The 144,179-nt window shown below is 37.0% G+C and overlaps 4 protein-coding genes and 1 long non-coding RNA gene across 10 annotated transcripts in view; 3 read left to right on the forward strand and 2 right to left on the reverse strand.

The window, feature by feature from the left end:
- Positions 1–38,495: 38,495 nt before the first annotated feature.
- On the forward strand, positions 38,496–64,233 carry LOC111259721 (uncharacterized). 4 transcript variants are annotated; one of them, XM_022831917.2, is made up of 8 exons: positions 38,496–38,720; positions 42,546–42,707; positions 44,249–44,326; positions 44,866–45,067; positions 55,473–55,685; positions 55,928–56,056; positions 61,430–61,573; positions 62,598–64,233. In XM_022831917.2, exons 2-8 carry the CDS (start codon positions 42,580–42,582, stop codon positions 62,694–62,696), a joined length of 993 nt encoding a protein of 330 aa, XP_022687652.1. In that variant the 5' UTR covers positions 38,496–38,720; positions 42,546–42,579; the 3' UTR covers positions 62,697–64,233. The 4 variants fall into 4 exon arrangements, with proteins under 4 accessions (XP_022687652.1, XP_022687650.1, XP_022687653.1 ...); XM_022831915.2 differs by having other exon boundaries at positions 42,556–42,707; XM_022831918.2 differs by having other exon boundaries at positions 38,497–38,720; positions 42,556–42,707; positions 44,866–45,037.
- Positions 64,234–72,696: 8,463 nt separating this feature from the next.
- Positions 72,697–116,619, reverse strand: LOC111259697 (aromatic-L-amino-acid decarboxylase). Of its 3 annotated transcripts, none has more exons than XM_022831884.2 (17): positions 116,330–116,619; positions 104,139–104,352; positions 103,096–103,185; positions 102,860–102,962; positions 97,272–97,362; positions 94,220–94,383; positions 92,180–92,284; positions 89,163–89,271; positions 88,812–88,974; positions 85,851–85,944; positions 85,564–85,638; positions 84,735–84,860; positions 77,509–77,594; positions 76,831–76,947; positions 76,020–76,133; positions 73,416–73,532; positions 72,697–72,926 (listed from the first exon to the last, which is right to left on the reverse strand). In XM_022831884.2, exons 2-17 carry the CDS (start codon positions 104,258–104,260, stop codon positions 72,827–72,829), a joined length of 1,776 nt encoding a protein of 591 aa, XP_022687619.1. In that variant the 5' UTR covers positions 104,261–104,352; positions 116,330–116,619; the 3' UTR covers positions 72,697–72,826. The 3 variants fall into 3 exon arrangements, with proteins under 3 accessions (XP_022687619.1, XP_022687618.1, XP_022687620.1); XM_022831883.2 differs by having other exon boundaries at positions 104,139–104,358; XM_022831885.2 differs by lacking the exons at positions 102,860–102,962; positions 103,096–103,185; positions 104,139–104,352; positions 116,330–116,619 and adding an exon at positions 99,647–99,757.
- san (Probable N-acetyltransferase san) lies at positions 78,217–81,392 on the forward strand. Its single transcript, XM_022831886.2, has 4 exons — positions 78,217–78,593; positions 79,065–79,182; positions 79,592–79,803; positions 80,125–81,392. Exons 1-4 carry the CDS (start codon positions 78,574–78,576, stop codon positions 80,288–80,290), a joined length of 516 nt encoding a protein of 171 aa, XP_022687621.1. The 5' UTR covers positions 78,217–78,573; the 3' UTR covers positions 80,291–81,392.
- LOC111259699 (uncharacterized) lies at positions 103,196–109,645 on the forward strand. Its single transcript, XR_002679774.2, has 4 exons — positions 103,196–103,413; positions 104,331–104,417; positions 104,633–104,876; positions 105,389–109,645. It is a non-coding gene; the product is annotated as an uncharacterized LOC111259699 (long non-coding RNA).
- A 1,819-nt stretch (positions 116,620–118,438) lies between the features above and the next one.
- The window catches only part of LOC111259700 (intracellular coagulation inhibitor 3), a 49,032-nt gene continuing 23,291 nt past the window's right edge, over positions 118,439–144,179 (reverse strand). Inside the window, exons 2-9 of the mRNA XM_022831887.2 lie at positions 134,549–134,783; positions 131,430–131,570; positions 131,031–131,077; positions 129,185–129,310; positions 126,706–126,882; positions 124,326–124,427; positions 121,950–122,186; positions 118,439–120,270 (exon numbers count right to left, since the gene is read on the reverse strand). Coding sequence (XP_022687622.1) covers positions 120,055–120,270; positions 121,950–122,186; positions 124,326–124,427; positions 126,706–126,882; positions 129,185–129,310; positions 131,031–131,077; positions 131,430–131,570; positions 134,549–134,783 — 1,281 coding nt within the window. The 3' untranslated portion in view covers positions 118,439–120,054. The remainder of the gene's footprint in view (positions 120,271–121,949; positions 122,187–124,325; positions 124,428–126,705; positions 126,883–129,184; positions 129,311–131,030; positions 131,078–131,429; positions 131,571–134,548; positions 134,784–144,179) is intronic.

Raw genomic sequence — 144,179 nt, forward strand, 5'->3', positions numbered from 1 at the left:
GCCAAATTCCCGTTAAATAGAGAATTTTCGATATGCAACCAAAAACATAAAACCCTTCCCTTATCGTACTATCATAATCACTTCAGTTGAAGTCAGGTTGTTCCTCATCTTAGTGTTAGTCATTGTTTCGATTATCGCTTGGCTCCATGCTTATCTCAGATCTGCATTTCGTAAACGATTCGGATCTGCGACCGTTTCTTGCCACCTATTCGGAATGCCCAAAAGTAATTCATCATAGAGATTCACTCGATTAAGTTCAAATTCAGAAATGTAATAGTTTACTCTATGTTCAGTCCAAGTATACTTCTACAGGCTATACCATTAAGCCAAATAGATTTAGTCGCATCGCAACTACCTGTTTTACCCTCGTTAGAAATTTCCGTAAAATAGATCATTTCTGGGAAAACGGCTAACTACATTTTGTTTATTTTAAAGTTTGGCAGTTTTCGTATTAGGTATAGATGCACGTGCCCCGAAAATATGAAAATTGGCGACAATTTTTATCGGATCCTTTGAACTAGTATTAAATGTTTTAGGAAGATATGTAAATAATTGGTGAGTTCATTTTTTTTTAATTTCCTCGTATTTTTCTTAGTACCTGTAGAATACAATTCAAAGCCTTTTGTGATAATGCTCTTGTTGACCGCATGTGTCACACCTATAATGGCTTTTGGCATTCCAGTAAGATACTATTCGGCGATAATTAACATGCTTATCAATAGATTCTGCTCCTAGTATTTGGACGCTAGAAGGCTAGAAGAAGGGCTAAACGAAAAATGCTTCATGAACTTCAAAGGAAAAGTGTGATTACCTTTCTGAATCTAATCTAAATTAATTTCACCATTAACCAGAAACTATGAACAATAAACACGTTTGCCTCTATATGTATGTCTTCCCTGATTGCTCTCCTCGCCTTATGAGCTCCCGTTTTTGTTATGTATGCCGTTGTTGTATTTAATAGATACTGGTACTTTAGTGTTCATACTATATTTGTTTCACCTAAAATAGATATCAATAACTGACACAAGTCTATTAGACGACAACACTCAATGGCGGAACACCCAAATGTCATGTTCATAGTAATACTCATATATGGTCGTACACCCAAACGTGTGTAGTTGTTGCTAGTACGCAACAACTTATACATAGGATAAACATAGGTTTTACCTGCATCTTCCGACAAAGGCTCTAATGAAAAGTGTGGAGAGTATTTTCGACGAATTTGTCATAACCTTTGCTCTGTGTTAAATTGAAGGGAAATACTAGAAGTCAAGCACTCGGAATTTATTTAGCCTCACAATAAAATACACCCAGCGCAAGAATTACAAGATATTCAAGTACATCCACAACACAAACGCCATCTTTCAAACATAGGCACGTTATGGGGAAAATATATAAATCAGCCGTTCTTTTCTCGCTTCCAAAGCCATACTCTTTGTGTGTAACCGAATATTTTTCCAATTTTTCCTTGCAATAGACCGATGTTTTGCTTCAGGGCGTGATTTCAAATATATAATGATGTAAGCGATGTGGTAATTAGGCTTACCTATAGTTCCCATCTAAATGAAACCATTTTTTCTTTCTTGCTCTTATGGCGACGGTGTTGCCTGGTGTTAGATATGGACTTGAGAGCATGCAATTTACGCATGCAATCGTATCATACAAATAACCAAACACTTCTTTTGAAGAAGAAAACTAAGTATTTACGTCGTCACCACGTATGATTGTGGTTTGTCCTCGATCGATGCGCATCCTCCCACTCTAAATCGGCTGCTTTATCTTTTGGAGCAGGTTACGGTAGTTTTATTAAACCTTGACCTTCGATGACTTCCATAACGTTTTCGGCTAAAAGTTCTGGATGGGCGAATTTAGTTTAGTAACGTCGAATAAAATCGATCAAACGGATAATTTTCATAAGAGGATATTTAACCAGCTTGTTCGACAAGGCACATGGAAGCTGCGTAGCCGCTAGTCCACTCAAATGAGAGAGAAGATAGAACCATTTGAGAGTGGATTTCAAATATTATCGCTCTTATTAATCTTAAATTGTTAATTCAATGCTCACTCTTCTATCGATACGCAGTCATTGTCATTTGTCCGGACACATAGGTGGAGGAGCTTCAGCTTGGCCTTTCCAAGTTCGCGGCTTAGCCAGGAATGTATGCTACTTGAGTTTTATATAGACTTAAGGTTTCCTGAGCTGATGTTCGTATGCGTACCGTCATGTGTGTCTGTGTGACTGTTTTGGGTGCTTTCTGCCTTGCTTTGTATGTGGTGTTTCTATGCTTGTAGGTCTGTTTGTCCGTCTGGACCGTCTGCATCATCGCCTGCCGTTTCATAAGGAGGCCTACTAGGAGGCGGGTCCGCCAGTCAGTCGCTGCTGTGTACCGCCTCCTCGCTGTGTGGCACAACCACCGAAGCATTCATCTACAGCAGCACCACTAGCTCCAGCGGGAAACATCCAAACAAGGCAATAACCGACGGTAAGCGAGCGTTGAATAGGAGTAGAGAAACGACAACATGGCTCCGCTGGTGTCAGCCAATACGGAAAAAATACAACCCGGTATCAGCACTAGCCCTAGCAACACAAAGGTCCAGGCGCCAACCACAGAGCGGCTAGTGCGGCCGTGCATACATGCCTTATTTATATATGAATGCATCCCACCGCTAGATGGCGTTCGTGAGACAGATATAAAGGGAACGCGTGCAATGAAGCCAAAGACTGAGCTCCGTCGGGGAATCAGGTCAGGACACAACAGCTTCCCCTATCCAGCTGTACTCACTTTGAATAATAGTGGCTGTCGTGGTAGTCCAAGAAGACATTTACTTACATTATAGAGTTTCCTACTAACTCTAACAGTAAATATCTTTGCAGCCATATTTTTGCTTGTCGTATGTAAAGGATATCCAAAGGCGAAAGTCCTCAGATAACTTTGACAGCAGCATCGGCATATGGCACCGCAACACAATTATTATATTCGTCCTTTGCACCAATCTTGCACAATTTAAACCAAGCCAGTTTATTCAGGCAATGCAAGTTTCAGCCGCAAGAGAAAAGTTTGTTAATAGCTTTATTACGTATTATGATATTAAAATATCAAGTTAATCAAGCATATGAATACTTCGACTGTCAGCCAGACGTTTGAATTTTTAATCTAAATTCTAAGTTAATATTCCACTGCCCAATAGCCAACTATAGAATGCAATGTTCAATTTAGCAGTGTTTGGTATATTTAGATAGAGGTCTTGTTATACAGCGATGACATCATATCTAGCTATATAAAACTTTTAAACTACTTTTAAAGCTTTTACAATACTTTGAACATGCCAAAAAGATAGTGAACTAATAATTAAAAAGCACCGGTTTCGTACTTGGTACTTAATCTTTAGTAGTTACTGCAATAGAAGCTAAACAAGAATAATGACACGGAAGTATTAGAAAGTATACCTCAGTAGTGATCATACATTTTTTGGTGACACGGAATGTAAGATAAAACACTCTTCGAAGGGGAAACCGAGAAAATACTCGCATTAATCTGGAATTCCCATTAGTCCGTATATCAAAACAGATTGCACAAAACTGACACCGTGAGCTACTTAAGGTCACGTAAAAATACTTTTCCATATAGGGTTACTGCGAAGTCACCCTACACGAAAAAGGTTAACAAGGACAGCAACGTTAACAAAAAAACATGCATGAAAAATTGAATGAGTCCACGAGAACAACATAGATAAGCCTTGCTTCGACACTCCGACACAAACACACATGTTACGGTAAAAGACCAATACACCAGAGACACAACGAGACATAACCGAAATGGTCCACAGCTGTCAAAATAGAAGTAGTCCCAGAGCGTGGAATTGTGCACTTCGTGCCTTAAAATCAGGTATGAATACATCGGTGATACGCGTTTTTTAGTAACCTCTTAGTAAAATTAACGTATTTCTAACGACACTTACTATTGGAAGTTGCATGTTGGAAGCTGTACAACATGCACCCAAACAAAGATAAAAAAAAAACCATTTTTAGAAAAATAACAAAAGAAACTACTATAACAAAACCGTAAACTTTTTAAACTACAGACACGCTTCTTGGAGAAGTTTAGTCGTAACATTTATTTTTATAACTTATCCAAAGTTAATAAATACTCAAAAAAACGTTGCTAAACACTTCAATTTGATTTCACGTTTACGTGTTTTATTGGTAAATAATATTCCCAAGCGAAGCAGAGTAGCAGAATTAACACTTCATATGTCTAGGTCTTGAGACAAGTTAGCCAGTAAGTGGTTTATAATGATCTTCGTGGTTTACAATTATTTCCGAAAATCGTATGTTCAAGTAGAAAGTTTAGTGCTCGTCTAAAACCTCTACACTGATATTACAATCATATAGGTTTCCATTAAAAAAAAGTTAATTCTGGCCAAAACCTTATTTATAGGTATATTGCATTAATGAGGTCCCAGTCAAAACATTTTAGAAAAGAGACAATTATAGCATATGCATTGGAGTTCGAATGCACCGTTCAAATACACTCCTGTGTGGCATACAACCCACGGTTCTGTAAAATTCCCTTAAAAAACGAAAGAATATTCTTACACTTTGGACGATTAAAGCTATTGAAGGCGTGCCACCGTATAGAACACCATTTTTTCAGTGCTCCTTTTCATTCCTGCTTTTGGGATACATTACTCATACTGCACTGCCTGAGCTTAGCTGTTATCAATAAACAAGATAAAACAGAAACATTAAAATGCAAACGATATACGACAACCGTGCTAAAATTTGTACAAGGTTACAACCCGTGCAGCATAAAGAGTAGTTTACAAGAAACTGTTGTGACGGCCAATTCCTAAAATTATATTTTTGCTTTTTTGTACTCTTGCTAAACCAGGGGACTATGCTATGGTTCAAAACGTAATCGTGCTGATTCTTTAGAACTCTAAACATAGCCTTCAACTGAATTGAATGAAATACTATGAATTCGATTGGCTTGCATTACTTGTCATCTGCTAAGTCACTTGCCAAAATAGGTTCCTGGACATACCTACATTTTGTAATTTGTTCGACTTTACATGCCGTTCATACGCATCGTGTGAAAGCCTGCTTCCACAAATCATATCAGCCTAGATTCCGGATCCAAGTCTTGAATCACCAGCGTTTTGTGTTAATGATGCTTCACTCCTAACAAGAGGAGAGTTGATCTAGGCGCGTAATACGATCTGCAGGGGCGGGCGACTAGTTTTTGAAACCGGAAGCGTTTAAAACGTTTTTGCGGAGCTTATTTTCTTCATCGTCTCTCGAAGAACAATCGCTAGTCGAAGAGAATTGGGCCAAAAAACGTGGAACTGCCGGCAGTGCCGGCTGTTTGGACCGTCTGAGGAAACCAAGAGAAATGGCCAAACTAGATACGGCGGCCCAAAAAGCAGCAACAGGAGAAGGTTCAACGGAAATCGTCTTCAGCAGAACCAGCTAGAGCAACAAACTAGTTGTCCTTATGAGTGCCGCTGCTAGGACCGTCATCATTTAGTGCAGTTTCCATATCCTTGGCTTGGCGAAGGAAGGCCGCAGTCACAACGTCTGTAGGTATTCATCTGGTCCGATCTAGCTTGATTTTGCTGAGCCTCTTCTTTGTTAAGTGCCGTGGTACCTTAGTGATTCAGTGCTTTTGATTCTGCGACTGCGGTTCCGATGGCTCTGATCCCGGTGAACCAACAACAGGCCTGTACCCCATAATTATGTTGAGTTTACCGTTCAACAAATGTCGATTGCGCTTCTTAGCCTCCAATATATGTGTCGACTTCCACTGAATCCATTAAACTATAGGAAACACAAACCTGATGAAGTGAATTGGTGGGCGCGCAAGCATATATACATGAGTTCAAACTGTACTTCTTGATACCTTCAAGAATCCGATATATATATATATATATATATATATATATACATATATAGAGGTTTCGTCTTTTCTTGAAAAATACATAATATTCCGACTTGTCTAACGTTTGGGCTACAGGCCTATCGGTAGACGAAATACTTAAACATCTACTTAACTTCGCATATATCTCGACTTTATGATGCAAAGATCAACCTTTTCTATAGCACTGCCTGTGATCCATCGCAGTATTTCAAGTATCATAATGAATAGGTAAAGACAATACCCTTAAACCTTTCCTTTAGCTTTATTGCAGTTAAATGTTGACTCAATCTAAGTATAAGCGGCGTGTTCGCTCACTTCTTGTACGAACAATGAAATTCCTCTAAATCACCCCGCACTTTTTGGCATTAAGAGGTTTGCCTAGGTTTTACAAACTTTTTTTTATGAATGGCTAGATTGACTTACTGAGCTAAGACATGATACAGCGGTTTCTCCGAGCAAAGATGGTTAATCACAATATGGTTGACGATTTGAGTCATTATCGATTTGCAGAAATATTCTTTTTTTCAAATGATGGCGTTAATAGTGATTCTTCAATTAGCAAAGAAGGTCATCTGAAACATTCCCATGCGAATACGTTTCGTCTACTGCATTTCAAGAGCCGGCAACGCATTCTTAGGCGAACCAGCATAGTCGGAAGAAAATCTATGTTTAGCCTTACGACGCCCTGCCAAGACCATGTATGGCTCTTCCCATTTACCAGAATTTCATTCGATTCGACATATACTACATTGTTTGCAGCCTTTTTTATGTGGAACAATCGGTGGAAAATAGAACAATTATATGTTGTAATATAATAATATAAATTTTAGAATAAATGCGCGACGACGGTTGTTTAAACACAGGGTAGATAATCGTAGCTGGCTCGTTCTTGTCGGCAAACGGCGAATGCCGACTCGTCAAGTCTAATGAACGACGATGGATCGAATAGCAGTTGACGGTTATGTGGACAGATTCCTAAAACCAATTGGCGGAAACCACTAGGTGAGGGAAACGGGTTGTGGAGTCCAAGCTGCGAAGATAACGGGTTGTTCAAGTGCTATTCGGATACGAGCATACGGGTACGGCTTTGTCTGCATGTGGTAACTCTTAAACTGTAAGTAGTGAGCCCGAGGTTAGCGTTAGGGTCAAGCTTATAGGACGTTCCTTTAAGAGAAGACAGGCCTGCCCAAGCTCTTCTATCGTATTCAAAGTAAAGAGAGGCATTTGAAAAACGAGAATTACTAGGTATATAAAGGCTGCGTATTGAGTTTAAGGTCTATATCAACAATGTCAAGCACATTTGTCCATCAGTGTCACCAAATTCGTTACGGCTACTCGTATAATGTCTTTTAGAGAGCTCATCAATGTTGTGCTAGATTTTAACCAAAAGTGATTTGAGACTGTCACCTGCTACAAGGCCTTCCTGTATCTGAGCTTGCCGTTAGAAGCCTCGAATGATCTTATCCGTGTTGGTAGATATCCCTCGATACGAATTGAAAGTCGATTCAACCTTACAGTATGCAGATATGAATTCCATGGAGTTTCCTACAACTTTTGATACTTGACCTCAGAAAAACTGGATGTATGCAACCAGCGGATGATTAAGCTTTGCAGAAGTGAGCCGCAAATATTTCTTGCTATAATTCACAAATGTTATTTCATATAAATACGCTGATGCACTAGTTCGTACAGCTTTCAAAATAGCTTTAAGTAGAAAACAATTTCGGCCATTTTAACGGTGCGTGTATTTATACGAATATGGAACATTTCGGAGCTTTTTGAATACGAAATTCGGTACGCTCTGTGAACGCTTATTTACACTGGCAGAGCAAAAAGTGAAGTGTTGAAGTGATTCTGGCTACTGCCTGGTTCACTGAGGTTTAAAACGAATCGCCCTCGAATGGTGCCTTCGCTGGTATGCATTGACAAACATATGCCAGTTCTGTTCTATTTTGTACTTTGAAAATATATGAGCAGATACGTCGTGTGTATTAGTGCGCTGTGTGTAGTGGACTGCGCTGACTTGGGCCATTTTGAACAGGGCCATTCATTGGTATTGTAACAATCCCGTATAGACTGAATATATTAGCTTTGCTATATTGTCTTGGTGACTACCGAAAGCCGCTAAAGTATATTTTGTTACATTTTATTTAAAACACATTTTTTCTTGACTACTATTGAAAGCAACTAAAAAACTAATCAAGCCTCTTGAGCGGAATTGGATGTTTCGGAATTAGATTCGTCTACTAGGTCTCTTTTTCGCTATATTTCTATTGCTTGCAGAACTGCGCAAATACATGTCTTAAAATTTAATATTTCCATTTTTTTTTAACTAAACTACTAAGTTAAGACATCGCCAAATAAGAATCGTTTTTTTTTTAAATCTCCAAGATCACTTTTTCAGCGAGATATGTAGGAAAGTCAACCTGTCTGTTAGCTTTGAGGATCATGGTCGACGTTTGTGTGAAACTATCTATTGTAAAATATATTCGTGTTCTTTACGTGTATGGTATATTATTCTCATTTCACACAAATTCAGCCCTTTTTATAAGATCTGCGGCTGCTTGCGATATTTTATTTGACAAATACAAAGTATATGAGAAGCTTTACCTTCATGGTTAAGGTTGTTACATTAGCATTGGTTTATTGTTTGCTATGTCTTTTTCAAATATGTGTTATATACATTGTAGAAGCTCTTTACTCATACTGCTCCGATTTTTTCTTAAATCCGGACCGTGAAATGGATAGAATTTTTCAAAATGTTTAGATTTCTGATTTTCACTATTGGTTGACAAGGTCTATATATAAAGACGTATGATCGTTGTCTTTTCGTTTCTTGTTTCAAGAGATTTCGCTATTATTCGTAAATTGTTGATTATTTCATATTGTCACGGCTCTTTGATCTAAAATACAGTTCTTACGAAATATTGGAATCGGAAATCGACTGGTCGAACTCGCTGTAACGCGCATAAGCTAACATCCATATCAAAGCCTGCACTTCAGCATAGTCGTTTCGAAATCAGAGACATGGTTCAATCCCTAAAACCAAATCTCACAGGATACACTGCGAATTTTCATTTTGTGCACATAGCACCACCCATCAGCAGTCTACTACGAAATTTACTCCGTTTCTTAGTAAAAACCCACGCACAGTAAATCTTACACACATACACACAGTGTTAGTAAAAAAACACACAATTTTGGTAGTGATAAACCTCATGCTGATACCTAGTCTAATATAGAAATCCCCGTGATGATTCAATGATAACTAGACCACCTGGAAACTATACGGTGTGATATAGATATTGAATGTAGCCATAATCTTCGCGCAAAGTATTATGCCTCTGATACGAAATTTAGCAGTAGTTGCGGATGTAAAACTCGAAGCGTCTGGCAGGTGAGTAGAGGTTTCTCGTATCCTAATATTTGGCCAGTGATCGCCTTGGAGCTCAAGAGTACGTACCACGATTTAACTTGACGTGATGCGAAGGTAAAGCTACAAAAGTTATTAAATAAAAATATAAATAGTACCGATATACCCTTTTCTTCCATTCGGTTAGATGGAAATGGCGAAGGTTGGGCAGGGATGTGATAAATTAAATAAAGTGTTTGCTCATCCCTAGCAATTTAGCCTTAAGGTTTGGTTGGCCTGTTAAATGCCGTTCCCCGCTCGAATATTTTGTCTATTCCGCTTCCACTGCACTTTATGTGGCTTAAGTTTAGGTGCAGTTCAGACGGTTCCTTTTGCGTGACTTTTTTCTGCTCATCTGTGTCTGGTTCAAAACGTCTGGTCGTTCGTCTAGATTGTTTATACTTCCTATGTTCGCTGTATAGTGCGCTCCTCCTACTGGTTTCAATTACTTCTATCTCTTCTACTGCGCCCCGTCTGGCTATTCATTTCAACTTTTCCGTCGCGTGACCGGACGAGCATTAGACCGCCTGATAGCTAGTTCGCTATACTAACGTTACCGTTTTCTAGTCAACCAAAAGCATTGCTCCAATGCACTGATTTAATCTTTATGATAGTGACGTGTGAGTCAAGCACTAGATTTAGCTGCAGGGTTTGTAAAGTGATGAGTGCGGCATGCATGCATGCATTTATTACGTATGATTCTTTTCATAAATTCTATTCGCTATCACAGATGCATCCTGTGCACATTTGCCGTACCCTACTATTGTACATTATTGTACTCTTATATGCATTACATAGTAATTAAATTACATTTTATATTGCTCATATCATGTTACAGTGAAATAAAAAGCAAGTCAAACAGAAGGAAAATAGATTTTTATAAATATTTAGAAAATAAATTATAAGAATGCTTAAATGATATTCGAAGGTTTGCCGAAGGTCATACGACAGCTTTGGATTGAATTCATTATTGGCGTGTCATCGACGTAGAATCTAGAATCATCATCCTTTTTACGATGTTCATGCTGGAAAGGTGTAAAATAGTATAATGACTGTGTAGAAGGCACCAAAAAGGCTTAGAGGCTGAATGAATGAGCACAACGTCGTATTTCGGTATAACCGTACAAATACATTAGCATTTGTAAAACATGTAATTTAACAAAAACCATGGATTTAATGCATGTTTTCTTTAGTTTAGCGTTCAATCCAGATGACGTCTGGTTTTTTTGAGGCTATGTATAGTATAAGACCTACATAATGCTTCGATCAGACACTAGCAATATCTTGATACTTAAAAGATATATTGTCTTTTCTATTGTCTCGCTAACACTCTTTTTTATTAAAATGAACAATCATTACGAAAATATTGTACATATTGTTTACCTTTATTTATGAACGTGTGCGATTAGTAATAAGGTTACATCTGTACCTCTGCTTCAGCGTTTAACATAAATGCTATTGATTGCTACGATACATTGGTTCATAGAGATAATTTTCAGAACGCTGCGGAGCGTAGTATCTATCGCAGTTTAGCAAAATATCAAGGTATGTTTTATTGGGACAAGATCTCACATACAAATAGTTTATAATAGAGAGGTGGCATTCAAAAGATATGGACTCACTAATGGCCTATCGCATTGTCGTGGTAGAAGAATAATCTACGCCTCCTACGCTAAGGCATTGTTGGCCCAAAATAGTTGGCATGGCTACCATTTCGACAACCTTTAATGGGGAAAGAGGTTCCATAGGTGATTTCAGAATTTCAACTTGTGAAGTATTATGAGGTTTAGTTTGCATTTAATTATCATTAGGGAGCATTTAATGAAACTTCTTTCGTGTGGCATAAGTCAAGCAAGAAAAACACTTGTTTGACAACTACCGCGCTGAGGTAACTTTCTTTCACATAAACGAGGAAACCTCTTATTCCATCGTAGATCTTACTTAAATAACTATTTTGAAAAAGGCTGCATCCTACAAAGCTGAAGTCAGTACACGTCAAAAATTATCCCGAAGCGGAAATAAACTGATAGCTGGCACCGTCTCCGAACTCGGTCTTCAACAAAAGGTTATTTTTCAAGTAACTTAAGAACAGCGCTTTCATATTGCCGTTACCCTTCAGTGCTGCTTTGATCATATTAAAAAAATTTTCAAATAGAGAGTCAATGGTGGCAACTTGTGAGACGTCTCGATGTCATATGAACTCCGCAATTAACGGGAAAGCCAAGTGCGTGCATGTGAGTTTTTGAAGCCCGCTTCGTGCAATGATTCACTCCAGAGGCTGGGTAACGCTCGAGCGGAACCAGAAGTCGACTTCCCCGAAGCGAATCTTGTACTTCAAAACGAGGAGAAATTGAAGAACACGAAACCTTTTTTTAAAAAACTAAATATACTTCAAGGGAAACCGTAAGTTCGTTTGGTTTCACAATGTTGCAAAGGGATTTTTGTATCAATTTGTAGCACCATTATTAGCACCACATTACTTCGATACCTTACAGACCTAGTAATTTACTCCCGCTTGGCAACATATGCCAAAGACGCGCCAAACGTTGAAGTGTCGTGCGAACAAATGAACCTTATCAATATCCAAAAAATATAAAGGCCATGAGGTTCAAACAAAGGCAACATCCGCTCAGCTTATAAGCCTCCAATTTGCGAAAAGAACATCAGTAGTTTTGCATGTTAATTCTCTTCCTGCAGCTATAGACGTTACTCAGAGCCATTAGTCTGAAGGATCAAAATGACCCCTGGCGTAATCCTACGCCATATAAAAACCTTTGCTTTAAACTCTCTTGAAGATTCTTTGACTTAGCAGTCCCAGTAGGCTTATATGCGGGTCACCTGAGATATTTATTAACATGCTAAGCGAGAAATATCGAGCGCAACAAGTCAAATGTCTCATAGGTGCTTGATATTACCGCAAAGACAAAGATGATATCGACTTTGTCACCTTGAAAACACAGTACCACTAATTGGCCAATTCAGAAAGCGCTTCTATTTACAAAAAACCAAGACTTTCTTTCAATTTAAACCTGAACATGAGGAAATACCGAAGAATGTAAACGAGCAGTTCCTCAACTCGTCGGGACTCTTTAAAAAACATTAAGGGAATAAACCACGCCCTCCATTACACTGTACACGACTACGTCATCTCATATGTACACACAGCGAGTTTCGTCTCGCGGCTGACTACTCTCGGAATTGTTTATTAAGCTACCTCAATCGTAAACCGCTTATAGACACTTGAAAATGTCCTTTGCACAATATTCAGAGCATTTTATTAGAACTCTTTTATTTTATTTGTGCCTATACAGAACACCGTTTCGGCAAATTGATCATAATTTTTCCTTGTTTAACATAAATCGTTTATCTGTTACCGGCAAACAGTTTCTAAAATCAAAACCAGAACCCCTATTTTCTGAACCGCAGCATCGCGCAATATTTACGGCCTATGTAGTTCCATATAACCATTGCGGAGATGTGCCTGGTTTGGCTCTTCGCCATAATGTGGGCAGAGTACAATCAAACCTATGTAAATACGCTTAACATTAAACTGGCATATTCTCTCTACTATTTCTTCATTTGATAACAGACGGGTGTTCCTGTGACTATAACTGTCACAGCATACACCTGCATCCGGTTACGTATGTCCTAAATTTCACTCACTGCTCAAGCAATTAGCAACCGTTGTTTAAAATCGTCGCAAAGCTTACCGTATTAAATCGATTTTAACCCACAAAAGGTGCGTGAATCGATCAGGAGAAAATAGTAGGACAAACACCAGTGGGTCCCCGATATTCATTCATATTTAGCGTATGTTATGGTGCATAATATCAGCTTTACACCTAATTTCGCTAGTGCAGCATACTCCACTACTCCTTTTAGAGTTTTATTTTGAAAATATGATAGAATGTACAACTACACAATGTTAAAAAATCTAAAGGTTTTAGGTTTTACGTTCGTGATCTTACGAGGGTTATGTTAACGTTGCATCAGACCTCCAGCAAAAAAGAAGCGTGTCTATCTCAAGAATCAAAGCGAAGATAAGAGGAGTTATCTTTTTTTTCTGTATATCAGTACATGTTGTTCACCAAACAAACATTGTGAAATTTGTTGAACTTGAGTTGTCATTCAATAGCGTTACTTTGCTGTTTAAATACCCTTTGCTTCCCACTGTAGATTTGTAAAACTGATTCCTAGTACGTTATTACACAATATACACAACACATTTATCAACAACTCATAGCTAACGTTGCAATATGGCCATGTCTATAAGATTCTTCCTAACAGTGACAATCTGTTCTATACCACATATATTTCATAAAACAATTGTTTTTTATTTTTACTTAGTATGGGATGCCCATATCCTTAAAGACAACCAAAAGGGGTTTTAGTCATCTATCACTCTCGAAAGAACTAGGTTCAAAAGTGAGTTTTGCCAAGAAAAAATTGCAAGGCCCCCCAAAGCAATTGCGCTACAATGTTGACACAAAATACGGATCAGTAATGAATGGAAAATATGATTTGCAATTAGGTTAGTATTAGCTTCTTTCAGTGGTTCATTTCTTAAATTTACCAGAAGTCAGTTAAGATGTCTGCCAATGCATGAGCAATATTCGACAACCATCTACATGTATTTCACTTGCTTCCACAATATAAGGTCAATTTTCTCATTAATGTGTTAATGTGCACGTGTGTTGGATGAACAAAATAACATCTGCAATATATGCTGTATTAGCACCTATGGCGAGGAAGTGATCCGAAAATCAGTCGCTATCAACAAAATTTCGTCTTCCAAAAATGTGTACGCTCCAGCGAGTGTTATTTGTATGTGCCACTATACTCTATGAAAATCTTTTTTAGCTTTTTGCATAACAAGTAGTTGATATTTTCTAAGGTCTTGATGTGGCCTTGTTTGGACTTATCGTATTTATTGCGTACCTATGCTTAAATCGAATGATTTCACTTTATTATATTTTATATGTGTTGCGTACGTAAACTTTTGTTAAAAAATGAATGGGTCGTCTGAATTTGCGCGCCACTTGATGCTTGTTTGTGACGTAAGTTTGTTGTGGCAAAAAGCGCGGGATTTCAGATGAAACGTTGTAATAGTCTAATGCAATCTCCAGTTTTACGACTTAGTCCATGTATTAAACGTTTTGCGACTTTTCCAAATGAAGCAACGACCGTCCATTAAGTTTTCATAAAACAAAAAAAAATCAACTGCATATACACTTTCCGTATATTGCAGACTGTTTACGGCAACCAGACACTGGGTGAAGCTTGAATAGACAGGTGGTTCAAGCTTCACCCAATGTTTGGAAGACGGACAGGAGTCCGTCTTCCAAACTTTTGGACAAAATAATCCTCTTTCTGAAGGCCTGTGATAGCGATTATAGACGACAACGTAAAAAGGATGATACAACTCGTGTTTACCAACCATAAAAAAAAATTGGCAAAAGTGACAGAGATCTCAATCGGGTCATGTCAGGCCATTTTTACCAATCTTTTAGGCGTCAGAAGGCTCATGGGAAAGTTTGTGCCGAAAGAGTTGAATATCTAGCAGATGACCACACGCGAAGCAGTGTGGAACATTTTTTGAAGAACTAAACTTCCCTGAACACGTTCGTACAGAAACTAAACGTGAGTGTAAGGCACGACAAGGGGACTAAAACGTAGTCTTGTGAATATCGGTTTACAAATGAAGAAAATCGTACGCTCCAAGTTCAAAATCAAAATGCTCTTCCGGTTTTCCTGAACCTTCGAGGAATAGTTCATTATAAGTTCATTTTGTTCAACTTTACGCTCAAAGGAATACTACGGAGACGCTACGGAGAAGAAAATTGCGCGGGTCTATCCGACGTAAGAGTCTATAATTGTCGTGCAACAAGTGTTGGGGTCTCCATCACAACAATACACTGACCCATACTCTACTATTCGAACAGAAGTTTTTGCAGACAAGCTCTGTGTGTGTGTTCCTACAACTCCCGGATTTGGCCCCCCAAGATATTTTCCTGTTCTCAAAACTAAAGAAACCTCTGAAGGAGAAGCGTTTTAATACGATAGGAAAGAAAAAAAAACTGCTGACCGAGCTAAAAGCTATCTCGACGATCGAATTTAAAAAGTGCTTTGCGGATTAAAAAACACGGCATGCGACAGGTAGTATTTCGAAGAGGATAACTTAAAGTGGGACGATTAAATACCTATCTGTCTAAAACAAACGACTCATTCATTTTTGAACAAAGGATTATAAATACACAATAAATCAATTAATCATATATTTGGAGGATGTGTATAAACAGACTAATAACAGTAATCATAACTTTCTTCACGTTTTATACTTAAACCAGCGTGCTACGTTATATCTATTTAACGTTATTGTAAAAATAAAAATAATACACTGAAAAGAAAAATATTAGATTTTGGTTCAGTAAAAATATACAAAGATGATGGCATCAAATGAAATCACGTTAGTGAAAGCAGATTCTAAGCAGAAGTTTGATCAGAATTATGATAAGGCGACATCCATGCTAGGAACCATCATGCTGTACTCCGTTAGAAGCAGCATGCTAAAACTCGTAGATTTACAGGAAACCACTCTTGAGTTCTTTTTAAATAAGTATAGCATGTATAAAGTGGATGAGAAAAAGAAGCCATACAGTCTATTTTGTGACCTTCTAATGATATTACTTCTAATTGTGACGGCCCAAAATAATAATGAAAATAAGTTTCGTCATTATGAAAGGTTTTATCGGCATGGTTTTCCTCTTTTGTTTTGAGTCTCCGATAAAAACACACCAACGATTTTAATACATTTTTCTTGTCGCCCGCTTCGCTCTAAGCACGTGCGATGAAAACCGCGTTTCTCAAAGGTATTTCATTCAAAAGTCATTCATCAGCGGTAACTAAATATTTGAATGTTTTCGGAAAACAGTAAAGCAGCATACTGTATGCCAATGTTCAGGATAAATATCAGGAAATATTTGGACTCTAGCGCGGGTGCTATTTGTAAATTTTACGCTCAGATGTATATAGGTGTCAAAATATATATTACTACCAAGTTTGAAGTTTATCACCTGCCATAAAAAGCCGATGATTGTTAGTTCGTTCATCTGATAAATTATTTTTTATTAATTTCGTAATACACAATAATGTATAATATAATGTTTTCTTATAAGTTATTTATTTAAGAGCTAGAATAATAAACTTAATTTGAAACAGTAATTTGTATAAAACATACAGCACCCAATGTAATGCCAGTAAGCTAAAAGAAGGACAGCATTTCGCGCGATGTTGCGTTCGGGACCCGCCGAATTGTTGATAAAACCAGTTGACTTCATGAACACGTCAGCAGCGTCCCATCGAATTTACTAATGAGCGTAAGGTGGTCTACATTTGCAACCGGCGCACATATGTTTCGTCATGTACTGAGAGTTAGCCGTTTGAAGCAATGCTTACGTATGTAGAACCAGAAGCGTTTATTTAAATGAGCTTGACAAGACACTGACCTTAAAAATATGGAAATTTTCGTATTTCTACTACCGTAATTATTAGAGAATCCTTCTATTTATTTTCCTCAATACGACGAAGCAGATTCTGTAAGTAATATACCACAAGTCAATTGTATGCCATATCTGATATGCCTGCAAAGTCATGATTAAAGATGATTATGTGCGGTGCTATATGCGCTACTATAGATCACGGCTTCATGTGCAGCCATGATCATTTTTCCTTTATTTTTAGTAGGAAAAGTTATTATATGGATCTCAGTCAAAAGACAAGAAACACACGTCATCTAGGTCACGTGTCTGCCGCGTTTTAGTTTTCAACACACTAACGATAATACATAAGTTCCGTATATAATTTCAGATTATGATTATTTCAGATCTGTATCACTCTATATATAGAACTGTTTACTTGAATATAGTTCTTGTACAGCGCAAAAACCTGTTCAATAGTGAGCGGACCAAATTCTGTGAGACCAAAACTACAGACAGAAGCTCGTTCCTGCTTTTTATTCCGAAGACATAGAAATAGGCAACAAGCTTGATATATCCTTTACTACGTACGAACGGAGAAATTAACGACCAGTGGGCATCTTTCTCTCGCAATATTATGCGGGAAAGCTTCCACTGTCCTTCTTATGAGAAATAAAGCACACGTGTGGCGAAATTATCCATTGGTGCGAGGTCAAATAAGAAATGTGCTGAAGAACATCGCATTCGAAACTGCGCGGCGATTTTAAGGATTTTTGTTGTCTGTGTCCTAACGTTATCGAAAACCAGAATGATTAGTTTTTTTTCGTTTAGCTTCGTTGATGAATAGCCTCCTTAATCTAATGCGACTATCTATATGCATCGCGTTCGTCAAGCATTTCAAAATGTGTCAGACGTTCACGAGTGGAAATCCTGCTGAGGCGTGAGCTAAGGTCTGGCACGCCTTTTTATTTTTTATGTTGATATTGAAAGGCCTTTCCTCGTTTGCCACGATTATTCTGCTAAAGAGATTATTGCTCGATCCTAGAGAAGGTGATAGGTAGAAAAGATAAGTTAACTTGTCTTACTTAGCTGAAACACGACTTGAGGAATCCAAACGCCAATGTCGGAACAAAAATGGATTACATTCGATCTTCATGGCTAATTGCCTGTTTGGCTAACGTCTGTCTCCCTCCAAAAGTGTTTTCAAATATTCGTTGCCAAAGCTAAACAATCTACCACCACGCAGACATAATATTGTTTCTGAGCATAATAAACCACTTTCGAATTGTTTGTTCAACTATTACGTTTTCTCTGCACAGAACACCGGCAGCATAATCTACTTTTTGATCTCTGAGGAGAGCATAAAGCAATAAAGTGACAAAATACGCTTTTTTGCCGTCTAATACGTTCATGCTTCACAGCTTTGCAAGACGCATGACTTACTTTGTAGAAGAAACAGATATGCTACGCAGAAAACACGTTGAGATGACAAATCGGCCCATCTGATAAGCAGCGATTATGCGAAAGGGAAGAAAGCACAAGCGACACAATTTTTTTTCCTAACCTAACCTAACCTAATATGATATTATTATTATTATTATGATCATCCTGTCGCATTATTTTAATTGTACGTCAATTAACTTCAAAAATGGCAATTTTTTCTTAGGGTATTTGAACATCGAGATAAGAAATCGTTGGGAGAATCCTGGTTATGTCATTTCTGTTTAGATTTCTCGATAATGACCTTGATAATTTATTTTTTCGACTATGACGATTGTTAATATCACACGACCAGCAATACAAGCTAGCGGACTAAACTTTGACATGAACTTTTTATCATATCAAACAAACTATAATAAAAAACGCAATAATAATAATAATAATAGCAGCACTGAATGAAAAAATGATATCATCCTTCTTACATCAGCCAATGACAAACAGGAACATAATAGACAAAACCAAAAGTGCTTTCGCTAACCTCGCTTCTGCTACGCACTCGTTAGCACTGCCGTCATGCGCCCATCAAGTCATCACTCGCTCAACGAACCGCTCCAACGGAATCACCATTGAAAATGGAGAAGTAAAGGCACAGAAGATCAAGAGAAAGGGAAACACTACTACAAAGTGATGTGGGAAACGGCTATCATACCGTAGTAATGTATGAAATGATGATAATAATAACAATAATCATTGTAATCATCGCGACCATCATCATCATCACCGTACAAACAAGCCATTACGGCACGTATAATTTTTTATTCTCCACACTGTAATTATCATGTTATATCGCATGTAATGCTGGATAATGTTGGATGATTTTATAACGGCAACGTAGGTAGAGATTATCTATTTGTTTGGCACCTACGAATAATTAATTCATTTTGGCTAGAGGATCATATTTATTGATATGCTATAGTGAAGCTAAAAGTGATTCACTTCCTTAAGATAAAATACGCCGAATATTATAAGTCCCACTTAAGTTAGGACAGGAACTAAACATTCTCAACGAGCCTCTGGCGAAGTTGGTATTATGACGTCGAAATTTTTGTCAACGGATTTTGTCAGCTGTACAGATCGAAAAAACTGCTCGCTCCGAGATAAGCATACTGAAGGTTGATGCTTTTTGAACATTTTAAATTAATTTTAAAAAAATTATCCCACATTCAATAAATCCTACTTTTATGTACCCGTATGCTAAATGTCAAGGCTACTATAACCGAGCAGACTAGCCAGTCTAAACAATGACACTCAGCTAATTTCTTTTTTAGTAATTGATGTTCTCACCAGGACAGATATTTTGGTTTAATTATCATATGTTCCATTACTTCAAGTTTCATATAGAAAGCTTAATTAGAATAATATGTTGGGTGACTTGCTGACTGCAGATGCAGTGGACCATAATCGGATGGTTTGAAAAGAGCCTTCTAGGTTAGCGCAGCGGTGTTGCGTTTTTCTAAAAATCTCAGAACTTTCGTACTGCCTACAAGAATTCAATAAACAAAATGGGGCTTGATTCTGATCACGACACATCTTTGCTTTTATTGGCCTTAGGATGAAACGAAAAACGCAAGTGGCAAAAATCAATCAGGCTGCATATTCTTTTACTTGAAGGTCCAAAAATTTTCTACTTGTTTCTCTAGTTGTGATTGAATGTCTCCTCCTTCGAGATAATATAATTCTATTTTGCCGTCCTATACACAACCGCAGAGACAGCCACATTGCAATATCACCATCGCGCCATTGTTGTGGCTAATACCACGCTTTCTAACGTTCTTAGGAGTCTTCGAACGTACAAAAACAATACACCTTGGAAAACCTCAAATTTTAGAGCCTTCGACGAAATGGGAACTATTTTATGTATAATATTGAAATAAATGATACGCAAAAAAGGAAAATGAACCTTTTCTTCTATATTTCAGGACGCCAGCTTGAACGGGAGTGTAATAACAGCGCCGCAAAGCTCAGCGTTTCAAGTCGCATTTTGGTAGTCCCTACAATAACTCTACCATAAGATTTGAGAAAAAAAATGGGTGCTAACTGCTGATGATCTAAACAATGTATGGCGTCCATGTAATTAAAACAAGATTGACCAGCTAACTGGAAGTTTACGTGAAGCCTAATTGCAGCTCGAAATATACTACAGTTCGACTAAGAACCTATCTATTTAGCAACTTCCATACTGCGCTAATAAACTAGGTTGCATTAACCGGCCAGGTTTTTAGCTTTTGTCAGCCAAGGGGCATCGCTAGCGTGAGGCTGATAGAACAATAGACATTTGTGATGGATATGCGTTCAAACAATAACGCAGAGACAAAATGGGTGTTCAGCATCTATTAAACGCATAAGTACACTATTGACTTGGTAAAAAAAATTAGCGTATGGTATTGAGAATCCGAATATCCTGTTTTCAGTTACACAGATACATTTCCGTTAATAAAAAGGATTGCTTTTTTCTCCAAAAGGATATAGAAGAATGAGAGCAAAAAACTATTTCCATTTTTATAATGTGTATTCCAAGGCATTTTTTTTGATTCAATGATGTATTGACTTATTTTAAACAGTAAAAGCCAATTTCATAGTGTTACTTATAAACATCAGACAAGATGGTGGTTTGTGTGATCAAGGTGGTTGTTTGAGCTATTCCGTGAAAAAAGAATGGGAGTGGTTCTCCGGCAGGTTTCGGGCTTTACTAGGGCTTCAGTGTATAGCATCGCGTCTTCATATTGGTGAATAGATGGGTTGGGCGAAGGAGAAGAACTTTAAGTCAAAATGCTTATTACCGATTCGCCTAATAAGTAGTACAAAGGCTGATTGATTGTTCTCTAGAGGCAGCTGTAAGAACCCTCAGAAACTTTGTGACCAGCCATCAACACTCCGCGACCACTAATAAAATCTGGTTATAAGGCGGAATTTATACATAAATTTGAGAGGCAATTAGCTACCGATATTCGCTACCGAAAAATTGATACCTGCCAACATTAATTTATCCTTAGCTTGATCTTATGCGCCTTAATTGTTGTATGTTCCTCGCTGCATCTTCTCACCTCAACCGTTTTGTAGCATTTTTTATTCAGTAGGCAAACCATAACAATTATTGGATAACGCCTGCGTAAAACAAAAAGCAGCCGACTGACGAAATTTGTTCACTCCTCACTTATCCATTTCTATTGATATCAAATAAAAAATGATATACAAGAAGGAGGTACGACAGCTTGTAGTACAGTCACGTCGCTGCCGTACCTCGATGCCCATTATAACAGCAAGATCTGCATAATAATAGTCAACCCCCAGAAATCCGTGTTTGTTCTACGTGGCTCCTAGTGCGACGTGATAACCCCTTAGTGGAAGCATTGAAAGTTAGAAATGGAAGACTGCCACCTGAAATAATGCTTAGCGCTTTTGAACGTTTAATTAATCGATTGCGTAGTCTGATGCAATAAAAAAGCACTACAGAATGGACCGCGACCTAAGCGGTCGCCAATGTTAGCTTATATTTTTATAGCTTGCGCGAGTCGCCAGTTGCTGAAATACATAATCGATTCAAAGTGCCTAAACCAACAAATTATAAGATACTGGTAGGAGACGCATAACATTTTCGGTCAGTAAATAGGCAGGGACAGGACTGCCAGATCTTGATATCAGAACATCATGTTCGGAACTTTTCAGCGGTAACATTCGTAGTGTGATTGTGTGAAATATATGTTTTTTAGAGTTCACAAAAGACAATTGAGGATCTGACGTTCAGTTAGGATGTTTAATAAAATGCGGACATATTTTTAGCGCTTAAAAGTGTTTGAATTTTTTTAACGGTGGCATTCATAGCATGCGTCGTAATCAAACAGCAATGAAGCCTCGGAGATGAATGGGATAACAATTATTGCGGTGCGAAAAACTGCGCAATAAATGCAAGACGTGTCGCAAATTTAGAATCATAATCTTGAAAGCCGAGGCTGAAGCAGAAGAATCTTGGCAAAGAATAGCCTCAAGACAATAGTGCGAAAACCAAACCTTCGTGGCTAACAGAAGGGGAAAAACGAAAAAAGACCGGGATTAAAGCACTTTTGCATGATATTTGGTCGATGCAGTCGCGGTCGAACGTAAATGCACGGTTTGGGACTTCACTTTTATTTAAGAGGAACCTAAATTTTTATTCGATAATTGAGTAGTTCCAGTACATAACTTTAAATGTATGTTATAAGGCCTACGAAAACGGCCTGCGAGTTGAAAATCAGGCTTCTAGGTAAGTTAGTTCAAATTTAGCGTGATTTCGTTCCGAGATGACTACGACATGAACCTAATACTTGGCCTGTTCAGCTAGAATCGACAATAACTCTCTAGAAGAGGTTGATGCTAAGAGCGAACTATCAACGAAACGCGGTCGTTACTTTAGAACAATGAATATTAGTAAGATTTGGTAGTAATAATTAGATCGCAAGAAGTGATTACAGGTAGCAACAGAGGTCCGGTGTCAGCACTTTTAGTGTGATTATGTAGTTGCCGCTAGTCTTTATCTTCTTCCATCTCTTATCCAAGTCATTGACTTTGCCTAGCCCGAAATGTCCAAGTCTGGTGTTACAGAATTCGCCCAGCCAACAAGGTGGCGCTTTTTTATTGCCAAGTGTTCTGTCCTATCAATTTTAATTTCCCAGTAAGAGGAAAAGATAGTAATCCATTGGCATGAAATATGGACGACATAATGGGTACAAAATGACAACCCCTTGCAATAGCTACTGTAAAGACTTTTCTCGTGTATATCCTAGCATTGTCGTGGGGAAGAATGATTTTGTCTTGTTTGTCGATTGTTTTTTGTCAGATAGGGTCGTTTACTTAAAAAACTGAGGTGAATTGCATGCTTCAGATCTACTTTTATGTTTAGCGAGCTGTATTGAAGCAGATCCTTTTCCTCGCTTTGCACAGCACAGATAACCAATTAGATTTTGGTAGACCCTTGACTTTACGAAAAGTGAAGTATGGTACGTGTCAAAAATAGTTTTTTTTATCGTAGGAATGCTCACCTTTAGAACCTAAATTCGAAATTACTTTTTTTTTTTTACTAAGCATCTAGAATACTTCTGACTTATAAGAGCGCTCTCAAGTAATGTATACTGTCATTATGTTCCACAGTTGTATCAAAGAGTAAACAAACCGTGCCGACCTAAAAAGAAAAACAAATATTTCCAAAATCACTAATATATTCTTACCAGTTTAGTGCTAACAGCTAAAGACAAAAGAATACATTTTGTTCCTCTCTCTCACGAGGTATTCATCAGAGTGAAAGTGCTCAAAGGCTGTGGCCTCTTGGGAAAATTATGGAACCTAAATAGAGACTGCGTCACACACATGATTTATAAAATATGGCGTGCGCTGAGTCGACACGCTGAGATACAAGAATTAAACTACAGTAGATTTAATAACATGTGTCCGGATACTTGCTTATTTACAAATTCGATTACGAAAATCGAAGCATCTCTGAGTACTCCGGAGTAATACAATGGCCGGATTCAATTTTTATAAAGTTTTGTTCACCTAACCCGAGTTTCTAGAATGAGCTTTATCCGGGAATGAAACTGGTCTCAGCGGATTTTTATGATCTTTCGTTCCAAAATTCTAAGTTAACCTGCACAAAACCGCAGCCAAAATTTGTGTGCCATGAAACTGTGAATCCTAAAAGTGAATATTCAGCCCCGCCTTCTTCGCGCGTCTACCACAGAAACAAAGCTTTCTGGGGAGTCAAAAAAGGACTTCGTATAAGAAATTTTATTACAAGAAACAATAATAAAATTTGAAAATAAAAAATGGAATCAATATGTATGCCGAATGATAAAAAAAAGTTAGTCTCTTGGTAGAGTTTTATAGTGAAAGTAAAATTTTGCTTTGATGGACTAGATAATATTTTTCACAGGAACGTATACATTACCATCAATGGATTCTCTGTCCATTGGTAGAGAATACATCCTACAGTACCTCACAAGTCTATATGCATATACACGCCGCGCTTAGACAGCATGTCAAATGTATCTGCACTTTAGTATTACGAAATACGTCATTATTCTACTATTTCGTACGTATTATACTAAATCCACGTAATTGGGCTGTGGAGACACCATCTCAAAAAGAACTTGGAGCTCGCTGATCTTAGAGGGCTAGGAGGTCGTCTCTAGCTTGTTCGCGTTTACCCATGCTCCAGACCCGGCAAACCCCTATGTTTCTCATTATCCTCTTTCTCCCTCATAATGAAGGGCGTGTGCTTTTTCTCCCCGTTTGTAACCACCGCTGCGGGCCGGTACAAGACGGGCTAGATGATACTCACTGGTACGGCCGCCGTCGCTGAGCGATCAGCGACCCGGTGGTGTGCGACTTAACGTCAAAGCCCCTAGGCTTATCTTCATCTCGTGCTCGCTAAGCCGCTACATGCATTACGCGCTTGAACAGATGCTCTATGTGCTAGCCTATAACCCTAAAAGCAGAGCGTGAGGTATGCACGGCTCATACCGTACGACGACCTATGCACTGCCTTCTTTGTCCTAACAGTACTTTTACTCTTTTCGTATTACTAGACCATTCTGTTGTAGTGTATTCATAGCTTAAATATAACCTTAGAAGTTTATAAATTTTACCTTAACATCGATTAGACAAAAAAAGTAATTTACCAGTATGAAAATTGTGTTGCATATCAATTTATGTCATAATGCGCGCATAAATAAAGCTAGGTGGCCTTTGCTAAACGAGTAGTGTGAGGGTTTAAAGCGGGTCTAATATAACTCCCGTAAAACGCCTAGTTTTGTATCCAGAAATAACAATGCTCATAATTACTTATACTTCTTATACTTAATATCTAAAAATATGTATACGTAAATACAAATATATGTAAGCTAAATAATGGGGTACGTTTTTCCTCAAACAATAGTCGAACAAGCTCGGCTTATACTAAATTTTAAATAAAGAATATTTTAATAAGGTGTTATTCATAAAATTAACATATCTGTATACGCTTTTATTGTAGTGAAGTCACATATTGCTCTGGTATTTTTGACTTTATGATGTTACCTTTCAATGGAACAGATTTTCGTATATCTTTCGTACTGAAGGTATTCGTTTCGACCTTTGAGGGACACGTGTTTGGCTTAAAGGAACTACCAAATTAATATACTTCCAAACCTTCGTAGCGGGCTATAGAATATGCGCCTTTTGCTGACCAACTTACACATATTGAGAAAATGCCATATTTCATAAACAAGAACCGATTCTGACCATAATGGTTTATTCAAGAAACCAATTCGAAATAAGCAAACATACATTACAATAGTTATTTATTACATATTACTATCAGGTGGCTCTATAAAAAAATTGTCACCCTGCTCAGTTTATATGACATGCTACTCTTTGTTTTGTTATACGCCATGATTACATGATGTGCAAAATGAATTTAGTAACGTTTAACTACGTTTTAGATAACACGCAAGTACCTGTAACTGTTTCTTACGCTAAATAAATTCATCTATTGTAAATTATTAACTATCTATTTATATATAACTATCTATTTAATATTAATTCTGTTGCAGCGTTATTACACAAAATTCTCTTGAAATCTGTTCAAAAACGATACAGCATCATTTCTTTCATCATTATGTTGGGAAATTATGTACGATGTATTTGTGCGACAGGAACCCCTTGTTTTAAGTTTTCGTGATTTCTTGAGGCCGCTCACATTATAATGATTAAGGTCACGACCCTTGAGCTTCGGAGAGGAGACGTGTCTGACATATGCACTAAAAAGAGCCTCCTCAAGAAGCCTCCTAAAACAGCGATGAGTAAGAAGATAATGAGTTTTTTAATTTCTTCGAATACGTGAAAGGCCATGGTCGTGCAATTACATGAGCAAATATGGTCTATATATATGTGCATCACTGGCAAAATATTTTCAGATCGTTGCAGATTCTTTATTTCACAGCTGTTTAAGCAATAGGGGATACGCAAACGATTACAACAAAGAGCGGAGGTAACTGCGACACCCCAGTACCATCCCTACAATTTTTACAACACTCTGTTACAAACATATCACAGGATATAATATTCCAATGATCTATCTTCAGCGTTTACTATCTTATCTAACTAATCGACAGTTCTTTGTTGCACCTCTTGAATATGCCCCGTGTGCATTTCTGCATCTCTGCAACCGAATAATTCTCTTCAAACTTCATGCTAACAGGCCTGAGGAGCAATAGCGATCGTAAATTTGTCGCTCATCGCAAAGATTTCTTTGCATACAGATCACGTCATATATAAGGTATGATACAGCGTCATTTCTTATTTTGACGAAGTTAGTAAGACAGATCGTTAGTGCTTTGAGACAAAATGTAAACATTAGGTTGGCATTTACAAGCTATTTACAATTTAAAGCTCAGAAGGCTTAACAACACCTCACACGAAAATTGTTAGGTGCCACTCTGTGATTGCCCCGATATATATAAAAATAACCATGATACGCTTCATTCAAAGATTTTTTGACAACGATGAAACATGCCACACTTCTTACCTGTGGTTTTTTGTAGATGTTTTCGCAAAATATTTTCAGATCTGGTATTGAAAATTGGTGTTATCAAATTTAGAAGATACATGTTAAGACGTTCCAACATTTGCTTATCAGTTATGTTAAATTCTCTTAAAGAACTAATGGAGTTTCTCGCTTAATACACTAACATTTGAAGGCTGCGTTCTGCGCATACACTCCCAACTTCCTCAAATTTCTAGTGTCTTACTAAACTTAGACAGCATATGAATTCTACATGTGTTACAAATGGCTTAACAGATATCCTCAATAGTCTGATAAACATAGTTCGGTTTTTTAGAACAAATTTGCTTAAGACTTAATGCTAGCAGCAAGTATTATATCTCTCATTGCATTTTAAAGTAGCTGTCACTGCTATCCCGAATTCATTTTTCTTCTTTTTGTAGCGTCAACTTAACGAGCTTTCGCGATTTACGCGCCTAAATATAGAACAGAACACTTTTAAACCGATTGTTTTGTATCTACTCTGTTCGTCCACCCTAGAAAGACTTCCCAAGAATATTATGCAGTAGCAAGCTGTCGACTTTAGCGTTCTCAGCATCACTTGCATATAACTTTATTACTGCATATAACTTAATATCGATGGGCCACACATGTACATTGTTGAATTCATGTACAAAATACACGTGAGGGATTCCAGAATTGTACCTTGAGGTGGATGTGGCGGTATCTAAATATTTTTCATTAACCCTTATACGGAAGACGCGGGCGCTAAGACGGCTTCAGATTCCCCAAGCCATCACCGTCATCGAAGTGGGTAGGCATCATGAGAAGGTGTGACTCGTTCGAACGGTCATGCCGAAACACTAGGGCATGTTGATGACCTGCGCCTATTCGAATTGCGTCTTACAGCTGCAGATCGGTGCTTTGTCTTGGTTTGCAAGCGAGCTTAGCACCAAGTCTCAATTCTTGCTCATTAGCGTTCTTGTATATGGCCGCATAATTGAAGCTTTATAACGGTTTACAGGCTATGGCAGTTAGTGACATTATAGTGACAGATACAGTTTGTGATTAGCAAGTGTAATCTACAATCTTTTTTTGTATTAAGAATGCTATGCTTGTTCGAATTATATCTGGAGTTTAAACACTTCCGATAGATTGCCTGAAAATACGATTTCAAGTAAGCGCTGAGTATTTGTCTTTTTTTTTTTCAATATTATCCGTTGTCTCCTTTTCAGTTCATTTTGCTCAATTAGTCGTTAACGAAATTAATTACGAATCGCTTTCAGGTCATTGCTTCCCAAAATACTCATTGTCTTCTGATCGCATCATTAATTTGTAGGCCCGCTACCTTATGCTGATTACATTCTTTTTCTTGAGATAATGTAACTGAGATATTATGTTCACTAATAGTGAGCTATCCGTTAATCGACGTTCATATTTTTTGCTTGCGCGGCACGTATACATAAATTAGCTGACGAAATAGTTAGCATTGGTCTTCGTACATGTCGTCCACATTCTCGCAGTCGTTAAAAACAGCCCCAGTTCGTTCGGTCTGGATTAGATTCTATTGCAGGATAATTCATTTTTGCATAGTCGAGCCTTTGAGATTATGTTACTTCCGTTGTGTATAAGTCCGGAGATGCAGAATTTTTGCAGATCGGATTGAAAAGCACTTCGACATCCGACAAGCCGTCAATATGTAATAGTGATAAGCAATAAGGCGATGTAAAAAAAAGATGTCATGTTTGCAGTACATATAGTAGAATCCATAAATACTACTAGTTCATGATCGACGTTAGGAATACTGTTTCCTTGCCGTCTTCTGTACTTCCTATGTCCATCGCATCCTAATCGATGCGAGACACATTTGAAACAACCGAAATAACTGCTAGTATTAGTAATTATTAGTCATATCTTTTTCATTGTTCTTAATTCTTCCGGTTAGTGTCAACATAGGGTCTATAAACCCATAGTTATATTTGCAGGCTAAAAGTAGAGATTAATCCTAGTGAAAGTGTAGTGCTATAAGCACCGACTTCGGGCGAAAAGTATCTTGAATCAACGTCGGAACACGGCATTCTATGTTTTCTCAACGTAACAACTGCTCCACTATGCAATGTTCTGCCACTTTGTCAACCTAGCTAAATTTACCTGTTTTCATGAAAACCATGTTTCTGTCACTAGACCGATATCTATTTTCAGGTATTATTAATATCTACAGTCCCATTCTTGCGGCGTGAATTCGACACACGCAAATCATATTTAGATCCATTTTTATAACTAGCCCGCGGATACCCGGTCTGTCATAATTTCTTAGTTACGTTAAAATGTTTTAAAAACAAATTTCAACCTAGAATCCCACACATTTGACACAGAGCGTCTAGAGGAAGATTGACTATAGTATCTAGAAGGCAATATCCAATTCGACAATTTACGTGTCCCATTCTGCACTCAAGACCACCAATTTCTCCTCCTGACATTTCCTTCTCAAAAACGCAAGTGACATTTCCACCTGTAACAATGTAGATATCACTAGTGGCGTACTGTATATATAATATTTCCCATATTGTACTCCTTACCGCTGTCACAGACGACGTCTATGTATTTCGACTGCCCCTCCGATTTGGAATTGCTGTGAATAGCTGTGTCGCACCATACATTAGCTCTTCTTCCACTCCCAGGCACATTCGAATGTTTAGTGTCAGCCTTTTAATTCAGCTTCTATAGGTCATCCCCCCCCCCCCCCCGATCTCGTTCCATTTTCGTTCCTCCACACTTTAATGGTGGTCTTGGCCTTGGCCATGACCATGGCCTGGTTCATATTATTGTCCAAGAGTAGCAAACACCTTTTGTCCGCTGGAAAGCCTCACTTTTTTGATTTGGCCCAGGAACACTTCTGTCGAGACTATACTGTGTCATATATGTATATGCTCAGCTCAGCTTGATCGCCAGCTCCCACATACAGTTTTTCTTGTGTCTCTCTTCTTCGTCAACTGCAAGGCCGTGTCTCCCCAAATAGGTGAAGCATATAGAGCTGTTGATTTCACAACCAAAACTAGAAGCGTGCGTCTGCTAGGCAAGATGCCAGTCAGGTTCTTCCCATTGTACTTTAGCCAAAACATTTCACGCAAGTCGGGGTGTCGAAGATAATCATAAAATAGTTTTCCCGCCATTACAAATTTTTTTCGGCCTGTTTTGAGTGTCAATTGCAGATGGTGATTGTGTTCCACCCACTACTACTCCTAAGGTTAATTTCCCCGCTATTACAATTTTTGTCCCATCCTTTCGACCAATGTTAGGCGTCAACTGTGGGTTAACGTGATACATCCACTGCTACTCTTTCCCAAGGAGTTATTGGCAGCGTCCTGCAAAACGTTTTCTTTTTTGGCGGTTACCACTTATATAATGCCCAGTTATAATGACGACACACGGAAGATAAACTGTGATATACCTTTTTTCGTAAGTGCATCTTCAAAGTTTCCCAGTTCTTACTAATTAAATTACAATTAAAATTATAATTTAAAGAAAATTCAGATGAGAAGGATGCTTGCCCTTTAATATATCACTGGAAAACATTCATTTGCTGAATGAAAAGTCATGAATCAGTCTTTAAAAGAGGGTCGATCACTCCATCCGATATTCCGTCCGGACTTGGGGTCCCTCTTAGTGAAAGTCGTAACTTTTTCAGTAACGATCCTGTGCGGAAGACCCCAGCCACCATTTCGTACCGTTTTATTAAGTTCTCTCCACACGTCACAATGAAACTAGTTCTTAGAGATTTTTGCATGTGAATGCGGATCTTCTTCGACTTTCTTTTGTCCTTCGATTTCGCTCCACTTTTTTGACGTCTGACGCATGATCTCCTTGCTTTAACGGTCTCTTCATTCCATCAGTATTCAAGCGTGTGCTTCTCCATGTTGAACCTAAACCCGTGTCGATTTCGCTTTCCAAGAGACTTAACTTGCGCATTTGCATGAATATTGGAGTTCTCTCCTGGTCCTCTTGCCCTTCCTGTCTATACTTTGCTCCAGCCGCGCGAAGAAAATATTGAACTCTCAGTAAAGATTTTTTTATTTGGAGAAAAATAACAGCATTAGAGCATCGAAAACCTGTGCCGCGCTCTATTTTTTCTGCTAGCGGTTTTTCAATCCTTGTCTGTCTACCAGGCTTTTGGTCAGCATAGTGATGTGAAGTCCACGATGTTGTACGTGCCTGTAAACCTTTACTTGGTTTTCGAAATAGTCATGCGCTTATACCTAAATTTAAACTACAAAATACCTAAATGCTCCATGGTGCATTCCATCAGACGGGTAGTTACCTTTAACATGTAGAACTAAAAGGACCTGTAACTGTTGAAGCGAACTGGCTTAACTTTGTCGTTGACAGAGAGCTTTATAGAGCATTTATATAACCAGAGACGTCAAGTTAAATACGATCATTTTTGTTACTATCGGAACATGCTTGTCCTGCCGGCGTACAGAGGTTTTGACTCACGCTCGTCTCGGGCAAGATTCTATTATTTTCAAAAGTTAAATAGTGTGTGGCACAACCTCAGGCACCATCGTAAGTGTCTTGCCACGTATGAACGAATTCGCAGTAATCGACCCACACAAGTACGTTTCTCACCATTATGAGTCACATTGTGTTTCATTAGTTGTGAACTACGAGGCCGGTTATCACGGAGCGGTTGCGGCCGTTCACTCTGCCCAAGAAATCTTATACTTTCTTCTAGCGATAAATCTGTTGTCAAGGGATTAATGAAAAGAGACTTACGTGGCTTCATGTACACTCACAACAGTTTATCCCCTCTTTACTTCTGCCCAAAATAGCACATTATATGTCGGCGTATGGTTTTGTCTACGCTTGGATAATTCTTTTGACCAAACTTCCGCTAATCATCGCAGGACTGGTCGTGACTTTCTTGGATTTCTTCTTAAATGCAAAAATGCTCCCGTGACCAAGCTTCTTCGGAAAGAAACAATCGTATAGCTACTTATTGAAGCTCCATGCCATATAGTTAATTTCCATACACGCTATTCGAACCACACTCAGCATGTCCCTCGTAGATGTTGCGCTTTTTGTATCATTTAGTTGGTCGATCACGTAGCCTCACCCAGCCTCTCAAATGTTTTAACTTACGTCCTCGATCGGACACCACCGAACACCAACTCCGAAAATTCCGCCCAACTCCTTAGTCGACCTACCACAGCGTCCAAATTACTATCTACCCCGCCGCTGTCATCAAAATGAAAAAAATTGGATTAGTTTTGTCGTTGACTTGCGAGAACAAGGAATGAATGCACAGCAATTGTCTTTACATATACAATACAATACACATATAGTGGCTATATATTATACTCAAGCGCTCATTTATTTTGGACTATTTTGAACGAAAATCTTGCATGAATAAAAAAAATACGGAATCATTGTACATCATGGCTTTCATTCACAAGTCAAACCACAAAAATATGTATTTGTGATAGACCGCAAATATACTTACAAAGACAAAGTATCTGCAGACCAATATGAGGATTCCGACATTCACCATATTGTGATGCGCAAAACAAGTCTCAGGAAAAATGAAAAGGAAAATCATTCATTCTATCGTTACTTTGCTAAATAGCTAAATTAGTGCCTACATTATCGGAAATGCTCACTCTATACTTGACATCATGACTTACCTCTTGTATAAAGTAATAACGTTCAATTTTCGGTAGTTTCGTCAATGCGTTTACCTGTTCTCTCGATTAGGATTGTGCATCACCTTCAGTAAAAATGAAATGAAAATGCTACAAAAAACCCAGTCTATATGTGTGTGTCATATCTCTGCTATTTACCATAGTGAAAAAATCACTTCAACCTACTAGATAAATAGTAGGATCAATACCTTTATAGGCATATATACAGGTAAAAAAAATTCTGTCGTCTATCATAATAAATATTATTGTCAGTTAGTTTTTTTTCTAAAAAATTATAGCGTGCAATGATTGCTTATTCAAAAAATACATTTTTTACTCAAATACAATGCTGTATTATTATTATTATTATTATATTACTAAGGTATGTTTTTCTCTATGGAAATAATAATAAAAATATAATATTAAAAACCATTTTCTATAAAATGGATAACGTCTAATAGTGACTGAAAGAGTAAACGTTTGGAGATGTATGGCGATCGTTCTTTAGTTGAACTGAGGGAAGCTGTCGAATGCACCGATCGCCTGATAGAATCCATGAGTTTTAATCGCTATGCCACTAATATACAGTGCCGTTTGTACGCGTTGCAATCATTCTCTGGGTTATTATGTGATTGCTTAGTTTGAAATCGGCCAATGATACCTTAATGTCAATAGAGTCCTGTTGCAATTTTTTTAGTTGAAATTTATGGTTATAAAGATTCGATTAGCTAGCGAATGGCATTAGCTTTTCTGGTAAACCATGCTTCGGATTTGGGTTAGAAGTTTAAGTAGACATAATTCCGATTTTAGCATCGCGTGATATCTCTACAGAACTACTTACGATGAGGCCACATTGGATTCGAGTATGAATGTAAGAGGTGGTATTGTTTTATGTTTGATCTCCGAGGGCATACTCGACTGCTTAGAAGTGTACGGTGTCATATTGCACATTGAACTGTATCTAACATGATTTACAGTATAATCATGTTCCTATTTGTGGTTTTGGTGTATACTATGGCTTTCCATATTTATGATAAATAGAGGTGAGAGTAAACATAACTGCATATTTCCTCATAAACGAGATTCAAGCCTAAGAAATTGGCGTCGATGACATCTTAGTTCACGTGTATGCTAGTGTTCTGCATTGAAATTGTAGATTATCAGTTACGTGCTTGCACGTATAGTCCCCAAAATATACTCCAGTATTGTTTTTATACAGTTGTCTACAGTCTCGTATTCTTCCCATAGAATACAAGGCGAAATATGGTATTATGAGGTGCGAAGTGGTAATTTCTTGATAATCTGAGGGCAGTTCACATAGGTTGTAATACTACGAGTACCCTATTGTGCGCATCGCTTTCAAAGCACAAAAAAAGTATTTGCATAGTTCGTCCCAACTAATTCCAACGAAACTAATTCCACAATAATGCAAATATTTGCAATCTATAGCGCGTTGCTCTCACTTGCAAAGAACACTAAAAAACTTACACCAGAAACTTTACTTAGGTAGCACCACGTAGCGACTACACTTAATTAATTAGGCGCGCACAGTGATCTACGCTGGTTTCCTTGCTAGAACTAGAATAGCAAAAGAGAATTACAATAACACTATTCGAAGAGTGGCTCAGAACTCCACTCTTCAAGAAGGGGCTCAGCTCAATCGACATAAGAAACTTTCTTCTGCATGGAAGTGAGCCCCCGTCTTTGCAAAGACTAAGTCAAAAATAAACTTTGCTTCCTATGGCTTAATAACTAACCAATCCGCAAGAGCTGGGTATGTGACACCCAATTTTGAGGCTCATTTTCCGTCCCTAAACATGATTTGTCGTTCTGGTTATAGTCGATATTTGTAGAAACATAGCATAAATGAACGTTAACTGCACAGTTTTGAGTAAGGTTCAACGACAAGAAAAAATAATTCAACGAGGTTACATTATGGTACGTTGCTAACAACGCCGACCTCGAATCTGAGAGATGCTACAGTTAAACTACTGGAAATGAATGCCTGACATTTTGTTGTATATGTATAAGCATATGTATCAAGCTGTATCAGGTTGAGTAAATGGGTGTCTACAAATAAAGTGTTCAGCTGGTTTTCTCTCTTTTCCCTTGTAGCAGCTTTATAACATGTAGTTATATTTGTCGACCAAACCTGTCCATATTTTTTATTTTTATATATAGTTTTCACAAGCCGATGTACCGAACACATTATACATGGTTTGGCTGAACAATCACGCGTTCTGTGGTGAACATTCAAGTGACTGTGTATGTTTTTTATTTCCTATAATAGCTAAACGATTAAGCTGCAACTACGTATCGTTAAATCATAAACAGTTCTTTAGGAAATATATGCGGGTAAATCATACAAGTTTGTCAAGAAAAAAAGCGAAATAAAAAAAAGGAACCCCATGCTACTTTCAAACAAGTGATGACTACTTGCACGGCAATGACTAATTTCAACTGTAACATCATCATGACAGAACAATATATATATTCTAGTATTACATATAACACATTCCTATTTGGAAATTCTCTTTGCATACGACCGACTGCTAACCTATTAGTCAAGTTACTTCTCCAGTACAATAACCCTGCTTTTTCTTCATGTACATTAAGAAAGTAATTTCGCAAGTGTTCATAAATATATCAGCGTTTCATCTTCACTCAAGGGAAAACCTAGGCATATAGCAAAATTTCTATAGGACATCATGATGAACATTTACACGTATGGAAATTTGTCACTGTTCTTGATGGTAACGAAAAATGCGCTTTGAATAGAAACCGTAAGTCACTTTAATAAGAGCTAAACACTAGAGGATAGATCAGGTTCAAACTAAAGAGCTTTTAGCTAATGAAAAACCTTTTTTTTAAATACCATATGAACAAATTCGGCAACGGCTACCAAGGAGAATAAAAAAAAAAGAACTGGTGCACGGTTACATTGTGCTGCGGTTTCACGGAGACACCAAACTACAATTTATATGTGCAAGCTTAAATCCTAATTCTAAATGCAGATCCGGAATTTAATCAATTAGAATTGAGACATATAGCTCATAGTTCATATCAGACAGCCTGCTTCCCCTGCATGAAAGATAATCCGTGCTGAGATAGGCACCCAAGCCATACACCGAAAGTATACGGCGAAAGCGCACATCCTATATACAAGGGATGTTTTCCAGAGAAGAGGTTTTTTCTAGTTACAAAAAGGTCGGATAGCATCAAGATAATGAAACTACATCGCGATGAATTGTTTCATACAACACAGCTTCCGAACACTTTGAATTCCCACCTCAACATGGAAATATGCTCACAAATTGATACGTGACATTACTAAAATGCATTTAAGAGAAAATACAAAAAATATTGTAAAGTAGATAAAATCGAACAGTACCGCAATCGGTACATAGGATCATATCAAACAATTGTCGAAATGTAAAACTTTTGGATCCATGATCGATATCTTCCCGTTGAACGATTACATTTACGTCTATCGCAAGAACAGTATGTTTTTCAAAAAGTACTTCTATACAACTACCAGGAAATATAGAAAAACTAACAATATTATGGCATTCATTGCTCTTTGTAATCATAGTGAATTCGCGAAAACACTACTCTACGCCAATGGACCTTATCTCTATAACTAGGCTAATAACAAAAAGCAAAAGGAAAATGGGCCTAGAAGTTCCAAATTTTCGACCTTATTAGCAAAAAAAAGCTTTCGTGTCTCTACAAATTAAATCCACGTTGGAAGAAATCTGCTATTTGAAATTATTACTTCATACCCAAATTTATATTGTCCGATTTACTAAAACGCATGAAGGTATCTACCTTGCGGCATTCAAAGGAGCTTGCTTAATCAATAAACTATTTTTTGACGATTGTTGGCAGAGGACTATAGAGTACGCCCAGCAAACCTAAATGCCTCTGGAAATTTGTGATCTTTATGGTGCTTATGTTAATAGTAATAGCAGTCGCCATCGAAAAACCGCAAACCATGAAAGTTTTTCAAGAATATAATGGCACAAAACTGCTACCGTGAAAACTGGTTGTCGAGGAACAACTTGACTCCTACTGGCGCTATATTTTGGTGTGAAATTGGTGAAAACCCATTTGAGGGTTTGTCTCGCTCAAGTTACAGTGAAGTTAAAATGTGTTTTGAGCTACTTTTTAGACTGCTTTTTTGAGTAGTTTTTAGAAAAAATACCACGATCGAAAACGTTTTTTCTACGCAAAGTACCACTTGGTCTCTGTTAATGATTTAAACCAGTAAGTATATCTTAGCGAGCTGAATAAAAGTATAATTGTCTTATATTTGAAATAGATGTTTGAAGGAAACGGGCTAAAAACAATTGTGGTAAAACAATTTTGCATTTAAGTGACATTGGGGTAAAAATGTTTAACAGGGAAGTCTATGTAGGAGCTATTTATTCGCAAGCCACGGACTTTAGCACACTGAATAAAAATGCGATACATATTTATATTTAAAAAAAAAAAAAAAAATTGACTGAAAGTTGTAAAAACTCTATTTATCGTATCAGTTTACCTATGTAAAATTGGCGTGAAAATGCGTTCCTTGCGGTCTTTTGAACAAATTTTTAATACATATTAAATTAAATTGGTATATATAGACTTCACTTTTTTAGTTCAGGGAAAATTACCAAAATAAAATTTTTTAAATTTTGGTGACATTTCAGAAACAGAATCTCTATGCTATCTAATATATGTAACTATTTATTTACAAAAAAATGTTAAAAAATTAAAAAAAATCGTAAGTCTTAGTGATGTCCTAGAAGCAGAGCCAAACATAAACTGAAACCGTAATGACATGTTATCATATCTTCAAATCAGAACAAAAAAAGAAATATAAAAATTCTTAGGGGGGAATTTCCTTTGTTTCCATACCGTTTTCCCCACTCTCACACCAAAACGCAGACAAAGAAAGAAATAACGACTACTTTGTTACGGTTCAGCAACATATCCCTACGGAATATAGCTTTCTAATAATAACGTATGTAGTTAGGAAGCTTTCCTTTAAAACAATTCGTTAAACATATGTTTACTTCTTTACTAACCGTAAACGTATTTTTTCCCAACCATGCACTAAAATCTCATCAGTCCCTCTATTTCGGTGAATTACATTATTACTGTGAATTTCTTTCGGATTGTTCTTGAACAGGTCAATCAACGTCATGAGGCCGTAGTAATGTTTGCCGTTATTGTGATTCCTTGTGTCAGCAAAATATACAATCACGAAACAAAAATCGATTACTTCCGAGTTATGGGCTTCCTTTAAGGTCTCCTACGTCCATGATGAAGTTCAGTTTTTAAATAAAGAAACCTGTTTTCTCTTTCATTGATGTTTAGAAGCTGGACGTCACTGGTTAGTGGTACAACATTAATTGGCAGGGAAATCATTCCCATCAAGCTCATCCATGATTTTAAACTGACATGACCATAATACAGAATACAGCACGAATAAGAATTATTTTTTTGCTAAATATATTATTTCCGAAGGTCTTAATTATTCGCATTTTAATCAAGGAAACCCAGTCAACTTTCTCGGTGAACATTTGACTGGATTACTTTTGATTTGCTAAATGAACCTTTACGCTAGTAGCAGATTTATGACTATTGTCTAACACAAGATTACTTTCTCATATCAAAGTTGCATAGAAACAATAATTAAAAAACGTTCGTTGAAGCTCTATCTAAAAATAGTGCTGCTCAAAATTTGTACACAACACATTAATCACAATAATGGTGAACTAAACTTAATAGGTAAACACAAGCTTTACTGGAATAAAAAAGCAAATCGTATATTAATCCAAGTCTACACAGAAATAGAATGTGTAAAGGCATCATGACAAATATGAGATTGTATTACCATCACGATATGAGCGCCTAAAAGTCGGTTGATAGATCCCTTTTCATTGAGGCAGCACGTTGAGGTTCACCAAAACAATCGTCCGCATGTCACGTTATTTATCAATATTTTGGTTCATTCGCGTCCAACGTGAGCGCTAACTCTGTAAACAGTGGGCCATAAAGCAGGTCGTCTTAAAAAATGTAGGATCAGGTCGTCCTCACCATTCCGCATAATGGAGCCTTTCTGTATCATTTGTCATCCAAATAGTGATAGTGGCTACTGAAGCGATTCTTCAAAAATAGACGTAGCGATAATCCTTAAAAAAATCTTCGATCTTTAAAAGACATCGCGATAATCAGGTAGGTCACTACCACTCCACCCATAGCCATTTCAACCCTTAACTTTTTATCTTTTACTGCGCTACAACACGCTACAATTTGACCTAATGTAATAATTATATGAAGGCTTCATCTTATATTTTCGTTTAATATTTTTTAGCATGATCGTTTGTTTAGTAAATAGGCCTCCAGTCGAAGCCGCGTGGGCTCAGATACAACATCATCATCATATTACTCGATATTACTGTGCGCGATTTCAATTCTAGTATTTTATTATTATTATACGTTGCTAAGCTTTGCTTTGTGTCATCTATTTCCGGCATCTAGGTTCTTTATTGACAGCAAATGCTTCTTCATATACGGTGATCAATTCTATTTTAAGATCGATATATTTTATTATGATGTGTTCTATTCCTTATCTGAGAAGAACGAAAAAATGTACTTTATTCATGTTTTGAGATATATTACTAGAACGCGAATCTAAATGCAAAAGCCTTCACGAATTATTAGCTGGAGGTATCTGCTTTTGCACCACACCAAGTGATTAGATTAGCGCTGGTCAATGACTTTCAATTACATTGTGTTCATATTTCAGTTCGAATTGGTAAAACATACCCGAATTCTTCTTCAATTTAATAAGAGTTTTGATATAACACTAGTTAAAAATATTCCTGTACTCAATTACACCTCAGTTGGCCACCTTTATATGTTACCTGACTGAAATATTTCTTGCTGTATTGTGCTTTGATACAATATTCGTCATGCATTGTACCTGCTGTACGTTGCAATAGTAGTTTTTCTGCCTTTTCAATAGACTAAGCTACTTAACTGAATTTATTTACGCTTGAGCAAACAGCATTCCGCTATGTATAAACGCGCTACGTATGAACAAATTACTGATATGTCCCGTCAGTTTCAAGCAGCCTAGCAAGTTTTAGACAAACACAGACGCAGCTTCTAGCGTTTTCATATCGTTCCAGCCGGATCTACGAGCCGCATTACTGCGGCAGTCGGTAATTTTGGCTTACATGATTGGCTTCGTCTACATGTCTACTTGCGATTTCTCCAAGGTTCCTTATCGAGCTGTATCGCTTCGGGCATGAAGATTCATTCTTCTGTTCTTAGTTGTGAAATTTTTTAATGTTTATTTCTTTTTGACGAAGTTTTGATATATTAGCAGAGTGTAAGCCGGGCTGTCGATCTTTCTTCGCCGATAAGACTGGCGACGTTCTAACGAAGCCCTGGACCATGGTCAGACAGTATAAAATGTTAACTTTTGAGTCAACAAGCGATGCTGAAAGTCGTATCGTCGAAATGATACAATCGTTTCTGTACTCTTACGACTAGGCTAGCTAAGGAAATAGCTCTTCATCTACCCGGTCAGTTGAATATAATGCTGGTCATAACCTTCAGTATCTGTGCAGAGCATTTATCTGGAAATTGTCTCTGTTTATCACTGTTAAAGTGGGAGCCTGCCCGCTGCGTATTAGCTGCTGTCGCCGCTATTCAAATTATTCAATTGTCGCTTTCCCGATAAGCCCTGTGCTGCTGGTTCCTTCAATTACTGTGAAATTAAAGGCACCAGAACGGGCCAATTGGCAGTTGTCTTGGGCGTCAATATTAGCGCGAAGCTCTTCCTAAATTCTTTGTCGATCTTCTGGCTTTTACATTTTCAAGCCTTGAGGCTTTCTTAGTATTTTGTACGCCTCCTTATCACCTTTATACTGGGTGCATGCCATAGTGCTGACGGCATGGTGATCTCTGCCGCACGAGTAATACTATGGTAACTCGCTTGCATACTTTTCACAAAACGGCCCTCTTTGTCGCATCGGTAGAATTCTCCTTGGAAAACCTTGCCACGTTGTGTCACTGCTCTCCGATTCGCAGCATTTTTCAAATACTTTAGACGGCAACGTAGCTAAGGGCAACGTAGATCGATCCACCTCGTCATCCTTCATCTCCTCCAGTCTAATTATTGTTTCCTTAAACATCTAAACTTAAAAGAGAAGTGTACGCACATAATGAGGATATGTATGAACTTTCACTTTTTCTCATTGGTTTTCACCCATTTATCTGACGAACAAATCGTTTGAATGTTTTGTCAAATCACTTTCCTCTCTAAAGCAATTGCTTTCTTACACTTTCCGATTAGAAGTTTTCTATGAAAGAATGACCTGTGGTTTGGCTAGAGAAAAAATCTATTTTCCGCCTTGTCTCAGACTCGAAACATTTGTATCCTCCACAACGTCTTGGTATGATCGCATCAGATACACGATGGTAATTAGCCAGATACGGAAAAGCTGGTAAAAGAAAAAATTCTGAGCGGTCTTTTTAAAAAAAATTGGCAGTGGTACTCATAGAGAGAGGGGTTCACCTTGAAATCCGAAGTAGACTGCAACCAGAGGCAAAACTAATTTGTTCGACGGTATAACGCAATAGACAGTGCTGCTTTTGCATGAAGTCTTCCTTCAAGCTCCGTCATTCTTGGTGATCTCTAAAGCTTTCAACATCATATGTCCTTACACATTAATGTACAATACAATATACGATAGCTCTCTGGGCAAAGATCCCCATCCTGAATCTCATTTTAAATACCGTAATCACTCGGAAAGAAATTAAGATCTCTTCAATGAAGAACGAAGAAGACATATACAATGTGGTGTATTCAAAATAAGGAACACTTTGATAAGCTGTTTATCGTAGCAGTCATGTATTTACCCACTACTCCTTATACCACAAGAAGGCCAATTTCTTTAGAACAAAATACCAAGTCTATCATGACGAACAACATACTCGAAATTTACGATTTACATTATTCCCAATTTTAATGCGGCTTTCCGAAAAATCAGAGGTAGATTCTTACGAGGCAGAGTGGCAGATCCTCAATAGCATTCACACCTTAAGCGCTTAAGAAGTTTACACAATTTTTAATACATTTAGGTCCCTTGACACGGAAAGTATGGCTGTTTTAGAGAGGACGACATAAAATGACGAACGTTTGGATAACCTTCAAATATTCATTTTTTTTTAAATGTTTTTCAACCTTTTGAATCTCTTGGCCGTTTCGAGTTTTTGCATTTTTAGCACTTTTGGCCTGTTATGGACTTAAAGTTTAATTCCATTAGAGTTCTTTTTATATAGTGTATTTGAACGATACTTCAACGTATTTACTCCTACCAGTATCGTTTGACGCACGGTTATTGTCAAAAATTTGTTTGCAGAATAAGTCAAGAACATTTTACGGTTAGTGAATAGTATAGGTCTTGAGTAGAAATTGTAATCGGCGGGTAATGGTTATATTAAATAAGGATGACCTTGAAGAATGACGGAAATGTTATTGAAATATCTGTTTCTGCTTAGATACAGACTTAGAAGTTGGAGTAAAGAAAAAAATTTCAATTTAAACGTGCCACCCTTTATATATACATCTCTTTACTACCGACTCTTAAGACTTGTATTACGTACTCTAAAAATAAGTACATATTCACGACGTTATTCATTAGACTGGCATCATAATGTAAAACATTGACTCAATATACGTAAAAAAACTATTCGCTTTTTTCAGTACAGCGACTCTAGTTATGTAATTTTATATTTTCTATAAGTGTAACGCAGGACGGGCTGTGGCATTTCCGTTCTGAAGCTTAAGGAACACACTCTTTGACACTTCTGGAATATTTTGAATATTTCGGAGAATTTGGGGATTTATTGCTTACTTGTGCTTTTTGTTTAAGGTCCGGTCGGTTTAATAATTACATACTCAAAATTCGTGAAAGGGCTACCTGCTGATTATAAACGCACAGAAATATCTTTTTGGTTTTCACTAATGTGCTCGAACCATTCGAGAAATCCACAGGCGAAAAGCGAGTGAAACAATACAATGGAAAGGGCTTTGTCAGTTCACTTACTTCATGAGCTTATCAACCTAATGAAGACATACATCCTACGGCTTGAAGTCTTCGAAAGAACTTTTCATTATTCCGGTGAAAAAATGGCGCTCTCCATTATGTAAGTAGAAACAGAGGAGGACAACATTATTAGCGACGTTTTTCATAATACATAGCATAATTTATTCATTGAAGCACATCTGATTAGTCGTTGTTGGTTCAATTGTGGTGTGTAAGCAGCATTAAATTTTTTTAAATCAAAGGCTTGGCCTCAGCCAAAAAGCTTACTTCCGTATTTTTGTAAAGAAACATTTTGATTTGTTTGAAATTTGGACTACATACGTAACAACAAAATGTACAAAGCCACAAAAATTGACGCATTTTTACATCATAAGACCTCGTAAAAGTAGGTTTCCATTGAAGAACACAATTAACACGGACACTTGTTACAGTTGGAAAAGGAGGGCCTATCGCTGGGTAATACATATATGTTCTGACACCTTTTTCTAACGGAGAGCTTATCTAGCTATAGGTATACGTTTCGTTCGACTACAAACCTTTTTTATTTCACCCTATATAAGTCGCCTTGTTTGAGCAATTTCTGCTTCGGTTTTTCGTAAATTTTTTCCTACAGTCTACGTATATTAGGAAAAGGATATAGTGCACCAGATAGTGCACCATTTCAAAGCTCAAACTCTGAGTTACTCAACTTCGGTCTCTCTATGCAAGAAGATCACACTTTGAGGTTCCACAACTTGTTTCGCGCGAACATCTTCGGCATTTGATAGCCTAACAAGCGCATCTCTCAATATATTTCACATTATACCCAATTGCATACATCTTTAAGTGCTTATAGCGTAACTCATAAAAGTTTTGCTTGAAAAATTCCGATCTTGCACTCTGTGGTTTACCCTAGTTTCGATCCGTACGTGCTCCCGGGTGACACGAATTTATACTTTACTCACAATCGAAAGGTGTTCATATATACTGACTAACTAATAAAGTTAACCTATGCCGATTCCGGTTTGTATAGTGCCGACGGGTGTCTCCCACACAGTGTGTTGATACGGCATGCTACTATTCGACAGCTCCAATATATTTAGTAATGATAGCTGGTAGCACGTTAAACGCTAGTAAAGAAATATAGCAATGCATGGAAGATGTTAAAATGTGTTTGCCAGGCTCCGCAAGTTAAAGGTATTGGAAAGACCGCTACTTTAACCTCGCACAACATATGAAAGGAGGAGATTCTATCAATAGTATAATAAAAAAAAATAAGATTTTCCAACGGTAGAATGAATTCTTTAACTAAAAGGAAAATTTTTCAAAATGAATGGATTTCTGCATTAATCGCATTGAATACACATTGGCTTTTTGTTAATTTCTCGTTGTTATTAGCTAGTTCCCTAGTGAGTCTGTAGCTCTAACTTCAAGCAAATTGAAACACACTTATCTGCCTTTTAACAAAAGCAAGAAAAGATTTTTCAATTACCACTCCATTGCTATATTTTTATATACTATAGACTAATGTGTACATCTGCCCAAAAGAGAAACGATATTTTCTTTAGCCTGTAAATTCGTAATACAACATAGTTTTGTCAATCTCCCGTCCATCACTTTAGTTAATAATGATTCTAGATTCTAAGAGGTATTTTTTGATAGGAAAAACCTAACGGCTATTCGTCTGGCGAATGAACAAGGGTTAGCAAAATTGCAGACTGGACTAGCAAAGGAAGACAGGTTGGTTTTTTTTTTACATTTTTATAAAAAAAATCCGACCATGAATTTTTAATATCTCGAGTTCATTTACTTAGACTAAGACCACAAATTAGGTAAAATAATTGCGCTTTTCGCATGTGGCTTTTTGTAAAGCATGTGCTTTCAGAAATCTAGAACCTCCATTTTTTGTGACAAAAGGTCGGCATTGGAGTTATTATTATTACCGCAACTAACTCCATACGTACCATGACTGACCAACAATATGTTTAAATGAGAAATGTGTGAACTCAAAATAATATAGGAAGTATTTGTTCGTGACTCGTACAGTACACTAAAGAACTAATAAGTAAAACAATAAACCAATACAATCCCATAACCATAATTACTGACACTTAATAACTAAAATAGACACATTTATATGTAATTTTGCATCTTTATAAAATAATGGTAAAAGAGCACGATTTGGGTGCGGCTTATTAATTAATAAAATTCGCTGATAATAATGGAACAATCCATTACATTGAGCTTAATGCTTCAGAGCTTTCCGTTTTCAATTGCAGAACACAATGTGAAGAATTCACTTTTCTCTTATCCGTGTGGAAAACAGAAAGGATGAAGATTCTTTACTCGGTAGCACTACAACATATGCAGGAAGGTTCTACTTTATGTCTGGGCTGGAAGAATAGACCAGACGTATTACAAACCATGGCCCAACACAACGTAAACATCATGGCACGTATTCTGCATACATTCCAATATAAGGTATATGCTATATAGCACAGTTCTTAGTTTAGAAAGGATACGAAGACCTGAGCCGGTATAGGGCGTGACGTAGTTTTCTACCTTTTGTAGAGTATTGTGTAACTACACGCACATACATATACAAATAGTACGCGTGTGGACAATGTACGTATGACAAGGTTCTTCTAGTACGAATTTTGTCATAAGATAATAGAATATAAAGTATACGTACGGCTTAGATAATTTCGTAATGGTTAATACTTTTATCACAGTTGCCATGTATTGCAATTTGTCGTAGGTCATTCCAGAGGTGACGCCGAAATATGGTTAAAGTTATGCTTCTTTTACATAGGTCACATTGAGAATCTAAGAAGACCAATTCTCTAAGGGAAATTAAGTATCAAAGTTAAATCGAAAGATAACGAATAACTATTATTATTATATAACTTTCACCATTTGTCCAGTATAACATATATAAAACGATAATAAACTTAGCATGCGACTTGTATAATGGCAATTAAGAAGACTGCGAGTGTAAAATGGCATACAGTCCATTCTGTGAAAGCCATTCTATAACGAAGTTTGATGAAAACGGTAATTTATTTAAATACAATTTAAAAAGTAAAAACGTACTAAAACATGAATGCGTGGAATTATTCATGAGCACGCTAATGGACTAAGGGAAGGAATAGCAGGACATTTGGTATGATATCGACCGCAGGGTTCTTCGCAGCGATATTCTTTTATTGAGTTGGGGTAAGCGGGCGTCTTACGGGCAGCATTATGAAATACGTGAATTGTGTATAAAGTCATGACCCGTCGATTTTTTCTTCTATTTTCTGTCTCTCCAAACGGGATCGTTATAATCTAGCAGATCAATCAGAGACGTGAAATCGCTCGACGAGCTTAAGGTAAGACACCACGAAGTGATTCATTCTCCGTGAAATGCTCCCATATGAACGACAGTTCATACAGCGCACAAACTACGGCTTTTAAAACAGAAAGGGTCAGCAATGTCTTTAAAGAGCGGTTCTAAACCAGTCGTTGTGACGGCCAACAGACGCTTCACTGCATTCAAGTAATATGCTCAACAAAAAATAGTTTATTTGGTGTCAAAGTGCGTCCCGAATATGTAAAGTGAGAATGATGTACCACGATGCTGAGCTGAAGGTAATATGGTCATAATTTTTTTTACCTGAGTTTTCTAAATTTTCATTTGGAGTCCGGGTTTGTAATTGACTGGAGTTGGTGCCAGCTTACACTAAATAACAAAAATCGTCGGCATACAGAAAAAGAAAGGGTGCCACTTCTTGATTTTGCTAGCAGATCGTTAATGACTATTAAAAACAGACCGTTATCTTAGGACGCTCTCAGATTATTGCCTGAAGCCACCCTTGTAAGATAATATACAGTCCATTCTATACAAACTATTTTATGACGTTATTAGTTTGGTAAGATAAGTTTGCCCAGCAATCCCCGCATCCAAAATTGCTTCAGTTATCTAGAGGACATTCGAGAGTCAATAAATACTGCAAACAGGACATATAATTACATAACTACTGCGGACCACAGAAGATGCGCTAAATATATTTCAAGAGAATGGCAATGGCACAGTAAGTAGCTATATTTTTCAAGAATAATAATATGCGTTTCAAAATACCGCAAGAGGCAGGTTGTGGGAAGCTAAAATAAAAGTTTAAGTAACATCTTTTTAGTGATGTACCGCCAGCTTTAATGATTTTGCAGATGGCCTTTAATTTTTGGTACTAAAAAGGAGGCCTATTGTAAATGCTCGTTGCTCTGAGCTGGGGCCAGGGTTCTGTAAATGGCTGCTATGATATTCTGTCCTTGATTGTCTAGATAGCTTCTTCGTACACGAACTAGATTCCGCTGAAGAGCTTTCTTAAGTAACATATGGAGAGGGCGTAGCTCAGATCAATGAGACGCTAGAGTTTTAGTGGTCTCTATTATATTGTAATTGTTGTGCAACCGAGTTTTTTCTGTTTCCGGCTTTGCTGGACGTGGTGCTCCTGTGAGAGGTTTAAGTCTTAACAGTCTCTCTGGAAAAAAATAACCCGCTTCTTTCATTCGGACTTACCTCTTCTGCTACCGGATGCAATAACTATAGCCACGTGTTATACACATGAAAAATATTTTATCGAAACAATTTTCTCTAAGCGTATTAATATTCTATACCTTGTCCTCTGACAGAACAAGATGTAGAAACCAAGGCGAATTACATAACAATTAGGTAACTAAAGCTTGCACAGGTATTGAAAGGATCTATAAATCAGGCATAAAGAAACGATTGATAACCCCTACGGCTGCACATACACTCATCGTCACCTTTGTAGATACAAATTCCTGTCTCCGGCAATTTTAATACAAAAAGGGATTCTCTAGTGGGTTGCGGTGACGTGTTACATAGGTAGTTTCTTCACCCTAAACCGGGGAAGTCAGAGATACTTCGCATCTGCCAAGAAAACAGCACGCAGCAAAGCAGTATATAACGAAGCAGATAAAACTTATAAGGCAAACGAGTTGGAAAGCCGCTGCAAAAGTCACAAAAATAAACTTGTTTAAGCATTAAACAACTCAACCATATCACTTAAAACCTTGGCAAACGTATCAGAAAAACATACTACTTAAGGGGATGTACAGAATGCAATGCGAATCTTTAACTCAATATCTGCAAATTTTAAAAGCACAACATAAAAAGAGACCAGATAGGATTCGCGAGGGACATCGACCTCTTTCAAATGATTAAAGCACTTAAAACAGAAGAAGAAGAGTTGAAAACAGGGGCAAAAATACTAAAGCAGCAAAGGTGAGAATATGGTGGAACAGCGTACGCACGAAATAATGATGTGTCGCAACAAGGAAGCTCAAAACAACTTAACAGCTGGCAAAAACATGATTGATCGATGTACATAACGAGGCTAATTTAGCAGAGGCGACATTTGTATTATGGACCGAGAGGGTCCTTAGACGCACGGGAATTACTCTAAGCAACCTGTCGAGGAAAATGCGGGTATCTCGAGCTAACCTTGGGGAAGACGACGGTCATGCTGTTGAAGAAAGAATTAAACGATAAAATAAATCATAAAGCACGCCAAAAACTAAGTTTACTGCAAGTAAAAAGTATTTTGAAAGATATTAGAGCTCATATCAAACAAAATGAGGCCACAATGCAGCTTCCGGGAAACAAGACCTTTTTCAACAATATACGTTAGTATGCAGGTGCAGAATATGTAATATATAGATTCAATTTGTACAGTAATTCAACCAAATATCAATATTTTTCTAGAATCGAAGCAGATTGCGATACAATTGAGGATCAAGTGAGTGTATAGCTCATGAGGGCCAATGATTTCAGACCAAGGAGAATAGGAGACTGAAGCTGTCCGCTGATTTTGCTATGGGCACTGGTCAAATGGCTGCACCCTCTCAAAGGAAACTGAGCTTGAGGGACGCTACATGCTTCCTGAACGAATGGGTTCAAGCTCCAACAATCAAACAGCCCGCCACGTAGCAAAAGACTGCATGGGGGTGAAAGTGGAAAAAGATGCTACAGGCCTGGTACGCCTTGCGTCGTTAAGGGTTGCGATAAATACAATATATAAAGCTAGCTCTATGGCCTGACCTATTTACGGTAAGGTATTATGAAACTCGGAAAAAAACGAAATTAATCACAACCACAAGCGATTAGCAAACAAATAAGAAAAAGCAAAAAATAAACAACTAGAGAAACGACTAAAGTTGATGAGGAAGGCTTTATTATTCTGGTGCTAACAAACCATCCGATTAACAAAGTGATTAGAATGTAGCAGACAAACCTTCATTGCCGTAGGAATGCACACGATATGTTAAGGTAATTTCCAGAATACACATAATCCATATTTACTCAGCAAACTCAATAATGCAATGGCAAAAAGATCAGCCAAATGAACGGTTGACAGCAGAGCTAATACCGCGATATGGTGCACTGGATTAAACCACACTACAGTGGTTAGAAGAACAGGTGAGTGAGACAGAGAACTAAGGGGATCCCAGATTTTTCTATAAACGTGTTCATAGAATTTATGATACGTCTGCTGATAGGAGTAGATGGTCATTGAGTGTAAGAGGAACACCTTGGAATTTTAAAACGGTTTCGACGAAGAAGAGTACTAGATACATTTTAACTAAGAAGCGAACACTACAGAACTGGATTATCGATAGACCTACGGCCTCTGCCAGTTATAATCGAGTGAAGGTTGCAGAAAGAGAAGAGATGGGTAGAAAGTACCATAGATTCGTTTTTCTAGGTCTAAAAAGTTATCACTAGGGAAATAACTTGAATCCCAAAAGAAAATAGGATATGCATAAGTTAAATCAAGGCCGCCTAAAAGCAAAAATACACAAGTCGCAGACAAACGGGCGTGGATGATGGCGAACGTAGGTGTAAATAAACCATTGTTGGTCTGTGAGACAGCAGCGCCGGATGTCATTTCCTAGCTGATAGTCAAGCGGTCGGTGCACTGGTGGAATGGAGAGACAACCGAAGCTAGAAAAGAACATATAAACTTACGCCGGCTTTCCATTAGGATACCTACCTGACAAAAACTAAGACAACAGCAAGCAGAGAAAGCAAAACGAAGAATGAGTAAATAAGAGAAAGACTTCAAGGTGACATAGAAAATTTAGAATTCAGGTTCCAGAACGGCCAGATTGAGTGGGCAGATTGAAGAAAGTTACCAGAGATAAATATGATCTTACGTATCAAATCGTGATAGACAAAGCGAAGAAGAAAGCACCAAGGTTCTCAAGGGTCGTGATCGACAAAACCGTTAGCATTGCTTTGCGGAATTCGGAGTAACGGAACTATGTCACGATTCAACGGTATAATAAATATGAGAGAGAAAAGGCTATTCGAAAGCAGAAAGGACTTCTGTAGTGGGAACCCAATGAACCTTAATCCAGATAAGGGTCAGATAACACATAAACATTAAGAAAAACTTAGACTACGTCGCGTAGATTCCAGTACAATTTAGAGTAAAGGACGAGGCTAACTAAAACTGTCATGTCTTTGTACTTTGAAGTTTGAGCCTAGCAGGGCCACCCTTTAGAGTAATCTAACTACTTACAAAAACGAAAACATGGAGAGAAAGAATGTAAATGTATTCAGACAAAAATCGTTTACATAAGTTTTGTTTTGATGAAGGGGAATTTTTAGTGCAGGCCGAAATTAAGATAGGTAACCGAAATTAATAAGTTAAAAATAAGCTCTATGGAGAGAGACTTAGAAAGCGTATACCGAACTTTATTACGCTCCACGGAATATACAGGGTAGAATTTGTAATGGAAAATCTGAAAATATTCATACGCTTTCAATTAAAAGAGAAGCTTCGAGGTTATAAAGTGCAAAAGAGAGGGCGAGGCCGCACCGCATCAGAGCTTTCTCAGATGAAAAATGCTGTTAGCAACAGTGACGAAATGTTCGATAAATAAACTGAGACAATATTGAAAAAATTGTCGTTATCGCGAATAATAAAATTATATTCAAGAGCACCTACTACGCAAGTCGAGTTAAATACACAAAGTTACAAGAATAATTAATTGGGCGGAAGGTGACTTTATAAACATGATCTGGTGTATTATAAATAGTTGATGGGGCATTGTCTACTGTCCAATGTGCGTACGTTATTAACATTCGATGAGTGGTTTCCGCTTTTCTCACTAATAGTAAAAAGCCTATGCACTGTGCATTGAAAAACTGAGGTGCCAGGCGCATTGCTGCCCTTGCGTCCAAAGTGTGGGATTTAGAACTTGGGTCTGATCAAAATACAAATCAATGTCTAATCCATGTCTGTTCATTTGCTAAATTCGATAAGTGCTCTCTATAAAGAGCTATTGCTCCAAAGAAAATGTGCGGCTGACACTCTTCGATGAAAAAATGCCAGGGGCAAAATACGTAAATTTTGCATCTATAATATTTAAGATGTTCCATTACACGTTGATTCGAGATTTTATAGTGTTGTAATAGAATCGATAGCAAGAATCACCGCACTCGTAGCGGAATACTTATTTGAGCAAATTTCCACATTACTTTATTTATAGTAGCCATATAAAATAGAGTTTCAGAATCAACAAACATCAAAAACACTGTCTTCGCTATAAGAGGGTCTTCGTTATCTCGCCGATTACTTTAGGGTCAAGCGGACTTTCATCTTCTGAATTTATGTTACTCTTAGGAAATAGCCTTAAGTCCTATAGGCAGTGACAAAGTTTGTACCACAATTGTTGTTCGCTGTAGCTCGCTTCAACGATGGATCGAAAAGTTTGTCCCTTGTCTCTCTCAATAACGGCGATTGGGCATTCTCTTCCGCCATCCGGAATCTCCGTCATTTTCATGAAGTTATTATTAAGACAAAAAGTACTTGGCCACAGATTTATGGATGTTACATGTTAGTTAAGATAAATACACACAATTCAAAAACGAGGGATACATCAGCACAGTGAAGAGCTTTTCGAAGAAGTTAATTACTTCTTGATGGGTAAAATGTACATGTGCTGCCCGCTGCCCTTCCCGGTTAGGATTGTAAAACGACCAAGAACATTATTGCAAACAAAGCGGGTCATGAAGACGTGAGACTCTCGGCTCTTCCACTCCCCATATGACGACGCTCAGTCGTCAAAAGTGGTGGTACAACTATAAGGGTAGGATGGTCGAAATTATTGTTTACAACACTGCTAAGGAATACAACTTTTTTTGGCGTTATAGTCTTGACAACCGAAAAGGGCCGGAGTAAAGAGGTGTTTAAACAATGTAAAAGAGCTCGAACAGCAAACTTAGTCAGCTCAGCTGGACTTCCATAATCGAGATTTCCAGCGGCCGTGTCAGCCTCATAAAGACAAGGTGCTGCCAAACGAAGACAGCTTCAAAGGACCACTGATGGAAAAGGCAGCACCACGCTGAACAGATCGACTATGACCAACAGGTTCGATCCGCTCCCACGGTCGAGGATTTCGTGAAGAAACTTGCACGTTAGGTATCGCTAACAGTATCACCAGAAGTGTCAAACCCAGCACGCGAAATGTCCAGTCACCGCAGCGACTTTTCAGCGAGAATGGATTGTAAGGAGACGATAAGAATGCGCACAGGAACTACTAGTGCATAACAAATAGCGTTCTTGCTACCGGAAAGTCCAGGTGATATAAAAATTTTCATGATAATGGAAATTTGAGCAACTAGAAAGTTTAACCTGTTGCGTTTCTACTCGGTGTACTAACCCGCACCGAAGAGCAACGGGTCAGCCCGTTTTCGTGGACGCATCTCCGTGTCTTACAATTACAGAATGGGCAACTTTACACCATGTTTTGTGGAAAAAGGCAATGTTATTGCTTAATGTGTCCAGCGATCGAGCTTTGTAGCAAATAATTTTCGGCTGATTTGGAGGCGACGTGCTTAGTGGTAGGGTAATTCGTCAATAAGTTGAGAACGGTGTCCTTTCGCTCTGCCTACCTTCCGTTCGAATTCAATCTTGCATCGATACCGACCTTGTTGGGACATGCAGGAACGTTGTCTACTGATATATTTGCAATACAGATATAAGGTGAATTTCAGAGTGGAAATGATTCATTATCAGAGAGCGTAATTATTTTAACTTACATACGGTAAAATGGTAGACCTTACAGCACAAGTTGTATCTACGTAAACTTTCAACGCCAAGCTCCGTCGTAGATCAGATCCTGGAACGCGTCTTTGATGTTTTCCGAGTACTTGACCTATTGAATGCTTAAGCTTACTAGTAATATCTAATCTAATTTCTTTAGTTTGCCGTGCAACCCTTCCGTGTCCCGTAAACGCAGGCTGTAGTTTAATTTTACTTGCTTCCATGCCCGAAAGGCTTGGATGGGTTTCAGATTTGCAGCCGAATTACAGCCCGAGTTCTGCCCCCTAACCTTGGTTTTTGAAACTATCTATCAAGACATGTACGCGTCACAGCGGCTAAAGTAGTTTACACGAATAGAGGCCTGAAATGATCGGCGAAGCAGAACATCAGCATATACAAGTAACCGACGTAGCAGACCAGCTTGGTGACTTGTCCGACTAGCTCTTCGGTTCTCAACCATTGCTTCTCGGATATGTTTACGTTACGGGACACGGCATAGGAAAGGGTGATTTTAACGCGACACCTTCAATAAAAGTTCCTACTGCAAGAATGTATGCAAGGTCTTGCAAGCCTACCCAATAAGAAAGCTATCGGTCTAGACAAGGTGTACAACAAGCCTTCGTTCTGGCACTGTCCTGGACAGTACTATTTAATTAATTTTTGCACATTGGTACGCTCACAGCCCAACTAGGAGATGCTGCTCTATTAGTTTTTCTTAAGAGAAAAAGAGATTTCGTCGTCATAATGGCAGAGGGTAGCAAAAAGGGAACGTTCGTTATAAGCTGCTTTCCAATCTGCCCACTACAAAACTGCACATCTATCTGTTATATCAATGCGGCCACATGAATTCCGGAGGTACCCTTCTACGGAAATGGTGTACAGGATTTTGATGGCTGTCGTCCAGAGAGCACTAGTCACGTCGTGCAATCCATTGTCGTATGGACCAGCAAATCGTCGTACTGCTTGTCCCTTACAACCGTTCTCGTCTTGTTCGATTTTAGGATTGTTCTCGGAAACACATCATTTAAACGAATAAGGTGGAGAACCTCACACAATTAAATCATTTCAAAGACTCTCTCCTTGAACGAACACCGGGATTACACATAACCACTTCTAGCTAACTCTGTTCTTTCTATCCGAGGATCTATATCGCCGTTTCCAGCAACAGACACATTTAGGACTAGAATTAGAAAATGGGAACAAAAATTTGGATAAAGACTGCCTCGATTTAAATGAAATGAGGAACAAAGAAGGGAAAAAGCAACTCAACTAAACCGATTTGTCAACACTTGCTTTGCGGTGAATGGTTCGGCCATAGATTATGCACAAAACAATTATTACCGTAAACGACAATAGGCAGGAAAGGTTGCAATAGATACCATGCCGCTCGTTGTTTTCTGGCGCCATTCTTATGATATCTGACGAAATAGTTATACCGAAGATGTGTGAACTCAACTAGATTTGTGTAATCCGTCCAACGAAAAACGTTTGTAGTCTTATTTTTACTCTGATCTTGCAATATTGTATTGTTGACCCGTATATATGAAGTGTTTCACAACTATAAGCAGAAGCGGGAAAACGAAATTTAATTTAATGTAGGATTAGTAAACTGCTTCAGGCAATAATTTCGTATTACGTCAGGTTTATATCATTCGCGGACAGAATTTGTGAGGCCATACCCAAACTGCGTAAAGCACTTCCTTTTCTTTCAAGTACATTATGTGGCTAAAAAAGTTGAATAAGCTTTGATGAAATCACGAGAAATGTAGTCTCTGCCTATCTTGATGAAAGTAAAAGTGTGATTTTCGGAGTTAGATGGTAAGCACCAAACAGTTCATGTTCACAAGTTTTATGAAGCGGTGCTCATAAAGCGGTGCGGCGGGATTCGCCACACGCGCATACACTTACCGAGGGACACTATGATTTGAGTAGATCGCATGTACAGCTAGATTCCCTTAAAATAAATGTTGTCGAATTAGAAGAGCTCGACTAGTTAATTAACTTAAATCCTTGCTCAACACTTAGCCTAGTAACATTAAATTATAAAGAATTATATTTGTATAAGATCGTTAAATACGTCTCCTATATCGTAATATATCGAAAAATCCAGCAAAGAATCACATGGAAACTCTTACCATACAGAATTTCTATATATATACACTTCCTCTTGGTGTTCAACAAATGAAAAATTATTTTAATACGGCATCACTTACGATTATTTTTATTGTTTTCTTTGGTCTTTTATAACGTGCGAGATACGTTTCTAGCTTTAGAAGTAAAATACAAGCCATACACGGCAAATCCAAAAGAATAAGAATACGGATATTGGGATATCAGCAACAGCAAAGACTGTAGTAAAAAGAATCGATAATAACAGCTATTTGTGGGCTAGCAAATGGAAAATGCTGCGTTCAAATGGGGGAAACTTTCCCGGCTATTTGTCGTAATGGTTCATTCATAGGTTCATTCGTTACACCTGATGCCGAACTGGACCTAGATTTACCGCTTCTAAAACAAAAGTGAAAAAAATAATTGAAAAGGCTCAATGAGCCATTCTTTAATACACCTGAATTTACTACAGGAGTAGAACGGCCGTTTGGAAGAGGAGGATATCTATTGTCTACTGGATGGTCCCGATGAACTTTTATGTATTTAACAGTATTACTATAACTAAAAAGTCAACGATATCTACTTTTGACAAAGCAGAACCGAATACATAAAAATATAGCAAATGCTACACATGTGTTTAATTTATATTCCTTTTTTGACAGGGCAAAGAAAATAAGGCCCACATCTCTATATTTACGTATCCCGGGCTAATCAAAGATCACCTTTTCAACTTAAAAAGTATTCTGAACGAGTGTCTCAAGGAGTCCGTGAGACGGAAACGGAAATCAACCAAAATTATTGAAACGGTTATACGGCGTTTGGATTCGCTAATCGTGTGGCTTGAAAACAGCCTAACCTTGCTACCTACCATGAAGGTATTATCTGAATCACTCTAATGACTGAACCATTCGTATACGCATACCACCTAAAGTATGCACGTGAAAAAGTCTAGAATCTGGCAGTTGCAAGGCATAATCATGTGGTGAAATCTTTCTAACTAAATTATACGGACCTGCAAAGTAGCTTGTTCAAAGAATCACATGGGCATGTTTACTCGATTGACTTTTCTGATTGGCATTTTCGACACACATCTAACATTTTATGCGGCACGTTATAGAACATGAATGCCTCAATTGTTCCTGAGCGTGAACATCGTGCGGCAGCGCCTGAGCCTCTGTTACGAAAAGGTGTTTTTAGTTTGCTCGTGCACAACAACTTAGACGCGGAAGAAGCCCATATTTTCCTGGTAAGTAGGTACCGTGTACACGTCATCGAAAACCTTATAATCGTTAAAACGTAAATGGGTTAGGATGGGAAATTTTGAAGGCCAAGTTGCTTAATTGGGTGAATAGTTTCGTCATCTCTATAATAAGCGAACTTCCCTGGTCCTAATCAATCACGTAACATTGTTTGTACATCGAATAGAAAATATTTGCTGTATTATATTTAAAATCATCTAAATGATTTTAAATCATACAAAACATGTAAAAGAATCGTATTTGGTCCGTTGAAATTATCTTATCAACATATGCTAAAAATGACGAGCGTAATAAATAAGTATTAATAATTAAGGAACATAATTAACCGGTGTAACGAACGTATATATTTAATGTATGGTTTTGGCAGATCAGGTAGAAATTCATGGCTGCGTCGAAAGGCTCCATTGAGAACGATTTCTATCGCGCGATATCATCTATAATATAGTTGGCAATAGAACTTAATCTATACAAGAAATATTTGAGGAAAGCTTATTTTGTTTTAAATAACAGTAGTGAAAGTGCATTAATATCAAGAAAAATACATCAAGCGTCGATAAACGGATACTGACATCAAATAACCAAATTGCAATACGTAGATTACTTAGAATGGCGACAATGCTGTAGTGATCCCGCAAAATGAAACAAACTAAATAAGTAATACAGATAACGCCGTGGATCTCTTTACTAAGTGAAGAAGAATTACCGAAATCATATTTCAGGACCTGACTTACTATTTTGAACACTCCCTAAATAAGTGAAGTAAAGGGAGAGAGGTCAGAGGAGACATCCGCACCAGACGAACACGAGGAGATAGTAAACTCTTTCCTAACTTAGGAGTTGTGCAAACTACGAGGACAATGTGAAAAAGGATATCAGTTACACCTGATCTATTATCAAGCAATGCTTTAGAATCCAATATCAATTATATTAATACAGACCAAAACACTAAAAATGATCGTCGCAGGTGTAAGATACCAAGTCTGCACTGTGGGGGAAGAAACTCTATAAACCATTAATTTAAGCCACTTAAATGGCTTAAAATAACACGCATGCAGAATGAGTTCCGTAACGGTAAATAGCACCTCAAAATATTTTGAAGCCCTTTAAAATATTTAACAAGTGCACCTATGGGCTTTGTATCGCATAAAAGCTTTGTTCAGATTTGTAAGTAAGCCCATCGATGTCGTAACAAAACGCACTGCAAAACAAATTCTACAAGATGACTGATAATTGCCACTGTAGTGCTATATTTTCGTAGTCTCTTACAACGAAAGCAGATTTAGAAGATTCCCATGTCCAAGTGATCTATGCGTAGACTGAAAAGAGACGAACAAATTGTAAACATAGATGAGAGAACTATTCAACTGGTGGCAAGGAAATAGAAGATAAGACAGAAAGTTCTGGATGAGTGGTTAAACAGGGAATTTAGACTTTGAGAGCAACCATTTATCCTTGTGGGTAAAATTGGATACCCAGGAGTAATTTTACAACCGTTATGAGATAATGTGATCAAATTTTCACCCTTTTTGTTTTTTTGGTACTACTAAAAACTAAGAAATTTCGTGGTAATGGCTAGGGAACACTTCGAGAATTTCCCTAGGAGGCGATAATTATAAATATTTCATACAAACACATTCTACTACAGATAATTTGTAGAAAAGCTATAATGAGTTTTGTAAGCGAAATAATTTTTATTAAAATATTAATAATATCTCCCCGTTCATGAAGTTTTTATTCTGTGGGTCAGTTGTATCAAGAAGAAAAGCCTAAATGTCGTCCTTAATTTTGCTTTTCATTGCAGTGTAACCTGTATGCCTGAAAATATATAAGGTTGATCTTTAATAGTTCTTCTTTTAAGAAAGCTCTTTTCAAGCTTACTCCTTGTAAGTAAAAAAAAAAATTTATAATGAAAAATAAATATCTTTGTCCGAAATATTTTTTGTTTGTCGGTTATGCACGAAAACCAGGAACATCAAAATATTTTAGGAGTTTTCAGTTGTGGTCTCAGAAAGCTATGTTTAATTTCAAAGCACGCTATTAAGAACGTGTGTTATAATATGTGAAAATACATGACCTTCTATGTATTTGTTTGCGCTTAAAAAAGAAGTGAACAGGCTGACCTATTTACACAGTTGATTTAGTTCCATGAAGTGAAACACAGTCTCGGTGGAGTGAATTCAGTGAACTTTGCTGGCAGAGGATCCTTTGATGATGTTGACTGCTTAAGGGCTCTCTAGTTCGAAAAAGAAAATTGTTGTTTAAGCGTAGCTTGCAAGGATGATAGCGAAGGTTTACACGAAAAATTCTAGCACAGTTGTTCCTGAGAGTCACAAGATTTGCTTGAATAGCCTTGCCATTTCGTTTCATCAGGCAGACCAAGGCGCTCTTCATGTGACAGGCCATTGCTTCATGGTGGCAAAAAAACAGATCTGACTTTGCTTGAAATAGTGGAAATCGAAAAGAAGTCTACTACATTCTAAATTATATTAGCATTACATCAAGTGCTTCACATCTAGTATGAAACAAATGTGTTCATTCTATTATTCATACAGCCGCAAATCTAACAAAGACCCGTACTGCCGCAGAACCAGTGCTATGCGACTTTCTACAGTGTAACCTTCATACATGCCTTTCTGAAATACGTCGGCATACTGGCACCAAGTTCATACTTTCCAAATTCCAAAACAAATTGAAATGAATTTCTTACTGTGGAAATGCTTCGTTGTGTGTGACTTTATATCCTTCGCATTGTTTGCGTGTGCATCTTCAGTGGCTTGTCCTCTCGTTTTTCATCGCTTTATTTATTTCAGGGCGATCGCATGTGGACAAGCTGTATCTCTCACATGATTTCCTTATTAGAAAGATCTCCGTGAAAAACCTTTCGCGTGGACATGGCGATTTGGACAAGCGACTTGTGCAATAAATTAGTGGCTGGCGTTATATAAAATAAGAACAAAAAAGGCAGGGGAAGTTCCCTTTATGTCCATTTGACAGCTAATTTTTTTGTTTTATTTCGCTACAAGATTCACCTTGAATGAGTTGGGCGATGATCAAAGTCCAAGAAGGATAGGTATAGTACTATTACCAAAAGTGGTAATTATTTTAAAATCATCTTTCGGTTAGTTTCTTAGATAATAAGAAAAAAAAACACTATTTTTTTGCAAAAGCATTTCACTGTATGTACGCATTATTTCAAATAAGAGTGTTTATCGGGTATTTGCATTAAAAATATCGTCTTTTCGCTATCCGTTGAAGTTATTTTCGTTGTACCTCTAAAATGTATCCGAGTAGTTCATACCCAGGCTAAGATTACCAGTAGGAAAAAATTGCCGTAACGATCATTCAGTGTAATTGACAACGTTTTTCAATGAGATGATCGTCCAAATACTTCAATGGTTGTCGATAACACTGATAACTGCACTTATTTAGCTTACACGTTGATATGTTAATATGGCCTTTATATCATAAATTAAAAAGTCGTAATTTTTTCTTAAATATTATAGTAATCAGTTTTTAATCGCCAAGAACACTTCCGAGCATCGATTATAATTAATTTATGATTCTAAATCGAAACTGTTCAGTAAAGAAAACCCAACGATAAATAAGGAAAAAGTTCTAAAAAATGTATATTATTGATTTCTGTTTTAAACTAGTCCAGTAAAGATTCCCACGTAACGACGAACAAAGTCTGGCGACTGAATATTGTTAAGAAACATTTGCGCTCAAGATGATATGGGAAACAATAGTAACTCGTATACCACGTCAATGTGTGAGCACTGCAAATAAATGTCACCTCCAATATGCAAATTATTCCGTTTAAGGGAATAGTCGAAGTCGTCCGCGCAAACGGTTTGGGGAGTTCAGTTCGTTCAGGGGAGGTACTGACTTCTCTAGTAGCAAGAGTCATGTCAGTACGGTCCCCAAAAATCGGACTTATAAATTCTACAGGGTCACGCGCACGGTTTGGGCACTCAAGTACCTTAGAGAATTTAAAAATGTGTGTAAAGAACCTAACTTCGATATTTCTATTTCGTAGTTTAATAGATTATATTGCGTGGCAAAATGCGACTAATTTCAAGCGGTACCTAACCAAGTAAAACCAATTGTACCCCTGCTCTCCGTCCACCGTCCATTTCTAAGGCCCTAGCTCTACGAAAACTAATCGATTGGTAAGTAGGTAAAGAGTCTTTAGGTAAAAACATGTTCCAAGAAAAAAGAACGCAGTGTTGAACATTAGCGAGGAGGATATCATATGTCTGGATCCAAAGGATAAGGACGCATCGTTGCAGAACGGAGCATCTAGAGTTTCAAAAACAGAAACTAGAGCCTAAGGGCCTTATCGGCCAAAACTGGCATTTCAATGTAACGTGTTGCAAAATTATAACCCAAATACAGAAAATGCAAAAATTAAACTCAAAATGGGTCCTTAGTGAATTCACTCCAAGCTGTTTAGAAATTCCAACATGTTTAGAAATGTGTTATATTCCACGTGCAATTCGCAAGACTTTAATCATAAAAAAAACCGGTCTGAAGCATACGGTCGTTATGGACGAGGCATGGATTAATCTCTATCTGGCTGCCAATGAAGAACAAAGAGAATAGTTTTGCCTTGGAGAGAAGCCGAGTTGTGGTAGTTGCGAGTAGCCTTGGACATAAGGCGATGGTAACACTTGCCATAGACATCCGGAGCTTCTGCTACTAAGAAGTACTTATTAAAAATGAGACACTGACTGTAGTCCGCCGTCTCGAATTCTTCAAAAGACTCATGAACCCTTGGCACACCAATCAAAAAGCATATAGTTTAACTGCCTGCTAACAACGTCAGGCCTCATCGCCATACCTTAATTTCTTCCTGGCTTGAGAAAAAGAAAATACAATGTTGACTTCAACTCAATTATTCTCCCGATCTAAGTCCGCGCGATTACAGGACTTTACGTTACGAGCATATTATCAATTTACTTTAAGAAAGCGTAAGTCATCATTTTAACCCAATTTTTAGTCGATGTCGTACAATATTGACTTACGTTGTTATATGTTTTCGTCCATTTCCGACTGAATATGTTACTGCGTACTTAAATCCTAATAAGAATGAGAGCGTTCTCGGAATCTTATTTAATTGGGCAACGGCGTGGCAGAAACGATAGTTTAGTGGTTAGAGTAATGATCGCTGTGTGCGCAGCACCTACTTCTAAAGATGTCATATTGGAAAAAAATTTTCATAGATCACTGATTGCAAGTTAACCGTATTTTTATTCAGAAAACCTTCATATATGTCATTGTAAGTACAGCCATTTTATGTTAAACTAAATTTGGTTTGTTTGGATTTAAAAAAAATTTTTTTTTTTTCATATATCTTCCAGGGTTCTAAACATATATTGTTCCGACTAACCTATAATAGCTTTTTCAAAAATGATAAATGGGAGTTTGGCAGAATCGAGAAGCTAGACGTCGAAGAAGGAGATGATGACTATACCTTTAATTTGTCTGGTGTCGGTTTAAGAAAGGTGAGCTATAATTAGGCTATAAGAACTCGGTATAAATTTAATTTCGCTGCTTCAATTCACCAGTTATAGCTCTATAATCATAGGTACAAGCAGTCACTCTGAAAAATTGTTCGACAACAGCTATATAATAAATACCCTTTACGAATTCAACAGGCGGAGCGTGAGAGAAAGGCATTCATTTGCAATGATTTTAGGGGCTATTTCCGGGAGTTCAAAGTTTACTGACCTGATAGCCAGAGACTTAACAACGTAACAGTCAGCTAGGCTCCAAAGCTCTGACCATATTTTTGCAGATTAAATTATGCCCAAAAGATAAACGCAAAATTGCACTGTAATAACTACAGGAAATGTTAAAGGTAAACTTCTTAGCTTAACACATTATTGCAATTCTTAGTCGTTGTTATACCTACTGTGGCCACCGCCAGCAAAACTTGTATGCAGCAATCGGTTCTACAGGCTCAATTCAAAGGTAAACACGTTCACTGGTGGTGGATATGTTGCTCATATGCGATTGATTAATTTTCCTCGAAAAAATCTTTGATTTCAATTGATGTGTTCACCTCTACTTTGAGTCACAAGCATCCATGTAGTTAGTTCAGACGCAGTTGCAAAGATAAAACAATTTCGAAAAAAATTACCAACTGTCACTATTTGTAACACGCTAGCTTTATAAAAATCAAGCTCAGAAAGTGATGAAACTGACTACCACCACGAAACAGAGGCCTACATTTTCGCCAACATAGTTAATTTTTTTCGTTTCTTGGGATTTATGCTTTACTGCCCCTTCTCCTATCGCCCCTACATTACGAACAGTTCTTTGATGCTGTATACTACATTGTTTTCATTTGGAGGTCTTCCTCATTTCAATTAATTTTCCATTGGAAAGTTTTTCACTGGCTGAGGCATCTGGGAACTCGTGGCAAATTTTTTTTACTGCTCTCTCATATTCCACGCTACTGCACTCTTACATGCCAAACTGTATGCGTGTAATTTTAATGAACGAAAATCTTATTATTACTTTCAGATCCTAATAGCTAAGACCGTTGAAATACGCGACGATTGGATGGAAGCAATCATGGATTTGCAAGATCTACAGTCATCAACCAAGGCCGAACAAGAATAGAACTTGTGTTATTTCAGTCAATTAAAATGGTAGTAGAAAATATATAAGCGTCATTTTTTATCCCTTCGAAATAAGGCTATTTTACTATATTATTGACTATAATGTGTTGTGTCCATCAGTCATCCAGAAAAATACTGCGCATTTAATGCGGGAACTGCACGGTGGAAACCGACATGGAATATGAAATATTTACCATTATATGCTAAATTATGAAGTAAGATTCATGCGAATTGGATTTAGAAGCATTGCTCATAGATAGTTACAGCACAGTATAGAAGCATACAGTTCCAAGAGATTCTAAGCCTTGGTGTTATAGCTTTGTTAAGTTAAATTGGAGATGGTGACTAAAGTTGAGATGACGATATAAGCAATGAAAATTCTTCTAATGAGTAAATATACGGACGAAAAGCAGCCAATTGTAAAAAAAAACAGCAACCTATAGTAAAATCTTAGTTTTTTGGGTCACATGGACCCAGTTTCGTCATTGGCTTTTTTTTTTTTATTTCTAGGACTCTCTAGTGTTCATTTTTTCTGTCTCAATTAGACGAGTTCAGTCGGGTTATTATTTATATTTAGAGCCTCACTGAGTTCGGGTTCATAGTGGCGCATCGCCTTTAGATTCTGTTAAATCCTTCTGAGGAGTTAGCGTGCAGTTCGTATTTTTTTATATGCCAATATTTTTACGAATTTCATTAATGAAGCTAACTAAACGATTTTCGCTCCAAAGCTTTCCTAGTACATGAAGGTGATTTAGAGTGCAATAGAGTATTAATGAAAATTAGCTAGAAAAATAAGCGATATCCAGATAGCGTGTTTATATAATAAAATGTTCGGCCTTATTGGCAGTCAGATATTGATGGGGAGGACCAAATTTTTCATATAATAGTACACCTGACTTTGAACGCATGTGTATCAGAACGCACTCTAATATCACTTGAGTCGAGTACTAATTCCATCAGTTACTCCTAGGGAGCGAACGTTGGAACGAATAGAAGATAACAGAAAAATGTAGTACTACGAAAAGACTTAAGTGTGCGACCCAATTAATGGCCATATATTCGAGATATGACATGCCCGTAAAAACAATGCTTTGCTCGAGGTCGGCGTAAACCTTTAGCTAAGCTCACTGGAGAGAAACTAGGTCAATTAGCGTATAACTGATTTTGCACCCGCTTTTTACTAATAATAACCCTTGAATATATTACAAAACTCAAGGAATTATTTGTGTATAGTTTGTCCTTAGTTGCTAGAAGGTGTATTTACATTAAGCGTACTTATGCCAATGATTTTTTATAGACCTTCGATGAATATGGAGAACACTATCCGAGACAGAAGGCTCGTCTGGGTATTTAAGCTTTGGACACAAAACGATTGTACTATAAAAGTGATCTTTTTATTATAAAAGATCTAAAAAAGAAAACTGTTTCTTAAACGCCGAGTACTAGATTTATCTAGAATGTGTATTAAATGATAACAATTATAAATTGTAATTATATTTGTATAAATAAATTTAAATTATTAATATAATTTTACCACACTTGAATGAACTCAAACCATAGATTTTTATGAAATTCTAGATAGTTGTATAGGAATGATCGAAACTGAAAGCGTCCATTTTGATACAAGTTACACGCTTTATAGCTGAAATAGAGTAAGCTGGGGAGCGATTTCAGAGAAACGTACATCGTAGAACTATAAAATAGCATTTTTTGGAAATCCATTTTTTGGGAAGAGTTGATGTAGAAGGTGTCGATACTTTTAAGTTACTTAAAAGTGCATATTGGCGACGTCGATGTTAAACAATCGATGCAAGACATCGTAGTATGACGACAATACTCAAAACTTGGAAACCTACTGCTATTGCGGACTTACTCCTAGATATATATATATATATATATATATATATATAGTGTTATCAAACACAAGACAAGTAACGTACAATATGCTAAACAAACTAAAAGCTGAGTTCTATCTTTTTGTAAACAACTATGTACTGACTCATCTGTCATAGTCAGAATATGCAATTTTTGGCAATGAACAAATGTTGTCCGATTTTGCGAATATTTTCCATAGATCTTGATCTTGCACTTATAAATAGAAATATATCATAAATTCAAAAAGCTATTAGCCATAAATATAGGTATTTTGTAGACACAATAAGTGTTTCTTATTAAGTTAGTTGTAGCTATTCTTTAAGTAGAAGTTGAAATTGGTAACTAGAATCGTTCTTCATTAAGCCTATTTGTATGATTTCATTATTTCTGAGCTTACATTTGAATAAAATGATAAGAAACATATTAAGGCTTCAAAACGTATGGATAGGAAAGTTAGCTTAGAAAAATACGATCGTTCGGATTAAGATATTAGTTTATTTTAGGCTTTTTTGATCTATACTCAAAAATCAGAGCTGTTTTCACAGCTTTTTCATTCATTATTGACAGATGTACAGCTGAATACCCACACCACTAGAGCAATCCAGGGAACTCTTATAATGAGATTTTTTTTTTATTTTTATAAATACTAACTCATCAATAATCACGGTTTCCCATACGAACTAGTGTGATTTGGATGCCGCCGTGCATGAGGAATATTCTATTCTAATTTTTCTACCTAAAAAGTCTTTCATCAAAAGAGAGTAAAGATATGTTCAAACAGAAGCGAAGCTGTAGCTCTCGTTTGCGCTTGTTAATGGTCTAAGAAATATACGAATGTCTTATTAAAAGATTACAAACTGTTCCTTACAGTATTCGAAAGAAGAAAGAAAAGTCGCTTTTAGAGCTGAGCTATCGCACATCTGTGTAAGTTACTATTTTCGAATTACATTTAAAAAAGTAGAGGAATTTAGAAATGCCGACGCCGCTTCTCAATTGATGAATTTTAACAGACTACTTTAAGAATAAAAAAATTAAGTACAAGTAGGAATAGGATAACACCGCATATTGTCCCCCAATAGCAGTACTCATCAAACTCGACCAAGTCCATTAACAGGCAACACTTTTTTTCGAATCGACTTTAAACGTACTTAAATGTATAGAAAATAGAAAATTACCTTTAAAAATTATCCAATAAAAAATAATTCGTTACACTTCTCCTTCAACCATAACGTGTCGCCGTGCAAGGGCTATATTTTGCTTGAAGATCGAACGGTGATGTCGAAGGAACTGTGGAGCAAAGTGCCGCAGGAATTTTACCTGAGTTGTGGATAGGCCTAAGAAGCCATACATCGAAAATAAGGTGAAAAATTCTGCTGAAATACCCGTTAGACTCTGGGTCGGACTTCCTCACCTCCTCGAAGGGGTGTATGTTGATATCGCAAAGTCAACCAATGAGAATGTATTTTTAATTGTAGTAGATGCATAATCCCTGTAGCCGTGAATATCATGAGTTCGGCTACGACGATTAATATTATCAACGCTCTATAGCATATATTTTTCAAATATGCACATCTATTCATTGTAGTTACTGAACATAGCTTCCAGTAGACCTAGATGTGTGTTATAACTTAGTAAAGTCAGCTGGTGCAAAACATGTAAGAACTGCACCATGATATTCCCGCACAGCTTAGCCAAAATTGACGAAATTATTGTAAATTAAGGCATCACAAGGTGCCATTACTCCAAAAGATAAAATCTGTAGGCTTTTAATGCGATGTCAAAAGACATTGCGTTAACACCCTACGGATCAACTCTAAATGTAATTGACGACTTGCGGAACAATTCTTAGAAAGTGAAATTCTCAGTGTGTCAGAGACCCTATCTCTAAGGAAAGACTAATATCTAGGCATAAAAAACCCAACAATCTCCCGACAGAGACGGCTCCGATTGACTAGATGGCGTAAAACTAACGTGAAGCATTAAGTCTGAGTCAGGGCACTTTAGATCTTCTAACAATGAAGAATGATATCTTGATTCTGTGGTTGAATGGGTACTAGATACTACAGGGAGAAGGCAAAATTGAACGTACAGCACTTGTTTCGTTACGCTGACCAGACGCCATAAAAACAAACAATAAATAACAAATGCTGCAAACATTAAAAGAGACTCGGAACAATATTACTCTAGGAACAAAAAAATCTCAGTTAAAGGATGGAAAAGGTGTAATGGATGTTCCCTGAATAGGCATTAATATATGGAAGATCAGATTTGTATCTCTTCAAAATGGATTGTCTCCATGGTGTAGTAATTCTCCATGGACTGTCCACATAGTTTTAGGTAGATGCAATATGTATTTCTTACCGAACTGAGTGAACTGAATTTTAATCTGATATAGCCTGGAGTGTATAGTTATTTGTTTCTTATTGGAGCCCGGAAACTTTTACCTTCTAAACTGAGATTTTCAACTATAAAAAGATAAAACCAATTTTCGCGTACGCTATAAGGTATTGCGCATTCATCTACATCATCAATTATTACTATTAAAAACACAGTTACAGGGTAAACAATGCGGAAAGCATAGACTAATCTCAAGAAAAATTCGTGTCAAGTTTCAAGCCCATGTGTAGGCGAGACGCAAAGGTAGCAAGGTTTATATATATATGCGAGCTCTCAGTCAAGAAATCCTGTATTGTTTCTGTTTTTGTCTACTTTGCATGTTTAATTCTGAAAAAAAGTGGACCTTTGTATGCAAAAGTGAAATTTTTAACTAGTCATAGGTTGCCCTGCAATTCTCCAGACAAGGCTTTGTAAGTTACCAATTGTTTACGGGATTCTACATGCACGTAGTCATATTATGATATATTTGAATTTGTGAACTAAAACACAATACATGACTGTATTGTAAAGTAAGAAAAATATTTTTTTAAAGGACCAAAGAGCTGGTAATAGCACCTATAATTTCGTGAAAAACTACTACCACCCTTCCAGCTCGTAGACACTTGTAGTACATAGAGTTAGGACACACTGAAAAATTAGCGACAGCCAATTTATTTTACTACTCACTAAAAGACCACATATGATAACATCACCTTGTTAGATTCCAACATTTAGCTAATGAGCGATGCAATACTGCCGAAATCACCATTGAACATTATAATCGCTATGATGATAGCTTGATTCAACTAAAAATTTTGCGTGCATAGCATGTAATTTTTTTTTTATAAAGGCTAGCTAGAACTAAACATAGACACTCATTCTCTGATCCTTCAAAATCGCTGTTTTTTAGCATTAGGTTATTGTTTTCTGTTCTATCCATCCTAAAGTACTATTATTCAACGTGTGCGTTTACCTAACAAAAATGTATATTGCAAAAAATACCTAATATATTATCGTGATATAGAATGATTCTTTCTGTAATCTTGCCATGCCTAATTATATGTTTTATCAAACTTTTAAAGTCATTTCAAAACTGCAGTAAGTGTAGTGCAAAATTGTAGTGACTTCCAGTAAAGTAATCAAGATATATACGTGAATAATAATATATTGCTCGAAACATTTAACTAGCCAGAAATGTCTTCTCAAATGTTATCGTTATTACTATTATGCAGATCTATATTTTTATGAATAGATGCATCACTATAACAAGTCGCTAGTTACCCTTGTATTGAATAAATACGGGTATAAACTGTGTGCCGGTAATACTACTTCCGTAAAGCAGAAAATCTCATTTCTCTTTTTATAGAAGTTAAGCAACGTTATGTTTCAATTCATACACAAGTGACATCTTTTAAATGCAAATTCTTGAACTTATCTGCAGCTCTATGTCCTAGAGCAGATATGAAACTTTGAGAAGAACACTTAGGGTAATACTATGTCTATTATAACGCACTAATTCATCAATGCATACTTATCCAGTAAGTGTCATTAAAACTTTAAGCATCGCAACAATTGTCACGAAGTATACTTGGGCAATTTAGTACTGAGTTGTGCTAACAGTGCCTTAGGAGCATATTACAAGCATAATAACAGGATCATTTGCCCTAGTGGCACTATGGGACGCCGATATATTCACTATTAAAAACTGAATTAAATTAAAATTGAAAAGGTAATATAGCAAATATAATTTAAGGAAATATGCGAGTGTGTGGCGATCTCTATTCAAAAAGCAAAGACATGCGTATGAAGGCAGTTTGCACTTTGACAGAGACTGTTTCATTAACGTGTTAGGAAAGGTGTCAATGGATTTTTTCCAGCAGAACAACTGCGTATTGCAAAAATCCTCAGCACGTTAGCACTTGTAAGTTCTCATCAGCAACACTTCAAACTACGCGGAAATAATAAAGGATTCGAAAATAGAATGTATCTTCCTGTAATGTAGATTTCGTAACCAATTTGGTTCAGACTATATGACTTTCCATTTGGATACAATTCTTGTTTTAAATGGCTTCCCTTTCCTACAATCCGTGTTTAGCCGCCAATTTTCGCGCTGCATTCTTTAAGAAACATTTTCATTAATTATGTAAGTCAACTCCAGAGCTGTTCGTGTCTTCAGAGCATTTTGAGAAATTGTCAAAAAGATAAGGAAAAATAAAATTGAAAAAAACAAAGAAAAAAGAATAAATTATTATAGCCTGGTCCGGTGCTCACACAGCCTAGAAAGACACTGATCAATGCATTCTTGTGCCTGCAGCTTCTCGCTCGTCTGCGCTAGCGTATAGGAGGAGAAACCAAAAAACTACCCGATGTTGTATAATAGAGCGCGGAAGAACAATAAGATGCTAAGATGAAATGCGAAGCTAAGCAATTTCAGTTCATGTTTGGACTTTTCAAAAAGCGGCCATGTAATAAAACCGATGCGGTAGTGGCAATTACAACCGTTGAATGAGTCAATGAGCGCTCAAGAAAGCGTTTTCAGGTTACTTGACAACTACTAACGTTTGAAAACAAGTTCTATTCAGTAAATAAGAAGTGCTATTATCATATTGTATCAGTATAGTAACTAATCTCATAAATGAATAAATAAAAAAGTAAATGATACGGCTTTAAATTTTACATAAATGAGTGAATTCAGTGACACCTCACCGGTAATACTAATGTACATTAAATCGTATGCCTATGAATGATTCAGCTAAATTCGATTTTCTTTTTAAATGGTCATCTGTGATTTCATGAATGTGTTTATACGAAGCATTAGACAATGAGATTTCGGTAAAAAGTAGCTGTTATCGTTACATTATACGAACATCTACCGAGATTATCAACTTTTTTTTTTGTATAAAATATACGACCTATATCATTTTAATTTTCTATGAGCTGCGGAAAAATCTGAAAGGAATTCCCAGGATGGAAACCGGAGGACCGTTAGTAATTGTTAAATTTAAACGACTTCATGAAAACTGCGCTGTTAGCCCAGAAATTTGTCGCTATTAGAGTGGGCTCCATCCTTACCAATATCGCGTAACGCATGGTTACTATTAGAAAGTTATCTGCGGATTAAAGAAATTTACGAAGGATTTTTGAGACTACTAGTAACTCTCTTCAAATGAAACTGTAATAGCGATGATTGGTGGGCATATTTTCTAACATGATTGTGAGAAGTGACACTTTTAGCACGTGCAAAAAAAATTGCTTGCAAAATATTTGCTCTTCTTTTGGTCAGTCATGAAAACAACTTCAAGAAAAATCAGAATGGGCGAAGCCATGCCTATTTGTATAAATACATCACTTGTCTTTAGTTTGGCTCAAATTCTGTAAAATATTCAGAAGAAACTACAGAATTAATCCAATGTTGAAAAAATAGAATTTTAATAGATTCTTAGTATGCAGCTGGTTATCAATATTTTCGGTAACCATTCATCTTCTTATTAAGCTCCACATCGTACTCTTTTGAATACAGGCTATCATTCATCTGTGCCATATATAACCGACACATCGATAATGGGTCACATCATGTTGGTAGTCAATACGTTCGATTCAATACTCAACCATTCTGTATGACTTACAAACGTATCGTCAATTTTATCGTTGATGTAAGTTTTTCTCCGTTTATCCTTATGCCTAGTTTTGGAATAAAATATTTTTATCATTTTTTTTAACCTACAAATGCTGTGCTATTTATACAGACTTTTAATGATAGCGCTAAGTCATTGCTTGTCAAAGGTGAAAGTATGCGTAACTATTTTGTTTTGCTTCTTTCAAACCTACATTTTTGCAAGTTTGCATATAGACTAGTCCCAAGTACACGAAAGTAACGGCCACAATCTAAAATAAACTCTGTAAAAGCCTCGCAAGGAGGAAAGAGATGTCCCTTGTGAAAGGAGAAATCTTAGTAAGACAAAAATGCCGAGGACCCTGACAAATAGATGTTGTGTGCCGATAAAGCCAAACATGCGTATCTCATAGCTTCCTGGTAGCGTCCTTAAAAAACTGTAAAGCTGGAAGCTGCGAGCCACTCCACCTCGTTTAATGACCAAGAACTTTTCAGAATTGTGCCAAGAACTTAATTATTTCACTAACTTCGTTGCCCTGAACTAATAAAAAAGAAATGAGTCCTTAATGGTTAGTAGGCTCTTTTTTAATTTAATCAAAAATACTTTTGCTTGGATTGTATTATGGATGGCGAAAAACATCTTCACTGAATATGTCCCAACCGCTAAGAAATTGTGAGCCATATATATATATATATATATATATATATATATATATATATATATATATAGTGGAAAATTTTAGTTTTTCTAATTCTGCAGGTTTTGCCAAAAATTTAACAACGGAGAACATGAATGGGCATAATTATTATCTATATATTATAATATTTATAGCCATTTCTATAAAGCCATGCTACATTTAGTACGAAAAATACCTTTTACAGTGAGTTACAGAAAAATCTGAATTACAGAAAATTATATACAATAGATATACAAGCAAGTAAAGGAATGCAGAGGATAATCGAAGGCCATTAAATATAGGGAAATTTCGGTTTTTTAAGTCCAATTACCTATTTTTATGGACTTGCTTTATTTTACATCGAAGGGTTCACTTCACTCGGTCTCTAACTTATTTATAGCTTATATATATGTTTGATTTACCCCAATTTTTAATATCTTATTATTCAAAAAAAAAGAAAGCGGCCTAAAAATAGTGGAGCTGTTATTAAAGTCTGTGCTGCTTAGACTGGTCTGACATCACCGCACTGAATTAGTACGCACGGATGGACAGCTTTATATTACTGGAGCATCCTCGTCACTTTTTTTCCAAGCTGCACAAGGGTAAATAAATCTTGTACGATGTACCAACCATATTTGAGGTGAAATATGTGATTTAATAAATATGAAAATATGAAAAAAAATAGTAATAAAAAAGTAATTAATTATTAGCCAGCAGTGTTGTATGTGGACTACAGTGATTTAAACCCAACGTACTCACCTCAGTAATCTTGTGTTTAGCGAATCCAATCAATACACCGAAGAATTCTCGTCATTTACTAACAAACGTCACCACATGGCAACGACACCTCAGATATAATTAGGTGAGTATAGAATACATCCAAAGCAGTAATTATATGAACCCCAAAAGGAAATAAACGTGAACAAAAATAAGATACACGCTAGTAATCATCAAGTAGTAAGAGCAACTCAATGTAATATACAGTAACTTCATATTTATTAAATTGATCAACGATCAAATTGGCGCCGGGATATTTGAAAAAATATTGAATATCCAGCAACGGACAAAAGTTTAGTTGGTTAATAGCATCTCAATGATCCACACAAATTAGTGCGACATTAAATTTGAGAATGCTTTGGTAATGTATATTATTACTGCTGTTAATGTAGATGAACTAAACAAAAAGTAAATAATTCTTATAAATTATTTCGACTAAAGATATGTTAATACACATATACATGTTGTACCGGCTGTATCTTCCAATTCAAATTAACTAAAAGCAAGATGTTAGAACTAAATCACCGCAATGATAAGGCAAGAAGAATGCTCTACACAAGAGTATGAAGAAAAAAAGATCATTTTCGTTGCTGTTGAATTTAAAAAAAATGTCCTTTATCTAAATACATGAAGCCTCAAAAGCTAAAGCTTAGCTGAGCTTATGTAGCGTTGAGAAATCAAACTAACGAGTTAAGATTTTTTATTTAACATAATGAACTTAAAAATAAGTTACTAAGTTTGTCTGAAGCTCTGGTTCGGCACGTTCATTGTGCTGACTCCTCAATGGCCAGTACTATGAGCACAATTCAGTTCTCAGCTCTTTGTGGTTCTTGAATCTCGTGGAATTTCTTTTTCTGTACTCAGCAATTCTAAATCCGGGCCAGCTTGGTTCGCATCTACGCTGTTTTTGCACCTGTAATAAAATATGTTAAAAAACAATTTTAGTACTTACTAGGGATAATTCATTAAATCGCCAATAAGACAACCAATTTACATCAGTAATTGATATTTGCTTTTTAACTTCCTTCAAATAAGCTGATAACAAAGCTACCACTACTGTGCTCAACCATACTCCGTGGAATCTTTTAGTAACACTGCTGTCAGTATCTTGGAAAAAGGTTATATATCGGTAAGAAGATAAGCAACGTTTTTTTTTGCTTCGCCATCTCAAAAAGCTAAACGCACTACGAAAGGACTATGCTAACGTCATCATTATGTAAGCCAACATAATATCTTGCACCAAGTTCTTGGAGATGCTGCGCCGGTAAGGTAGCCGTTTGGTACTTTAGCAGACCGCATTCAAATTACGTCTAACAAGACATATATGGTTGTAACCACACATAATATATACAGTGGGATCAAATTAAAACATACAAACAGATCCTTAAGTGTCGAATTTTACCTTTGCTGGTCAATGTGACGTTCCTTTCGCATTGCTCCTGGACTTCTGTGCCCGAGTAACCATTGGCGTAGTTGAGAACAAGATTTATGTAAGATGCCTTCCGATCGCAGTAATTGCCTAACAATACGAAACACGAAGACAACACCATTTGAGAAAATTGTAGTTTTCATTTATCCAACAAAAACGGATATTATCTTTTTGGTGGGTAAAATGTGCTGAAGGCAATAAAAGCTTTTATGCATGAGGAGCCGTGTACAAGTATTAATAGCATTGCAGCGAGTCACAGCTTTAATATTGGTTGTCAATGCAAGGAGCTAAAACTAGACAACGGCAATGTTCGAGGCAAGTGTGGGGTGGAACGACATGTCAACTTGGGCTACTGTATGTGTGAAAGATGCATCTGTAGACTTTCCTGCGAGATATTAAAACAAGACGCAAGCGAGTAACAATTTCATCATCCATTCTACTGCTGTTACGATCTGTAGGCCCTCGTACGGCTCGACTGCGCATACCGGAAATTCAAAATGCCAAGCAGGAGCCAGTATTTCTTTGAAGGATTCGAGCAGGGCCGACTTTGTGGATGGAGGTGGCCGTAATTCGACTGTAAAGACTGGCTCGGTAAACATCCAAAATTATTTTAGGTGATAGTACCTAAAACCTTGGTTAAACGTCAGTTGTCTAAACAAGATCACCAAAAACGTGTAGAATGATTAAGGCTTAGACTATATTACCGGAGCGTATATTATATTATCGAAGCAACCTAGATAATTGCCCAACCAAAGCAAAAGCAGGCCGTTATTTGGACAATCACATAGTTTGAGGGTTCATTCATTTCTCTACAGGGAGCGCGTACGCATTACCCTCAAGGACCGTGAGCGTGGACTACAGGGGTATTCTGTCAGATGCTGTTCGAAAACTTGTAACATGGCCATGAAAGATCACTGCACATAACGTCTTGATATTGAACTAAGAATGTAAATATTTATTTTGTCGTATCAATAAAGCTATGAAATAAAAACCGCCCTGGCTTACAATCAGTTCTATAGTTTTTACAACTGATTTGTGACCTCAGCTGCTATTGCGTCTTCAAATCTACAAAGCTTTGATATGTCAGCAAATTCGCTGCAGTCAAACATTTGACTATATGGAGAAAAAATACGAAAAAAGGATTTTATTATATGAATGAAAGCAACCAACGAACACATTCGCTAAAATGAAAAGGCAATAAACAGGTTTATATCTTATAAAGCCGTACAGATCACATTAACATGCACTATTTTTCATATCTGATATTGCTGTCTGTAATAGAATATAACGTAGTACATATTTGCGAACTACAGGAAAGCCCCAACAAGGTATTTGCGAAAAATGTGTTTTTATAGCGTTAAATAATTTTTTGAATTTATTAAGAATCACACATATTTTTAATATGGTTAATTTACTGGCTCATAAAAACTACAAGGTTTCGTTTATCATAAACCAAACATCATTAGCATAAAGCAAAAAAATCATACCCTACTCTATCAAAACAATAAGTTCAGGTAGCTGCTATATGTTACAATAATGTATGTTCAAATCGGAACGAGCGCATAGGCGTGTTACGCACTAAGGGGTAAACGCATTAAAACATTCAGAGAAACGCGACTCATGACAGAGAGAACGCAAGTTAAGAGAAAAGTGTTAACAGATACTGCAAAGGATTGTAGGAAACTAAAGAAGAGCTGAGATTCTCATATGCCCGTCAATTATTTACTCACGTAATAAAAAAGTAACCTTCGTTGACGGGTGTGTTTTCATATTAATTGTCGCCAACTAACTTCTAGGTAATAATAAACATATCGTTGAAAGTGTTTTTCTTCTCAAGATCAATTTATTACCTACAAGATTCACAACTGCTGTAACATATTTTAAAACAAGGCCATTGGGTCCTAATATCCTACATTAACCTTTTTGTATATGTTATCGACACCTATTCTTTATTTTTAACATAAAACTATTTCTTACTACAGCTGTTTTACAAATTGACTTATTGTTAAAGTGTTCATCATAAACGTTTTATAAATTGTTTAACTAATACAAACGCAAAACTTTTCAACAAGCACATTATTTTAAAACGTGAGATAGAAACGCAGACTCACAATAATTTAGAACTGGAGACGCGTTAACTTTAAAAGCAGCATATTGCCAACGTATCGAACTAACGCGTAAAAAATGATGAATGCAATGTAATGTAAAAATAAGAAATAAACGTTTTGAAAACCAGCTATTATCTACAGGAAACTTCGCAAGAAATGTAAATTTAAATGAACTAAAACAGTTTCGGATGTATCTAAACGTGAGTGCCACTTTGTCCTTGGGTCCTTAGAAAATTAGCAGTAGTAATTGGTGTTAATCTTTTAGCATTTTGCGAATAGTTTAATTGAAAAGATATATATTTCTTGACAAATAAAGCAGATTTTTGAAGAATGAAAATAGCCCCTTTTTAAGCTTGCTGCTTTTTGCTTTTTAATACACCTCTAACTGACGAGCGTCACTCGCATGTAGCGTCGTGCAGTATCTTCACCAGGTTTTGTGTTTTTCAGACGGGCGACTTCTCAACTCTACCTGAATTCATTGGGTTTGTCGCCTGGAAGCGGGAGTCTCTCGACCAGACAGTGTTTTTCTGCCCAGACTGCATTATCAAGCGCCCCCTCATTCAATTGTTGTTCCTCGTCGACACTGAAATGCAATAAAAAAGCCTTTAGATTTTTCCACTATTACTTTACTGTGCTTTTTTACTTTTGTTCTTTTTATCAGTTTTATCTAGTACTTAGTAACGAAGCGTACGATACGATCAACAAAGGTAGGTTTTCCATAATATTAACAACTTCCGATTTCGGGCTCAGATTTGTGTATGAAAGGTTGTCGCAGGAAGGAGTCAGAGAGCCTATTTTTGCACATGTATTTTCTGGGTCCACTTTATGCGTACAGCATGAAAACGTGGTTCAGAAAATTCATGCGCGAAATTTGAGAGAGTCCAAAAATTAGATTCATACCGAGAAACTTAGTCCACCTCACAAGCCCGTCCAGTTAATAGACAAACGCGTTACAGCTGCATCATTACGAAAGCAATGTAGTCTAGTAGTATACGCAATGCACTTTATACATGCAAAACCGACAAATCCCATAAAAATACTACTTCACGGGAAATATCTGCTTTGAAATATCGCTTTGGGCTAACTTTAATGAGACAAGCAGAGTTCTCGTTTACACCCCGCCAGATATGGTAGTTTTCTTGGAAATATTTGAACCCGTAAACGTCAGCAAACGTGAATGTCTTATGAAAGATGAAGCTTCTACTAATAAAGACGAGCGCGTAATGATATGGTGAAATGCCTTTGCCAACATTTCGCACTTTACTCAAAAGGATACGAACCAGGTTTTAGTAGTTTCAGTAATCATTGCATGCAGCCCGGTAAGCAACTCGCTCCAAGCGAACAAGATGTCTGTCGTCTCTGTTAGACGGCCACAAATCGCAAAACGCAGAATATACCTGGAAATTTGGATTGCCGGTTATCGAAACTTAATTTGACTATTATAAGCGGCAATTTAGACAACTAAAGCATTCTGCAAAAATTCTTTCGGCAATAAAATAAACGTAACTAATATTGAATATAGCTACCTGAACTACTACTAAATTTGAGAGTCAGAAACCATGAAAACGATAAAAAAAATTACACTAACATTTTGCGTTAATCTTCATGCGTCATTGGAACTTTAGTTAATCATAGTTATGCAATTATTAAATAACATAGGTCGCATAAGCTTTGTTAGCGAAAATAGCAACCATAGTTAATTTAAAGTCATTACTAAACGATAGTTTTAAATATGGCGCGCCTTACATGCAGGACACTTACATAAAAATCAATTTAGAAAGGTTTTAAACTTTCGTGAGTAAAACAGTGACGAAATAGAGAATGGTTTTTATCTATGAATTAATATCATGTAGTTCGAGTTACAAGCAGTACGCGGTTTGCAATCTTTAACATTGTATTGATCTTGCACTGCAACAATATCGCGCTGTATGGAATAACATTTCAACTAATGTACATACCTTCCATTGACTTCACAAGGAGACAGGAAAATTTTTTTACGCTCATGGACTTTTTCAAGAAGCATTTTATTTTCGCGGTTTGTACCCTGTTGAAATAAGATGAGATGACAACAGCTCAGTAAAATAAATATCTATCAATTACATGGTTCAATACTGTAGGACGATGTATTATAAGTGATTCACCAACAGTAATATTATATGCAATAATATATTTATAATATAATAATATAATAATAATTTTAATTGAAAAGCTAGCTTTATATTTTTTTACATGTCAAATAAAGTAAAGCCTGGGGCTTTTTGAAAGCTCCGTAAGCATTTTATCATGTTTGTTCTTGATCCATTTAGCTGCAGTTTTTCTTGCAAACGAATATAATTAATTCTTTTTAAATATGCAAACAATGGTTTTGCAACAACGGTTAAGCCATGCAACTGATAATTTATTCTTTTTTTTTGTGTTGCTTCAGGTTTCAATGGTCACGAAGTATCGCCGTTATAAAATTATGTTTCACGTCGATAGCGTCTGAAAAAGGTAGCAAATTTAATTATTTTCACCCAGCACCATTGAATAATCACAAATCCTAATGTATTATTTCAAAACCGTTAGGCTCTATAACAAATAATGACTATTCGGGCTTTCTAGTAGCAACATCCAAGTTTGGCGCCAGCGTACAATCTCAGCGGACGCTTTTCAAATGGTTTCGTTTTTTTGTTTACTACTACCCCAAACAGTACGATATTTTAAAAAGAACGTACGACTGCTGATGAGTGTTTCCCGCTGAACCGATTTGTGTGTGTCTTCCATGAATTTCATTTCTGAGCAGTTGGTTATACCTAGGCTGCTGATGCTACAGAAGGATTGTATAGGGTTATCCTGAGTATTGCGTGGATGGATGCTTTAGGACTAGGCCATATTTTTGAAGACTGGGGTTCCGTTAGTTTTAGAAGCTCGCTGAACCCGTAAAACTAGTTGTGAAGTTATTTCTAGCGACCGCAGCAAGACTTTTTTGTAAGCACCATTACACGCTAAGACAACATCACAACCAACAGGCAACGGTGGACAGAATGCCCGAGAAAACTGAAAAGTAAGTGTATCTTACTGATGAACGAATCTCCGATCCTGTGTTGAGTAGAACCTGGATCTAAAACACGCGACGTTTTTATGTAGTGTATTTTAGAATTATCATATTGGCCTCTACAAAAAACACGTCTTAGCATACGTTAGTGCCCAGGAGTGCCTCTGTCAATGTACCATTTTTTTATTGTTTTGTAGCACAGTGTGTTATACAACTAAGTTCTCAAAGATTTCTTCCATGTTATTAAGATACTGCTAATTTTGATAAATATTAAAGCAATTCACTTTCTGTTACTGCAAGCTTTCAAGAATTTAATTTATACTTTGTTAATATGACACGTTCTGATTTATATTTATAATAGGCTCTTAAAAAGAGCATAATTATGTGTGGTCTATGTTAGTCCATTTTCAATATCGGGCGGACACATTTTTGGATTTTTTTCGTTGGATGACACCTAAGATGACGATTTATTTATTGCAGGCTACATCGCATCGAATTAGGGGCGGTGACGCCACATAATTATCGCCAGCTAAAGGTTCTAAACAGCGTTGTTTTTCCAGTTATCTACAACGATAAATTCTACCAGAATGTTCTTGAGGTAGGACGGTCATTGTTGGTTAATAACTCAATATTTGGCTTGATGTTGAACGTACGAAATTGGTTTTTAAAACCTGAAACCCTGGCTTAAAATTCAGAAAGATAGATTTTGTTTTAAATGTTACCTAAGAGCTTTAGTTAGTTTTTGTTAATCTCTTATTTCTGCAAATTCATTAATTTAATCGATTTTCCTTGAAATGATGAGATGAAAGCTTATAGTTATAAATCACTCGATAAGTGGAGGTAGATAATAAAATGTCGTGCGCTTAATTTTTGATCCCATCTATTACAAAACTAGCGATCTGTATATTATCTTTCCTTCATGTTCGATATCTGATTTTAACATGACGATTGTCCGTGTAGTTTCTTCAAATAAATCGTTAACGTCGGTCATTGATCGCATTCCTCAGGTAGGAGACTTAGCCCGTTTAGCATACTGTAACGACATCGTAGTGGGGGCGGTTTGCTGTCGCGTTGATAAAACTGAGATGGGTCAACGTCGTCTGTACATTATGACCCTAGGTTGTCTTGCACCTTATAGGCGACTTGGCATCGGGACGAAGTTACTAAAACATGTGCTCGAATACGCTAAGAAAGATGGAAATTTTAATTCAATTTACTTGTAAGTAAATTTTGCAAGCACGGTCGGTATTATACCATGACTTGACTATTTTGAAAAGCCTGACTTCTCGTATTATCGATGTCCTTCTAAGCAGAGAAGTACAAAATGATTAAATAGTCGCAATAGGCTTAGAAATATTTTCTATATTAAAAATTGTTTTATTTTCGCCTGCGGTATTTACGCTTGTCGGATTACTTAGTGTATTTTTTTGTCTCAAAGGTATATTCTAGGTGTTACCTACGCTAGAATGTATGTCGAGATCGGATAGTATATGTGATAAGTCAGGCCCGTTAAAGTAGCTTTTTGTAATGACTTTTACAGGCACGTTCAAGTCCAGAACGACTGCGCGTTAAAATTCTACGACAGATTTGACTTTAAGGTGGTCGATACGATGCAAAACTACTACAAGCGAATCAAACCGGCCGACGCACACGTACTTCAGAAGTCGTTAAATCCAGTCGGAAGTGAAGCGACAAATGGTCACTAGTAAAATGTAGCTACAGTCTGTATTGTGCGGATACAGTCGGTTAAGTCTAACGAAATAGAGGAAAGACTTCCAATTTAAGATGCTCATGTCTAATCATCGTTACGGCGAGCTGTGCTACTTGTTACCACTGATTGGAGAAAATAAATATTGTTAACAAACATAATTATTTGTCCAGATAGAAATGACACGGTTACCCTTCGAAGCTGATTGCATTTTACCACGTCAGGCTAAGTCGCGAGTATTCTCTGGCGGCCATTGCAGTGAGGCTGGCCTCACTGTAGTTAGAACAGAATAATTACTATTATTAGTATCCCATGTATATCAGTTGGCTGCCCTATTGTTTACGCAGTTTAGCTGTGAAATTGATATAAACACGTTCACACTTGTGTAAACACTGAATGCTAGCAGCTACTGGAAGCTGTCAGAATGCGTAAAACCAGCTATATAAAGGCATGACCAGTGACGATGTGTAAGGACTACACGATGATTAGGCAGTGTATTCGAGTCTTGATTGATGTAGGAAGGTTGAAGAGCTAGGCAGATGTGAATAATGTGTATGGTGTGAATTCAACATAATATGCGTAATGATGGGAACAGTAAAAATACGGTATGGAACATTATCTTACTGAATACGGGTAAGTCATCTATCGTGGGGGTATTTCTTTCCCCGCTAGACTCCTCGGTCGTGAACACCTGGGCTAACGCGTTTTAGGTTGTTACGACAATGCCCATCATATCGAACGATTTGAAATAATGGTAGAATGAATTAGAAAAGGTAGAAATAACGGGTTGTAAGAGCTGATTTTGTATTCCAAAAAAGTAATTTCATAAAATGATGGCCTTCTTCCTTGTGAACTGTTCTATTGGGAAAGTATGTCGTCCAAATAAATGAATGACTGAAGCGCCGATCAACAGGCGCATGAGAAGCAGCAAAAAGATGTTTTGAGGTAAAGTTCTCTTGGTAGAAGTAGGACAGCTGCTACTAATCGTTGAGTCACTGACAATAAGTCATCCTATTGAAGGCTTTGGGTATAAAGCTGAGTTGTTTTTCTAATAAAAGCGACCGAAATAATCGCATATTTTATGCTAAGTGATATAAAAATGTTCTCATTCAAGTAATAGCCATCCAACGGTCTATTCTTGTTTCTTTTAAAACAAGTTATTTTTGCTGCAATCCGATTCTAACATTTTATGTTAATTCATCAGGTGTAAGTAACGGCGGAGTGCATGTTCCTTCAAGATCATTATATATATTGGTGATTTACTATGGATTTCTAAGTTTTCTTAAAGAACAATTATCGGTAAAGATGGGATTGAACTACGATTACTTTTAGCTTATGATTTGTTTAGTTCGCAAATGCCTAACCTGTTTGCAGTACGGATCCACTTTTTATTAGCCAGGTGCAAGGATAATTTTCCAACTTAGTTTACTTCTTAATAAAGATGATCCCTATTTTTGGTAGATATCCTACGCGTTTGAGTTCTCCTACTTACGTATAAGATGTTTAGCCGGTTGGAACTGGGTTACCTTTTCGTGGCACAAACTTCACTACACCATAGTACTAGAAGCAAGATTATATAAGATAGGTAGAGAAACCCTGTTTGTACAGAACCTCATCCTGCTTAGTCTTTAACACTACGAGTTACTTAGGTTTTTGAAATCACCTGCTGTTTGGTATTGCGTTAAGGATTTGCTCTTACAAAAGGACTAATCGAAGTGGGTCTTAATGGGGTTTCTCCACCAGACCTTTGAAAAGGCATAGCAGTTATTTAACTTAATATTAAACGCTTATCGTCTTTAACTCCTAATTTTTCCTCGATTCGTTATTTTCCTGATTATTAGTATCCGGTAATGATTTTTGCCAACGCGGAGATTCGAACCAACGTGGCATCATTCTTGTTTTTTGTGGTAACGCACCCAAAAAGAGATGCGCATGACTCTAATTCATCAGATTGAGGAACTGGAAATACCTAAGGTGTCAGATATTCTGTGAAGTGCAAAACAGATTACTCCATTAGTTAATAGATTAACATTATCTATTAGTACCATTATTGTTAACTTTTACTTGCCAATAGTGGGTTCCAAATATTGCGAAATCATATGTAAAAAAACCTAGAACGAAATAATGTAGGAAATTCATGCATGACTGTAGTGTTTCTCTTACATTTTAATAATGCTCACCTTCTTTCTCATAGTATTTATATACGCTATATTTGTATCATATAGTGCTATAACTCTCACAGAACAGAAGAGAAATATCTATGAGAAATTAGGAATTCGTCATTAATTGGGCATTCTTTTTAGAGCAGTTGTTATTAGAAAACTAGAGAGAACCACGTAGAGGCCTGTCTTTACGCAAATTGAAGAAGAGACTTCGTAAATTTAATACTCATCATTTAATACAACATTGAGCCTCTACAAAAAATGGTGATACACCAAACGTAAATATCAGTAAAACGTCGACTGAAAACTCTTCTAGTAAAATTATTATTTCCTAATTACATCTACATTTAAAGCGAAAAGAGCTCTGCAGGCTTACAGTTTTGGAAAAAAAATGAATTACTTAAATGAAGAAAACAGATGGTTATAATTGAACCAAAAAGGAGTGAGAAATTTTTAGAGGCTTATGTGCAAAAACAGTTATTTGTTTGCTATTCTACTACTAGTATCTTAACGCTAGTGGTCGTACTAATGCTTATAAATAATGCGTAAAAGGCACAAAGCTTCTTGATATTAGGCTCCTTGATATTTCTTATCTTAGCTGTGCGGCATTGACCGAAACAAGTGATAGCAAGCAAAATAATGAGCGATGTCCGGGCCACATTTGTTGTGGGTTTCCCGTAGGTAGCCCATTAGCGTTCCTCGGAACACTAAAGCACTACGCGGTGTAGTGTTGTCATATAGCAATACCACATGACATGCATGTGCACCTTATGGTTCAAACGAATAAATTAATTCGCTATCTTTTATAATCCATTCCTGTGCTTTCAGTAGCTTATAGTGTAACATTCTCTTCTCATTCAACGATAAGCAGAAGTGCACCTTTCGAGCACTATTTCGTCGAACTGAAGCTCGTTCGGTGTCTAACCATCCGGATTGCACTTCAAAGATTTCTTTTATCGCCAGTAACAACGTCGTACAGAAAAAAACATTATCAGACGATTACCGATGTTTTCTTTTCTCTTTTTTTAATCTTTTTCTTTTAAATTTTTTTCTAGCGCATGGAAATAATTGACTCTAATCATGTGGGCCACTGCTAGGTGTGCATAACGCTTTCGTGTCGACTGCGCCGCATGTTGCTTAAGAAGTGCCTGCAGCTCGCCGTCGTTACGTTCTTATGGTGGTCCGAAGCATGGTCTGTTGCCTAAGTTGAAACCTGCGGGTCTGAAGCGATTAAACCAGATCTGAAAAATGATGGATCCTACTGCACGGTCGCCTTTAACTCCGCAAAAAATTTTTTTCTCGGCAGCACTTCCTACTACGAAGTAGTGAAGATGCCGGACACCTTTTTAAGCTCTATGCCGAATAATTACTCCTAGCGACAATAAGACGCACGCTCAACAATCAAAACAATTACTCTGGGGCTTTTTCAACAAAATATGGTCAACCGATCCGACGCGGGCGCCGTCTGCCGTCTCTAACGACAATTTTTTGTTATCAACCTAAAAATATAAGATTTATGGATTTGAGTCGCTATGGCTTGCCTTAATCTTGCCGAATATAGCTAGAGTGTTGACACCAAATTCAATCTTGAAACAGAGGAGGAACTGTAACCTATGTAAGATGAGCACGCAAGATTTGAGGTGACATCTGCGTCAAATTCGGTCGATTCGTGCTCGAAGAAATATTGCTTTGCTAATTCTTTCGCTCAATGTCCTATCTGCCTTGGCAAATCGGTAGCTTTAATAAATCGCACTACGAAAATCGGAAGTCCCTTTCAAGCACGGTACTGCCCAAAGCCACACCGTTTGTACAAAAATTTAAACTGGCTGTATGCGCTCCTGCATAGCCTTTAATGACCAAAAACTTGACCATAAGTTCTAGGTATTGAATTGCTAAATTCTGTTGGACGGAATGAAAACATATATAATCAAATTGTGCTCACATATTACTAAAAAGATACCCCGCAAAACGTAATAGCCATTTTTGAACATTCGCGCGACTTCATTCTAAGATGATGTCGATGATATGATGACCATAGAATAATGAACACATTCTATCGTTATCTATATGCTGTTGTTGATCCAGAAACCTGTGATGTAAACTACCATCATACCTACCCTTTTTTATTGAAACCACTATTCTATTTTTGCTTGAGCGGGTATCAGAATGCTTGAGTCAAAGTAACAGTTCTTATATGAAATGACGAAGTGTCCTTTCATCGTAAAGCTTTGAACTTCTTAACTTTAACTTCTACAAACCGGCTTAGTATAAGAATCAAACCTTGTATCGAAAGCAGACGAGACCAAGTGTGGTAGGAAAGACGATCTCGAATCGCTCGTCTTGTTGTATCATGTGTTCGAACTCCTTGGCTAGAGCGACACTTTTTCGAATATACTCCTGTAGACCCTATATAAAAATGAGTTCAGTTTGTTTCATTTTGCTTTTTTTAAGATTTTAATAATGGGCAATAATGCTTGTAACATGATTAGGACAAATACTGAACATATTTCAAGTGAATGCGCTAACTATTCATGCTGATTGAACTAGACTGCTCTCGCTAGTTATACATTTCGAATTCCCAGTTCCACATGAATCTGTCAATACAAACACAATAAAGAAGCTGATATATAGCTTCCTCAGATTATCACCTGTTTTTTTTTCCTATAAAAATTAGCTCATAAAAAAGGATATTTCATTTATTGGATAATTTGTAAACGCATATACGTTAGACTAATATGTCGAGAACATGCGTGGCATTTTTTGCAATAATATGATACCGAAAATAATGCAATAATAATAATACCCGCTAAATGGTCATAGACAAAGGGTGGACGTGTTCTAGCTTGAATATATTATTCACTCGCATATACAAATTGAAGAAAACGAAAAGGTTTATATTCGTGAAACAACTCTTCAATAAGGCCTATGAGCATCCTTACATTGATCGACTTCTTTTATTGAATGAGTTATGTATATTATAAAAACGATGATAAAAATCGTACAAATGAATCACATTACTTATGAGGTTAATATTCTTAATAATAAAAAAATTGACACCAATAATAATAATAGTAGATTTCTGAAATTTGCTAATACTCCTAGAACCTACCTTTACTCCATACATACGCATGACAAACCAGAGCTTGAGAGAGCGAAATCGTCGACCCAGAGGCACTCCCCAATGCTAACGAACATTACGCAAGCAGTAATGAAACATATGTTTGAATGACGTGTACTTTTATAATTTATTTTTGGACTTAGATAATGCATATGCATAATTGCACATTGTTAAAATAATATTTCACCTAACTCTATAACAAAATGCGAAAAACGCAATAAGCTCAAAAGTAATGTCAGCCCACAAACGCATGTGGCCATTCCAGGTTCGGTACTCACCCGATAATCAGGCATTTCACTGCCCTCAAAAGGGTGTCTGAGGTAAAGCGGATCGACCTTGAATGCGTTCTCGAAGTCCTCCCGATGTCGAATCCTGTTGTGAATCATTCAGCACGGTCGAGATTAGTAGTACGCCAAGACATTCACTGGGCCAGCGCAGGACAAAAGTTTCACCTGCGTTCTTACTTCCCGAGTTTCTTTTGTCAGCCTTTGATAAGAATTGGATTTGTAGATTTAGGATATTTGTATCAAATGGGCTTTTTTTCAAAACGTCGAGTATAATGCGCGAATTTGGTTGGAGAAGTTTCTACCTCACCACACATACCACACTACAAAGTAAAAAATCATTGGGTGAATCAAACTTCCTGTGTAAACTAGCTTGAAAATACAGCACCTGTTGCTTTCGAAGAATTAACGAACCACTTAAGGTCCAGTATAATAAAAAAACTTATATGCACATACATTATGTAAACCTAATATTAAACTAGCTTATACAGATACTCAATAATTTGTATATACGAATTCTGAAATTGACGAAGTTTAAAAGTACGCATCGCTAGCAAATACAATGGCCTTCTGTTGAATCTGAACGTAGGTTACAAATAATTAAGAATTAATTTTGTTTGTACTTTTCTAATCAGATGATACAGTATTGTCAAACGCTTCCGAAAATTATAGATACTTAGGTCCATGATGAGGGCATCAGACATCGAATTTTCTAGTTTGAGCTATAGAATTTCACATATAGAATTATTCTTAGTATCTATGCATTCAAACGTTAATAAGATAAATAACAAGGTTCAACAGACGTTTCTTATCTTAAATAATTATAGCAACTACTTTCTAAACAAAAAATCGCACATAGTAAATATTACCCACTGTTACAATCCTAATTTGACATGCTGCAGCGTAGTGTCCATATGAAATAATAAATTAGATATTAATTAAGAATTTAGAATAGAAGACAAAAACCTTGGATTGCATAACATTGCCGCTAAGGTGCGCACCCGATAGAACGTTCTAACTGAAGTTCAAGTGCATAACAGCAAGCAAGAATTTGACCGACAACCCACTTTATAGTGCGAAATATGATCACATTTAGAAAACAATCGAAGCTTTTTAGAAATAGTGTCTATGTTTCTTGTGGCCTAATCCAATAAAAAGTAATGTTTAATTATGTGTGCGCGTCGGCCATTGCGTTTCCCAAAATAATCCAAAGGAAATTTCCGGAGCAAGTCTGAAAATGTTTGAGCTAAAATGAACTTTTTTTCTCAAGACTCTCTTTTTCAAAAAAATAGTTAATCTACTGTTAGTCAATCAATTTTGTGCGGTGAACAGCAGGGATTGCTATAATTAACATATATTATTGTACTAAAAGTTCCCGTTCTTTCTTCTGTAATTAGGGCGAAAAATGCGCTTACGCTACTATTGACAAAAATAGTTGCGCTACTCATGCAGGATATCGGTTATGAATGCCTGTCGCCATTAATTTTGTATAACAACGGGCAACAATGCACATGTACATCATCATACAACATCCCGATTTCACTTGTAAGCACCTAGATTTACTAACTTATTCGAATATTTTTCACACGTTATTTACGCTGAATTGCTTCCTAACATGACCCTATTACACTTCTCAATTCAAGTTGCTTGACTTGTTACCTGACTTCTAAATTCGAAATCAGCGCAGCTGTTCTGCTACCTTGTTACACTACACAGTTACCTTATGACAACAATCGTTATTGTTTTCTTACCGTTTTCTCATCGTCCTATTTCAGTAAACCCTGCTTTGTCTAAGTCATGTCATTACTTGACTCGTTTCGTTGCCCAATAGTTCGATCAAATTGCTTAGCTAATTCTTTTCCTTGCTCTGGGTGTGCGGTTCTTTTGAATCAGATATTCTACTATAGGCCAAGAAACCAGGAAGGATCTTCGGATTTGCCGAATACATAACCCTACTCAGGACTCTAGTTTTGGTTACACTAATATCAACGAAAAGCGGAAGCAGGTGATCACTGCTAAAAACTTAGGACACCCCTGCCTAAGTACAACCTAAGCGTATAGGACTGCATACCTCTGGGATCCTACTTTTAGCAGGAACGATCCCGTGAAATTTCAAAGCTGACGTAGAGCGAAATTAAACAGATGTGACATAGCTATCTGGCAAGCAGAGTAAGAGGCGGCACTGCGTGGAAAACTGGGATATGAGAAAGATGCGAGCAGAAACATTATCCTAGCGAATACTGACTGAATCGACAGACCCAAAAAAGAGTTGGCATACTACATAATCCATTTTCTAACAGTGATTTGCACAAGAAGGGGAACGCACTTTTGTCAACGAAAAACATTTTATATTATTTAACTTTTAGTCTATTCTATGGATTTTGTTAACGCTTTTAATGTTCTGACATTATGTCTCGCAGAGTTCGCAACACGTGTACACTCTCAAAAGTTGGATAAATATTAGCAAACGAAAATTTAGGCTCTTATAAGGTATTGAACTTCATTTCAATACACTGTACTATCACTTTCTTGATTTTAGCTGAAGTGGACTGAAGGGTCTTTGTATCGAGTTTCTTCCCTTTTTAATCAGATTTGTTATTCGTTCATTGCGTCTTTAGCTAAAATGTGTTTGTTCACTTAAGGTATTAATTCAATTTAGCAGTTTCAATCTGGGCTAATTTTTCAAAGGTGGTTTGCCAGAACTTGAAAAATCAATCCGAAAATATTTCAGGACTAAGCCCTGACATATTTCATTTGAAGTTTATCGATTTTGTTTTCTCTAAACTCTTATGTTAGAGGGCACTGCTTCTTTTTAATACGATCTACTTGTAAGAACTATTTTTGGTAACTACGTACTGTACATAGTAGAGTATAGTAAATGACACTGCCAGGAAGAATCTACTATAACAACTTACAACATTGTTAGTTTTTTAAACAGTAGTCTAGCGTGTATACCAGAGAGTTGAACAGTCGAAATTAACGAGCATCCATTTGTGTGGATTCGAATTGTACGAATCAGCGTATTCGACTCCCGCAAGCAATGGTCGAAATTCAGGGCAGATAAAAGCTGCACCGGCATATGCTGCATCAACATGGAGCCATAGCTTCTCCTTAGCGCCTGTATTCGATATAAAATAGTCATATATTAACGGTAGTCATTTCCTGATAAACAATGCTTTTCTTATTGATTCTTATCTCACTATCCCTCTACGCCATCGCCGCATACAGTTAAAAATATTCAAATTTTTTTGAATTTTGTCGCAACTATAGTGCAGTACCCTGATGTCAAAAATTTGAGAAACTAACAAAGTGGACCGATATGGTCGAGCTCATCAAACGCAACCGTATTTGTTGTTCCCAATGTAACAACCACAGCCATGGGCAGAAAGCCTAACTGTCTGTCATCTTCGATCACCTGAAATATAGTAGTATCATTATATTAGTGTTTGCTATTTCATGCGAGCTCAAGTGCTTTGCACTCAAGTATTTGAAACTAAAAAAATGTTGTGCCCCCAAATCTCGTATAGCGTGTCGCGGAAATAAATTTTTAATTAATAGTTTGATCGTCTGTGGGTGCACAAAGCTGGTTTAAATCAATGATTATCTAGGCACGGCATTTAAACACTGAGATTAAGGCACTGCATCATATATTACGATTTTGCTTAAGCTGTGGGAATGATTATTTAACGACATAGACAGGAAATTACACGTAATGCTATCAATATTATCAAAGGCGTACAAACAATAACCTGACGTTTTGTTCTACGGTGCCGATTCACCGGTACTTCCAAATTTTCGCCGGCATCTCTCAACTTACAAATTACTTAACACAATGTTTGCAACCTTTAAACTGTTCCCTGTCGGCATATTCACAACTTGTCGCTCATAATCCTTACCTCGACCTCCGCTGCTTATTGTTCTTTATAGGTCTCTTTGTTCTAAAGTCTAAGATGTACACATTTTGAGCCCTGGTGTTTTGAAATAACGTGGGTTTTTGGGGGCGTAATTTTTCCATTGAAATGGGTCAACTACCACTCTTCGATGTGAAGTATCAACCTCCTAGCTCAAGAAACTGTTCTTATCGTGGTTATCACCTCGTGTTAAAATTTCAGCCTTCCCTCATGTAAGCACCTCATCGTGATATATTTCTTCTTACCCCTCGATCATGTTCCCCGGTACCAGCGCACTTGGGACCATCGAGATAAGAGTTGTAGCAGTCTATAATGCTGTATTCATTCAAGAAATGAGCCTCCGCTGTACTTTTCTCAAGTAACCTTTAGTCCTTTTTCAGTTTCTTTTATGACTAACAGAAGGCAACCGTCCAAACAACTACGAAATCCGCTACTTGAGCAAGTACGTTAACACTTCTCTTACCCGGATCAATTTCAACCCGCTGAAAGATGCTACTAAGGTTGTCCTCTGTACATCTATCTTTTGTTAGCCCTGATCAAATCTGACGCCCACATGCTTACTTTTTGCTGGTTAGACTAGATGTCTCCCCAGGTTTATGTCTGTGTTCCTGCACTTTCTTCTCTCCGTCATCTCATGTGTTAGCTTTAACTGGTGTCTGCTATATTAGTCTCTCAATTGTCTGAGACTATGGTTGCCTTGTTATCCAGTTCTGTCTCATTCCTGACAGCAGCCACCATCTGCATAGGATACGATACTTACGTGGTCTATGACTAAATCTGTGGGCATAAAATCGATCAATTGTTTCTAAGTTTGAACTGGCTTTCTGCAAGATCTTCTTTTTCGTCCATTTCCGTAATCAGCTCCCTCACAATCAGATGCCTCAGCCACTGTAACGAAGAGGTAGAGCAGCCTATATGAACTCCTTAGTTCAACAGGCTTCAGTTCTAATTGGATGTCTACTTCGCATTTTTCTACTCTTTCAGAAATAATCTTCCCGCTTACAGTCAACCCTGTCCTGAAACTCAATAGGTTTTCATCTTTTTTACAGCATGGAGATTATTTTCAACTGTGTAACTAATGGGTTAATTTAAGAAATTTGACGGCCTCACACCTGGGTAGACGCGGGCTATCGCGTAAGCCTTTTTACACGCTCCGCCTGTAATTTTTCTTCGCTTACCTTGAATACGATTTGTCTTGCTTTCTGGGATTTACTGGGAAGCCTCTAATCCTGGTTCATACCTTTTTCATTTTTTTGCAGGCTTCTTTAATTTTCGCGACCTTTTTCGTACCCGTACTTTGGCGACCAATTGAGTCTCGAGTCATACACCTTTATTTAGTTCGCTAAGATTTACTCAGATCGGTCCTAATTTACCTTCACTCTTTGTGCAGTGGGAACTTCGTTTTGATTTACTAGTTGCCCTATCTCAACCTTATGAATTAGGTTCCTGCTTATCTGCTATATGCCTTAGCTGTTCTAGTAAAGTTCCTGCATCTAAACGGGCTTGCCTTACGTCGAGCAGACAAATATCAATGTCGTACACTCTTGCAGCGGATTTTACACCTAGTGCAATAAGCACTTGCTAGAATTTGATAGCATATATATATAGAAGGATACTGAGCATTCGCTATTGCACTAATTTCGCAAAATTTCATATTTGATAGTGCACAGCGGATACTCTGATCACCAATCATCTTGTCGCAGTAGTAGCTTGGAGTAGTTATATTTTGAAAAAGAATCATCGTTTGCGAACCATCATTAGGCGAATCGCCATGGGTGTTTTCATGGTCATAGTAAAAACAAAGGAAAATCGTTGGGCTAATTGTCTGTATAATAAATATCTATCCAAACAGATTGTTTATGGATAAATATGTGTAGATACTGCACGCCCTGAACCACCAAAATATTTATACAAAGGCACTAAATAACTTATGTGATCCATATACATAAACTTGATACAAAAGCTTATGTAGGTTGCAACTGATTTTGTTTTGGGTGATTTTTAGACTAAATTCGTTGTAATTTAAAGGTTCACTTACCCTAAATGAAAGATGATGCATTCAGTTATCTTATCGAATCTGATACCTTTTCATTGTCTACTGCAAAAGATTCTTATTTAGAGGAATAGGACCTTCTTGACGTCTGAATACAACAGGCGTACAGTGGGTGTTTCACGCTGTTAGGAACGATATGCTTTAAATATTAAAAAGAAATGCGAAACGAGACTTGTTCTGCAGGGGTCTCAAGTAAGCATGATTAAAAACGAAAAGTTAGTGCACTAAGTAACAAGCATTCATATAATGTACGACTTGCGCACTTACGAATTTAATCATATATAGGGCAGTATAATAAATATTACGTGCACAATAACATATGACATTGAAAGATCCTCAGTCTTGGTTGCTTGCTTTACCTTTGCTAGTGTAACTGCTTTCATAGCGAGAGTCTCTTCGTTAGCCTTCACGAGATGGCATCTAATGCAAGCTAGAAGAGCCGCACGTTCCACTGAAGAGTGTGCCTGTCATTTAGGAAAAGTAGTTAGAAAGAGATTTTTGTCACTTGGAATAGACAAAACTTGTCATGTCCGTCTTACGTACGCTTGTATATTGAAATACCCCTTGACAATCCGCGGTTATGCTAGTAAAGGAAGTGATATGTGTTATGGTCATTATTAATCAAATAAGAGCACAGATTATACATATTATTTTTCACGCAATGAAATTCTCATAATAGTTTAGTGTCTTCCTAGAAAAACATACTTCATGAAAATAGTGTCAACATGCTTGGTTAAAATGGAATGCAGTTTCGTGATACATTATATTCGTTGACAATAAAGCTGAAGAATTTCGACAATACCTAGAAAAACTAATATATAGCTGGATTATGTGAATATGTATCACATGAACATAGCTGGACATGTTTTTTAGTACAATTTGTGTAGCGTTATGTCGTAAAGCTGGATTTGTTAGTAGAATTTTATCTGGACAATTTAATATTGATGAGCGGCTTTCACATTGCTTCACTGCCAATTATTCGTCTGACAACCAAGATCTCTGCAGCGATTCAAGCAGCTCAGTGATTTAATTTTTTCTTTTTTTTATTGAATAAAAAGCTTAAAAAGCGTTTTTTTATTTTTTCGTTTATCAGCCATGCACGTAAAACCTTGATATTGAGTTAATATAAATACGTATTTCCTTGTATGAGTTCTGTAATTCCCCGTAAGCTCTTATACAGCACTTTATTTGATTATTATTAAGAGTTTTACAAATCATTTTTCTTATAATCTCCAGAATCGATTTCCGACCTCAGCTGTCTCGCTTTATCATTTTCGTTCTTCATTCTTGCTTAACTTTTTCATTTTCTAGCCTTGTCCGCATTCCCACTCGGTTTGGTAGAAAGGTATATTGGAAATTTCTTTGAATTTCTTAGATTGGAGGTCTAGTTTCGCGAACGCTGTATCTCCTCATGTCCGTTGTAGAGTTGTGTGGTCGCATTGCTCTGCATTCCATGTTATTTCCTTTCCCGCACATTTTTGCATCTGATTTTGACGTTTTGACCCTCACTCTTAATCTGGAGGTCCTTCGTTCACTGTTTCCGTGCTGTCAATAAGGTTGTTTCACTTGTGTGGCGCAATAGCTAGATTATGGTTAGTTAACCGGCTATGTATCTCTATAACTGGTCTTTCGTTGAAGTTCAATGAGCATCATCGGCATTTATAATGAACTTGAAGTCACTCGGCGTGTTTGACACTAGAAGCACGTAGTCGTAGCCTAGTTTCCAAAAAGTCGGTTCAGCAAGTAAATCCTGCAGAGCCCCAGCCGTGATCGATATTCGATGCGTCGACCAGTAACGACCTGTTCTCTAGGTACGGCGAGAGTATAAACTTCTGGTAAGCCGAAATCTCTTTTCTGCCTAGTCCTACCATAGTGTGAAATGCGTTTTCCACATCTAACAAAACAAAAGCATGTAGTTTCGTGTTTCGTTTTTTCCAAGGCTTTTCTACTCGGTCGGTTAACGCGTAGGTTTTTCGCTTTTAAAGTTGGGTTAGTTTTTAGACAGAACACTGGTCTTTTATTTCTTGCCCTAGTTGATTTACTACTTCATTTGCCATAGCTTTCAAGGCAGCATTGAAGGGGGCAATTTGTAGAGGATCCAGTTTGAAATCTGTTATCTGGGAACTGCGAAATACACGCCTTCGCACGTTCGAGTCGACGTGGAATGTTTGGTTTTATAATATTGATTTAGCGCTTTAGGTTCGCATGTGCGATGCAATTGGTGAAGCAGGCAACAGTACAGGAGATACTTTCTTTCTAAAATTAACCTCATGTTTTACATGCATAGTAGCACTTACGAGATTTTAAATACACATATGGGTTCTTTCAACTAGTGCAGTTAAACTATATATTTGCCTGGAGAGCTTAATTAATAATCAAAGTTGTAGGTGGTTTTGTACCTGATCAGACGCATATACAACGAGCCTATCACGAATATCAGCGGCTTTCCAGTGAGGATTAGCTTTGAGCAAAGTCGTGACTGCTTTTGCTTTGGCTGCCAGTAACGACATATGAGTCGATTCGGAAGCTGTGCCTTGGATTACACCACCACCTCCTAGACCACCTAAAAAATTAAAATTTGTGAGATAAAGAATTCATATACAAAGGGATGGAATAGAATTGAGGAAAACAGAATAGAAACAAAAAAATAACGGAATTAATAGAGTGGAAATCAAAATAAAAGTCAAAACTCAAGTGTTCAAATAATAATTAAGGTGTGTTGCATGTGTCTAGACCTTCGAATCCAAAGCTTTATATAGATATACACGTGCTCTTCTTCGCTATTGCTAATTTTTTCTCAGTTAAAAATAAAAAAAAAATATATATATTCTCATAACGTAGGGTTAGTAATTTACCGTAAGGTTTTCTCAAATCACATTTAAGTAAATACAATTCAAAGTCGCTACCGGCGCCATTTTCAAATCAAAATAAGCGGAATCAGGCTGCAGTGGCATGATCAGGGCGTTCCTACATTTGTTATGTGCAAAATAAAACTGGTAATCGGAAAGAATGAATAGCACACAATTTTTACGTTCCTCCATATACGGCCATGTGCAGCCTGGCCCAGGCCTGCCGTGTTTCGGCTAAGGCCATGCACGCGTAAATAGTTCATTCAGTTGATAACCTTAACTATATGTGCTTGGGAAGTTTAAATAGGACGGTAAACAGGAGAAGATTCAGATTGTCCCATTATGCTAAACTCGTAGGTTGGTAGAAAATAAATCAGGTTCGCTACCTCAACATCTATGCTTATCTTCCTTTATAACGCAGCTAGCAGGGCAAGAATATTCCAAGGGTATGTCAAACCCTCAAAACCAAATCCTTCAGCTCAGAGTCGAAGGTGGCTTTAAGATGAACAAACACCGCGCATAGAAGGGGCACCTTGATGTCGAATGTTATCTTAACGTTGGTCATTTATAGATCTTACATATTGGTTACGTCAAATGTTAAAATTCGTGTCTTTCCTTCAAGGGAGCTTCCCTGCTTTCTAAAAAAGCAGACAATTTTTTGGTCAATAGGCTCGTAGCACTTTGTAGTAAAAGTTTCGAACGGTTTGGTGCTCTGATGATGGTAGTATTGGCTTACTCTCTTTAGGAATCGTTATATATATATAGGTATGTTTCGACTGGAGAGAAAACATACTGGTACACGTACAGCTATTAAAGGGTGCAATGTAGAAAGGAGTTAAGACGAGGCGGTAATTATAGACCCCGTCCGGACTCTCTGCTTTTTTATTAGGCGGGTTCTCGAGGGCCTGTAGGATCTTTCGCACAGTAAATTTTAACGAAGCGCAGTCAAGTTGAACTGAAGTTCGCCGAACGAAACGTTAATTTGACTGCGTTTTGTTGAAGACTCTCAAAAAATAATCGCAGCACTTGAGGTATCACTATGGTCACTTGCCACCAATATCTACCGAAGAGATTAACTAGATTAGTCGAGCCTGTTGGGCATGAGATCGAGTCACACTTTATAGGCCATTTGTATGCCTGCCACTTTTTCTCCGTTATTAACCAGCTTCTTAATATTTTCAAGCATTCTTCCGTTGTACAGCATATGATCTTCGGTAAATTGCCTTTATGTCTGCTGCCAAGTTTTGGGCTCCCCGTAAGAGGCGGTAGAGGTGGTTAAATCAGAAGCTGTGCTTTTCAAAGATAATGGGCGGCAAGGATGACCGGATACTTTCAACGCGTTGTCGCATGTATTTTTCAGCGTGGATTGCGTGAGGTACCGTGATGATTTCTTAAGTGTGCTCCAAAAGGCCCTGTACCTTCAAATGTCATGCTAAAGCTTTTGGCGGTTTGAGAAACCCATTCGTAGCACAACATTACTGCGCACTTGCATACTTCAGCTTTTTTCCGAAGAGTAATTTCTTTTAAAAGAACGAACCTTAGTTCGAGTTACAGTCTCCAACGTACAGATAGCAAAGCTTTGGCTTTCTCTTTTACATTGGTACTGAACTTGAACTAATTATGCGCCATTTATGAGCATATAGGTGTACGTCGCAGCACTGGTACGCGATTTTAGCCAGGTGGGTCTAGATCAAGACTAAGTATATCATCTAGTACTAAATGAATATGTCAAGAAAAAAATAGAGCCAGCAAATCATTAATGAGCGTCTTTATCGACATGTCGGTCGATTTCGACTTGATAAGACAAACATAATCCGCTTAGAAACAGATGCGTGAGCCACGCAATGCAATAATGTTCCTCTCAACTTGGTAACAGATTACTCATTCTATGCTTGTAAAACACGGAAATGATCTACTAAGACGTTTTATGCCGCAACGGTTTTGAATTAAGCAGTTCACGCTGCATTATCTGCTATTTTCTTCATTTCTGTGACCGTTTCCACTGCTTTGCAACTCTAAGTGCGTTTCGTCTTCCCTAAAGGACAATAAATAGTAAGAAAATACAAGTCATTAATGAAAATATTCTCCAATTGAAATGAGGCAAATTGCAGGAAGACATAATCATATGCAAACTGTTAAGTCATATTAGAATAAGTCGTATACGATCAAGGTTTAATACTGACTAGGTTACTATTTTTTATTAATTGAATTTTCAAGCTTTATGTCGAAGGCAAAACCTGCCGTTGAAATATACAGCCAGTACATAGTTGGTAAGGTTATATAAATGAGCAGTAGTAAATAAGAATGTGTATGAATTAGTGCACCTTTTCATTGGATTCGAAAGTATAGTAAAACGCGAAAACCTCTGTTGATAATATTTAGAAAAAAAATTCGAAAGAACTTTCCTTCTTAGTGTGTATAAAATAACTGAACCATAAGATAATCAATGCAGCTTAAATAATGCTTATTTCGCTTCGCTGCGCTGATATGACAACATATATTTAATTCTAGAATTTTCGATATAATTGCCTTCAGGGCCATGTATAGACATATAATCTATATAGGTGTGTAGAATATGAAATTTATGCAATTGTATACTAACTACTGAAGAGGAAATGGTCGGGCAGCCGAAGCATCTTCCCCAACCAATCCATCGTAATCATTTCAAGCTCTGTGCACGCTGGACTGGCAATCTAGAACACAAGTACAGAAAAAATGTTATATATATATATATATATATGTGCGTCGTGAACATTAATAATATTATACTTCTAGATAAACGCGGTCCAAATCTATATTGAGGTCGAATAAATTGCTATTCGTCAGTAACGGCTCGGCTATTCGCATTATTCTCCTGCGTAGGATGTGCCATATTAGAAAGAGAGTTTCAAGCCCCAGGGTTCGGGCTCAAGGATAGCCTAACCTACGAGTCTTGCGTCCCACCGTACGTTCTCAAAAATGGCCTAACCTACCAGATTAAGGGGGAACAAACGATGCTCTACGTTCCGTCGTCCTAGGCAGAAGAAGCTATGCCGGACGGCAGGACGGTAGGGCAGGTCGGCAGACAAAAAAATGTTGCAATGCGTTAAAGAGCGGTTCCTTATTCGGGCCAAGCTTACAATGTAAGTTCGGGAGGGGCTGGCGCGGTGCGAGGTCTGCCAGCGTCGTAAAGGGCTCACTTGAACTTTATCCGGTGACGGCTTCCCTCACCTTTGAGAAGGTAGGGGTAGACTTTATAGGCCCCTTAAAGGTCCCTGCAATAGGGCTTTCCAATTCTTAGTGTCGATCGACTATTGCACCCATTTTGTCTACCTTTTACCGGTCCAGAGGGCGACGTAGGACGCTGTCATCTGAGCGCTGAAAGCTGCCCCGTACTTCCTACTGCACTATGGCGCCATCGTCACGAACAATGGGATCTGCTTCCTATCGAGCCTCGTTGCAATTTTCTTCTACGGAAACACAGGACGGCTGTGGGACACTCACGGTGTAACGGGCTAGTCGAGCGTGTGGTTCGAACAGTCATAGAAAGTATGGGAACTCTGGGCACGAAAAGACACAGCTAGGTTCAGAACCTGCTAGCCCGAGTTGCGTTTACACTCAGCATATCCACAAGCAAGGATCTAGGAAATGCGCGGCTCGAATGGCTTCCCTGCTGTAGGTCCGTACTATCCGGAAAGCTTTCTCGCTACAGGAATGCTGGGAGGCGCAATGTCGTGAGATGAAGATCAGACGGATAACGCCTCGACTCTCTAAGAAGGTGCAGCCGCATAACCACAGGTCATTTACTATCATGAATCAGGTCAATTATCGGAGTACGTTTCCCGACATACTACCACGTATCCTTTCCAATCACGGTCAGCTACCGACCGCGATGGGTTGCAATCCAAGAGCTCTGTGGGCCGATCTGATTTATGATCGTAAATAGTTTGTGGTAACGCTGTTGCAACTTCCTTTAAGAGCCCCAGCGAAGCCATTGGGCCTTCATTAGTTTCATTTCGCCTCTCGGCCTTCCTGTAGCAAAAACGCTCTCTGGCCTGTATGGCTTTTCAGCATTATATATATATATATATATATATATATATACTTTTGTTTTCGCTCGAATGAATACGTAGAGAATACGTAAGTAAAATAGTTGCTTTCTGCTTCTTCAAAGAATGGGACACTTCAGTACGAAACGTATATGAAGATAAGGTTCAGTATTTTTTCTATCGGACAACGTCAAGAGACAGGACTCTTCTTTCGCAAACTCAGTCACAATGGCTAGAGTATATTCTCATCAGGAATTTATCATCTGGGCTCTTAAGCATCTCTAATCGAAGCTAGTAACTCGAGTGGATACAAAGTCCAGCTGTTTGTACTTAGGGAGGGAGAACTCCGTTATTCCTGATTAAGGAATCTTCATCGGGTTCAAGGTCCCGGAACAGCAACAAGGTGGGGTTTCTACCCGTTTGGTTGTGGAGATGGCTGGGCCAATTCGGGCCAGTCATAACTAATTGCGTCGGAGCCCTGAAGTTACGCGACCTGTTTACCTGCTTCTAAAACGAAGGAATCCCGCTGATAGTACGGCGCACGCGCCAGTAGTCAGAAATTTTCATAGGATGGGTATATCCTGCGTAATAATCGTCGCCAAAATTATATAAACTGAGTATAGAAATAACATTAAGAAAAAACAGGTTATGACTACAAACAATAGCGAACATTTTGCAAAAGCTAAAGGTATGACGAAGTATTTCAAAGATGACAAACATCAAACATCGTATGCGACACCAAAGCTACTATAGTAACAATTACTTTTCTATTCATAAAATTCAGAAGCAACAACCCTCTCTGATGTCTTTTAATTAGAGTTAAAGGCAATTGGTAGATTGATGATTAGTAAATCAACCGTAGCAAGAATGATAACTGTACGTGTGCTAAGTCATTAAAAGAAACCACTAATGTAAAAAAAGCGCAAAGGTGAAAAAGGGAAAGTACTACCAAAAAAAGCTTCATTCGTTTTTTGATCGCAATAGCGACTACCAGCGCAATTTGTCTCGTTGATCCTTCATACTTTTGGGTCGACAAGTAAGTCATCCTTAAATAAATGAAAAAAATGACATTACGGTCCTTTTGCTTAGTGGTGGAACTTTGTCGCTTCAGTCATTTATAGATTCTTCTCAAGACTGAATCTACTGACGTGCGTCTTCAAGGTAGTTACGCTGGAGATCGTAGCGATTGCTGTTGACGGAAGCCATTCGCGTACAGAAGCACGTCGATCTGAGTATAGTGTTTTTTTGGATTCCGTTAGGTACATCACTTCCAACTAAAGGAAATAACTTGAGGTTGTCACACTATTTCTGTGGCTTGACTGAGGGCCTCAAATTCCATCCTTGTAGTTCTCCTGAAATATTTTGGACTAGGTTGATCATATTTGATTGTACTTCAACGGAGGTTGACTTAAAAAGAGCGTACCACCTATTGGGCCACATCGAATGACAAGAGGCAATCTCTAATAAAATCAAAAACTCGTAAATGGGAATTATTTCTCCGAAATAGTGCTAATCGATCCCACGTGTTATGACGGTAGATCCGAGAGGAATTGAGCCAAGAACTTGTAACAGTACTTTTCTACTCAACACTATGTTAATTGAAGAATATTTGGGATCTCTTTACCGTTAGGCCGCCATTCAATTAAATCCTGGCAGTGTGGCGAACGGGCATTAAATAGAGGGAGTTTATTGTAAATGAAATGAGTCAGGGTTGAAAAATGGCCATCAAACTGTGCATAGTGGTAGAAACTAAACAGACCCTCCGAGCTGTCAATTAGACTAATTTAACGAAAATTAGCACACACCAATAGCTATCGGTTGCTATTACCCTGCCCAACCTGTTTTAGGATGAACAACCTTCAGCTATTCAATATTAAACAAATTATACTTAAATTGCAGTTTCGATTCTGATTCGCCGGAGATCATGTAACGCTCAATCCATTCTCCCATCGTAGATAATCGGTTACAGCAATTCTGTTTCGCTGCCCCAGTCGATATCATTACACTCATGTAGCTATCCTATCAGCTTGTTCGAGTGATTGATCACCTGCGGCTTTATCCACAGTTCCCTTAGAGTTACCCTGCGGAAACAATATTTTCATCCAGTGATTTTTTATGTTTCTTTTTCTGTTTCGTTTATCCCATCTCCCCATTGCCGTTAATCCGTTATTATACCGCATGTATCCTACCATTTGAAAAGATAACCGATTGTCATTTTAGAATAACCAATATGAACCCAAACAAACTTCATTCTACATGTCCAGGTAATTATGCGTCAGTCTGAAGCTTTTTTCTGCCCCAAACATTTGCCTTACTACAGCTATCCAGCTCCACCATTAAAACATCCTTCTATTTACGATACCCTGTTGTACTTATAGCGTTTACAAGTAATATTTACTAGCTTTGGTATCATTTCACAGAGGTCTCAGCAAAAGTACAATTAAACCCTAAATTGCAAAAGAATGCAAAAGTTCAAAAATGATTCAACAATTCAGCTGTGTCTATTTCGTGACGTTTTAAATTGTTGTGAACAAAAAAGACAGAACGTTGAGATACGACGACTACTCTTAAGCCGATAATTGAGATTCGAGCAGTTGAGGCAGGTGCAGCAGATACGAAATCTAATGATCGATATTTTTTGACATTTGAATTCTGGTCTCCTATTAAATTACTTTTGTAACAATAATCCTGGTAGGCCACTACGTCCCTCTTATTGTCTTTATTGCAACTGATCCACTGCCCAACTTCCTTGGCGACTTACTGATCTTGTAAAGCTTGAATAAAAAGCAATTTTCGAAGGCAAACTATACGTTTCTTAAGCGAATCGTTAACAATAGGTCAACTTGTCCAAGTTGGGACTACGTTGTATGAGAAAAAAGAAGCTCCCCGCGGGAAAAGTACTTATTTAGTTGAGTAATATAAACTATCTCTCGAAATGGTTTATATTTCATAAACTACTTGACAAGTTAACTAATTAAACATTACGCCCCTTTTGGACGAAAGATATCACTCCAAGGAAAAATTTAATAGTTGTCGAACCAATTATAACATATGACTAATTTGCCCAAATTAACATTATACGCCTTGAAAAATAAAAATGCCGTTAAAAAAGGTATTCATTCAGTTAAGTCCGTCTCACGCGCAACCCTTTAAATTCCAGTACTTCCGAAAAATTAGCGAAATGCTTCCATTTTACGAGGCAAGTCGGGTCCAACAAACACACAGAAAGACAAATAAATAGATAAACTCAGCTTTAGTTTTACATGAGGTGGAGTAATCTCACGTAACCAGGTTATTTTTAGTCATAACTATTTGCGACTGACCATTTCAGTGTTTTAACCAGAGATCTGCGAGGCTTCTGCGGTAACCACAGAAAACTTTATTAGCTGAATTTCAGACTTCATAGTTGTTTATTTAAGCCAAAAAATAGTGTTTTGACTTTTGGGTGATGTCACATCAGTCGTTTACGGTCCTAGTGGCTATAAAGTCAAGTTAAGAATGATTGTAGTTTTTCTTCCTTGGCCGACAAATAAAGGGTCGAAGTTGCCAGACAAATCATAGAACTCCAGTTTGTGCCGCTATTTAAAAAAGATAATAAGCGAGTCTCTTCTACAGTGATACCCGAGTGAGTAAAAAACAGTAAGCCAGAAAAGAAAAACGTTCATTAAACATTTTCTTGATTTCGTGCACACAAGAGTGCAAAAAGCGGCTAAGGCACCTAGATATATACTTTCGATAATTTAAAAGAATTTGGTACGAATGCAAAAAACTTGAGATTTATTTATAACAAACATCATGTATATATATTAATACGACTACGTTTATAAAATGTAGGCCAATGCTAGATGCCCAAATCATTACCTACATAAAAGCTTTCTTTGGAAATGTGCGCGCGTTACTTACCGTTCGGAACTTGAAATTATACAACACACATTATTAATAACATACTTTTCCTTGCGAATTTCGTGATAGATCAAAAATCTTTTTAATGTAAATATGCAGACATATTGTCGCTTTCTATTTTCGAAATGTAAGTTTGAACCTAGGATCTAATTGAAGTTCAAACTTTTCCACTCAGTTTGTTCATAGACCTGTCCATAGAGTCGTTGGTGTAGCTTAAATAGCTGAGTGCCTTGTAGAACTTACCAAAGTAACTACTTACCCAGGTGAATCCAATGCAGGCGATAGTAGAGGATAGGATGTCAGCCAGAAGCGCGGGCGGGCTTTGCGCGGTGGTGAAGTAAGCATGGAAGTGTGGAGAGTGCCTAGTGAATGAAACAAATAAAAACATCTCGAGCATTTAGACGTAACGGACATGAAACACACAATGAAAAAGCTATAAACAGCGATATTGTGAATCGTGCTTGAAAACAATAACATGTATAATATATTCCTCACCAATGTGTAATTCCAGGCATAATATGCTCTTCGATGTCTGCTACAACGGTCTGCCAACTCTCGGGTTCTTCAGGTGCCTCATGGGGTAGCCTAATAGTAGTCAAATAAAAACAAAAAGAAGTTTTTTGCAACTTTATCATTAATAAAGCGTAGAAGTGGAAGATTCAAAGGCGTTAAAGAGCAAAAGACTTATCTAAAGAAATTTTTTGAGTGGCCGAAGCCAATGTTTTTCGATCTTAACACGTCCATTTTTCATTTCATGCATCACATTCAGTTAGCAGAATTACAGGAAACGTTGAAAAGTACCGAATCCTTTAGGTAAGCGAACTCCTCGGCTGCCATATGCGAGTACATGTTTACAAAAAATCTTCAAAGAGTTTATGATTGAGAGTCAATCTCTTCTCAAAAAGCTCTTTTTAAAATTTAAATTAAATTTCAAAATTATGACACTAAAGCTGAGCTTTTTTGTATTATTTAACTAGCACATCTAAAAAGAGTTTAAAAGCACAAGGTGCCCGATTATTGCTTGCTAGTTTGCGATACTGAAGGCAAGACGTTATTTTGCAGGATGTTTCTACCTGCCTAGAGGTAAAAAAATGCCCTTTAAATCTAGCTAAATGTAACCAAAAAGAAAGTTTGATTTACACGTTTTTCATTGCTTGTCGTCTAGTTAACTTTAAATATGCGACGAGTGGAAGATGTAATGATATTCGCGCTAGTACAACGTAGCCAGGCTTTAAACTGAGATGCAAAGTAAAATTAAGTTAACAAATTCGTAAGTTGGGAAGTTCAGTGAGAACAAGTTAAGTTTTACATGCTATTCAAACTCGCCAAACAAAAGATTCGACAGTAACCAGTGTACAGAGGCAAATATTCTAAAAAAATAACAAATTGTGCGTTATTCACGTACAGAACTAAGATTTATAAAAAAAAAAAACATTGTGGGTTGAGTTTTATATGACTGGGTAGTCCATAATGCGTTACATCAGAAGAATGTGTATTAAGACAGAATCTTATTGCAATAAAAATGTGTCCATAAATACCTCTTTTGTAGATATCCTGGCTCTACGCTGGGTAAAACGTTTCGATCTCGAATTCCGTTCATATAATTGATGAAGTAGTCGATGGCCCATATTCCTGCTTTTCTGAACTGTTGATCATCCATATTTTTTAGATTTATTCCGTGTAATACTACTACTGATATATAACAAGTGTCTTCTAACTTTGTTGGAAAGGAGCACACTCTGGCGTAGATATCTGTATCTGAAAGAAATCAAGTTGGGTAAATGCAAGTAATCATGACAACTTTGCAAAAGGTAAAGGTAAGCAATAGATTGAAAGTTGTTAATTTCGAGTTTGCATTTTACGTTTTGTCCGGTCGAAGTATAAGGATTAGAGTAGAAGTTTTCTTAGCCGTTTCGTATCATGACATAACAGCATTTAATTCATATGAAGAACATTTTTTGAATGAGTATAAAAATCCTAGTTGCTAGCCAATAAACTGACAGTGTTCGACTAATAGCGAAGTTCTTAACAGTTTTGTCCCATCGAAGCCCGCGAGTGATGGAGCACGCTGAAGACACGAGATTTGAATGCTGGCTAGCTGTTCGTGATGTTCCTTATGCTTTGTTTCTAAGAGTGTACTCCAGAGCGTGCTCGTATTCTTGATCAGCCTTTTCCGCTACTAACGAGAACCAGTAAACAATACCGCCACAAACCGTACGGCATTCCTCTAGTTATCCATGGTCCTACAACAATTGCAGAAACCTGTTTGCTTATAGGTTCGTCTTAATATGGTATGATCTTCTTTACTAGACAACATGCCCCAAACCTGAATATTGGTTGAAAAATTGTTTTTATTTATAATAGACACGGCCCTATTTCGAGAGCAAACTAACGATAATTTCTGTGGTTACTTTTTGCATAGATCATGAAAATTAGATAGTTGAATGAGAATTGAAAACGACCTACTGCGCTATATTCAAGAGAACTGAGGAGCATAGAGCATCGGTTAAATGTATTGCTTTCATTTATTTTAAATAATATGTTGTGTGACATATGACGTGTTCCTAAAGTCTTCTGTAAACAAATCGCGACATGGTAGTATTACTCACATTTACCACATTTCTCCTTTAATGGTCTTATAGAAATAGGATGACCGTCAGAAATGCACTTCTTAACGACGCAGTATTTTCTACCATGAAGAATTTGTAACCTAAGTCCAAGAAAAAACAGACTACCTTCGAGTACATAAAAAAGCTAACCAGTTTTCCGAAAATTTTTCCGAATTTAGGTGAATTAATCTGTGATATTCGGAAGCAGGTGAGTTTGCGGGCAGATAAAAGCGGTTATAGATCGCACGATGTTACCAGGTGCAGGCCGTAAAGATTAAAGGAAGAATCGTAGCGATGGCTGGCAACCTCGAGAGAAGCGGTAGCGCCAGCGATAAATGCGAACGGTGCAGGCGCATGGGAAACGGGCAAATACTGCATGGGCGTATTTGTTGCCAGAAAAAATTGTAAACAGTAAACCGCTGACGCGGCTAATGTATAATAACCCTAACTGCTAACCGGTATATTGTCAATCCTTGATTAACGACTTATCTTTCCCCAATATGAGAGACAATGTGATTCAATGAACAAAAACTTGATCAATACTGTCTTTGAAAACAAACCGTGTCATGTTAGATATTGAAGTTATACCAGTAGGTTTTTGTATAACTCTTTCATCATGTACGTTAAATGGGCTTATTACGATCGAGTAGTCCGACCAGCATAACACTAAGAGGTGAAGTCAAATGGGCCTGAGATACACCTATATGGTCCACTAAGTAATTTGTGCGAAAAGTCACTAGATCAAAAAAAAGAAACATCATTTTCTTGCTAAAAAGCGTTTGATTATGATGTTTTATAATCATTCATTGCGTAGTTAGGCAAGATCATGATTCGTAAATTATTGGTCCGCACCAAGTTGTTGTGCACTTCATATGTTGCACAATGTGAAGTCTGGTTTAAATCTGCTGAAGTACTGGCGTAGTTGGTAGTATTGTTTTGTGTAAACGATACGTTATACTAACACAATCGTTAACATTTCTTTCAAAGGCAACGACAAATGACACGTCACTGACAACGCCGTATGGTGCAAGTGCGAAAATACGATACGTGCATTTAACTTATACGTACCGACATATGTAAATTATCTTGCCTCTTTATCATTTACCAAACTTAAATAAAATGGTAAAAAAAGCTTCGCTGTTCCATACAGCGCCACTTTAAAAATTCGTTAAGAGAAAAAAAAAAAAGAAAAAATCCTAACCTGTATGCATCTCCAAATGTTAAGGTTTTTTAAATTTAATATTAAAGGTCAGCGTCTTCTTGTTAAAAACGGGATTAGCCCGTACAGTATATATAGCTCTATATATATATATATATATATATATATATATGGCTGATGCATTCAAACTTGGACAAAATCCCGTGAACAAAGTACTGTTTTTAATTGGCTTTTTCCCGAGACCAAAAAGAGCAAATAAGCGGTTGCCTAGTATGACAGATCAGCGCATCAAATTTTCCCCAAACTCAAATGCCCTACCGGTATTTGTATGTGTGCAAATTTGAGCGAAAATTGGGAGCTTTGTGTTTACGCGGGAGGAACCTCCTTTTAGCCTATATATTTCCGATTATGCCCAGAGCTAAGTAGTTGCCAGCTCTACTGCGGCTTTTTAAGAATGCAAAGATGTTTAGGAGGCAAAACAGGATATTCCCAGTAGAATTTAGATTTCATGGGCCCAAAAATTAATTAAAATAGCCTATATTTTTTTTTGATACATCTAGATTTTTTTTGCATAAAAATAAATGGCCATTTCGAATAGCACAATATCAATTGATTCATCCAGATAAGGCTTCTCTTTTTAATATATTGTGTGTCTTTTCGCAACTCGTGTACTTATTGGCCGTTTTAAGCTTTTGCATTTTTGGCCTATACCTTAAAATTAAGTTTTGCTGAAATTTTTTCACGGGGTTACACCCACCAATATCGCTCGACGGACGAAAAAAGTTATTTGCAAATCAAAGAAAGGGTATTTTTGAAAGGATTAATAAGTAGTTTATAAGCTCATAAAAATGAGAATTTAGATGCCTTTCTATATGAATATATACCCTAAGCGATTATTTCGTGATATCTATAGGGTGGTTTCTAGATTCGTTGAAACTGTCATTAACTCGCGAGCGTTTCTTAGATGGTGGTAATAAATCAAAACAGTCCGTAGGTCTGTCCATAAAACTGCCATCGAGGTAAACGCAGCCGAAAATTCTTTCACGCTATGTACTAACTTTTAATCACACTGAGCAACTTTTTACTTTTTGTCTTTTTCTTTCAGAAATCACGTTGCTCGTCTAATAATTCTAAAAAAACAATAAAAGGCAAGATGCATAGTTCGACTGAAGCAGATAGTCCATAATAATCCACATTAAACGTTAGCTACTTGGTATGGACGTGGGGGACTATTGGTTTCTACCGTCTTTATAAAATGAATTATTCATAAGGTCGACTGATTCTGACTATATCAGAGCTACTTTCGCAGAACGTAGTTGTAGAATGTGCGCAAATTTTTTAAGTTAAATATACCCTTATTATTGTCAGCCGGGCGGACATGATTTACTAAAAGCCCATTTTTCATTTCATAGAGCGTAATTGCATTAATGGCATAGATGCATACAAGTCTAGTAAACTCATTTGTACTATATTTGCTTGCTTCAAAAGCAATAGTGGTATTATTCGATTGTTCTTTTTCCGCCCAATTTTGCACCATTTATCTCTAAATGTTTTTCAATAGCGGTGTGTTTTCTCTACTAACGCGCTGTAATTTGAACTCCATCCACCATCCAAAAATAAGTGTTGTGTGCTGAAAGGAATTCGATATTCAGTTCTTGTTACATAGATACATTATGTTCCGCCGTTTCCAAAAATAAAAAAACTGCCGCGCTAACTTAGGATATTTATGACATTCAGATTTGAGATCACGGCTTAAAGGTTGCTGAGCTCAATGTAAGCATCTTTGAACAGAAGGACGCATCCCGTTTTCATCGACCAGTCAATTATGACTTCTGGAAGGCACTTTCAAAAAGGAGTCTGCGAATAGCTCGTAAATTGGCAGGGAAAATAAACTCTACTTTTCGAAGTCTCTTTAAGCGTTCCACTACATGGAATTTATTCTAAAATTTAGAATTCGAGTGTTTCGTAAATTCGTGTGCTTCGTAAAGCACACAAAAAACAAGTTGCATCTTAATATTGTTTCCTTACAGGTTGTCCTGTACCGAGCAACATACCATTAGATTGACAGAATTCTATACAAATTGTTGTGATGACGAGAATTGTTTTTTGTTTAATCCAGTTTGCCTCATTGAATAGGTGGCTTCAAGAGCTATGGCTGACTCTAAGTTAGATAGGGTTTTCGTTCGAAAAAAAGATAATTTGCATGTAATGGGACGAGGAGCGTTTAAAGAATAAAACGATTGACAAGCATTCTATACAGCCTAGGTACACTGAATGAACAAGGTTATCCAACCAGAAAAACCCGACTGCGAGATGAAATAAAGAAATTGGTTAAAAAATGGAAGAAAATAATATAGAGTGACGGTGAATATGTATAAATTAATTTGTTTCCAGAATCCGAGTGAAACGCTTTGTTTTCATGTTAAAAGGGAAATTGCGATTACTTTCAAAATAATTCAACAACTGCTTTAGCATCATAAAGAACTCAGAGTGCACAATAAGGTTCCATAAGTGAACGTACTCCTCGTGGAGCAATAAAAAAAATTTTTGAAGTTTCCTTATTTAAATGTATATGTACTCCAGGCCTATGACAATGTTCAAAGATTTCAAACGGACTCAGGATGTTGTGTCAAGGCGTACCGTTTTTAGAGAAATACAAAACTATAATAAAATTGTCCCGACTAGATTTTGCAGGAATGCAGAGTCAGGCTTCATTCTTTGCGTTTAGATCTACGGAGGACCTGGAAATAAGTGCTTAAAGTGAGTTGAAGTTTGCGTTGAAATATAAAAAAAACCTAGCATTACTAACGTTTTTACATTTTTGTGAAGCATGATTTTTCTGCTTTGTTAAGGATTCACAGAGTCTTAAGACACCTATAACAAAAATATGATGTTATCAGTACCAATTTTTTTCTCAACGCCATTTGCAAACTGCACAAAAATGTAACCATCAAAATGTATTATAATTTATGTAAATTAAAATCTTACTTTTTACTTAAATCATTTGTAAAAACAGACGTCGAATCTTATGAGATTGTTAAGACTGATAAGCAATCTAGTTCCATGGCGCGTGCCTTTCATAATGTTGGCACAGTCTAAAATTGTACATTATTATTTACGCACGTTTACGTTTTTATAAAGCTTCATTATGATTGAATTCTGCTCATTGATAAGACCAGACGCGTTATTTGCATAAAGATAATTTTCATAGAATCACGGAACGGCGTGTTAAAGAACGGTAAGGGTAATGTCGTTGAAAAATAGATAGGTAGAAAAGAGCGATGAGGACTGTTCCGTATGCTTAAAATTTGTATCGACACTGAGTTCGTTCTGACATGAAGATAAATAACAGGTTGCAAACAGTATCATCAAAGGCTACATGTGGTTACCTTTTGCAGAGGACAGACGGGCTCACGGAGTTATATAGTTTGGGTTAATCAAGTAGATTTGCCAAAAACTAGCCTCCATTAACGTCGTCAAAGCTTCCTACTTTTGGAGACTAGTGTTTGGTAAACTTTTGGAGAGGATTCTTTTCAAAATTTACGGAGAGAACTCTCGTAGCATTGCTTGTAGCGTACTTGTATAATATAGTACGTTATTATCACTTAGTATGCTTCTTGAATCTTAGGAAACGTACACATTCATCACAATGAAGATTCTTACAAGTATTCTAGTGTCTATCCTCCAGAGAAATGTCTACGAGATTTTGGGACGCATTCAAGTTACTAATTACGATCATCTTTTTCTAGTATTAAACGTTGCTTGCTTTAAAATGGTAACGACCTAGCAAATCCATCCGAGAGGTATTTTTCGAACAGGACTATTGTAAAGAAAAGGATTCTTAAAGTAGACATTACGTTTCTTTATCATGACAGAACTCTCTTTAAGCATCGTATATAAGCTGTGAAAGTACCAGTGATTAGATTATTCAAAAGCTTCGTATCTCACAAGCAAAAAAAAACGTACCTCAGAAGATACGTCTAGGTCTCGAAAAGTATATCTATATATTCCAATTTAAAAAATTATTGTAGAGTACTTATATGCAGGAAACACTAAAATCGATATTTTATTTTTATACTAATATCGATCAGTCAAAAAAATAAGATGACTTACTGTGCATAGTTCTTAATTATTTTTTAATGCGTATTAGAACAGTCTTTAGTAGTAAAACAATAATAATTACAGGATGGTTAGATCACAATATTAGATACATTCTTAAAAGCTTAGAATTATAAGATAATACTTAGCAGTTCTCCATTGCTTGTACTCGTACTTGCGGTGTACTTAATAGGCCCGTAATCTATATATCGACCAAATTGCCGAAATAAGATAAAATGGTGCGCGGTATTCTTAACCGGTAACGCAATCAAAGAATCCCGACAGAGCTAAGCCTTCTTGGCGACTGAATAGCCTTGAATGATGCCAAAATTTTATAGGGCTTATTCTTATTTCGTTTGTGATTCGCGGCACGGTTATAGAATAATGTAAGTTATTAAGTTCAGCAAATAGATCTTTCTGAATGTCTTTTAAAAATGAAAGGCTCAGCTAGCTTGAGTTGAGTTAATTTTCGTTAACACAACGTTTTTTCAATGTGGGATGACCAGTTTGTGAGTTTACCAAAGATATTCGTTAGTTTTGAGTTCCACTTGCATTTCGTTGGTAGATATTGACAGAATTTTCAATACTTCAACTTGCTTGAATAACGATAGCTGTCGTATTGTAATATAGCCCAAGGTAAGCTTCATGCATACAATTGTGATCACGTTACTACTCACGAACTACGCGGTGCAGGCAAGTTCGTCGTTAAGTTCCGATAATGGCAATGAGCTTCTTTCAAATATTTCCGAGCTTCGACGCCGAGGAGCCGTTCCACGCCACTTTGTCTTTAATCGGATACAAATCACTCACATTGCATCCTAGCTAATTCACGAGACACAATTTTACTCAAAAGTGATGTATCGACGTTACATGTACCTTCATGTTCTTTTAAAACGTAATATGTTATTAATACATAACGTGTAAAATACTTCTAATTGTAAAGTCACAATAAAGATTCGAGTCAGGCTCTTTTATTTGGTTTTTGTTGCAACCCTTCTTTCTAATATTGGTTACGTTAGACTTTCCACAATGACAGTCAAACAACTCGCACGCAATTAAGTGGTCTTTAAGCCGATAATTCGCCGTTTATCAGTGATCAGTCTGTTCGGCCGATCAGTAAGAGCGGGAGTTGTTCAAGAACATTATACAACCAGCAACCCAACAGCATTGGGGACAGCTACTCATATATCCTACACTTTCCGGTAATAAAGACTGCTGCTTTTAGGTCAAAGAGCTAAGAGGTATTTTCTGGAGCCTCCATTTCACGTAGTTCAGCCATGAAGGCACATAATAATCCCCAGTAGTGCTGTCTCAAGGGGGGTAGGAAAAGCAGTGACGGGGCCACCAGTTGCTCCTGAACAGTGATCGGACGGCGTGAAGTGCGACCCTTTCCCATCGAGGTGTTCTAGGAAAGAGATTACTACCAAGGATGTTATATTTAGGAGATTGAACAGCAAGAACAACCTGCTGCTCTTTACAATTGGAACCATGCAAGTAACAAAGACCACAGGATAAAGCACGTACTCTGCAGAAGCAACCATCCATGACAATCAGTATTGAACAAGTGCATTCTTAGGCCATCGAGATATACTTAAAGCTATACTACGTGCTGCATTTATTTTAAAAATATATTACCAATAATCCGAACTTGATTAAAGCTCACTCTTAACAGTTCTCTAGCCATATTCCATCTTCGCAACGTTATTTTTTATATATTGTTGCCTTGTAAGCTATATCCATTTATCCACTAACTCTGTATCTCGTTTTTTTCCAGTCCTTCTACACCACACCCACTGGGTTTCAATATTCTCGTAGCATCAAGCGTCACAATATTCGTAGTCGTCTATCAGACGCGTTACTTATTCTCTCAACATAGCTATTTTTTCGGAGCTTACAAATTCTTATGCGTGGAGGATATGCGGGGATATTTATCAGAGAGGAGCTTTTCGGTTTCTTTTCTTTCTCATATTGCTTTTGTTCAAATCGATACCACTGCCTTGTTGCAGGTTACAGCAATGATCTATCAACTGGGTCCACAGTATCTTAAATAGATTGCATGCAATAAAGGGCATACAAGAGCTGTTTGAGATAGATTAATCCTGTCTTAAGCACAGTCGCCTGCTGGTCTCCCTTTAAGTATCACCGTCCTTTAAATGTGTAAAAGTTGTGCCTACCTTATCCTAATATACAAAAGCTTAAAAATATACGACACGCAAGCTAGATTTTAGCCAAACTATAAGAATTATAGGTATTATTGCTTCCTCAAATGCGTTAAAAAAAATTTTTATTGGTTCAAGATATTTTTGCGGCTACCATTTTCACCGACTTGTGTAATATGATTAATTGATGAAAAAACATTTAAGAATTAAATTTTTAGTTTTATAAAAGGCCCTTTACACCAGCACGAAATTCACGGCAGGCCTATCTTGAAATTCAAAAATCTACCCGAATGGGTTTGCTTTTTGATGCAGGAGGCACACTACAAGGTATGAATGTTTAAAATATGAACAAATGCATGAATTGAAAACGAGCTCATAGCTTAACCTATTTTCCTATTCATCAGACTGATGGTTTAAAGTTGTGTAGTGTACTGAACTATCAAAACTCAACAATTTAACAGAGTTGCGTATAGAAACAGAACGGGTATATACATAGCGGATACCTATACCAGTAACTACCCGTGTTGGATAGCAGCCCCTTCATTTAGCTACGAAAATAGTGTCGTTTACTCACAAGCAACCTAACATATTGTAGATTGAAATTGTGTACTAATTTTCACACATACTAGATTTGATGATCTCTATATGAGCGGAATGAAACTGTGAGAGAAATCGATGGGACGTACAATGTGCTCTAGCATAACGTACCTTTTTTTTTGCACAAATCAGTCGGCTTATTCAGGAGCCGGAACTAAGGTTTCCCAGTTCAACTAATGATATATATGAGTCAAACTTTATCTATTTAGCTCTATTTGTCTTTCAGAAATATTCAGTATAAACAATATTCTGCAGTTAATAGAAAACTGCTTTTCTAGTTATGCGCTCTTAAAAATAATCTTTGCACTACTGTTGTTTACGTCAAAGTTGATGCATAAAATAGCCACAGGGATTTCTTTTTATCTCAAGCTGATAACTTAGTCCATACCTGTTCACTCTAGCAACGAATTTAACTCTCGGTTCAAGACAGCGTAGCAAAAAGGTTGCGTCATCGCGTATCAATGACACCATCCAACAATCTGCTGCTATGGATGCCTCACACATAGCGTTTCGATGCGTTTTCTCTGCCATCGCTCGCAATGCTCAGGCGAACATAATTTATATTTGAATGGAATTTCGATACAAATTATCACGGTTTGGTATATTTGTATAAATAGCACCAAAAGATGCTAGTTACTATATTTTAAAATAAAACCTTTTACCACCACCTGTTACATAAAGTTTAAAACCAGTGGAACCATTGTTAAGCTATAAAAGCATGAACAAATAATAAATCTAGAATCTCAGTTAAGCAAACATTCAACAAGTAGCGCCCAGCTACAGGTCTGCTTGCTGCATGAGAAAGTAATAACACACTGTCTATGTTCACTTCACAGATAGAGAACTTCAGATTAAATGAACTTCCTATATCTCTATAACAGTTTGTAATATATGGAGGATCAGATGCCCAGGCTAATTAGTAGGCGCTCTAAAGCGTACCATAGCTACCAATTAAACATCCGAAGCTGGGCAAAGACTTCACTTCAGGTTATTATGTTTGTATATTTCGCCATGGCATAGTGGCGAGGTTAGCACGAGCTTGTGCGAATAAACACATGAACAAATTTTCTTTTCATTTCAATACAATTCGATGCACAAAAATGTAGTTGTTACTATGTCGGAGTAAACTGCGTTTTGATCCAAGAGAAGAGAAAACTGGTCGCAACCTGAAATTACGAAACGCTCATCGTCTTTATATCTGTCTAATTAATATATAGAAGGCCTCATCTATGAGATGATAAAGAAAAAGGAAGAAAGGCCAGTGCAGACAAATGGCAAAATATCTTAAAATTTTGGGAGGGGAGGTACGCTTTTGCAGGTAAGGGGTACCAATGCAGAATAAATTTTAAAAAAGCAGAAGCCTATGAAATGATTTGTTTACAGTTTTAAATATTCAGCTTAAAATGGAATTAATGAATACACACTTTGAGCAAATGAATAGATCAAATAGGGACCGTTTAACTCACTGCTTCATTAGCTTGTTCTCAAAATAGGAATGTGTGTTGGCAAGCTTTGTAAGAAATAGTCTAAATGTATTTGCACGTGTACAGCTTTTTACCGCCTATATCTCATATTTTTGAGAAAGAGCTTTCCATTCCCAATCGTAATACTGCTTCTAATCGAAGACGTGTCTAAAGCATAAGCACCTTTTTTCTTCTAGATTCTTGCAGATCTTTCTAAAAGGAATTGTCTGGTTCAATCTTGGTCAGGGAACACCGTTTTCATGAAGGTCAAAAATAGGATTAGAGTGAAGGCCCGCTTTTAACGATGGTGCTTGTCTTCAAAATGTAATTACAAAAATCATACCGCCCTCTTTAGAGTAGTTTGGATCCTAAGATTTATTATCCAAAGTCACGGTTAGACAATACATCAGAAGTAGACGCCGCGACACCTAGAGGTATCTAGGCTCCCTAGAGTGAATGCCTAGGTATCGGTCTCCTCTTTGAAAATAAGAAACATAAAACCTTTTTAAGTCTAGGCTTCAAAGAAAGTTTTTGATAATCAAATTTTGTCCAGCCATAACCTTTCAGTTTAACCCCTCAATCAACCGTAGTTTTTTCTCATATTACTTCAGATATTTAGAATATATATATATATATATATTGTGTGGAAGTCTATATATACATAGACTCTCCAGCTGTTAAGAGACTTTTGCTTTACTCTATGTAAATATACATATATTTATTTTATAATATAGCATCTAAAAGTATAATACAATGTACGGTTATGTACCAGTTTATTAATCATTACATAAAACATAATTTATACGCTATCAAATTTTAGGAACAATTTAGCCTGCCAATCGTTGGAGAACTCTTTTAAAAGTATGACTAATTTTTTCCCTCCTTTTTTGATCAAACAATAAATGGCTTATGAAAGCATGGTTAGTCATTACTTTGGGAGTTTGTAATACATATCGATAAGGATTGAAACCAACCAAATTTATAGTAGCATAATAAACCTAGAGAGTAAAATCATCGAGAAAAAAATTCACGCATAAACCTGTAATATTTCCGAATTCCACACAATATTATGACGACTTAAGGTATGAGTTATGAGCGCATAACAACAGATCACAGCAAGAGGACATTTTTATTTTACTTTGCCTTGCACTGAGTACGAGGTCTTTGATATAAAAAAATTTTATCACTACTTCTACATCATAATCGTTCATGAGAATAACTTTAAAACATTACTTTGTAGAAAAATATCGAAAGAACATATTTTAAATTGAATTACGAAATTTCTTGAGACGTTTATTCGACAGTAATAAAATCACTAAAAACGTGAGAAACAGAACAATTTTCTTTTATGTAATTGAAGCATAGTTGCTACCTTATAATTGAGTTAATAAACGTATTTTCATAGAACATGTCACAAATCACACATTCAAGAGTATAGTCGACGAAAGGAGCTGGAATGCTAGCTTGAAACCTTATTGCTAAAAGAAGTCTGTCGCATAAAATAGGATAATCTAAAACGTTTTCGGTATGAAGTAAGCTTAAAGGCAATAGTCCTACTAAAATTATGCTAGCGACCCTCATGTAGTAACTTAACTGTGGGTATACCATCACATTTCGAATTATGAAATATTAACGTACACTTACAGAAGCTGATGGTGTCGTGCAATTACTGGTTTCTTTTTCGTTCAAGAAAAAGCGCTGCTTAAAACAGGTAATGGCAACAATAAAATACGACGCTTGTCGCTCCAATGAAGAAAAAAGAGGTAGGCTTTTTGCGAAGGAGTGAGGTTGCCTGCAGTAGGCAGCTGTCTTGAGAGTGAACGTAGCAAAAGCGATGGGTCTCGACGACCTGCAGGATCCCTATGGGACAGGGAGACAAGAGGAGACAGTCTCATAGGGCTGCTTTCATTCCTGCTTAGAGAGAATCTTGCTAAAAGGGATGACTCTGTGGGAGGTCGGATTCCAATAAGACCACCCGGGTAAGGAGAAAAAGGGGAGAGGTAAGGCGAGGTAGGCAACGAGAAGGAAGTTGCAAATGATACCGCTACCATGGCAACCCCCTGCAAGAGTTCTTTAAGGCGGGTCGTTTAGTCGTACTATATTGGCCTCAGGATGATCGATAGAGACATTATTTTGTCATTTGAACAACAATGCAGGCAGAAGCCCCTTCCGTCTCTCCATATGTGTATTCTACTTATAGAGTGTTCTTGCTTCACTTACCCTAAGAACATCGTGTATTTAATATGCTTTTTAATGTTGCTTGCTTTTAGTTAGAAGCACAGGGGTGTTTCAAATGTTTTTAGGTGTCTGGTCATAGGATGCACTGAATGATGTTTTCACAAGTCAGTATGAAAAGAAAAACCGCGCTTTTTTATTACAAGTGGCATTGAATTTCCTACCACAAACAAGTATATTATGAGAAAAAGTTGAACAACTTTGCAATACACCTGCAATGGATTTCCAGCATATCTCCAAGCATACACTGTTTTCAGGTTTCAAGTAAACTATCCTTTACTTATATATTAGCAACCGTCGTAGGGCCATGACGAATCCTTATCTTTTGTGAAACTCACCTATGCACTTAAGAACCCTTGAAACGAAGTTCTTCTTGTCTGCACGAAGGGGGTTGGGAACCTCTCCGCAGCCTCTTCCATGGAAACCCCGGATGACCGGGCTTCTCAAGCCTCGGGTCTTATGGGTAACCAGTCTATGTAGTTCCTAAGAAAGAAATAATATGCGTTGCGGCCACAGTTTCTTGGACCGTGTTGGATGAACCACTTCGGGTCTGGTTAATACAAAGTAATTTTTATATTTTCAATATAAACCTGGATTAAATATACATGTTAGACTTTTAATTTCTCTTTACAGTTAGCTTACCGCTCATTAAAGGAAAGACACCGATGGCAAGATCCATAGTGGTAAGACGTTAAGAAAGGAATGTTTACGAATATAGTATTAATACGCCTTTCCTGGATATTAAGCTTTAAAATGTTTTGCATAACAATCTTAAATTAACCTGTTGTACAACGAATACGTAAAAATAATTGATTGTCTGTCTTTTTCATTGCCCATTTTTTTTCAGTATACTGGAACATCATGTATTGCTGTAATTCCGCATCACCAGTAAAGCACAGGTTTGGACTAACGTGGCTGGACTGCTTATAGACATGTTTGGGTCGTTTTCTGCTGCTATTTACAAGTAGTGGAAATTGCAATTGGGTCAGATGGGGGCATGTTTGGCACCCCAGTCTCCAGGTTACGGGTTACACCCCAGTGTACGGGTTACCCAGTCAACTCCAGGTTCATCGCTCAATCACCGAAAGCAACTTCAAGATGTTCTAGGCACGCCTTTTCACACTGACATACAAATTTAAACCGATAAATAGCAAAAAGTTAAGAACTTCACACAGATGCAGCTCTTCATATGTTTCGAATTCCGTTTAGTACTATAAAATAGTAGATCTAATCTATTGGTCACAAGAACGGATTTGTGTTGAACAAATGTGTACTCCATTAGATACCACAGCAAAAATGGCGTTATCTTGTAAGATTGGTGTTTCTAACTAAAAAATGACATTCATTTTAGTCAGAAAAAAAATCAGATTTCTTTCGTTTACTTTGAAGGACTATAAGGATGTGTGCTTATAAAATTAACTTTTTATCAGTGGAATGTGCTTATTAAACTATCGCTAATTAACCTAAATAATTGAGCAGAGATTGACACTAATTTCAGCGAGATAGTGATTACGAATGTTGAGAAGTTAAAGTTTAGGCCAATAATTTATTTACATACCTAATAAATTTATGATTTAACTTTGCTTGTTAGCCGATTTTACGCCCAAGCCAATGTGCTGCCTTTACAATAACGTCGTATGAAATGCTTTTTACGAAAATCAAATTTTTGCGGACTCTGCAAGGTCTGAAAAATTAAAGAGTTTTCAGGTATAATCCCGTTTAAACTTTAATACTTCTTTCACGATGCGTTTAATATTCACGTTTAATATATTGAGCAATCGTTAAAAAAAACTGTCGCCTTAAAAGAAACACAACCTTTTTTTATAAATCAACATTTTTACACATCTTTAAATTAAACTTTATCAGCCCCCCAGAAATTACAGCTGTTCGCCACTGAGTCAGAACACAATGTAAAGAAGATATTTTCACTACGTAAATGTGCTTGAAATTTTTCCGGCATTTTAAGTGCAATAATTTGTAAACATATGTATAAAACCCCAGAAGTATCATTAAAGCGTATAACAGTATTTCCCACAATCAAATCACATACAATGTGCATGATTCCGAAAATTCCAACTTTAATTGCATGTAAATGTCGAACTTATTTAACACACAGCTAGAATTGTCACATATTCATATAGAAAATCGCATGGTTGTAACTAGAGGTTACGATAAAAGTTCAAACTTAAAATAGTAAGTAGTTCCTCTGGCAATATCCGGACCCAATACAAAGGGTATTATTATTTGGACACCATTGGCGGCAGCTCGGGTTGACTACCGCAATGCTGAACGGCGCGTTCGCATTGTATGATTATCAGTCACTCTTATCAGATGATTTCGATAAAACTTACATGTACCGTAGGAATAATATACCTGATGTGTACGCGCCTAATAATATACCTAATGTAATATCAACAATGGGATTTATATTTTATACTTTTGAATGTGATCTATTTAAGGTCTTTTTATTTAGCAAAAATCGTGCTCAGGAATATGTTATTACTTTGCGTAAGGCTGTATATTACGTTTGTATTAATGGCTTTCGAAACTATTAAACCATATAAAGCGCATGGGAATGCCCGATGAAGCAAGCTCAAGTACAAATTGCTAAAATTGAGTCCATGTGTTTCTCATTAGTACAGATCTCGCATGTCTGCCTCAGCTCGTCTCGGAATCTTGCATCGCATACGCGCCTAGCTTGCGCCTTGGGTTTTACTTGTCTACGTTGTCCGTTCAAGCAATAGACAATATAGTAAGGGAGCCAACAGTTATCCGCTATTTCTTTTCTGCACGACCCTTACGAGCGGTAAACATTAAATAATGAATCTTCCCAAGGAATCCGTGACAAATGAAAATATGAAACATCCATAAATATCATAATATGGGTTTTTTAAAAACGTCCGTCTATGAATCAATCTTAGTTTCATTAAGCAGTTTATATCGTTACACATGGATTGTACTCTATTTTGGACTATTCCGTTGCTTGAGTATCCAACCTTTATCAGAATTATGGATGTCTTGCAAGCTTAGAAAGGGTAAATATGTTCGCTCCTGCACTGTTCACGTTCTACTTATTTTTAGGCTTATTTTTAACAAGCTAAAGCTTGTTAAACAATGGATTGCTTAGTAGTTGACTAAAACCGCACTATTCTTCCAGAAAACACGATCACGTTCGTTGGCGCGTGGACGACATAGAATAGAAAAGGATGCAATACACGGAATTTTAACGGAATCTCCGAATTTGTACTGCCGCTTCCATTTAAGTTGTATAGAAGATCGTTGCCAGTTCCAGTGGCCGTCTTCACAGCCAATCCATCTTCATCCATTCGAAACTTAACTTTATGCAATACCTGTAAACATGGTATGGATGATTTAAATGTAATAACCACCAATTTGCTATTTTGTTTTCGGCAGTGGAAAATTTAAAATGCTCATCTCAAACATGTGTTGCCTACGTCGCCAGCTGAGACTGGTTTGCCATTGCTTTGGTTAGAGGATCATCATGTATATATGATGTTAAGCGTATGTTATGTAGCGTTTGTAGGTAACGCTATGTTATGATAAAATAATGCACAAATATAGCACTTAGTACGCGGTATAGGGAAAACGCTTGACGTTCTATTAGATCAAGGACGTGCTTGCCTTACAATATTCATGCACTAGTTTTCTAGGACTTGTCATGCGTTTATTATCATTATTTATACAAATACTAGAATCGGGATGCAATAATAGAAAATTCACCAAGTACACTGAACACATATACTTTCAGCGCCATAATTTTCATAGACAGGGTTGATGCAAATAAATTACTGCAAAGATCACAGTGTGTGACCCTACTGATTTTCTCAAACATAACGGCTTAGAAATAGGGCCACTTCCATTTTGCCATTTATCGTTATAGCGAACCAGGTTCAATACCTTATATCGCCAAGAATGTATAATTGTTAAGCGAATATTGCCCATACCTAGCTAATAAGACATACCAAGATATATTTTCCTGGCTAGCGTAAAATCAGTGGATAAAAACTTTCAATCGTGTATTGTAGTTCTATACTTTTTTGGCCAGCCTATCGGCATACGTATATATTCGTTACACAATTACAAAATTTGATTTGTTACGGGAATGAAGCTAGAACTCGTGTATACTTAAATGTTTTTTTATGCTGTCCAGCCAAAACCTTAGTATTTTTTACACACCCGCTTAACTTTGGCCACTTTAGCAATATAGTTCCGTGGTAAACATGTCTGGAACCCGATTCAAACGGGTTAGATCGCTTATTGCTAGATAATGCATTTTGCACTTGCATGATATTTACCGTGTCATTTAGTTGTAATTCGGCCACATTTTAGATAATTCCATCTTCGTTTTGTTTACATGTGTGCCGGTGGCTGTTTGATGAAGTTCTGTAGTACAACATGAAGTCTGTCGAGCTTTAGGCCAATATTAATGGATAAAAGCACATGTCTATATAGAAGCCCTGCTTTCTACATACTTCTACATCTATACCGTATATTTGGTCTAAAATAAGATATCAGTTTTGAAGTATTTATATTAACAAACACTTTGCAGATATGCATTTTTTGATAAAGTCGTTAACGAAACGCATGCTGCCGTGTGAGTTGTCTACCCTTCCAGGTTTTTGCCTATTGGGTATCGAAATTACTAAAAACTAAGAGCTCTTCCTTTCTTCTTTTAAGTCTGTTGCCATCTACTAAGGAGATGTCACTTTAAAATATATGCACCAGATTCGAAAAAATAGCTTCGATTCTCATAATATGAAAGACACACCCGCGATTAAAGGAAGAAGCAACTAGAGACTTCGCAAATAGTAAAAGTCGATTGAGGCATACAGGCTCGATTAAAAATGACTTCAAATCGATTTCTACAAGTTGCCTAAATAACGAGTACAGAAGTCTACGAAGGAATTGGGGAATTCGACCCGTATAGCCCTGAATATATTTCCCATTTATATACATTTACAAATTTCAAACACGAAATACTTTCTAGTTATGAGAGCTTAATTCTTACCTTTGAAATTGTCATTTCGGGTCCATCAATTTCAGAGATTCTCGAGAAATCTGCATCAAACTGAGAGAAAGCCTCAATCATCCCTGATTTTAAAAGGGCCTCCTGCATGTTGTACGACGCCTCTATCTCGAATTTAGGAAGATGGATGTCGACTGTGGCAAATGTTGCGTTCTTAAACCCATTGAAGAGATCCGTCGGTGAAATCTGGGATTCTAATCGGTCTAATGACTCGGAATCCTGTAATAGGTTAACAGAAATATTTTAGAAAATTTTTACAAGTCTTAAGAAAAATGATTTCTTTTACTTTATAAATTTGGAATCCATTTCGAGTAATAGCATAATGGTAATAATTCTAACTCTATCTGGCTACAAAGCTTTTCATGTCATTGCTGCAGTATCTCGGGCTGCCAAGCTCATGGTCAAAAAATTCAGGGCGAGATTTTTTCAATAGGGACGAAATGTTATGCATTAATCAATGGAAAAGTTCAGTTCGTAGGTTTTCCTAATAGCAGCAATCATTTCTCTATATCTGGCCTTGACAGTTATCCGGCTCTTCCAATCAATGCAGTCAGACATGAATAATTAACTTTTAACGAGCCGAAAAATCGGCTAATAAATTGATGAACACAACTGGTTGCTCTCTTATTCCGAAATTCTATAAGGACGAGAGGTTTTTGTTTGACACATTTTTCTAAGGCTTACCATTTACTGCTTTACCCAATTTACCAAACCCTACTTGAGGTTTACCTATGTGCTTATGAGAGGTGATAGATTATATCAACGTTTTCAGTTAATTGACAACTATAATCGCGTCCCGTTTTTCAATCGTAGAAATACTAATACGTAATGCGTGTTTTCTATATTTTTGACTATTTATGAAACCCAAATTCACGCTTGTTCCTTATTTCTCTCATAGTAAATGCTATCTTATACTCTAATAATTTAAAATAAATAAAATATAAGCGAGTTTTTCAAGAAGGACCCACAGCGAATTAACAATCATGGTCTGGAAAGAAAGTTCTCACGCTTTAAAAAAAACTTTTTCCACTTCCTCTCACTTATTGTTTATTTCTGATAGACCATTCGAAAGCGTCCTTCCTGTAATGCTATTATTTTGAGGATGCAATTTCAACTCATTTTTCTCAACAATTTTTCAAAGATAGATGTTTCAGGTAGGAAAAAGTGCATAAGCTTTAACACGTTCTGTCCTGGGGATTTCGTCTAGACTCAAATGCGAACCAAAACGACCCGAAGCAGCTCCTTTGTACAGTAAAGACGTTATCACTAAACGAACTGCACGAAAGTAATTTGTAGGGTTTGAGAACGGCACCCAGGGTATAGAGGACGCCCCTGTTCCCGTTAACCGTCTGAATTTAGTAGCGAACATTTGAAGGCACTTTCCAAGGATTACGACTGGCAAACAGTTGCTAAGAAGATGTTAACTGGTGGACCGCCTGTAGACACACGACTGTCGTTAACAACCTTAAGTTTTTGGGGATTTACACAGAAACTTATGTAGAAGAAAGTTTGGGAAAGCGAAGAATCCGGTATAACACTACATGTCATTATCTCGCCCGACACCGGGCGATCACATTGACCAACTTTTGCATAGAATTGTTACCAATAATCAGATGTAGGGTCCTTGCCTCAACACGAACTAGAGCTGGGAATATGTAGTTTGACGAAATAAGTTAAGGTTTAAAGTCCAACCAGATCTTCATCCAAAAAAAGCTTATGCCCTGCGTTTGATAAAACTGCGAGGACCTGATTCACTATTAATTGCTTCCTATGAATTAGATAGTTGCTCAGTATGTTTATTTGATCCAATTGCATTAAGTCAGTTAGGCGATTAAACGGAAAAGACCTACCAAATGAGGTAGGTTGTTTTGTTCCATAACCGCGTAAGACCATACACGACAAACATCATCAAGGCAATCCGCCTAAACGTTAAATAAAAGGTTTTATTGCATTTTCCATAGTCTCTGGATCTTACGCCAATGGATTTTCATTTTTTCCGTTCACTGAGCAATCACCTTTTCAACACGAGTCGGGAGCTGACGAGACTGTTGAAGACTTCGAGACGGAACTTGCTATCTTTGGCAAGTAGCATGCACTACTTATTAAAAAGATAAAAGAAAGTCATAAATAGTCGGAACATACCTAACATAGTAACCTATTAACTAAGATATAAAAAAAATGTGTTTTCTATTTGGCAAACAAAGCACATATAACAACATAATATATAGTAGAGGCTACAAAGAGATCCACGTCACCAATTATTCCTTAAATGTATGTATATAGTTGGCGTAAATACATGATACAATATATGTAAAGTTTATAATCGTTTTCGTGGTTATACGTGGATTCCATCAATACCTTCGGCAGAACAAGGAGCATAGTGGCGTTTCTACCGTAGCTGAGCTTCAGCATTGTAGCATTCAACCGCTTTAGATCAATAAGCGTTGCATTGGCCTCTGTCTGCAATAGAATTTTAAACAATAGCATATTAAATAAGTATATTTTGAAAGACGTATTGTTAACAGGGCCAATTTTAACGAGAGTACACCTCAGCTTGATAGGAATGGGTATATGTGTGTATATATCAAGTGAAACGAAGACATCGTTGTTTTACATACAATTCTACATACAATATTGTTAACAAAGATTTTAGAAAAGGGTGGGCGCATTGTAGTTCTTTTTACCATTAAACAAGGTACCAGTAAAAGCCGGCTCCGCACTACACAGCAGAATGTCTACGGTGGACATCTGCTGTGAATCTATCATAAACAAATCTTTGACCTATTTGACAATAACTGTAAAGCATCGTCTTCCCTAGCCACAGTCACAAATCTTTTTAGGAAAAAGCATTTTCCTTTCAGTTTGTTAATTGGCCAGCCTTTTTACACGAGAGCATTAGTGACCCATATAGTTTCAATTCGGGTCCGTACAACTCCGGCCTGTAGACTAACGACATAAATGTCTTCAATTGATATTTTCTATAGAACTAAGTCTCTAAGATGCCCGTTTCAATCATGTTACAAATGAGTCTTCGACGAATATGCTGTTATGATTTTCTTTTCCTTATCGTGGCACCAATTATTCTCAACGATAGTACTAAGCAAATGTTTTTCCATCTAGTCCATCCCTCGTGTATTGCAATGAAGTAAATGCGATGTATTAGAAAAAAATGTGAAACATCCAACGTAAACTAAAAAAGCTTGGAGATAAATAAACGTGCTTTCACGGGTTTAGCATGCATACACATCGATTTCATGTTAATTCAACTAAGTTTTATATTAAACGTCTCCAAAAACAAGTGCGCACTCGTTTATGGTCCCAAAGGATTATTTTCATGAGAAGCTTCACTGTGATTCAAGCAGTTTCAGCTTCTTACGTCACGCAAATTTTCATATGAACATGATGAAAAGGCCTACGTACAAATGACACTGCACAGCCCAAACTGTCCAGCACCAACAACTAACTTCATTTCCATTCGCGAAGACCTGTCATCCAATTCTCTAACGTTTCATTTCAATTTAATTTTTAGTGATTTACCGTTGAACTGATTCCAAATCACTCATCATTCGCACCCTAGTCGCGTGTCACTCAGCGACATATCTGAGCAGTTTCACTTCTTTTTCATTGGCGTCGCTGGTGGTATAAGGCTCGCCACGCCTCTGTAAGCTTTTCTGGTCAAATCGTTAGTTTTTCTTTCTTGTCTACAATGGGTAACCTCTAACATTCTAAACAGACCCTCCTGACAAGGATCTGGAACGGTACTTTTAAATGTCTAAGTGAGTCCCTTCAATTTCTGCATGCGCTGACCATCGATAGCGGCATACCATAATCTAAAGATTAGCAAGTAGTTAGCCTGTGGCAGTAGAGAAAAGAGTAGAAGGGCTGTTTCGAAACCTATTAAAAATCAGCAAGGAATCGAATCTTCCCACCAAGAAAAGATTTATGCATATTGAACCTAGCCGTCGTCCAGTGATAACGTTCCTCTCTACCAACTTGTAGGTTACGGAAGAAAGCTCAGCTTTAAACTAGAAGTTATCCGCACATGATTAAACGCAATTCTACGCTACTGCCTCGAATCATTGATAATTGCATCGCAACACCGGCTGATCCCCTTTCCAACCAACAATTTAAAGACTCGCAAACTTGTCGCATCAAATAGGTACAGGCAGCTAGTCCACAGGTTTTTATTTGCCTATCTCAATTTTCATTCAGTACTTATAATATCTTGAAACCATAAATGCCATCTGTGTAAACAGTAGTCATCTAGTCAACTGCAAAAGCCTAAGTAGCCAGTCTGATACTTCCGCTACTAATGGGCTTTGCGCTCCCACTATCCAGAACCAACGATAAAAAATTTACTACACAAACATTACACTTCTACATTAGCGCGCAAACAACACTTTCAGAATGGTATCGTCGGACTAATGCGTATTACTCCCTTTTACTAGGGTCAGTCTGCCGTTCATTGGCATGTTCGGGCATATCTTCCCTTTGCTTCTACCGGCGTCAGTGATGGTCTTAGGCTGCGTACTTTACAGCTTTTCTGTAAGCCTTTCGAACCGTTCCCCTTCTTGTCGACCACGACTGATTTACCTAGTTTTCAATAGGCTATAAATAAAACCATTTTAGAATACAGACATATTTAATTTTTGAGGATAATCTGTGATATATCTTTCTGCAAATTTCGAGTATTTGGAGTCAAAGTTAAGCATTACCCCAGCACCAATGATGGACTAACCTTGTGCATGACTGAAACATTTTTAGCTGTTACGCCAAAGTTGAGGAATTGGCCCCTGTATGTGTTACTCGGCTGAAACGCGTCGCTCCAAAAGCCACGGAAATAGACAACTGATACGGAAACAAGCCGCGTGTTGTTTTGCACAATTGGGCGCCGTAGGAAAGACGAGACTAGACCCTATCAGAAAAACAAGCATTAAATAATTATTAAAGCCATAGCTTAACGAGTACTTTTTTTTTATATGATCATGCGCAGTATGTGAAATACGTGTTTGTTATAGTTCAATTGGCTTGCAACTTATGTAGGCGACGTGAATTGTGCGAGAAAATAACATTATTAAGCAAAGAAGAAGTACAATTAGGTAGGCGGTAATGAAGCCAAAATCTGCGTTTATTTAGAAAACATCACATTTACTTTAAGCGACAAAGATAAAACAGTGGTTAAGAGAGTAAATCGACCATAGTAAACAGTATACTATACGTTTAGAGGAAACGTGCAAAAGTAACGCATGTGATTTGAAAAATAGTATTGTTGATGATCATTTGGAATACGTCTTCAGTCTGACAAATGGTATAATCATGATAGCTCAAATTCAATGAAATCAAATGACGGACTCGGTCAATGTGGATCAACTTAAAATGGGCAAAACCACTTGCTGCTAATTCTGATTAATATTCCTTTTTGTTTTAATTTAACAGAATTAAATTAGTGACAAAAGGTTCTCGTACCTGGTTTTTCGAAAGGACAGCTCTTTAAGGGGTGGTGACCACGTACTTGTGAAAAATACTTCAAATGCTGTTACACTGAAGTAAGTGAGAAAATAAAGTTGTAACAGGCGTGCATAGTCAGGATTGCCTAATTTATATTGTATGGGGATATAAGGTTATCGCTAGCAGCAGTGCAGTTTGAAATGAACAAAGTAGAAAAAAATTATTGACATTGTTAGCACGACTGACGATTTTAATTTAATGTCGATAAATAACAAGAATATACAGTTATCTAGCGAACGTACCAAAGAAGGTGCATTGATATTTTTTTTTTTCGCTATGAACGGATTAATATAACTTATAAATCAAAGGAGAAGAGTGTCTTATCGTCTCGTTTCGAACGGTTAGATTTTTCGATTCGAACGTGATCGATAATCTTGTTATCGCAGATCCGCTGATTTGATGAGACCACTAATCTATTCGACTCGTGCTCAGACAAGATTAAATCGTTAATTTCCAACGAGCATATTATTAAAGAATGAGTAAGTTTCGAGCTTTACATTACACTGAATATCAGAACAGCGGAATATACACACAGTAGAACTTTAGTTTCCGGTATTTCAAACATCCTTCAACAATGATATTGTACCAAAAGTATTTGAGGAAAAAACTATAAGGTCTGTTGTTGGAATACTTTAAAAGCAATGCCGATAACTAGCCAGCTGCTTAAAGCCTTGTTCCCTCCATTCTGTTAAAAAAAATATTGACTGGTTATATTGTCAGCCGATTGGAGTTGAAATAATGTCAGACGGTGCCCAATGATCATAAGAGCGTCCTTATAAATTATCGTAGAAACCTTTACCGTGTCAATTTTCACCGTTTTAGAGCGCGGGGAAAATCACAGACGGCTTATTAACAGAATGACAATGCTTGAAAGAGATTATTTGTCACAGAAATAAATTCAACTTCATATTCAAGGTTGCAATTATTGCCTAAAAACTGGCTGCATATTGTCTGTTTTTTTCACTGTGTATTTCGAATGTGTCAAAAAAGCTAATTCAGTGTTTACTCGAAAAGATTTGTGTTGAATTTGAAGAAAATCTAGTAACGTATGGCCTGTTCATTTAAGAGACCGCAAAGAAAGTCATCAAGCGCGTGAAGCGAAGGTTGTTATGAAGTGTAGAATTTTCTTGCAGTGTATAAATTTATGCTTTACAGAGAAACTGAAGCCGTATAAAATGACTGACGATATTTAACTGTATTACGTAACGATATGTGTAACGATAGTATGACACTTAGAGACAACAGTTACAACAGAAGCGGTCAATCAAAGGAGGTCGTACAAAAGAACGAATCAATCATAGCAGGTAGCCTATGGCTTAAGGCAACACGTATATAGTCTTATTCATATATTTTTAATGAAGGAGTCTAAGATTAAACATTTATTTGAAATTTATTGAAATATTTTGAAGCTAAGACCAGTACGATGTAGTGCGTGCCAGTAGGGTGAAGAAGCGTGTAGAACAATGGGTTATACGCAAAAATCCATATAAATATTAAAAAAATAAATAAAACAGTTACAAACCAGATATTCCAATCAAATCCTATTCGTTTGATATATTTTTCTTTAGAAAAAATTAAACGATTAAGCCCAGAGATGTATATCAAATAGGTGTTTTTATAAGTGGATGCTTACGAAAACATTGGTGTATATACGAATTGCGGTTGAGAAAGATTCGCTTATATACATATCTAACAATGCATGTAGATACCTTCGTAGAGTTTCGCACCCAGATGTTTACGGCATTTTTCGCCTCAGTGGGCTGAGAAGTGAAATTGACTACTTCCGCATGGCCACGAAACTGGCGAGACACTACCGCAACATAATCTGGGTTAACCTGTAACGCATTTGCATATTAGAAACAAAGTAAAAGGTCACGTTGTTTCATTAATGATAGGTCATTAAGCTTGTCAATATATACTAATTATTGAGGGGTTATCTTTTTATTAGGAGATTATTGTCAATGCACCCAATCGTTTGGTAAAAGCTAAAGTGATTTTTATCTTTATTAGATTTTCTGATTTTAGATAGATATTTAATGAAAGAAAACATTATATCTTAATACTAAGCACTTTTAAAATTATCATATATGCTGTACTAACTCGCGCGCAATTGGAAATGGATAGATTCGAAAAGAGAAAAAATTGCACACGTAATAATCCAGACATGTCGTGGCTTGGAAGGCTTCTGATGTAGAGGTCTAGGCGTTTAGATGTACACCCATTCAAAGATAATAACGCATAAGACATCTTACTTAAATATGTACTTATGACTATAAAAAAAAAGAAAAATAATTCGATTACCTAACAATAATAGCCATGCAAAAGTCATCTAGATGTCTAACAGATCTTTAAAAAAAATAATTAGATCATTGCATTCAGGGGCCTTTCGAAATCTGAATAGGAAAAGAGAAAAAAAATATTTATAGACACTGGTAAATATTCACATCATTAGCAGAGTAGTAACGGTGGTAGATGTAAAGAAAGACGAAATCTAGAACGAATCATAGCAAGTTGTGGAAAAATGAAGTGAAAAATACAGGTAGTAGAGGCTAATGTTTTTAGCTGATTTAATGGTCAAAAAGACATTGTGGTAAGTGCTATAATAATTATTTCGCCACTTATGAAGGAGAAAGTCAGTGATTTCAACCTCTGCAAATACATTTTTTATGTACGAGGTGGGTTAAAAGGATCTCGACCATTTTCACGTTATAATTCTAACCGCGTACCGTTGTAGCGGATGGCAACTTGTACAGCTTTAAAAAAGTCTGTGTTCTTGATCGCGAAAGCGCTGGAGTAAGACGGCGGAGTCGCCGTTGTGAAAGATGTTCGTACTGGGCACACTAAGCCAAGATAAGAGCTTTGTGGTTACTTCAAGAATATGGTTACGTATTGGACGTCGCTACACGGTTATAACAAAAGGGCTAGTACGCATTTTAGAAAATAAGAGAATAACTTAAAAGCTCTAAATCCAAATAAAAAGGTTCAAAATACCAATTCATAACGATTCGGGCGGTCTCAACGAACAAATTAGAGTTAACTTAGAAGACGACCGTTTACTGGCTACCTGATTCACCAAAAGCATCTACTGATATATAACAAAAAACCAAACAGTGATAATTTTTAGACAGGTAGATAATTATGCAAGCTGACATCGGATAAGATCAAATTCTACTTAATCACCCTACAAAAATTCAAACAAGCCAAAGGAAGAAACACAAGAGGCGCTTGCTACTGAAGCGGCTGAGTTGTATATACCGAAGGGGAAGAACAACTCCAGCCAATTGCCCCGTTATCGTTCTTCCCAACTGAGGGTCCTTCTTTTCCAAAACAACAACTTTAATTTTTTGTTCCTCCTGTATATATATACATTTTTAAAGGCGAAACGTTTTTAGTCGAATCAAACTTTTTCTCGGTAGATTCTTCGAATATTACATAGCTTTCCGGCTTTAGAATCCTTTTAAACACTGCTATGGGAAAGATAGAGGTACACGCGTTTCGTCCACCGTACCGTTATGAAAATAATAAGGATATTTTTTTAACCATGAGCGAACCTACCTCATGCGCTTCAAGGAAAACCGCTTCGCTCCCAACCATAGTATAGCCTACAACAGAAAATATTGAAATTCAGTTTTATTCAGGTAGAGTTTAGATACTGACGGTGCATGTTCACCGCACCTGGACGCACACTGTGAAAACTGCCTTGTAATCTCACTAGACTACCTTCTTGAAAAGGTAAAACAAATTCTTTGACCATCATTCAATTCACATTACTTCTATAAATGCACGGATATTATATTATGGGACTGTCTGTGGTTATTCTGTTCCTTTATATTTCTTTTTTTATTTGGTTGGTTATTTTTTGGTGATCATAGAGACTAGTGAGGATGCGTACGTTGTGTTGTCCCGTGAAGTAGTTCCACATTATAATTTACGCTTGTGATTTAAAGGCCTTACCAGGGTCAGTGAACTTAACATCATCGATTAAGTATTCGAATCCTTTGGCAACGTCTTCTTCCTGAAGATTCGTAGAAACGTATTGAAGCGCTGCAGCCATTTTACGTGCTGTGCTAGGACCAGCACCGACATAGAGCATACCTGATTAATATAGTAAATTGGCAATATTTTTGGTTAAAATTCTTCACATTGCAGCTCACGATTATTTCAATGTTCTCAAATATACTCTACTTCACAGTAAATCATAACACATCTTATTTTAAACAACTTTGAAAACCTTTGGTTCCCTGAATTATGCATTTCTGCAATATTTTCGTTATGCTTTTGTGCACCCTAGTACAAATAGTCCATGCACGTCCTCCTTTCGCCAAACGCAGTTTTCTAATAGGCATGTGATGAATTCGGTCAGAATGAAAACAAGTTCTGGATCTATGAAAAAATCGTACAAAATGTAGTTTTCGATCTTCCGTGTGCCTGAATATCTCCATACGGAGTTTTATAGCTAAACTAAATAAAGTTGTAAACAAATATTGACGCGTTGCGTGTTCACATACGTTTCCCTAGAAATTTTCAAACATTCTTGTCAATCAATTACCGTTTCATCAAATTGACAATATATTTAAAATATACATAAAGTAAGCATATACATGAGCAGGTATATTTAACGTAATAAAAAATTTGCTTAAAAATATGACATCTTTCATTGCGTATTTTGCTCTTTGAAGTACATCCTACGAGATAAAAGAACATCGTTTACGAAAATAGTTCAAAACTAGCGTAACTGTTCAGCGTGATGTTCAGATTCGACAAAATTAACTAAAGATACTAAGATAAACTAACAAAAATCCTTGCGGTAATAAAATAGATCTATAAGTGGCCTAAATGGATCAAATACGGCATTCATATACTTCGCGCTGCAACTCCATTATTCTTATAAACATACGTACAAGGTAACGATCAAGCCATAAGCGTAAATTCAATTTTATTCGTTTTTCTCATATTTTTATTCATAGGTTTGTACGAAAGCGATAACGTTACTAATATAATTTTTCGGATTTTACTCGGCAATTGTTTGTTGGTATTATTATTAGTAGTATATATCATAAGCATTTTATATTTATGATTTCATGCTACTTATTTCATAACTTAACTTCTGCTACTAGAAAAAAATAGTTTTATGCTCAGAACCACCGTCAAATAAGTTCCATAAAATGGATAGGCCCTAGAACGAAACAAATATGTCTTTAAAGCTACTTTCGACGTGCTGTTGTTGCTTTTAGTAAAACAAAGGGCACAGCAAAGGACGTAGTGACTACTAGTACTATTTTTGTTAGAACAAGTTCCTTCGTTAACGTTCACTTCCTTAATGATACTCGATATTCTTATATATTATCGTATACTAACTTCTACATAGGGAAACAGAGGATGTTTCTTCAATCTCTAAATTTCTCCAGGTTAGTGTGTAAAGCGAAAACCGGACGAATTCGACAAGGCGCTGAGTCAGTATATCAAGTATACCGATCATGATCATATAGAGTGACGCAAAGACTATAGGTTGTTCTATTGGTTGTTCTATGTAACGTGTATATTGTTTCAACATTCGCTGGAGTTGCGCTATATATATATATATATATATATATATATATACTTAACGAAGCTAAGTTTGTAGGCTAATAAATTTGAAATCTAAAGAATCCAAGACTAAAATGTTTAGACAACATCTGTCATTGTAAGCACTCGATTAGCCGATAGAATATATCGTTTATAATCGTTAGCTGACGTATTCATTGATGCTAAGTATTTCAACATGAAAATTTTCTCAGTTGGCTGTGCAAGTACAGTGGAAGTTGCGGGCTCAAATCCGATGTAATACGGTAGACTAGGAGGCAAAATTATACCAAATAAATAACATTCGAGGCGCTCCATCGTTAAGTCGCCACGATTAGATATCACAGTGGTTCAATCTATACGGGTAATAGCAATGTGTAAGGATTATTTTTTTTTATAGTTTTTATAGGTTTTTCTTTAAAAACGAAAAGATGATTTCCGAAAAATATTTTAAAGATTACTGTAAAGACTATGGTTTAACTCCGTGCTGTAATAATTTTTATTTAGGTATCACGTTAGAACAAGTATGGCTATTGTGGCCTGGTCATGCATTATGTCTACGTTGAGCACGATAGTTACCGATGACTGTAAACTTTGAAACTCTGTCAAATCTGTAATGATAATAACAAATAATTATATCCAACAGTCCGCACTGAAGATATTTCCTGCAATAAATCTAGATATTAGGAACTCTCCTTAGACATGGTAGGCTAGAGTTTTAACTGAAAGTAGGATTCATTTGTTGATTTTAACTGACACATGAAGGGGGTTTTTTGACACTTGATTTGCGATATAGGAAGTGTGTGCTCCTTCGTTAAGTAGTCTAAGTGAGACGTAAGACAGAGGGCCTATAAAGTGAACAGCGTCGTTGTTTTTTGCCTATAAAGAGAGTAGCTTAAATTGAACGTAACTTCTTTCCCCCAAAAATGTTGTTTTAATATTTAACATTTAAAAACGGTCCACAAAGTAAACAGTTCAGGATCCCGAAAAATGAATAAAAGCAGGCCTGACTTTTCGTTTTGATAAAAGCACTCGAATACACTGAGCTCATGTTTCGAATTAGATTGCGAATTATATTGTGGCAATATTACAGCGCATGATATAGAGAATAGATGCGATATAAAAGATAGCATACTCAAAATGGACTGGCGATCTCGTTTTGTCTTTTGCGATAGCTATGAGATCCTATAATCATCTTGTAGTAAAGTGTGCGGTATTTGTCCTTGAATAAAGGAAGCCGACAACAAAAATTTCCAAAAAAAAATCGACCAAGTCGATTTAATGCGCCGTCCTCTTTATAAACACTGCGTTTTAAATTGGGTTGAAAAGTTAGAAAGCAGAGTTCTTTTATCGAGTTAAGCGAATTCTCTAAAAGTAACCTACGCTATGGTAATCGTTTTTGAGATTGTGTAATAGAAATACACAAACATAACTTATTGTGGTATAGGATTTGCATGCATAGAAACGTCAAAATTATCTATAAGAACTAAAAATCGACTAAGGATGTTAACCGAGAGCTGTAGACAAACAGAATGGTGACAAAACGATGTTTTTGTTTGCTGGTAACAGGCGCATGATGTTGAGTGCGAAATTATTATTCGCAATCATCAGTTTTCGTTTGAGACGGCGAGCGTCCGTCGATTCAAAGCTGGCAGATGAACGGAGTCGAGCCGCGTCCAAAAATAGCATTATAAGGATGAGGCTCCATAGTGGCGATTGATATGTGGATGAACGCATGAGCCGCATCTGGAATTAACTTGAACAAGAGGAAAAGACATATAGAAAAAAGTGTAATCATTGTATCGTCTGTACACCGTCTCACTGGATGAAAATGAAATAGATTTCTTTTAATAAGTTTCAAAATATTAAAGTATAACGAAAGCGCTAGAACACAATTTTCCATCGAACTTTCAGGTTAGCTGCTGATAGAGTCAGATGTATTCGACGCGCTACAGTCAATCCTTTTTATTAAACTATCTCTTATTTTATTAAACTGCCCTCCTACACATTCGATTTAAATTTTTTGGCCAACGATTATCTTAAATTATATTCAATTTTTACTGCGAAAGAGACGACTGCATACGACCGTCAGACTTTATCTGATCTATTCGAAGTAATTCTACGGTCTCCTTCGGTAAACAATAATAAGTTACTGTCCGTTACAGTTATAGACAAGCTTTCCTTACTGCTTATAAAAACAATAAGCTCCTTATACGAACTTAAAGCGGGCACTATCGCACCATACAGGATAACCTTTATATGGAAAGATTTAACCGAAGTTCAACATCACAGATTTAACTTAGCACCGCTAATTTTATATTTAAGAAGAGAAGCAGAGCATATTAAATGAACTGTTAATTGCATGAAGTACTTTGAAGTAATAACGCGTTTGTCATAAACTGGATAGTAGACCAAAATAAAACTATCTTCTGGCTGATATGTGCAACTTAGTCTTTTTACGTGCAACATGCAGCTGTTTTAAAAAAGTCAGTCTGAAGTCTCAGAACACCACGAGCGAATCGAACCACAGTTCCATAAAGCACTCAGAAAAACCATTTCTAACCGTTTCGTCAATCTACAATTTAACCAAAGGTCTAACCCAATTTCACTTGCTTAGGTACCCCTACAGCGCAACACTTTTATTGAAGCCAACACTTTTAATACGTCCTTAAAGTACAGAATCTGACAAAGAACAGTCTTATATATTTACAGTTTACGATGGATATTTTTGTACAAAAGCAAAAGAAGAAGATTCGATTTGCTCGAAATTTCAACATGTCGCCAAAACGTTGAGTATAAGGCAAACGACAGCACAGGGCGCAGCTTTTTTCAGAAAACCGCGATCACCAGCGATGCATGAAGGTATACAGAGGACGAATCGCTACATTATGGTTGCTATAGGTAGTGCTTCCAGCGACTTCTAATATACACGCACCGTAGTCACGGAGCAACGTCATCTGTGCGGCAAATTGCATGACTAAGCACAGTCATGATTGACATTAAATCAGGGTACAGCCTCAACTGCGATATTATCCCTAACCTTATGGTAAACAATTAAGCTTGTTCCATCCGAACGGCATCGCCACATGAACGGAGGCAACCTAGGACCCCTGGGGGTGCAAAAAATCTGAGCACTTCAGGGTGTATCAGCCAACACGTTGTCATGTTTAGTGCAGCGGAGAAGAACCCACACTTAGCCAATATAAAAAATCGTAGTGGACACTTGCAGACACTTCTTCACCATTTTGACGAACGTACAACTAGGCGGGACCCTCTTCAAGGTAAACCTGCATCGGTAAGCCACTTTATGGTGCAAGTTGACTAGGTAACGTATATTCAAGTCCTTTTTCTGGCGGGGTATCGCTAACAGCTTTACCTTATTTCTACGTTTATTAAATGTTTTTGATAGGAAGATATTAAATCATTTTGAAGGGAACAAGTGCCATTGGAAGCTTAGATTTACACATTATCTGGTAATTGAAAACCCATTTGATAACTTGTTGCCATGAAGAAACCAACCGTAATCAGTTTTCTCTGAAGTATACTATCATCCAGATGCTAGAGATTGGCAAGCAAGGTGAGAGCATTATAATTCCGTTACCCGGCAGGCACCTAGTTTTTAATCTAACAGGTCTCCTACTTGAGTCTTTGCAACCGAACAAATGAATGGTTCCCAGTATAGCAGGTGAAAACAATTTTTCTATGATTGAATTGCTCAGTCAGAAATCAAAAGCGGTACTAAGTTAGCCTAAAATTAAAAAGGGTCCCTTTCATTACTCCCCCCCCCCCATCTTCCCATCGACTCTAAATAAAAGGGCTGTTCCAGATGGCAGCTCCCTAGACACATATCATAGAAACCGTAAACAAGCATGCTTATCACCGTTGGCAGTTCAACCTTCGACGTTGACAGATGATCACACACCTTCTGGTAATCTTTGAAATTGTATTAAAAAGTCACAAGAAAATGTACTTACGTAAGAAAACAGCTGAAGCAAAAACATAGGTAAACTGAAAAGCTAAAAAACACAGGTAAATCGCATAACAAATATCTCGAAACTATCTATCCCTTGTTTTTTTGGTACATTCTTTAAAATAATTCTGTATTTTTGCGAAAATAAATCAAAGTTCAAGATTGAACTTCTATGCGAAGAAACTGTCGACTCACGCAGAAATCAGACTGAAAAGATTTCAGTCAGCAGTTTTCATCCGAAAGTGGAAATTAAGTTCAATATAATTTGGCAAATGCTAAAATAAACATTTTCCACATGGCGTTTAGATTCAGTATAAATCAGGTGGAGCTTCGTGAAGAAACTACAGCGTCCTTACGGAGAAAAATTAAAAGCAAAGGGAGACAAACGGACATTGTTTGAAAATCCATTTTCTGTAACAAATAAAGCTCCAATTGAGCGAATTCTGCTTACAATGCTCCTAAAAATCATTGTATAAAAGACATTAAAAAAAAGCTTTCCCATGTCCAAATAACAACTACCTTGTTTGCACTATTTTGTTACAAGAATCAACTTGAGTGTGTTGCCTAGAACCATACAGAATAAAAATTGGTCAGGGTATTAGGATTAAAGAGGGGTACCTGGCATATATTATCTCAAATAATTTTTGACCCTTGATTACCTTCCTCTTATTGAATGTTTTATCTTGCAAAAATTACTAATACTTTTATTATAAACCGTGAGACTAAAGAAACTTACACCATCTACAAAGGAAGAAGGCAAAATTCTTATCTAAACACCTCTACACGTTTTTTATGGCTAATTTCCAGCAGCCTTCTTACTGTCTTCCACATCGACTGGTGACAATTTTCACAGAGTAGGTAGGAGAGGAAATCACAGAGATAAAGCCAATTCTGTGCTAGGCTAGAAGCATGGATTATTCATCACCTTCTGCTATTTTTCAATCTTAGTGATATTATCGGTTTTGTTGCACCCTTTCTTTGATAGACTTGTGCACAAATCTGGCACAGCAATACCAACTTATTCCTAGTAGGCCACTATTTACTGTGATTAAACCGACAACCGCGATTCTGCTCTTACGGACGTCGCTCGATCTTTCGGATATTAGCTTTGTTTTCCATTGCTCCTGTTTTGTGGCCCGAGTATTATTCCTGGTTGCCTTAGTTGATTCTCCGATTCGTTGCTCTGCTTTTATCTGTCAACTTCTCTTTCTTTCGGATTGTATCTGCTTTGCCCTCGACGCTCCTGTGTTGTGGTATTCTGAACGCGGAAGCAAACGGCTATTCTAGAGCTCTTGAACTGATTAAAGTTTCTCTGAACACACTTAAACCTATAAATCAATAGCCAGTACTACTTATCACCTAGTACTCTATGCAAATAGCAAACATTTTTCCGGGTAACCTTTCTTTATTTATTAAAGGCAAAGATTCCCATTTTAGGCTTTGCTTCATTCAATCTTACCATCGCTCTATTACAATACTTTCCAGCTTAGCATTTTAGTTATCTATTTGGGCCTTCTTATGCGTTAGTCTTATTTTTTCAATAAACGCAATGTCTTTAGTTAATCATTTAAACGTCCCCAGCACAACTGACACCGATTTCATCCATCAGTAACTATCACCAATCGTAGAGGTGCTTAAATAAAACAGCCTACTAGTATCCAATTTGCTGAATGAATGTATCATTCTCGTTTATTATCTGCTACATAAACTTCACGCACTCTAAGCTAGCATCCAGCCTAGGGATGGCTTGAAGTGTCTGCCATAAGCTAGCAGGCAGTTTGATAGAAACATTCACTATATTGAGTTGTGAATGCCGCAGTTAAACTTTGCATTTGCTAAGAGGTTTTTACCATGGTGACCGCCTATATATACATAGGTCGCTAATATTCTCGTTGAGGTTAGTGTACGTTATTCCTTGCGGGTACTAATATTATTAAGTAGACGAAAAATATCTGTTGGTTTTAGGTATTACTAGACGAAATATGCACCACTTTGATCGACGATCTTTTGGGTATTGTTGTGGTAGCACCATAATTCCATCATTGTAGAGCTTCCGTGGTTTCTGGGCGAAAATTTGTGAAAAGAGATTTTTGCATCTTTCCATTGAAACTAAAGGAACACCATTATGGGAGTTCTACAAGAGGTCGAAATAAATGACAGTCTGATGGTGCAAGGTGGGGGCTATACGGTGAATGTATTGAAATTTTCCGCTTAAGTTCTCTTGGTGTTTGCTGAATAGTTAAAAATGTGTCCGATCTACAATCTTTATGGCGGAAGGAGACTTTTAATGGCTTAATGTAATCCTGCTAGTTGTTGACAGTAGAGGTCCGAATCAACCGTTTTGATAGGTAGCAACAACCCTTAGTGCACAATTTCTTTCCAGTTTTACCAAATGCAGCAACACCTTTTTTAGCTTCAGTCTGGACCTTATCACAGACTGTGGAGCAACTTTTATTATTTGCACATTATTGTTCTACATAATCTATTTTTTATCATCCGTGATCAATCACTCTAGAAAGGGCTTACTTCGTCGGGCTTTTGTAGAATTTGGCAGATAGAAATAAAATCGTGTAAATTATTTTCCGTCAATTCATGTGGCGTCCAAACACCAAACTTTTCCTCTTAAAATTGTTTAAAACTGTTTGATGATGGATATTTAGTTTCCAGGCGATGCCTACTTACGTGTCGCTTTTGCTCAACTCCCGTAGTAATTATATGAACTTTTTCGTAACTTGTAGACCACTATGACGAGCATTTTTTGCATCAAAATTTTCGGAAAGAAAGCGATAGAACTATTTTTGGATTGCTTTTCCCGATACCGCATCTCAGCCATAACGAGCACACAGCTTTTGTGGGTTTGGGCAACATTTGTCCCTTTATCGCAATATATTTTTAAAATATAGCAATTTTTTTCAGAAACTGCAGTCATCTTCAAAGCAATCTATCTCAAGCGTGAATAAAGGCATTCCAACAAGTGTCATCTCAGCACGTCCGTTACTGTCAAACTTCGCCTTTTAAATGACACCAACAGTGACCCGACACAACTCATATTACTTGAAATATGTGATTGTGAAGCTATTTCCAATACCTTTCTGACAAACTAATATTCTACCGTGAATTGGAAGACGTTTGTGCTTTTTTTTTCACTGGCGATGCTGAATCGGCGGAAAACTCTGACGCTTCGAAAACGCGGTAGTGGCACTCGCCAATGGCTACGAAATTTTCCGACCTCTTTTTTTCGCTTATTAGCTGGCGCAAGTCGTCCACAGTAGTTCTAATGTCATGGCGTCAGCCGCTAAGTATTTTTACATTGTTTTGCGTTCTCTGGACCCATATGATTCAAGATAAGCTCTTAACTTGAGATTGTCAGCGATGCATGATGAAATTGTGACACAATGTGGAAAAGGTTTGATGCTATTCTTTGATTGTTTCAAACTGAGCTCAGTCTAAGACCTGCTAGTACCACCACCAATTTTTGCCAGTACCACTTACAAAGCTGTATTACTAAGCTGGTAAGTAGATTTTGGAAGAATCAAATTTATCATTTACTTTTCTGCTGTTTGGATGTTTCTGTTATACATCCAACTCGAAAGCGCTCTCTCTTTTTCGAAACGCTGTTATAACCTGATTTCCGGAATTTCATCTTTAGTTTGCTCTATAAATGTTTCTATGTATCTGATAAATAAATGGTAAATTTTCCTGGCGAAGGACATTTAGAACTGTTACATGTGATTAGAGGTTGCTTCTGTACGTTAATATGGAGCAAGAAAGAAATGGCTAGCTGCGGGAGCTTAAGCACAGAGTTAGGTCGAAAGTTTCTGATAAAACTTAACATAGACCTTAGTTAGAATATAATAAAATCCTGCACAATGACGACAAATATGTATAATAAGTCAGAGGTCTGAGTAAAGAAAGACCTCGATTTATAATACACAAAACAAATAACAGTATTTGTAATATTATATTTGGGTGTCACTTTAATGAACATAGGAAAGGTTTCTCTGATTACTACAGGTTTATTAACTATTGCTATTAAATTTAATTATACAACGCAACTCTAGACTAAATGATTAAATTTGATACAATAGGAAACATTTTCCTCCCTAGTTTTCGATAGCTCAAATGTACCTGCAGAGCTTTGTTTATACCTCCTAACATTCAGATAGTTTAATCTCAGATCTATCATACCATAGATGAAGTTTCATAACTTTGAATAGTAAACGACTAAACTAAAAAGAACAACTTAGATTTTATTAAACAAATGCATAAGGAAGTTCAACTCCAGTTTTGCTATGAGCACAATGTTATTAGGTTGTCTGTATGCGACCGAATTTAAGCAATTCAAAAACAGTTCAGAGTTGTTCTCTTTATAAAAATTAGTTGGATGCTAGTGCAGGAATCAAAATATATAACTATGCGTCCCAGAAATATCTATAGGAAAAAAAGATTTTTAAATGTAATACATTCGTCAAAAATATGATTAAATGTTTTCAGGAAAAATCAGGTGAACATTGTATTTCGTTTGGACATACAAATGAGGAAATGCACAATGTACGGAAAAAAGACGTAGCGGTGGCTCGATTACGTGACTGCATACGGCACTGTCGACCACTTGGTGAGAGTAAATTGAAACTTTCACTCTTTTCAATATAGCTTACAGCAGTATGGATAAGGTGCCCACAAATTATTCAAATTTAAATATACTTCATTAATTACTTACATGGCTTAAAACTTAAGCTGATAGCTGGTCATAAAAAAAGCTCTGCCCAAAAAACATCTTCAAAGATCATCAAACGTGTTAGGATATATCTATTACATTTCACCCAAAGGGGATGGATCTGTCATATGATTGAAATACATATTGAGCATCATAAAACTAATTTTAAGGTTTAAACGAAATTTAAAGTATCCCCATGTGTTGCTGGGCTATTTTCAGGTAATTTTGTTACTAAGTTGTCAGTTTGTATATAGCAGTCCGGCACTGCTCAGACCAGAATTGCCAACACGAGGCCGGTTCGCCAAAAGAGTAAGGGTAGCAATGTTTATTAAGATTGAAGCACCAAGACATATTGGATGTCCCCTTCTTAGGTTGTCCAATGATATTCGATGAAGCTATTAATAAAATTAGGATTAAGGATATCTCATTACTAGAGTTTAGCGAGATATGACTAACATTTTAATTCTTTTTCTGCTCTGTATATTATTTGAAGCATATATTCTGACATAGTAGAGTTCCTACATTGCAGTATGATGCCAAATGTAGTATTGCACAGAAATTTCAGAATGCACTACCGATCGTTGCTATATAGAATAAATGAGCAAAACGCGACAGGAAAATTATTGTTATTAATTCATTGACAAATGTAATCAATTAAATAATCCAGCCTTCGCCTTTATCCAACACTTTTATTTTAGTAATTATGATTTTTTAAAATGACTATAAGATATACATGTGGAAATTACTCATGTAGACGTTTCATAAGGCCTACTGTTGTGCTGCTTCGCTTATCTCTACGATAACTGGGTAGTTTTACTTTAGAAAACCTAGCTTTGTATATTTGTAGTTGACCTTCCTGGAAACCGTAATACTGTATAAATCATTTTTTTTCTACATAATAGGTTTGTGTAAGATCATACCTTTTCGTCTAAGTGCGAAGTTTTAATTCCCAACTTTACATAAGTTCTCCCTAGACAGAGAATGTTAATCCACTGTTTTATCCTTCGAACTCACTGACTTGAATTGGTATGTAACATTCTTTTAATCTGAATTCATAATGAAACACGCTGATTGAGCCACACATTCACTTTTGGCTGAATCGCACTTTTATTTAGCTGTAGTAAGCCAGAAAATTTCGTATTACGTTCTTGATTCTTACATGAGACTTGCCTTTCTTTTATCACTGCGGCTCAGTTATACGTTCCGGGACCGCGATTTGCAATACCTTATAAGCAGTAATTCAACACAGAAATAAATAGGCTAAGAGGCCTGGACGCCACACCGTTGAATTCAACGAAGTAGCTTATCCGTTAGTAATAGAAATTTCCAATAGTCATAGTGCTTACTTAATTTTACTTTTTTCTAAAAAGCATTATTAAAAATCGATTTTTAAAAACAGAGAATGAACATACTATAAGCACAACGGGACTGGTGAAAACAATTCGGCAAAATGCTGTGCTTTTTAAATATAAGAGAACTGATTATATTATCGGTGTCGGTTAGTTTGGAGAGGCTAAAGAATGGTATTTGGGGTAGTTCATGGTAGAGAGCAAACACGACTTGTATAGTTGAAACGACTGCCTCGGCCACTGACAACAAAATAAAGAATATACTTTTCCTACTGCAGTCACATCATCTAGAGATATTTGCTTGTTTCATGAATGATGCCGGACTGTGGGCGATGGCTTCGTTCATCTCTTCACCGTCCGTTTAACCGCAACCCTCGCCCAGACCTCACCCGCCTGACCAATGGCAATGTCAGCAGGTATCCAGTCGATCCACGGCAGATATCGCTAACGCTTTGACAGTGACAGCTTCGGGCAGTTATCAAAACGCGCCAGGTAGGAAACGAAGGCCTAAGTTACCAATAGAGAGATTTCGGACGATCTGCTCTTTGGCCGATAACGCTGCATAAAGCGTGCATATGTGAGTTCAATGGCGTTTCAAATGCTCATTATCTTAATCGATCCCTGTCTAAAATAGACATGCACTTGTGTATAAAATCCTCTATACTTTTGATTTTCTGGTCTGTTTGTTTACAATGTACAGCTTTACAATGCTCAGAATACTACGGGTCCTAAAAGCGTCACCATTACAGTGTTCACACTACTCGTCTAAGTGTGATATGAAGGAGTCAACCCAAGGTTAGAGGATGGTCAGATCATTTCAACGGGTGAAACGTTGAAACACAAACAGCAATTTCCGAAAGAAGTTCCCCTGTGAAGTTTTACCAATCCAAATTCCTATCATTCTAAGCCAAAATGTTGTTTTAAATTGAATTAAAGCGCACATTAATTAAAATATCGTTGATGCAGCAAGCACTGCAAACATACTCCAATACGAATATTTTCTGGCTCTCGATAATGATATCCGGGAATGTATGGATAAGCAACCATAGAATATAAACTGATTACGTGAGAGCAGCACGTACGTATAGTATTGTTATTAGTATTAC

Source organism: Varroa jacobsoni, unplaced genomic scaffold, assembly GCF_002532875.2.
Source record: "Varroa jacobsoni isolate VJ856 unplaced genomic scaffold, vjacob_1.0 scaffold_358, whole genome shotgun sequence".
Lineage (NCBI taxonomy): Eukaryota > Metazoa > Arthropoda > Arachnida > Mesostigmata > Varroidae > Varroa > Varroa jacobsoni.

What these genes read in the sequence shown, in the direction of transcription:
- LOC111259721 (XM_022831917.2), top strand. Translation starts at nt 42,580, where the DNA reads ATGGAAAGGGCTTTGTCAGTTCACTTACTTCATGAGCTTATCAACCTA. An exon ending in TGCATACATTCCAATATAAG is followed by an intron (nt 45,068 to 55,472) that starts GTATATGCTATA and finishes CTTTTTTGACAG; the next exon opens with GGCAAAGAAAATAAGGCCCA. An exon ending in AAGAAGCCCATATTTTCCTG is followed by an intron (nt 56,057 to 61,429) that starts GTAAGTAGGTAC and finishes TATATCTTCCAG; the next exon opens with GGTTCTAAACATATATTGTT.
- san (XM_022831886.2), top strand. Translation starts at nt 78,574, where the DNA reads ATGCCCGAGAAAACTGAAAA. An exon ending in ATGCCCGAGAAAACTGAAAA is followed by an intron (nt 78,594 to 79,064) that starts GTAAGTGTATCT and finishes TATTTATTGCAG; the next exon opens with GCTACATCGCATCGAATTAG. An exon ending in TCTACCAGAATGTTCTTGAG is followed by an intron (nt 79,183 to 79,591) that starts GTAGGACGGTCA and finishes CGCATTCCTCAG; the next exon opens with GTAGGAGACTTAGCCCGTTT.
- LOC111259697 (XM_022831884.2), bottom strand. Translation starts at nt 104,260, where the DNA reads ATGGATGATCAACAGTTCAGAAAAGCAGGAATATGGGCCATCGACTAC. An exon ending in CGACCATATCGGTCCACTTT is followed by an intron (nt 88,975 to 89,162) that starts GTTAGTTTCTCA and finishes TATCGAATACAG; the next exon opens with GCGCTAAGGAGAAGCTATGG. An exon ending in TGCGTATGTATGGAGTAAAG is followed by an intron (nt 84,861 to 85,563) that starts GTAGGTTCTAGG and finishes ATTTTTATATAG; the next exon opens with GGTCTACAGGAGTATATTCG.